Source organism: Gymnodraco acuticeps, unplaced genomic scaffold, assembly GCF_902827175.1.
Source record: "Gymnodraco acuticeps unplaced genomic scaffold, fGymAcu1.1, whole genome shotgun sequence".
Classification (NCBI taxonomy): domain Eukaryota; kingdom Metazoa; phylum Chordata; class Actinopteri; order Perciformes; family Bathydraconidae; genus Gymnodraco; species Gymnodraco acuticeps.
In genome coordinates, this window is record NW_022990701.1 from 3,730,467 (window position 1) to 3,873,004 (window position 142,538).

At 40.2% G+C, this 142,538-nt stretch overlaps 7 protein-coding genes across 17 annotated transcripts in view; 6 read left to right on the top strand and 1 right to left on the bottom strand.

Moving 5' to 3' along the window:
- The first annotated feature begins 15,212 nt into the window (after positions 1-15,212).
- sfrp2 (secreted frizzled-related protein 2) lies at positions 15,213-18,275 on the top strand. Its single transcript, XM_034231248.1, has 3 exons — positions 15,213-15,927; positions 16,168-16,248; positions 16,498-18,275. The coding sequence occupies exons 1-3, from the start codon at positions 15,432-15,434 to the stop codon at positions 16,800-16,802; spliced, it is 882 nt and encodes a 293-aa protein (XP_034087139.1). The 5' UTR covers positions 15,213-15,431; the 3' UTR covers positions 16,803-18,275.
- A 3,083-nt stretch (positions 18,276-21,358) lies between these two features.
- tnip2 (TNFAIP3 interacting protein 2) lies at positions 21,359-25,234 on the top strand. 2 transcript variants are annotated; one of them, XM_034231360.1, is made up of 6 exons: positions 21,359-21,997; positions 22,555-22,857; positions 22,978-23,067; positions 23,241-23,504; positions 23,619-23,735; positions 24,110-25,234. In XM_034231360.1, exons 1-6 carry the CDS (start codon positions 21,686-21,688, stop codon positions 24,383-24,385), a joined length of 1,362 nt encoding a protein of 453 aa, XP_034087251.1. In that variant the 5' UTR covers positions 21,359-21,685; the 3' UTR covers positions 24,386-25,234. The 2 variants fall into 2 exon arrangements, with proteins under 2 accessions (XP_034087251.1, XP_034087250.1); XM_034231359.1 differs by having other exon boundaries at positions 21,362-21,997; positions 24,107-25,234.
- Positions 25,235-29,623: 4,389 nt separating this feature from the next.
- On the bottom strand, positions 29,624-46,727 carry fam193a (family with sequence similarity 193 member A). The gene is given in 43 exon segments (XM_034231361.1): positions 29,624-30,651; positions 31,033-31,114; positions 31,683-32,577; positions 33,378-33,617; positions 34,058-34,244; positions 34,385-34,667; positions 35,153-35,437; positions 35,440-35,514; positions 35,598-35,820; positions 36,759-36,818; positions 36,820-36,971; positions 36,974-37,045; positions 37,310-37,442; positions 37,624-37,638; positions 37,640-37,702; positions 37,704-37,757; positions 37,759-37,780; positions 37,909-38,048; positions 38,050-38,133; positions 38,135-38,151; positions 38,498-38,612; positions 38,705-38,752; positions 38,755-38,781; positions 38,892-38,945; positions 38,947-38,967; positions 39,058-39,119; positions 39,122-39,152; positions 39,155-39,206; positions 39,362-39,369; positions 39,371-39,500; positions 39,632-39,686; positions 39,689-39,725; positions 39,727-39,798; positions 39,800-39,865; positions 40,343-40,408; positions 40,410-40,427; positions 40,429-40,525; positions 40,621-40,796; position 42,534; positions 42,690-42,756; positions 42,759-42,930; positions 44,998-45,066; positions 46,296-46,727. Coding segments are annotated over 43 exon segments (4,848 nt in total). The 5' UTR covers positions 46,524-46,727; the 3' UTR covers positions 29,624-30,557.
- A 1,054-nt stretch (positions 46,728-47,781) lies between these two features.
- On the top strand, positions 47,782-61,004 carry arfip1 (ADP-ribosylation factor interacting protein 1 (arfaptin 1)). 5 transcript variants are annotated; one of them, XM_034231418.1, is made up of 10 exons: positions 48,665-48,952; positions 49,707-50,086; positions 53,861-53,956; positions 55,194-55,302; positions 55,865-55,966; positions 56,953-57,065; positions 57,324-57,545; positions 58,362-58,519; positions 58,715-58,889; positions 58,996-61,004. In XM_034231418.1, the coding sequence occupies exons 2-10, from the start codon at positions 49,709-49,711 to the stop codon at positions 59,149-59,151; spliced, it is 1,509 nt and encodes a 502-aa protein (XP_034087309.1). In that variant the 5' UTR covers positions 48,665-48,952; positions 49,707-49,708; the 3' UTR covers positions 59,152-61,004. The 5 variants fall into 5 exon arrangements, with proteins under 5 accessions (XP_034087312.1, XP_034087309.1, XP_034087311.1 ...); XM_034231421.1 differs by lacking the exons at positions 48,665-48,952; positions 49,707-50,086 and adding an exon at positions 47,782-47,912; XM_034231420.1 differs by lacking the exon at positions 49,707-50,086 and having other exon boundaries at positions 48,668-48,952.
- A 2,575-nt stretch (positions 61,005-63,579) lies between these two features.
- Positions 63,580-98,023, top strand: fhdc1 (FH2 domain containing 1). Its single transcript, XM_034231519.1, is given in 16 exon segments — positions 63,580-63,751; positions 80,987-81,795; positions 82,604-82,665; positions 87,888-87,990; positions 88,124-88,209; positions 88,774-88,874; positions 90,046-90,116; positions 90,374-90,481; positions 90,966-91,036; positions 92,526-92,643; positions 92,811-92,975; positions 93,483-93,878; positions 93,880-93,931; positions 93,934-94,071; positions 94,074-94,144; positions 94,146-98,023. Coding segments are annotated over 15 exon segments (3,528 nt in total). The 5' UTR covers positions 63,580-63,751; positions 80,987-81,291; the 3' UTR covers positions 95,628-98,023.
- Positions 98,024-104,769: 6,746 nt separating this feature from the next.
- trim2a (tripartite motif containing 2a) lies at positions 104,770-130,021 on the top strand. Of its 5 annotated transcripts, none has more exons than XM_034231460.1 (12): positions 104,770-104,894; positions 121,448-121,626; positions 122,706-122,943; positions 123,222-123,373; positions 123,515-123,695; positions 125,397-126,120; positions 126,195-126,298; positions 126,513-126,680; positions 126,995-127,175; positions 127,517-127,587; positions 127,826-127,966; positions 128,528-130,021. In XM_034231460.1, the coding sequence occupies exons 2-12, from the start codon at positions 121,493-121,495 to the stop codon at positions 128,678-128,680; spliced, it is 2,247 nt and encodes a 748-aa protein (XP_034087351.1). In that variant the 5' UTR covers positions 104,770-104,894; positions 121,448-121,492; the 3' UTR covers positions 128,681-130,021. The 5 variants fall into 5 exon arrangements, with proteins under 5 accessions (XP_034087351.1, XP_034087350.1, XP_034087352.1 ...); XM_034231459.1 differs by lacking the exon at positions 104,770-104,894 and adding an exon at positions 112,684-112,893; XM_034231461.1 differs by lacking the exon at positions 104,770-104,894 and adding an exon at positions 115,954-116,083.
- Positions 130,022-130,534: 513 nt separating this feature from the next.
- The window catches only part of mnd1 (meiotic nuclear divisions 1 homolog (S. cerevisiae)), a 14,072-nt gene continuing 2,068 nt past the window's right edge, over positions 130,535-142,538 (top strand). The window contains exons 1-7 of one of the 2 annotated variants that reach the window (XM_034231215.1): positions 130,535-130,698; positions 131,780-131,845; positions 132,845-132,902; positions 134,550-134,698; positions 135,845-135,919; positions 136,042-136,160; positions 141,162-141,202. In XM_034231215.1, the coding sequence (XP_034087106.1) occupies positions 130,696-130,698; positions 131,780-131,845; positions 132,845-132,902; positions 134,550-134,698; positions 135,845-135,919; positions 136,042-136,160; positions 141,162-141,202 (511 nt within the window). In that variant the 5' untranslated portion in view covers positions 130,535-130,695. Of the gene's footprint in view, positions 130,699-131,779; positions 131,846-132,844; positions 132,903-134,549; positions 134,699-135,844; positions 135,920-136,041; positions 136,161-141,156; positions 141,203-142,538 lie in introns of both variants that reach the window. The other variant, XM_034231214.1, reaches the window with a different exon arrangement.

The following is a 142,538-nucleotide window of genomic DNA, read 5'->3' on the forward strand; positions in this document are numbered from 1 at the left end:
TACTCTACCTAGCAAAACTAGATAATTCATTGCTTCATAAAAACGTGTGATTGAAGTACTTCTCTTAAAAATGTAAGATAGATTTTTTTTTTTACCACACTCAATGTTTGCCAGTGTTTTTACCAATAATTATCGAAAGTGAAACATGCTATACTGTATTCCCACATTGAAGGAAAAAGATGGGAATGGAAGGTCTTAGACTTTGCTTTTCAAAGAAATACTAAGTGACTCAACATGGCTCGCCTTGGTATGCTGTTAATCCAAATGTGCCGCCCTGTGGGAACATATGAGCTGAGGAAGCTGAGGAGCTAAAGTCTTTATCAGATAGTTTCATGAAAGATAATAAGCAATCAGACCCAGAACCATACCAGCCAAGAGTGACCTGCTTATAGTCAATGATCGGTGCGTAATTATTTATTGACTCAGCTGAATCTCTCCTCTGCACCTCAGTAGGTTTTGACCAGCTCTGCGCTCCTCTGTATTTGTGATTTCAACGGGTCCTTGGCCTCGGGATCATGGTGATGGAAGAGCTCTCTCTCCGTATCAGGTGATCTGGCCAAACAAGCTTCTGTGTCTCAGCACACAGCTCAACACAACTGTTCAGTGGATCTTTATCAAACACTGCCTGTCAGTCAGGGAAGTGCCTTTCCTGAAAGAGGTCAGGAAGTCTCAAATACAAAAATATTGTTTGGCAGTTCTGTTCAAACTTTTGGATTTGCAGAAACCATTTTGTATAGATACTTGACATTACTCACAAGTTAATAAGGCAGCCAAGTGGAAACTGTCTGTAATCCCCAGCATGGCTCGATTAACCTGCCAGGAGACCCTCAAGTTAAAATTAGCAACTGGGACCCCTTTAACCCCTGGCCCCTCTAAATCTTTCTGCAAGTATAGCATGCTGGGATCCTGCCTGGCAACCAGTTTGGTGCTTGGTAATTTGATAAATGAAACAAAAATGTCTTCTTACTATAAAAATGTAATCAGAGTAACTTAAAGGTGGGGTAGGTAATTTTGGAGAAACCAGCTCGAGTGCGCTAGAATTTGAAAATACACAACCAGAAAAAATCTGCCTCTTCCTTCAGACTTCCTTACAGAGCCTCTCCTCCAACACACACGAACGCGCACATGACCAATGAGGGCACGAGATAAGTTTGTGCCCAGATGGAAGGCTGACAGGCAGGTAGGCCATCCAGTTATTTTAGCCGGGCCGGCTAAAATGATTGGTCGTGCTTTTTACAGTACTACGGCTTCCACAGAAGACATTTTTTAATGGATTTTTTGTCAAAGCACTTAAGATATTCATTGCTGGATGTTAAGAGCATTCCATGGAATATAACAAAAAGTGTATCTCGAGCCGGTTTCTCAAACTTACCTACCCCACCTTTAAGTGGACCTACAAACGCTGACATGTGTCAAGTCAACCTCCTTTTCAATTTGCGATTGAATGGAGAAGACAACATTTGTCTTGACGACCAAATACAAATGAAATTATATCAGATTTATTATTTCTATAGGTTGACTTACAGCATGTACCTACATATCATGTTTGAATTACTTAGCAAATCAAAAGAATGGAACAAAATTCAGAGCTTCCGAACCAGGCTAATACAGGGTCCCTCTTAAGACAGGGCTTCAAGATCAGCTAATCAAGCAGGGCCTGCTGTATCTTAAAGTCCATATGATGCCAGCTGTGCTTTTGTGGCACATATTGCCAAACACAATTTAAATTGTTCAAATCACCACAAACCAGTTGACACATGATGAACATGGGGCTTTTCGAGCCCATAGGGGCTTTGGGCCTCAAGACCGCTACCCACCCGCAGTTGGTAATCAAGCACATCAACGTAACCAGAGCAAATTATGCTGGAGGAGGCGAATATAGAGCTCTATCATCTGCATTAGATCACCACTTGTCAATTCTGGTCCTGGTTGAGCTCAAGGCATTCCCCCTGAGCCGTCTCTTCCTGCAGTACGGAGAAGAAAAGATTATAATCTGTTGGTCCAATCTGATAATGAGTATGAAGAGGAGACATTGTGACAAATAACAGCTGTTTTCTCATCTTGGCTTGTATTTCATATTTATCTCTGTTTAGATTCTGTTGAATTGCCTCTAAACAACAGTTCTGCGTTGTGGTTTCTGGCTTGTTCTGGTTTTGTTTCTCAGTGGGTTTGAGGCTGGATGATGCACCAAAAGAATTTCGGTTACATTTACTTGGTGGAGCAAATGGTTGTGAAGCATGAAAACAGTCGGGTGGATAGTCGGTTTTATTGGTTAGTTTGAAAGGTTTTCATGGATTGTTAATGTTTCCTCTTGGCTAAAGTCTAATTTGAAGGAACTGGAGATGATATACAGAACAGTGGTAGACGTTTTGATTGTGTTTATTGCGTGTTGCATACATTTGTTTTTAGCTAAAGTGGAGGTTTTAACCTTGACAAATTAAGATTGTAATTAAGTGTAATTGCAGTAGTCTGATCCGGGTTAGCTATGTTTATTGCCAGGGGATGTCAGTGGGTTGTTAGAGTTTTACCTAACGGTTATAAAAGTAAAAGTTTATGTGATGCAGATTTGTAGCATGCAATTTTCATTACATATTCCACCTGTTTCAAGTAAAGCTTTAACAACAGCGTCAGGGAACTCCTCTGAAGTTCTCTTAGGCCAACATGAAAGATGGCAGAGATTATAGACTGAAGACTGGACAATGAAAACAGCACAAGTAGCTCATTCCAGTGTGAGCCACCAGGTGTCATTCCTCAAAAGCTCGCACACATATGCATCGTTATAAATATCTTCAACGAATAAAAAAAAAACGAATTCAGCGAAAAATGAGATGAATTACAATCTTTATTATTCAACAAATGCATCATCCTCGTCAGAATATGGCACGCATTAGCCACAATGCAACGTGATAGCTAACATTTTGGTTGGATATGTGGGTGTGTAGCTAATGTAGATGTTAGCCTCAAGCAAAAATAAAATGCTTATAGAGAGGTCTAGAAAACTCACTTGTCAACTCTCTCAAATGTATACTATATTATATATAACTATATATTTTGGTATTATCTCTAATTTATGACTATAAAAGGGCTTTTTAAGTGAAAAATGTACCGAACTTTGAAACAAATTGTGAGAATAAGTCGCTGGTCCTGCAGTTGAACACACAGAAAATCCAACCAAAATTCTGACAAGATCTTCTACTTTATTCATTTAATCATTTTGTAATAATAAACACAGGTGTAGTTATGTTTCTTATCTGAGTAATTGGTTGCAGGGGAATTATATTTGCACTGAATTCAGATACGTTTGGAGTTTGGAGGAGAGCCAGAATCTGTTTACAGTCTGTCAGCAGGCTTTCTGGCAAAAACATAAATCATCATCTTCAGCATCATAAGTTACCTCTGGGCCCTTTGACTCCAGAGAATCAACATATGTAAAGAGTCTTTATATGTTTCCATAAATCCCTAAGTTCATCTGAGCTGTGTTGTTGAGAGATTGTGTAAACATTGTCACAAAAGGAGCACGCTTTATGCTTCATTTGCAGGCTGGAAAGCATCCAAATGTTTCCTGTTTTTTTTAACTTTTCTTTCCAAAACATAAGGAGACACAGCAGAAGAAAGACATGTTGAACATATTGACCATTTAAGGCTTTATTTATTTTTGAAGCCATTTTTGGGCAATCTTCCCAAAGGAATCACAACACACTTTACATAAATAATTAAACCAAAGAACGGGAATGAATAAACTGCCCTGTCCACAGCTTACCTCTGTCTTTATCAGAACCATGTGGAGGGTCCTTTCTATCTACTTTTCAGATGTTTGACAAGTGTGTGGGATGATATATGCCAGGGTGTGTGGCTCTGTCTAACTGGAATTAACACAGACATGATGTGGAAAAGCTGAGAAGAAATGGGAACTTGTAGGAAATATCTAAAGCCAGTTGAGTAGCACTTGAAATGTTCTTGTTCTATGAAACCTGATGTACTTATATGATTCTGCTTTCTTCAAGTTTGTATCTTGGTGGTCGAACGCACTTATTGTAAGTCGCTTTGGATAAAAGCGTCAGCTAAATGCAATGTAATGTAATGTAATGAAATACTTGCTGCTTGGTTGATTTTCTATCACTTTTAGACCCTCATTAATCCTATTTTCTCTGTCTGTGGCAAATGCTTGACATTTTAATTGCAAAACATCATGCTGTGAATCTGTGAATACTGTACCTCTTAAACCCACTTTACACTGTGCTATTTGTTATTATACATCATTCAGATGTTATTTTGCACTTTTTATTTTGAGCCCACTAAAGAGTTGGTTCAATAAAAATCCAGTTTCACGGCTATTAAGTGAAGACATTTCCCAGAAACAAAAGAAACCACTCCAAATACAATTTTTTCGTTCTAGTTTTATGACAGTGTGGATGACAATTTCAGTCCGTTAATCGTTCTTAAACTCTGGTTCAGACTGAATATATAATATACTGAAATATCTAATAGACAGTGGGTGGATCTGGTACAGATAGGTCTGACTTTCCTTCTTGTGCATTCATGAGTTGGAATTTGTGGTTTTGATTAAACTGTTGCAACAATTGAAAGTTAACTTTGCCCAATGCTCTGGTTTATGACCAAAATATGTCTGGGCACAGCTTCCATTTGACACCATTGGTGAGTTTTGTATTTATATCACTACAACACTATCAAAGGTAGTTGTCTGCTGCGACAAACCAACAGCAAGCCACTGTTACGTAAATCTTTTCAGTCACCTTTTAAGCCTAAAGGTGGTTTGATACTAGGCAGCCCAATAAGCAGGAAAAACACACACACACACACACACACACACACACACACACACATACATATAACATACACATATACATAGTCAAACCTAAAGCCCCTTAAACAAGACCAGTGGGGAGAGGGAAAGGGAGCTTTGTTGGTGGAGGGCAGGAGAAGGGAGGGTCAAACAGGCTTTGGATGTATGAAGGAGCCTCAAGCATCACATTTGGGTCCAATCAAATCAGTGATGTTTTTTTTGGCCACAATATATAAAACAGATGGACCAAAAATGGGAGGAGTGCAATTCTTTTGTATAAAAGCTGTTTGGAGTTTTCTAAGGTGATTGATCTTTGCTGTGCAGCTTTCATTTTTGGTTTTCTGAAATGCTGTCCATTACTCCGTGTGTCATATGGCCTTTTCATTTCTTCGTGTTTTTTGTAGTTTTTACTATTAGCAAAAGTACGGAGTATTTTCATGTTTTGTCTGTAGCTTGTGTGGCCTTCTGTTAACATATCTCAACCTTTGACCTGTGTGTAATGTGAGGCCTAATAGATTTTAAAGTGTGAATGTCACCTTAAAAGAGTGTTTTTGGACATGCAAAGTTGTCTCACACCCTCAAGTGACCTGTAACCCCTCAGGGAAGCAGTGGGGGGTGAAGTGTACACTGAAGGGTGGGGGTTGTTTTAGCAACAAGGGGGAAAAGAGGGCAGGTGCTCCCCACTGGGGCCCCTGCTCCCAGTATAAGGGCCTGGTGCTCCTGTGATGGATGGGTCTGGCTGAGATGCCATGAGAGCCCACAGCAGGGGGGGCACAATCCTGGAACAGAATGTCAAGGCTGGCCTGAGGTGAAGATTTATGCCCCAACCTCAGGTTCAAACGGCTGCGTCTGACTCTGCGTAGATGAGGTGGCATTGACAGCTTTCCTCCCATTTAGTCCAAATGGAGTCCATCCAAATGTGTCATGGGGGTCATCAGGAGGATGGAGGGGATAAACAACTTTGGGGTCAAGTTTTTCCGTCTTCCTTCTTTTTCATTGGGTGTCCCTAAGTGTGTGTGGATCCATTTTAAACAGTGCAGGTAGCAACAAGACAGACATGAGTGTCAATCACTCTGGTGATGCCAGCTTTGAGTCTTTGTTGGTGCGCTGTTTAACGGAACAGAACTGACTTGATGTACAGTGCAAAACGTGCAACAATAAACAGACTTTTAGTATGTCCTACTTCCACAGCATGCATGAATTAAGGACAGACAGGCTGATACAAACAGAGCAGGAACTTTTTTCTTCTTCCGCCCCCTGAAGAAGCATCAACCAAAGACTTTTCCGAACCACTCTAACATCCTCCACACACACTCATATACACAATCCAGACGCAACGACCATGTGGAATAAACACAGGTGTTGAATAGCATGAGTTCATCCACTGACCAGTGAAATCTCCATCAGTTAGCCCAGGCTAACAACTGGACGCCCCGGCAGCTTTTTGATGGGCCTATTAGTGCCTTGGCTGCACAGGGAGGTTGGAAGGGGAGCGGTATTAAACAATTAGGGCCATAGACACAGATGTGGGAAGCACAATAGGAAAAGCTCAGTGTGTGTGTGTGTGTGTGTGTGTGTGTGTGTGTGTGTGTGTGTGTGTGTGTGTGTGTGTGTGTGTGTGTGTGTGTGTGTGTGTGTGTGTGTGTGTGTGTGTGTGTGTGTGTGTGTGTGTGTGTGTGTGTGTGTGTGTGTGTGTGTGTGTGTGTGTGTGTGTGTGTGTGTGTGTGTGTGTGTGTGTGTGTGTGTGTGTGTTGGCGGCTCCCAGGCCCGGGAAAGTGCAGGACTATACACCATGTCCCATGTTGAGCTCATTGTATCCCTTCATGTTGAACACAATCTGCAGGAGCACAAAGCATGTGTGCGTTTAAATATTTGTACTGCTGTTTAACAGGATTGAGACATTAAATGAAAAATTACTTTATTATACATTATGCATTATGTATGCATTACATCAGCCCTGAAATATTTAACAGTAGTGCCTGTGGAAAAACATTGAATACCAGCTTTATTTTATCAGAATACAATGAAGCCTTTAGTTTTAATATTTACTTTTTGGAAACAATGTGATATTTGTTGCTTCTTTGGCATATCAACAGCACATTTTACTTGTAAAATAAGGCAAACTAAGCAGTCTCATTGTTTTGACACTGAATGAGTTTGTCGCTTCTTGCTAAGCATTACAGTTGCAAAGCAGCCTTAAACCCCAGACATCATGCATGGAATGGATTAAAATAAATGTTTTATTTAAGCTTGTTTACACTGGATGTGTCATCTGATAGGGCATACGTAACTTCTGGCTGTAGGAAGCTTGGTTGGATGTTATGGTTGGATTACTATAGCTTTATATTGTGCCATCACCATAATTTAACCAGGACTGTGAAGCAAAGATTTGCAGAATATTTAATTGAGCACTACGATGAAAGCTGAACAGGGCTATGTTTACTTTCTGGTTGTGTGCCTTGTGATGCAATGATGATGCTCTAAAACACTTTCTCTGGGCTTCTGTTTCATCCTGGTCTGACAAATGCAAGCAGAATGTCGAAAGATTACAGCAGAAGCACTTTGGAGGTCGTTTTGTTGGATGTTTGAGGTTGGAAAAGCCCTCGGCGTTAAAGGGGAGCCATCATTTAGTTAATGTGAGGCCAATTTTAAGCATGCGCAGTGAAGTGTCTCCCCAAAGAGTTCAGGATAACTCAGGGTCTTTTCCTCCTCTTAGCAGGACTCTGCAAGTGTAATGCTCTCTGCCTCGGGCTCGTTCCACCTCCCATTAGGCTGAAACACTCACAAAAGGTGACGCTACTGTAAGTCATGCTAACACACTCTCTTCTGCAGGAGCACTGAGGAATAATAAAGGGCCGGGTGATTCCCTCTGACTGCATCCAGGGTGTTTTCCTCTGTTACCACAGTGGGAGAGTTCACCACGCGGGGTTTTACTGTTGCCCTCTTCATATGAAAACATCAGGGAAGCAGTGATGACATGTCTGTGGGTCCATTAGACGACTTAATGTGCAGTTGGCAATCTTACAAAAGCACTTACCTCTTCGGAGGAGAAACTTTATTTTTGGAAATAAGCCATACCATGAAGTCTGCAGAGTAGTGAAATAAGAACGCTAGACATTATATGCTTGAAAAGGTGAAGCATAATAAGACAAAGTAAAGAGCACAGTTTGAATAATAAATACACGTTTATTGTTTGACATTGACGAGGTTCATGTAGTCCAGCTTTTCTTTTTGCCTTACTACCAAATGACTGTGTTGAGAGTCAAAAATAATGATGTAGTTTTGGTCTGCTTTTTGGTTTTTAGAGGAAAATTGAGTGAAAACACGTTTGAGCTCAGAAAGTCGACATCTTTAGAAAAATGCAACAAAATACACAACTTCCATTTGTCACTTGGTAAGCTGTTTATTTTTGGCCAGATGTAATAGTCATGAATAACAACATTAACAGCTGACTGTGTTGGGACAAATGAAAGCATCCTTTAGGCTGAAGTGGCATAAGTAATGAAGGGTATTTGGAACAAATTAGGCAAACAGACACGCAGCAGAAAAGCAGATTATGCTGGAGAAAATCATTGAAGTATGTGGACTTTGGAATCAAAGCATGCTGCTCTGCTCTGTGAAGGAGAAACTTTCAAAGAATTTCCATAATTGAAAAACAGCCAATTGGAGTAAGTAAGAGTGCAGAGCATTTTTCATTTGATATTTGCTTTTCAAGTAAAATCAGTAAGACACAGTTTAAATATGAACAGACGTTTAATTTAATGTCTTTTACTTTGCATCTTATCTATATCACTTGCATTCCAGATACGTTTCCTAGCAACCGATGAAGAGCATATCCCTATTCCCTGATGCATGTGCGTAGTTTGTGTCCGGGGTGTCTGGATAACACAACTCTTAATTACCGGCTGCAACTGTTTCGTACTCTGCAGGTTTTCGTAGCAGATGGATACATTTAAATAGCTTTGTCCCATTCCTGAATCTGTAGAAAGCATCTACAAGTCAAATCTTGTTTCGAAGTGAAAAGTTTGAATCGCAGAGCAGAGGTTGTTCAGAGTTTGGGCTGAACTTGATATAATATCTGTTTCTGTTCAGGTTGACACACACTCTTCACAGTTGTAACTCTGAACAAAATGTGTCCTTGTTGTGGTGTCACAACTGTGAATGAATACCAAACCTTTATTTACACTTGAGCCCGTGTCTGGTATTACAGGGGTCACTGTGGGTCCCTTGCTAACCCGCTGCCACCATCGCTAAAATTAAGAGGGGTGGTTTCTCTTTTTAGTTTTTTTCCAACCCCCAAATTCCTGTGATGAAGGACTGTGAGATTATATTTCACAACATAAACTGTCAAAAGGCAAATGATCCCTGACTTCTGCCTGAGTGGTAATTTGTTTCCTGACACGGACAACTTGTCTTTGTAGGAAGTAAAATCATTTGAAGATTTGACTTGGTAGAAAAAGTACGTTCAAATAATATCAATATCAAATAATTTGTCAATTTCCTTTACCACATTAATCTATACGACAAACAATATTTAATTTAAAGGTATTTGCAAGTAAGGTTTTTTTTTTGCCAGTAAAAATAAACACATAAATATTTCTTTAATGGTCAGAAAAAAGAAAACTACATTTGAGGAATACATGATCAATGAAATGCCAACAGACATGTCTGACCCTGAATAATGCAAATAAAAAGAGATCAAAGCGGTGTAACCTTACAATAAATATGATTAAAACAGCTAATTGATTGACTAACACAAGTCAATTGTAAAATATACAGATTGCTTCAGCTTACATATAATGAATCCCCATTGATATGATTTATAATGACTCCAGTAAACGTCTCAGGGTGTGCCATCTCCTCTGTTTCTGTGCAGCAGTCATCAAAGATCTGCTCTAAAGTAAATAGGTCTTATTATAAGGTTGTTAGTAGGAGTAAAAGTGAAGCATTTTGTCTTAAAATCCTCCTTTAAAAAATGGAAATGCCCCAAACTCAAGATAAAGGAAGGTTTTATGTAAAGAACAACAACTTCCCTTTTGTGAGGAATGTGTGAAGGTGGAGAGGAGCTGAGGTTCCCAGCTCTGTATGGGGTGATCAGGTACGGGTCATTCACAAAACACTTCTCTCATGGCAAGGCTGCTTGTACTTTAGTCTAAGTTGTAAAATATCCCCCGAGAGCCCTTCACAGTGTGAGTCTTCCAGCTTCAGTGTCCGTCAGGGGTCAAAGAGCAGCGCCCTACAGAAGATGTGCTCGTCACTCTGCTCCTTAGACATCCTGCAAGCATAAAGCTGCCGGCCTAACTGCTGCTTTATGATACTATGACACCGTTTTTGGCTGCCGTGGCACAAATCTGGAGTGATATAAAGTGGCATGGCTGAATGGTGGTCATCACAAGCTGTTGGAGCAGTAGCTCAACAATCTAAGAAACGCATGTATTCACTTTGCTGAGAGATAGATGAGAAGGACAATACTTCTCTCTTGTCTCTAAAGCCAGAGCTCTACTTTTAACTATGTGTTTGCATGAGGCTGCCTCACCTATCCTGCTTCTGTTTGGTTGTGTACGTTGTTTAATGTGCATCAAGAGGGTCATAAGTAAAAATGTCTGTCTTACGTTATTGCTCTTGTCCTTAGGTAACACAATCCTCCCACCTCTAAAGCTCAATAATTACCACATTATATCTTGTTCCATACAAAACCCAGAAGTGTGAAAAGGTTCAACTATTTCCCTAAGTCTTGTGTTTTCTGGAAGTTACTGCTCACAGGCCAAGACATTGTTTGGCACTTGAACGCCCATAAAACTGCAACTTGTAGCATGCAGACATAAGTTTATGAACAAATAAAACAACAAATAAATGATGATGTATACATTTAGCTACCAGCCAGGAGAGTAACATGTAGCCCTATCTTTACCGGCAGCAGCATAAGAGACATTTTGCACAATTTTACATTCAATGTACTTTTATTTAAGTAACTTTTTTTTGTAAACATTGTATAACGGGCTTTGCAATAACATATGATATTAACATCAGAGCATTTATAAGTAGGGAGTCAAAAATTAACCGTCCAAGACAAAGCAACAACTGAGGTATTGCTAAACTGAAGTAACATTCTGAGTGCAGCACTCTTTGTTCACTTATTATGTTTTCACATAACACACAGGAGCACTTTTTGTTGTAGTATTTTAACACTGTAGTGATGCTAATTGTATCTCAATAAAAGGTCTTTGTACTTATTCTACCACTACAATATCCTCATGTCAAATTATCGCTTTACTCGATTCATAAAGATGACTGAGCAATTATTCCAACGAAACATTTTCAAACTTTTGCAGGAAATACAAATAATCTTGTGCCCTTTCCACATTGTTGTCCACTGCCTTGCCTACTTTTCTAAAGGCATGTGGTTGGCTCAAAGTCTGGTGGAGTCTCCTACGTCCCACAGCTGCTCAGAAACCCCATACTGAGTCAATTAGACCTGTACAATAGGAACATCAATTACGCCAAGCAGGCAAAATCTATATGACTCTGGAGCTCTAATGAGATTAATTCCTCTTGGATGGGATACATTCTTTCCCAAATGTCTATGTAGAAGGAGTGATTGAAGTTAACAAGCTCATTAGTGCACTTCCTGACAATGTTCCGAACTGTATGGTTGATTCTCAGTTGGCCGTCAAGGGGTCGTGGAAGATAAATACCAGTGAAGGCTTGTGGATCTGTTCTGGTCTGGACTACTAATTGATCCTTATTTTATCAGGAAGACAACACCATTTTTGAAAATGTATACACCATCTCTAGGAAGTCTACACAAAGAATTTTGTAGCCAACCGATGAAGTACATTTCTGTTCTTTCACTGTGTTTTTGAGTCAACATTACTTTAAAACAGGAGTTAATGGTGCATTTTCTAGAGACTATTTTCATCTGCGGATTAATACGTATTTGGTGCAATAGTGACTTTTTACAACAGCAGATCAGTGTATTTTGGATTTATTCAAAATATCCTACAATGTCCATATATATGGCAATAATATCAAATGTCACCCAGTGCAACATTGCAGTTACTGATCATTCTTGGTCATCAATTGAAGTCTCCAATATGACACAGATGAATTACTTGGTAGAAAAATCTCTTCATTGTCGGTTTAGGTTTTCTAGTGTGTTTCGTTTAAAGTAAGGCAAAAAAGAGTGTCACCAAATCACGCAAATTCTAGGATGCTTCTGAGCTATGCAGCTTTTCTGCATAAAAATATGACTATGTGGGATCTGCTGAGAAACAGTTTATAAAAACAGGGTTGGTTTGGTTCCCATTAGACCAGTCCCGATGGCTTTGATGCTCCTCACACTGAGGAGTCTTCATGAACACCGGATAAATCCTCAAACATTTCCACTGGGTTTTGGCTTTCTTTTGAACCTGCACATCCTGTAATTGTTTGTGACAGTAGTTTAGCCCTTGATTTTTATGAAAAAATGAAGGGAAAGGGTAAAGGGCTGGATAGCAGTGGATGGGGAAAGAAAAAATGAAGGGTTACTGGGCTACAGATGGACCATTGGGTCCGACAAGCTGCGTCTCATTTTCACACAGAGCCGTAATAAAAGCCTGCTGGGGTGACTTTAAGCACAGGCCTCGGATCAGCTTACATCTATCCCAAACCTCTGACCCTAACTGTCTGTGAAACCGTATTGTTAATGGAGACTGCATGTTATGTGTTTGGAGAAATAAAACCTTGTGCTTGGAGAGTCTTTATCCAATCTTAGTCGCAGTCCATTCTCCTTTTGGACCATTTCCAACATTTGAAGCCTTTGTTTCTTGTCATTTTAGACAAGCTGGATTATGTCGGATGTATCACTCAGACTACTTTACCACATGTATTGGATATATATCGAACGCATCAATGCATGTCCTATAAGAGATTGCATATACAGTCCAAAAGTGCATCATGTGTGCGTTCACAGCTGATCACATTTAGTGGCTCAAGAGAGGTTAGCATGTGACCTGCCACACCAGTGCTGCTCGGCTAAAGGGAGTCCAGTTGCAGGTTATTGGGGGTTTCAGCCCTTAAATGGCCGTGTAAGTGTTTCTACAGAGACCTGAATAGAAGTAACACACTTTGAAGGAAAGGGGATAAGAGGGGGAGCGTTGCCCTATAAAAACAAGTAGAACCTTTGACACAGACTGAAGACCCAGTAAGGTCTCTGCTCTAAGGCCACATTCAGATCAACATTGGCTCTACATGAAAAAAATCAACCTTTTCATTCAGTTATATGATGTCGGTCTGGTGGGTGCCAACGCAGAGGACTATAGAAAAAAAGAAAGTGCAGGGTCGTCCGGCACTGACATCATTCAGCAGGGCCATGTGGTGGCTAATCTAATACACATGAATGCCCATTCCTGGTAGATTACTTTTTAACAATGAGTCAGAAGTTTTGCAGTTTACATTGAAATCATCGCAACTATTGATTATTTTCGCCATGATAACTTTTCAGAATTGGACAATGTTTTCTCAGAGTATTTTAAACTGGTGTGCAGTGATTTGATATTTGATTATCTTTCAAACTCATGGCTCTGTTACTCAAACTTCCTGGATCGTATTTCATGTCTCACTGGTACCTGAAGCAACACACCCCCACAAATACAGACCCTTGTTTTTGCTCTGAATGCAACCTCATACCTAGGCTTTGAAAACATTTTGTTCTTTAAATGCTATAGCGTGGATATTTTTATAATAATACAAAATCAAATACCCAATGTAAAGGTGTCACACAGAGAGATGTCTACAGGGAACAATCAGCCGACTCTTCACTTATCGTAACTCTGTTGTTTTGGTTCACTTTTAACACTTTTATAGTCTTGCTTTTCAGCCGCGAAAGGCAGCTGTTTTCAGTAAAAACAAACCCTATTTACATCACCTTTGTGGCCCATAAATGTAGACAGACATAGTTAGCAACAATCTTATGGACATAGTCAAGTCAAAGCTGCTAAAGAGTCAGATATTTTCATCATTGTCATACTAAGATGTAGACCATCAGACACCAGTTAGAACACTGCTATAGCTTTGCTCGAATTGATCAGTTTCTGGATGCAATATATTTATTATAAATGTCAATTAGGTGAATTAACGAGTCAGTATGATGCATCTGATTTAATTAAGACTCTTTTGTTAAGGAGTTGCGAGACACTGTATCTCGAGTAGCAAAACGGTCAAACACCAGATGTATGGGGGCAGCACTTTAGGCATAAAACACTATTTATGCATGCCAGGTTCACAAAATCGTTTTTTATACGTTCTGGCTTGTTTTTGTACGGAAAGAAAAAAAGTGGGGCCTCTTTCCAAAAGATCGTCTTTGTTGAGTTCTGCTAAAAAAAAAAAATTGCCACACCTATAGCTATACACTTTAATGACAGGTTTAATTCAGATAAAAATAAACTAAAACTTTGTTTTCTATTAAAATACTTCTTCCCACTGAAACAAGTGACTCATTAACTTTGTAATTGAATGAGCTGTTAGGGAGGTCCTGAGACTAAAGTGTGACAGTACAGGAATCAAGATGTGCACATTAGACTTGTTTTAGAGTAGATGCTCAACATTTCATTGCTTCAGAAAAAAAAAAAAAGATGTTGCAGCTGATTATTCAGCACCACAAATTAAAACAAATGTACCTACTTTGTATTGTGGGCTGCAACAGGAGACATATGAGACATATCTCTAAATCTGGGTAAGTAAAACTAAAATATATCTAAATATCTAGAAGCCACAATGCATAAGTGGGAAAATATGTTTCTGTAATTTGGGTGAATTGACCCTTTTAGCTAGAAAATTCCACAAACATCACAAGTGAGATTTAAGTGTTCACTCATTTCAGAGGTCAATCCTGAGAAGAACCACACTGCTGTCTGCAGACCAGACTGTAGCTCAGGGGGTCTAAGAGCGGAGAGGAGCCAGAGCTGCAGTGCAAGGAGGAGATTTGGTTTCACCCCAGGGTGTACTGAGTGGAGGTCTGCTTCTCACACCAGGGCAAACAATATATCACCATGCATGTGGTATAACCTGCAGACCTGCCCGGAGGATTTCCCCGCTGAACTCCTAATGATGGAAAATTAACGCTCCACTGAGCTGAGCTAAATGCCCCCACTGACAAAATTTCCAAACTATTTACAGCATGGGGCTAAAAAAAAGCCAGTTAAGGGATCACTCAGGATATATTTCTGTTGATTTGGGCGTAATGAGTAAAACCTGTCAGGCACGTTTTGTTATGATTTCCATGAAACATGGAGATAAAATATAGAGGGGGAAATAGTTGAGAAAACGCCTGGTGATAAAATTCTATGAGGTATAATTAGAAATCAAAAATGACTGTCGGACCCAGAGGAGTAACAACTGAGGGTTTTGGTATTTTTTCTGGACTGAGGAGACACATGTGTTCACAAGGTTCTCCTGATGTGAGGGAACCAAGTGCTGAATGGAGAAACGGTCTTTACGCACAACAGACAGACTCCTCCCAGACATGCCTGAAAGAAAACCTCTTGTTACAGTAGGAGCTTGCCACTGACAGAGACTCCATCCACGCTGACTGATGCTCAAGAACCCCTGATTGCGCATTTACATTTCGCAGGTTTTACGCTCATACAAAATGAGGGCCTTTATTTCGACAGTGTTGTGGGTAATATCACTACCCTGCTTGGAAGCTATCCACGGATTATACAATTTCGGCCAGCATGATTTATTCTACAAAAAGAACAACTGCAAGGCGATTCCTGCAAACCTCCTGCTGTGCCACGATATAGAGTACACAGAGATGCGCCTCCCGAACCTGCTCGGACACGAAACCATGAATGAAGTTCTGCAGCAAGCTTCGTCTTGGATCCCGCTGATTCAGAAGCAATGTCACCCCGACACAAGGAAGTTCCTCTGCTCCCTGTTCGCGCCCGTGTGTCTGGACGACCTGGACGAGCCCATCCAGCCGTGCAGGTCTCTGTGCGAGAGCGTCAGGAACGGCTGCGCGCCCGTGATGTCCGCGTTTGGCTTCCCTTGGCCAAAGATGTTGGAATGCGAGCGCTTCCCACTGGACAACGACCTGTGCATCCCGCCTGCTGGGGCCGAGAACCTCGTGCCAGCCACTAAAGAAGGTGAGGTTTCGTTCAACTGTATTTTACTTTGCAAATGTATGTCCAATGTTGTGCGAAAACGCTACATTTGTTGGACTTCTTCATGAAATGAGATCAGAAATATTTCATTTTTAATATCCACTAATCGATCCATTGATTGCACCAGAATGCACTGTAGTCAAATTAATCTCTGTGTTCTACTTATTTGTGCACGTTTTATGTTGATGATGTAATATTTAACACATTTTATTTGTCTTTTAGTGCCAAGAGTGTGCGATGCTTGCAAGGAAACAGATGAAAATGACAACGAAATTGTGGACAACCTGTGCAAGAATGACTTTGGTAAGTTCACCCACCTATTTTATTATGGTCGTAACTCCCACAGTGGAGATCAGGGGCCCCAATATATCAACTTTGTCACAAATAAATAAATGTATATTGTATATCCCTCCTTGCTTGAACTTCCATTATTGTATGTATTTCAGCACCAAACTGTATCAAAAAGCAAATGCCCTCTCATGTGGCTTTCATTAGCACATGGTCAAAAAGGATGATCTTTATTTCATAATTTTCTCTCCTGCTTCCATCAAGCTCTAAAGATCAAGGTTAAAGAGATCTCCTACATCAACGGTGACACCAAGATAGTGCCGGAGAACAAGAGCAAGACCATCTACAAGCTGAATGGAGTGACGGAGCGAGACCTGAAGAAGACTGTGCTGTGGCTGAAGGACGGCCTGCAGTGCATCTGTGAGGAGATGAATGACATCCACGCTGCCTACCTGGTCATGGGCCAGAAGCTGGACGGCCATCTGGTCATCACCTCTCTGAAGCGCTGGCAGAAGGGACAGCGAGAGTTTAAGAGGATTTCCCGCAGTATCCGCAAGCTACAGTGCTAAGAAGGAAGAAACTGCATGTGTCACTGTTGAAGAAATTGTTTGGTTGAGCTCTTTTCTAATTATCTCTCTCCAGGTCTCACAAAAAAGTTGCAATTATGGTTCATAGATTCCTATTTAGAGTCTAGCATGGACATTGGACATAGAAACAAACCATTGTCTGTGTTTCACATTGGTTTATAGTTTTAAATGCTCAATATCTACGCAATTTATAGCATATCTGCTGGCTAAACTCTATAATTATAATTCCTATAAATGTAATGTTCTGAAAGGTTTAATTCCCATATACACTCAAACTAAATTCATCAAAAAGGCCTCAATATTTTTGAAAAGCACACATGGCTAAATCCCACAGCCATGACTTTTGACACAATTATATCTAGTACATACTATTACAGTGAGTAGGTATGAAGTCCCTAACCCTAACCCTAACTTGTATAAATGTAAGGTTTTAGTTTTCCTCCAATGACTCCCATTCATTTTGCGCATATTGGGCGTCCCTTAGTGGCCATTTTTAAAGTGCTGTGTGTTTTCATGGGGAGCTGCATTTGCTGTCACCTCATTATTACACTCAGCTGTTGTGCAAGGTGTAATACAATCACTAATTACATGGTTAGAGAGGAAACTAGCAGCACTTTAAATCCAGGATTAAAATGACGGACTCACATGTAGATGTGTTTTACTGGTAAATCCTACAAGAGGGGTGAGTTTAGAAAATGATAATACAACTTTTTTGTTCATGGGGCATTCCTCCAACAAGGGTTAACTCATCAGCAGTCCTCTGCTTAGGAACATTCAAAACACCTTAAAGGAAAACAAAATACATCACAAAGGTCATGAAACAGTAACCCATGGTAAATTAAAGTGAACTCTGGTAAGATGTTTGAGGGGACTTAATTGTTCCTCTACAAAAACGTTATTCGCATCTATTTTGCAACTATTGTCTATCATAGTTCTACAAAAACAAAACTGATTGATATTGTGTGTGGCATATTGAGTGAAGTGTGCGTAGTGTGATGTTCAAAGACAAACAATAACGTGTATGCTTTTGTATTACCGTTTTCTCAAGCAAAAATGAGAGATAGCTGGCTATATTCTCTTCCTGTTCAACATTTTAATACTCTTGGTTATCTTTTTGTACTTGAGCTACTGCATAGTTTTCTACAATCGTATGACAAAAGAAATATTTTTCTACTTCAGACTTTCATATTTCATTTAAACTTTTATGTCGGATTGCATCTTCATCCTGTTGTTTGGTGAGTGACACAAGTTGGTTTATATGTACTATTAGAGGACGCTTTTGGTTGGTAGTGTTGATTTGATGAGAAGTTACTTGTTAGGCACTAATAATCAAGTGGTTGTGTGTATATGCAATGTAAAGTATTTTCCAAAAGTATTACTGTGTAAATATCAAATACTTCCTTTTATTCTTGTGTAAAGTTTTTAGCAATTAAAAGCTGCCTACATGTTTTGAAATGACTCATTTCATTGTTGTGTGTCGCAGGATACCAATATACTCACAAATAAACGAAGAATAAAGGACTGTATATAATTAGCATCGCTACAGTAAGATGGAAAATAAACCCACAGAAGCCTTTCTCATATTTATAGTCTCTATTTACAGTTTATGGTATTGGTAATGAAATACCACCATCTAGTGGAATCCAATGATAATACCTGTTCATGGTAATAATTGGATGCATATGATGCATTTGGTAATTTCTTTGCAACACAATGCATTTTAAGTTTTCTTTTCCAATGACATATACCATAATAAAAAGTAAAGGTTTATGGTTCCAAACTAATCTTGGCCTTTCCGGAATAGTGCCAGTTATACGTCATGAATATGTTGACATAGGCTGTTCATGGTTGGCAGTATGTTAAAGCTAGTGTTATATATTCTGAGCATTTATTTGAGAAACGCATGGTAACAACTTGTTATGTTCCTGATACCCTTTTGTTTTGCACTAACAGTGGGTCAGAATAGGGCCTGGGGATTTTACATTTTCAAAACAGGTAATTCAATTCAAGAAAAATATTCTAAAAGGCAAACTTGTTGTTTTTTCTCATAAACTTTATCTAATATTTTAGATAATCCCATTTTATCTACATATAAAAACACAATGACCGATATGAACTGTTGTATTTGCTTTGTTTAGTTATCACTGATTCGACTATATTTTGTTATTTTACGGTTGTGCCCTTTTCCACTTTTATTTTTTGTGAACCTCTGTTGGACTTTATATTTGTCTTCTTGATTTAATAATTGTATTTTTTGGTCAGAAGTATAGTGTAATGTCTGTCAGTTTCCCTCAGTTAATGGGGACTTTTGCTTGTTGTGTATGACATAAAAGTCCCAAGTTAAAAGATTAAATATATAATGATATGTAATCGATACATTTTTTTTAATAATTTTTTATTTAAAGAATAATTCAACAAACTACTTGGAGGTATCAACTTATTTTGTTCGTGCAGTAAAGTGTGCCCAGGTATTTCACCTAAGTCCTGACTCATCATTATGCCAACAGGTGAAAGCACCTACTGGACTGGAGAGGTTTTGCCACTTGTCCAAAAGGCTGAACCAGTGGGGCAGTCCCGGGTGAGTTCCACCTTTCTGTGCACACTGTCATTTGAGCTGAGTTATTGGAGTCACATGATCAAGGTGCAACTACAAGTGGAATTAAAATGGGAGTGTCAGGGTGGCATTTAAAATATTCAGGCTACTTCTCTTCAGAGTATCAGGTGAGGTGGGAAGCCACACTTGCTTCAGAATCGCACCAAAAGTTAAACTGTCCTAAAATATTCACTCAAATTCCCACCATGACAACTCTTCCCTCATGGGTTTAACACACTTCACACCTTGATTCATGTGGCTCTATCAACTGTCACGTGACTGCTATGTGGCCTCAATGACTCACCTCAACATCCATTATGTGAAATTATGGTGTGTTGACCCAGAAATACCTGGGACTCCCCACCGGCCAGTAGCACTAATGATGCTCTTTAATGAATCCTAAAGGGGTTTAACTCTACACCTACAGTCTAGACAGCAGTTTCAATTTGACCTGATAATGATTAGATGCATGATTGTTTGTGTAGTGCAGGGTAAAATCATAAAGGGAATGGAGATTTTGAACATTTACATTCCTTTTAAACAAGTTGTGTGTATCTGTATGCATTGTTTGTTAAAGGACTGTGCGTGTTTTCATATAAACCCTGAATTGGGCCTGCAAATCATCTAGATGCCTTAGATACAGAGTTGTGATTGAAATAATTATTATATATATATAATTACAAATTGACTCGAGTATCTCCATTATCTGTGACTTTATACATCTACTCCAGCACATTTTTTAATTGAACTACATTAATTCAATTGTAATCACACTTTACACTGTTATATTGATACTCAATCATAAATCAAGTGTATGTAAAACATCAGGAACAATAAATGATGTTGGTGCCTTTTTTTAAACTAATAATTGTACTTATTCTTTACTGTTGTCTTTTTAACTTGGAATCAATTCAATTTATTTGTATTGAACTATCCTGAATGAATTAACTGAAATGTCAATACGTCAATTTAACACCTCAGGGAAGAGATGCTTTGCTAATGTACTTTTTCCCTTCTGAAATACAAGCATAATCTCCAAAAACATACTCACTATACTGTATGATATTGCTGTGAGTTTAAAAAAAACATAAAACTAACAGTATGTGTGGTAAACTCAGGTATTATGATCCTATATGCACTAAAGGCTACAAATCAATACCTCTTAAGTATTTGGGGAATTTGTTGCGACACTCCAAATGCACTAATGTAAAGTTTAGGGGGTGGGAGGCCTGGGAACTTTGTAAACTACCGATGAGCGAATTGTATGCTTTTGAAGGAATTATTATGTGTCATCCCATGTAAAAATATTAGCTAAACACAAAGGGGATTTCATTTAAGGTCTACATGAAGCTACTTTCTGTTTCTTATGGGGGGATGAGGTGCATTATAGAACTTCTACTTCTTACATCCAGTGGTGGTAGTAGTATTTAGATCCTTTACTTAAGCAAAAGTAGAAATACTTCATTACAAGTGAAAGTCCTGCATTCAAAATGTTTAGAAGCATTGGCAGCTAAATGTACTTAAAGTATCACAAGTCAAAGTACCCGTTATGCACCATGGCTGTTTTGAAAGTATATTCTAGAATATTAAAGGATTCCTTCTTTTAATTGCTTTACTGTAAAATAAGTGTAGTGGACTATAAAATACAATACAAAATGTGAGGCAGTAGAATTATAAAGTAGCATTCAATTTGAAATAGTCAAGTAAAGTAGCCTACAAGTAGGACAACAATAATGCTTAAGTCCAGTACTTGAGTAAATATACTTAGTTACTTTACACAACTGCTTACACCTGTGCAAATACAAAACAACACCACTCATTTTGCAGTTAACAGTTTTGCAAACAGTGTTATCATTGTTCCTTTGCGTTCACATGTACCTCTTGTGTGGAGAGTGCGAATTTACGACGGCCATGAACGCAGCATCGCCATTGCTGATGGTACCTTTAAACTTTGTAGCTATTTGTGAAGATTTGTGTCTCTTTATTTTCTTAACATTTTGTGCCAGCAGGCTATAAAACCCCTATTACCTTCCAATGACGGTGCGCCGTGAGTCTGAGAGCAGACTCAGTTTGACGAAGCTAAAAAAAATTCCGCGGGGAAGTTCCCCAGGAAATCCCCCAATGGGCGATATTATTCTCCACATCGGTGCGCAAAACCTTCGACACAATTCACTTCCTCGGTCCATTTCTAAAGACACAGGGCGATAAGAAGAGCTGTCAAATGCTGGATTATTAAAAGACTGATCATACTGTGAAAGCTACAGAGCAAACTATGGATAACGTCAGTATGAACTCGGATCTTCGTAGAGAGACCGTGCGGAGCTGCAGCACGCTCAACACTCTGTATCACGAGACGCGCCAGGAAATAGACCTCCTGAACAAGCAGCTTTATGTTAAGGATAATATCATCGCAGACTTAAAAACGAGGCTGGGGAGATATGAGAGGATCTACGTGACGGTGGGAGATAACCAGTCTGTAGTCATAGAGCCGTCCAAGTCTCTGCTGGAGAGCCTGTGTAAAGAAATATGCAAACTGAAACAGAAGACGAACGACATGGAGTTCAAGGCAACTCGACAAACAGAGGTAAATTCAGGGGAAAAACGGATAATTTGATGTTGTTCCATGCTGATACATGTTCCTACATACATAATAAAGCCTAAAATAAGCTGATGGGAAACATGTAGTACAGTGGAAAGGGTCTGTTTCATTCCATGAAGGTACACTTTCCATACGTATTTGTCAAGAACTAAGAATACACACTTGTTTCTGTCATCCTGCTGTGAGTTATTGAATTGAAGTCATGGCTATGTTTTAAACATTTTTATTTTTAAATGATTTACTGAAAAATATGTTCTAAGACATCCTCAGAGATGCAAGTAGAAATATGAATTTAAAAATCATCAAATACAGAACATGTATTGGTAATAAACACAAGAATAATACATTGTTTTTGTACATATTGAATGTTTATTTACAACAAAATATGTTCAAAGACAGTTGCAAGAAGATATGATTAAAACAGGATCAAATACAGAACATGTGTCAGTAGCAAACATCAGAATAAAATATTGTATTTGTACATATTGACTACACACAATATATGATGTAGTCATGCAATTAATCTCTCCTCCTTCCTCCAGGAGATCCAGAGGCTGAATGCCCTGCTCAGGGAGAAGGATCTGGAGCTGGAGGGCGTCAGGGGGCAGCCGGACCACGAGAAGGACCGGGAGATCCACCGGCTGCACCTGGCCCTGGAGGAGAGGGAGCGGTCCGAGGCCACCAGAGCCGTACTCTGCACATCGCTGGCCGAGGAGGCTGACCAGATGCGCAGCCAGCTGGGAGCGACGGTGAAGGTGTGCCAGGAGCTGCTGGCCCGGCTGGAGAGGGATAAGAAGAACGGAGGAGAGGTGGAGGTTGTGGCAGAGCAGCACAAGACCAAGGAGGTGTGTGGCGCTTTGGCTGTGGTGATTAATTGTGAATTTGGTGTTTTAAAGGCATCATTGGCACCGTTTTTTGTTTTTGAGAAGGCACATTTGTAACCTCTCATCCATCATTTTTTACAGACGGCAGAGTCATCTGACATGAGTGGTTCTAACGCCCAAATCTGTCAACTTCAGGAGGAGAATCAACAGCTAAAGCAGCGAGTGACATATGTACGTTTTCACCCAGAATAAGTTTACAAGTTTTGTTCACTGGCATTTCTTTAATGTCTCCTTTAATCAATCGGGCACTAAGAAATGTGTTATTGACAATACTAAGGTGTTATTCAACATCTGAGTGAAGTTCAGAGTCTGATCTAACATTATTGTTGTCATTTATTTTCTAGGTGCAAAGTCTGAATACGCGGTGGCAAAAGTATGACTCCAGCAGGGAGGACTACATCAGAGGTTTGTGTCAGAGGCTGAAGGAGACACCCAGACAGGGTTTGATGCCTGGGCTCGGCTCCATAAGCACAGAGTTGCTTCATCAGGAAATTTCCAGGCTCAACGGATTACTCGAGGAGAAGATGAATGAGTGTGCGAGGCTGAGTAGAGGAGTGGATGAAACAAGGAGGCAGGATAAAGTACGGATCCAAACTCTGGAGCAGCAGGTTGGTGCTAAACATTTCAGTGCACTTTAGTATTCTGCTACTTTGAAGACTTTGACTGTATGCATCTTGGGTTTTTATGAAGACAAAAGACTAACGGTTATTCTCCCAAATAAGGTCCTCATCTACGAAGAGGACTTTAAGTCGGAGCGTGCTGACCGAGAGCGAGCACATGGCAAGATCCAAGACCTGAAGGAGCAGGTTCATCAGTTGAAACAGCAGCTACACAAACAGGTGAGACCACAGTCCTTAAAGGTTATTTAACACATTAGTGTATCTTTAGTAGGCTGATCAAAGTGAGTTAAATTATATTACTTGGGATAGATAAACAAATAGATTTTATAACAAGTTCTGCCTGTTCTGCTGCTTTCTGCGGAAATTGATGGTTGAATACAAAATTGGGGACATTTTCAACATTCTTCCATCCAAGTGAAAGCAACAGAAACAAACAAATGATCACTTGCATTTCAAAGTGCGGGTTTGTTGACGATTACAAAAAAAAACGGATAAATTGCTCACTCCTAATTTTACAAACTGTTACTTTTGATTTTGGTACTATAAATGTCGTCTTGCAATCCTAACATTCTAAACATAATTGTCTTCAGCAGGGAGCCAGCAGAGACAACAGAGAAGTCGTTCCCATGTGTCGTGTGCACATAGGACACAGGATCACGTCGAGGCGACACAAGGACTCCTCCGAGCCTCTCCTGAGGAACCCTGCTGAGACGCAGCAGCAGCCTGTGGCCCCCGCCGCAGCCTCCCCCAGCCCGGCATGGGACGAGACCCCAGCTCTGTCAGAGCTACAGTGCCCACACTGCCTCCGCCTGTATAGAGACACGGACGCTGCAGAGTACCTGAACCATTGTGAAGCGTGTGTACTATAAACGGAACAACAGTCATTTAGGAAAAGACACTTATCTTTTGCTGACAGTAACTGAACACTGAAGAGCAGCACTACACGGCAGAACAAAACCTGAGTGGAGTTTCAGAAATTCACAGAGACTTGACTACAAATGAAACGACTGACTTGAGATGTTTGTACATAGTGAAGCAAAACTGTACAACCCAGAGTTCCCCTGTTGCAAGAGAAATGAGTCAGCTCTAAATCTGCATAGTAAACCGGGTCAGGGCCGTGCTGTTCTCCTGTCGCAATGCAGGAGATTATTGTGGTGTGAAAGTGGATGCCAATGCAATATATCAAATGCCATATACCTCAATGTGTCAAATTACAAACCAGTTGCACTTTCTTAAAATGTCGCCAAAAAACTGAATCGTACTTTTGAACCGATTCATGACGCATAAGCTTCTTATTTTGGATAATGTGGTGCTATAAGTTGTTTATTTTTGGTTGAAATTAACATGTATCTGTACTGTAAATTATATATTCTTAATAACAGATTTAAAGTATATAACTATTATATTAATATTTATTATTTTTGCATAAATAATTGGGAAACAGCAAAGCAATGTTTGTTGCCTTTTTTCCACTGAAGTCATGAAACATTTTTCGTGGCCATTTTGAGATAAATACTGTTAAATATATTACAACTGGAAAACAATGTTTGAATCCACTTTTTTGTAATAGCGTAAAAGATGCATCCCAACTGACAATAATATGCTTATTTTTGGATATCTTGTGCTGTTTTTCTGAAGCTGGCACATTATTTTTGTAATAAAAGACTGTTTAACCACACTTTATCTGAAGGTGAATTAATACAGTTTTAATTATGTTTTATTATCGCGTGGTGTATTTTAATTTGTGAGACAGTTTGCAGCCTCGAGCTGTACACAGATCATAGCCTAACCACGAAAATGTTGGCGCTACTTAATCTGTGTGTGTGTGTGTGTGTGTCACGTGTATGTGCGCGGTGGAAAACCCCTTCCCAGTGTTGCCTGAATGGGCACGCTGTACTGTCACAGCCATATTCCCAGCTGTTGGCTGTAGAGAAACACTACAAGGGTACGGAGAGGACCAGAGAAAGACTTAGCTCAGGTTACATCCAACAACAGCCCGCGGATCAATTAGTGACCAAAACATTGTGCCGTCAGTCCGTCTGCAGTCTGTTTCATTCTGACACAAACAGGCCAGCAGTACTGTTTGTGATTCACTTGTCACGGGTTTAGTATAGTAAGCACAGGAAGCTGGACATCCCCTGTTAAAAAGGAAGTAGGCAGTAGCAGTGCGCACAAAAGACGAAGACAAACAACTTCGCTATTGGGCTATATAAATAAACATTGATTGATTGACTGTGTTCTCTGTGTGCGAGTGAACACATACTAGTTTTTGCTGCAGTTTTTGATCTGATAAAAGTAAAAATGTTTAAAGAAGAAACTAATTCTTCTTAGAAATAAAAAGTTAAATATTTAAGCAATACAACTTGTTCAATTCAATATGCTGTATTAGCTTAATGTAACGAAGACAATATTGTCAGGTTTAAAATAATATCAATATTACATCTTTACTTCATTCGGTATGACCAATAGATTATGTTAGTGTTGGCTAATCTCGGCAAAGTGTTGCTAGATATTTCGGTGTAACTAGGCTATGACTAATATTATGGGTCATACAAGGGCTAACTGTAAAGTGGCTTAGTCTTGCTTTAAATACTATATTATTCAATATATTTCTGGATAATTTCTTCACTTGCTTCTTTACAAATGAAAACAATCGATATTCTAATCTAGTTCTCAGGAATAAAATTAATGCATATTGCCATATCTAAATCTTTATTAAATGTCTGAAGTTTTGGAGGAAGATCTGCCTTGGTGGCCACTTCAAATCTCTTCACCAAAACTAGAAGTAAGGTTGTTCATCTTTATAAACAGGACTGCTACAGGAAACAAAATGACGAGGTTTGACTGTTGACACAACCCTTTGAAATGCCACCATGCAGTATCACATGCTAACTTACTCATCAGCTAACTGGGGAAGATATTTGTGGCTGAATAAGTTTCCAATACATTTATTTAATTTGCATTTTTATTACACAACTGCCTGACTCCACATCATGTGCCAACAGAACAATTGTTTCCAATTTTCTCTTTAAAGGGCAACCTCGGTATCTCGTCTATGAACCAACCACATGGTAGAAATACACACAGGCCCTAAAAAGGCCATGCGCTGTGTGCTGGGGATTCTCCCCCACGCCACACACACACCCACACATTTACAGCAGGGTCTATAAGTGAGTGAACTTCCACAAAGTAAAATGCACCACCCACCAATCTGAGAGTGGAAAAAAATAGGTCACAAGTCCCCACCTGAGTGTCTGGGAACTTTTTTCTAAGAAACTAAAGCATTAATAAAAGTCAGGTGACAACGGTAGATCAGTTCCTGTTGAAAACCAGTTTCAAAAGAGCATCAGGATGTAGCGATGTAGCCGTCGTATACTTTAACAAAGAGGGAAAACTTCAGTCCGACACTTATCCAGACAAATACAGAAAGGATAAATAGGGCCTTTAATCTTATGTGTATCCTAAAAGAACGGGAATTTCCCGCCATCATGAGGGAATTCCCAAAAAAAGAAGACAAGTTTATTTGAAAAAGGAGCCCTGTCGACTTAAGCAGATCATTTTTGATTTACTGTAGGTTGGGTGAGCAAGTTGGTATTAATGCTGACTATTTTTTTTTGGTATATCCTGGTAAGAGAATCCAAGATTTCTGCTATCAAAAACAGCATTCTGGGAGATTGTAGCTGCAGGAAAGGGGGATTGTTTGGGATCCCGAAGCACTCCAGGCCGTAGACAATGAAAAGATCAGCGTTCTGATTACAAGCTACACGGATGCTGTGATCCCTTCGAATAATCCTATTGGCTCTCGCCCCTGTCATTGTCAGAAGACTTTAAGAGCACCATTTAGCACAGCAAAGGTCAAAAGAGGGAAACGTTTTTGAAAGGGCACATGATGGACTTTTATCAAACATATGAATCTATAATTAACTAAGGGAGGGGGTTTACATCAGTGGTTCTTATCGCTGAACCTGTAATAAAAAACACAAATCTGTGCCAATTTCATGTTTTATTTAGATTGCGGCCCACGTTCACCCTCTCAGACATTTTGCGCGGTGTTTTTGGGTCGTCTACGTTAGCGTAGTTTTTTGGGGCATTTGCTCAAACGTGGTATATCCCATGTTGCGTCACTGATGACTGAGAGCGAGCACGCTCTACAAAATAGCCAGACAGCCATTCATACCTGAAATAAATGAGTCATTTCTTCTCTGGTGGCTCTCACAAACCAAAACCTTTTGTCTTCCTTTGTTTAAAGTGCATTTACCAGTTTTCTCAATGATCACACTTTGTGGGAGTGGTAACTTTTCATTGTGAAATCCCTGGGTTTGAAAGATCTTTCACCGCACACAAGAGGAAGCAATCTGTGAGGAACACAACTGTAACTCACTTCCTCTACACCTCATCAATAGCTCCATTCTAGTTTCCTTCTGAATAATGAACACATGGAAAGTTCTTCATCTTGTAATTGTTGGGAATTTTACTTTATATCTCAATGTATTTTTGCAAATACATTTAAATTAAGTTTCATCAACTGAAGAGCAGTTCTCAGTTGTCATGCTACCACAGTAACACATTAAGTCAAGACAACTAAAACACTATATTGCTGAAAGGGAAGCTCAGCAGCTAATGATGGCTTCCAAAAGCTTGACAAAAATGTCCTTATGCCTTCATTTATTTTAAGTAAAACTGGTAAAAGAAAAACAGAAAGCAAAAGCTTGGGTGATAACCAGTCAGTGCTGCTCAGTGTACGGTACCTCTTAACTAATCTACATCTAGGTATAAGCCAAAGCATGACCTCATTTCAGGCTCTTCACCCTGAGGGAATGTACTTGATTTCAAAACAGCCTCAAATCAATATTCCCTAGTTTCATGTGAATATATGAATGTATGTAAATACCTGAAGTAGCTCAATGGCAGCTAACTTTTATGTTTAACTTTGCAAATGAAACTGAAGCTCGGGATCTACATGACTCACAGTGGTCTTCTGTATTAATGACTTCCAATTAGTGGATTTCCCAAAAGGAACAGGTATTTATTTGAGTGTGACTCACTCTGCAACCTTGTGTAGCCGCAGACAGACATGTAGAACAGCATCAACAGGTACAATTCCTGCTTTGCCGCAAGCATTCGTGCTTTTCAGTACCATATGCGCTTGATCACAATAGAAGTGACTGCATCTTGGAGGGGATTTTCTCGTATCAATCAACTTGAATTCAAATCAAGTTTAAATTCAACATCGGGGAAGAAATGCTTTTGCTTTCTGATAGTTACGAGAACTTCAAGAATTCTCGTGTTTATCTGTCGAACATGAAGTTTCAGGCAGTTCGCACGAAGACTGGAAACAGGAAGAAACTGTTAGACTAGCGTTACCAAACAAAAACCAACACCTCTAAACCTCACTTAACACGCTACATCGTTTGGTTTAATCATTTAAGATGAATATGTAAAAAGATCGACAACCGAGCCTCGACTCCAAGCACTTTACCAAAACAAGTTCCAGACTCAAAGCCCTTATTGTCACATTTAAATTGTTACAAAAATGATGAATAATTTAGTTATGTTTCATAAAACATTGTATTGTTTTAGATCATAAGTGTGAATGTTTCCAGCTCCAGTCCTCTCCATGTCTGGTATAAGTTAACAAACATGATGACAGGATTGTTACTTTTCATATATTAAAATACTCAGCAGAATTAACAGCAAATTATGTTGAACATTTAGATTTTTTCAAGAATTACATTCAACTTTAAGCATATTACTTTACCTTGAAAACATAATGGTTAAAATCAGTATTTAAAAAAAATATGTTTAAGAGTTTTGATGACGCTAAATGGTTCTCTCCACGTTGTCATTTAAACATGTCTGTGTTTTTACAGATTAAACCAATGAGGTGATTCCCTGTTTCCATTCTTTGGCCAAGTTAAGCTGGTCTAACTGGCTGATGCCTATAAAGGAAACATGAGAGGTATCTTTTTGTCTAACCCTACGCCAGAAAGGAAATTCATTTATTTCCCAACATGTCAACTATTTCTTAAAATGTTTGTGAGTGTTAATGCCCTTATGTGGAATTTTCTACTGCATGTAGGAAATAAGATTGGACACAAGACGCATAATCCTGCCATACTACTGTATTCCATCTTTCAAAAAAGAAAGACAAGATTTAATATTACTTAACAATATGTTAAAAGTAGCCAGTTTGGCTTCAGTGTTAATACAATATACACTCCATAACAGATTGATAGTGTGAGTATTGTTCTTTTTCATTTTCATTCTGAAAGTATTCTGATACAAGCTGGCTACAGATCAAAAATAAAGAAAACAAAAACTGTAACTGTTACACTTTTACTCAACAGTTTGTTAAACAGAACTTAAAAACCAAAAAAGAACATTGTCAAGTATTACGTTTTCCTCCCTAATGTGAAATAGGGTGGAGGTGGTGGAGGAGGGGGGGGGGATAAGGGAGTGGAGACCAGCTGACCAAGCCCATTCCCTTGTCAATCATGTGGATGAGATGCCGTGCTAGGAGCGGGAAACGATGGGATAGTAAGCCACAATATATCTCAAATACAGCTTTTAATTAAATTACATTTCTCTTTTTTTGTAGTTTCCATTGTCTCTTTTTTTTGGAAGGAAACCATCCAGACACAGTAAGCATTTTTTGACTACAGGTAAGCCAATATAAGAAAAGAAATAATTTCAGACCATGGCTTTTTCAGTCAAGAGAAATGCCCAACTCAGACTTAAAGCACACAAGCACGCAAGGAAAATTAATCAGATGCAAAGTAGCATTTTGTGATTCTTTTTGTGTCATTTACTTTACTTTTTGTATCAGTTCTGCAGGTGGATCAGTCCAGATGGGTCTGTGTAGGAACAACACAGGGACAGGAACAAAGCAAGGCAGCGTGGGTGTGATTCGGGCACAGCGGGAGAGAAGTTCAGGGAGGATAACAGCTGAGTGGAGGTAAAGGGATGAGCGGGGGGGGAACGTGTGGGTTGGTACAGCTGTTAAGGTACTGATTGTGTCCTGATAGTCACCCACTAACAGCCTCAGTGTGCAGCAAATGTAGCTTTCTTCAAACTAAAGTTTGACCAGTTGATGGAGAGCCGTTGGCGGGTCTGCTGGGCAGAATCCAAGCAAAACCTGCAGGGACAAAAAAACAAGCATTAACCTTCTGAGGAGCAATACTACTTCAAATGTACATGTTTTTAAATATCTGTGGCGTCTCCGAGGCCTTATTATCATGATTTCCTTTCAAAGTAGACAATTTGGATGATTTAAAAACCTACATTGTGTGTCTATGTTTGCTTGCTAGCATATTGATGCATGTCTACCATACTGCTATGTAACTGTCAATCAGTGCATATGATTGTACTCGTACATTTATCCACTTCTATAAAACATAACTCAATAGTGCCACAAAATCCACAAGGGACCTTAAAAGTAGCCCAAAATAGAAAAGCTTCAAAATATCTCACCAGTATTTGTAAAGTTGATTTAGTTATTACATTTTAATACACATACCTTTTGAAATATTCCACCTCTCTCTCTGTTTCATCCAGTTCAGTGCTATCCAAGTCGATGTCTTTGGGCAAGAATACATCATCTGAAAAAAACAACATGTATTTGCTCCCATTTTGAATATATTTATTAGTAAGTGTATTATAGAATACGTATCTGAGAAAATGTTGTTTTCGGAAGCAATGGCTGGTTGTTGTCAAAGTTAGAAATTCTACATATTTAATAAGTAGATTCTACGATTGTTGATAATGTTGTCTCTTCCCTGCCATACGGATTTCTTGTTTTTATGTCAACATCTCTTTTGGGGCCCAGTTTCGCCCCTGCCAACTTGTGAAAGGAAAATACCTTTATGCAGCCACATAGGCAGAACTACTTTAAGAAACTCCCCGTACTTCCTGCTAATGGCATGACCTAAATGGCAGCAGAAATCTGCACAGAGCACACATTCACTAATCACACTGTGATGCCGTATATACCACAGAATACCCAAGAGACCCGTGAGGAAATCTACCTGAGCTTGGTCAGAACATTCTGTTAGGGACACAGTTTGTAGTTCCCTCACCTCGCATGCCGTCTGCTGTTTCAGTAGTAAAGCTGGTCATGAGTGAGATTAGACAAACACCTGAATCTTTGTAAATCACAATAATACCAACCTATTGAGGGGTTCTTGTCCCCCTTCTTCTTCTTGTTCTTCTTGTTCTTGCCTTTGGGCTGAGGAGACTCTGCACTGGGAGGTTTGCCGTTCTGCTGCTCCGAGGCTGGAGGGGGAGACGGGGAAGGGTTGGACACAGCTGGACTTCTCCGGTCTTCCTTTATTTGGGTCAGCTGTTGTTGTTGTTGCTGCATCTGCTGCTGCTGCCTTTTCCCACTGCTTCTGATATTACACCTGTCCTCCCTCCTTGGTTCAGTGTTTGGGAGAGGAGCCAGAGCCTCAGCAGGCCTGACCCGCGTAGCTTTGGTGTCTGTTGTAGTGGTGGGGGTGGGGGCGGTGCCGTTAGCTAGCTTTGCTGCCACATCGGAGCTTTTGGGTAGCTCTGGAGCTTTCTTTACAGCAGCCTCACAAGGGGCCACCTTAGCAGTCTGCCTGGCCTTCACTTTCCCGTGGACCTCGAGGTGAGATGACGGCGGGCCAATGTGGAGGAGGGTTTGACAGTGGGGGATGCTGGTCCCCCTCTCACTCGTGTGTTTGGGGCTGTGCTGCGTGTGGGGCCGGGGTGCGGGTTCAAACCTGGGCTCATTCTGGTCAGGGAGGCGGATGAGGCTTTGAAGCAGTGACTGTGACTTTCCGTTCTGAAGGTTATCCAGGACGTTCTGAGCTGTCTGTTTGAGGGGCTGAGGGTTGTTTTGAGGGGGAGCAGTGTTTTCCTTTGCCTTCTCTTTCTTTTTCTTCTTGGCAGCGCGATGGTGCTGCATCTCTTGCAGTCGGAGCAGTTCCTTTTGAAGCGCTGCCTCCTCCTCTTCCTGCCGCTGTCGCCGCTGCTGCTCTTCCAACATCTGCAGCTCCTCCCTTTCACGGGCCTCTGCCTCCAGGCGAGCCTTCTCCTCCATCTGAAGCAGAGACATACTTTTAGCATGATGACACCTTTGACTTAAAACATAGTAAGTCTGCAAAAAGAGCTGTGCATTAAATACTACCAAATTCTCAAGACCAACTCTTTTTTAAAGACTTGAACTAATAGAGAACCGCAGTGACGCGTCCTAAAACCCGGAAGTAAACTCCTTCCGGTTCCTTCGACAAAACGCAATGCAATTTCTCCATAGGAGTTTAGAAAATAGCTGGAAATAAGGTCTGCGGTTGAAACACATTTAAGAGACGGGTCACGTTTTGTTCTGCCGGATAATATCCACATGTCTATCCTACTTTTATAATTTTCTAATCATAAATCTAGTCGCCAGAAGCAAAATGCTATAAACGAACTACAGCAACGTCACGCCAACTTAAGATCCATATTCAGAAATACAGATTCTAAATTGTACAAGTTGAAGCGTTTGTTTGAACAGTTTGCTGGAGGCAGGTACTTGCTTTCAAGCAGAACACGGGGAAAAACAAACTTCGACAACTTCTGTAGTCGTATTCAGCCACATGTTCACAACCATCGTTTTTCAGACACGTAAACTCTTCAGAAATCACCAGTGGGGTCACTGCTGATGGATTTAATGTCGTAGAACAAAACGTGATCCGTCTCTTAAATGTGTGTCAACCACAGACCTTCTTTACATCTATTTTCCAAAATCCTATGGAGAAATTGCATTGCTTTCTGGCGAAGGAACCGGAAGGAGTCAAATGCTAACTTACTTCTGGGTTTCAGGACGCGTCACTGTGGCACTCTATAGGGAGGGATGTTTACCTTCTTCTGTTTATGCCTGGCCCGTTTGGCTGCCTTAGAACTGGAGGCAGGTTTATTGTCGGCGCTATTGATGAACTGCAATAGGTCCTCCACCCGCCTGTGGTCCTCCACTCCTCCATCTCGCTCTATCACTGGTTGCTGCTCCTCACGTTTGGGCTGCTCCTCCTTACGTTTTGTCAGACGCAAACGCAGCTTCTCCCGCATCTCTGCATAGTTTCGACTGGTAGGAGCAGCTGGGGGCTGAGAATAACAAAGAGAGTGATCATTAAAGATAAAACATTTCATTTGACTTATAAACTATAGTATGATACACTATATCATTAAGGCCGTATTTGTATTCTGTACATTAATATTGTTAAGATACCAGTCATATTATCTTCCCAGGTAATTCCCAATTCATTTGGTTGCCGTTGTTTACATTGCAAATTCAAAAATGCAAAACGGGAATGGACCTCGTTTCATTTTGCTGCAAAAAGACAATCAATTATTCTTGAATCCTCAAAAGGGGATATTATCTTTAGAAAATAAATGTATTTCTCCTGTTCTTTGAACGAAAGCAAACAGTTTTTAAAAATTCTTCAAGGGAATTCAAAAGTACCTACATTTGCATCCCCTAAAAACATGTAAATATGAGGCGACTATGCTAATTTCAGTGAGTAATAAATGAGTGCGTCTCTTACCCCGCCGTGCCCAAAGAACTCGCAGTAGCAGCAGTCACAGTACTTTCCTTCCTTCTGGTTGGTGGAGGTGGAGGTGGAGGAGCTATGCTCGGAGCAGCTGTCCTCGTCCTGACTCTCCTCCCCGTCGTACGGCTGGTGCTCGTACGCCCCGTTCCCCTCACAGCGGTGGCCTTCACAGTCAGGATCACTGAAAGAAGAGAGAGAATTCAAACTGGCTTCTCCATTAACATTCACAAAAACAAAATGACCTTTCAATACATCAGTCTCAGTCATTACATTTAAAAATGCCCATCATTAGGAGTGTACAGGATGTGGTGGGGGTCTCACCTGCAGACGCTGGGGGGGGCACTCACAGGACCGTCTGCTGAGGAGGTCGGAGGCTCGGCGGGCGGCAGGCACAAACCCTGGTGGGCCTCCATGAAGTCTGGTGCTGGAGCAGCCATCTTTGGAAAGGGCTGGGAGCCCATTGTGGGAAGGTGTGTGGTGGGGGCTGGGGGCAGGGTGGGGCCCGAGAGCGGAGGGAGGGAGGTCAGTCCTGCAGGGCAGCTTCTGGGGGGGGCTGGAGCGGGTTGCCTATGGTCCTCTTTACCTAGATTGTGAAATACATCGTCTAGAGGAGACAAAGATGTGTGGGTTGAGAGCGTTGTTCAGTTCTTCCAGGTCCAACTCTTTAAAACATTTTAGTCATTCACAAAGCATTTAACCAATGAGGAAAGTCACACTTAAAATTTAAATCGACTTAAGTTTTGTATGTATTCCTTTAAAATGTAATTAGACTCAAAGTGTATTTATGATCAATGCTTACACCTAAGCTAGAAAATGCCAGGCAAAAACAGTTTAACCTCTTTTTACATCTATATCATTACAGTTACTTTTCCTTACACAAAAAGGGAGGAAACATTTCATTTCAGTTCAACTTTAAATCCGGACTGTGACAGAGTACATCTGCGTCTTTTACAAAAGTAAAACACACAAAGGCAAAACATTTCTCCTTATAGGTTTAACAATGGCAGTCCCCCCCCCCTGTAATAACTATGTCCCATAATTGAATCATCATCATTGCAAACCTAACATTGCTCCTACCGCCTATTTTACCTAAAGAGTTGGGTCTTTTAGATGCTAGGTGGATGGGGGGGTTATTACTTGACTGGACAGTGGTGGCGGTGCAGGACACGGAGGACGTGGAGGCGGAGGTGGCCATCACTACTCGGTTGGGCTCCATGAAGGCATCCTGGAAATTGTAGAGACACTTCTTCTTGGCGCCACTCTTCTTCTGCTGTTTGGCTTCGGAAGAGGAGCATGACGACGACGAGGATGAGGATGAGGAAGATGACAGAGATGAGGAAGCGGAGCAAGAAGGGGGCAGAGGGGTGGGCAGCGAGGGTGTTCCCCTTGGGGGCCTATAGACGATGTTGGGGGAAGGGGAACGTCAGCGAGGGGTGGTCCAAGCATGTCACCTGTTTATAGAAAAATCAAGTTGTTATTTTGACTCTTGGACTTTGTTTTTATCGGTTATCTTTAGTGTGCCATGGCGGCTCACCTGGCAGGGACTCGGGGAGCAGCACAGATGGATTCCAGCTCTTCATCACGGCAGCATCCCACAGGTTCTCAAACTTGAGTGAGAGGCACTGCAGCGAGCTGTTCCAGTCGCCTGCTCCACCCGCACCGCCAAAGCAGTTCTGGTAAACGTGATCCGGTAACGAAGGGCTGAAGGCCGGCTGCTTGGCCGCTGAGTGGTTTGATGTAGGGTTTGGGGGTAGAGGCTTACAGAGAGAAAAGACAAGTTACAAACAAATGTGACACTAATTTGAGGTTATAATAATAATAATAATACATTACATTTATAAAGCGCTTTTCCTGGTGCTCAAAGCGCTTATAAGAAACTAATATTTGATCTTTTTTTGTGGTTGTCTTTTTTAGTTTTTACTTTAGTACTTTCTTCGGCCATTGTGACTTTGGATTCATTTAAAAATAAATAAAACAAGATTAATGGATATGTAATAATGATAATAAAAAGAATTATAAATACTATAATAATTATAATGACTATATAATTATCAGAGTTTATATAAAAATAGGATGAGAAATGAAACTGTCTTGTTATCTTAACATGGACTTGTAGGAATCTTTTATTTTTACTTTATTATTTTAACCCTGGAAATGGGTGTATGTATGTATATGTGTACATATTATGTATATATATATATATATATAATTATTTTATCCGTGTGAGTATTTAATTACGGAATTATCTTTTTTTTCTTTATCCTGCAACTGGATGACTAACGGGAGGGCTACTTCTGTACAAGCCTTGCTTTCTGCCCTCGCGCTTCTACTCATTTTGATGGTTTTTCGGATGTATAAACTCTATAATTGTTGAAATAATAGAATAAATAAAAAATAAATAAATAAATAAATATATATATATATATATGAGCAGGTCTACAATGCACTTGGCTTTGCCTTGACATTTGGTTTAGTCTGACCCCTAGTGGGAGACATTCAAATGTCAATGGAACCAAGTGAAACTAAAACAAAACTAAGCTTAGTACTGTTCATGGAAACTTAAAAATCCCCAGTGATAAGGAAATGAATCAAATTTCCCTTAAAGGGAACTCTCATAGCTATAAGTCGTCACTTTTGAAAATAAAAGTATCTCCGGCTTTTGCATGTATAGACTCAAAAACGTGATTCTCCTCACCTTGTGTGTGAGAGGAGGACTGGGGGGGTAGAGTGTCGGTGCAGTAGGGGGCCGGGAGTAAGTTGTGAAGGGGCATGTGGCCGTGGATGTGGGGTACAGGTGGAGGGCAGGGTGGGCAGGGGGGTGTCTTGCTGTCTGTGAAGAACTGGTGTCCGACTGTGGGAGGGGGTGCAGAGTGGAGCCGGCTGGGGGGCAGGCAGGAGGCGGGGCCAGGGCGGAGGAGCTGGGGTCCTGGTTGCACACGTGGCACTCACAGGCATGCTGGACCTGTTCTACCTGAGAGTGGTACAAGTAAGTTAAAAACATGTTGTTTTATTTGGGAGAATGTGATCCTCTGCCCGGCCCCTAACATGTAACCCATACTGCAACACAAACGTTCAGTCTTGTGTTGATGTGACTAATGAGACTAGGGCGATTTGTCATTCGTTTAGGAATTATGGAAACATACTTTAAGGTAATGACTGGCTATGAAAAAATGATTTAAGAGTCATTTTTCTTAAGTAATTAGAAGTAAGAAAGCTTTTTTAAGTGTTACAAACACCTGTTGGTGCTGTAAGAGGGTGGAGGACTGTTGGTGTGTCCTGAGGAAGTTCTTCCTGCTGCCCTCGGGGCTCTCCCCCCAACCTCACCATCGACTTCCTCCTCGTCACCCTCTGAACTGCTGCTGCTGGTCATGCGAGGAGACTGAAATACAGAAAATGAACAAAGATTACAAATCAGGAAATAGGGTGAGGAACATTACTCAAAACATTTCCCCAAGCTCATTCATAATCAACTTTAGTTTCATCATCCAGAAACTTGTCAGGGAATTTCACAACTCATCTTATGAAATGTTTTGATATAACACCACGGTAACAAAACTCACCCCTGCCTTTAGTTCCCGCGTTTTCACATTCCCCGTTGAGGTCATTATGGAGGCCGTTCACAGCAGCGGTCACTACACCTGTTATCCTCATATCCACTCATAGGGTAGTCCGTGAACGTATTGGACAATGGAGGCCACTTCATCATCATCACTGATACTAAAATAGAAATGAGTATTCATGTTAGGGAAGAACAGATGTGCAATTATGATCAGACATAACCCAATACTAAACTGTGCCTATGTGATTTGTCACAGACATTAAAAAGCACTGACTGGCTGACTTACAAAGTGTTGGTATCCCCTTCAGGGAGCATGAGCCTCGGGTGCTGCTGGATGGTGATGGGAGAGCTGGAGTTGGAGCCGGATGCTGAGCTGCCGGAGGAGAGGCTGGGGGGGTGCACCTCTGCCAGGTAGTCGCGGGGGGGGCTCCCCCTGCAGCGGCAGCTTGATGTGGAGGTCCTCAGCGATGGGAGAGTCCATGATGCCACAGGTCAGGATGTGAGAGAGACCTACAGTCGTCACACGTGCCACCTGTTGGTCGGGGGCGGGCGAGGAAATAATAATACTGATTTAATTACAGATGCCAACTATCTATTTAGAACACAAAACTACACCTTTTCTCACTTTCACTCATTAGGTGAGACCGTGGCATAATAGTGTAATACTTTCCCTGACACTCAAAGATGGGGAAATTAAATTCGCTTTTTTAACTCAAAGCAATTGAAAGAAGAAGATCATAACAAACCTAATTTATTAGAAGGGAAAATAAGAATACTTTTTCTTCTTTTATCAACCAATACTATTTAAATGTGTTACATTGGAAGAGACATGATTTCAGACCAGAAAATGACGTAGCAGTGAAAAGTTGAAACTCACCTTCTTCGGTAATTGCAGTTGGGGCAGTCTGGAATATTGAGGCGAGATGAGAGCATCCTCATCGTCTCCGTGAAGTTGTTTTCGATAGACGGAGACTTCTTACTGTTAGGTATCTATAAAAGAGAACACATTTTTTAAAACTCCTCTGAAGTGGAAAAATGCACATTTAAATCTGCCACGATAGCTTTGTACTCTTGTTGTGTACCTGTTCTTCTATAAATCTTCTCTGCTTAAAGAACTCCCAGTCCCTCCTTCCAGCATTCGCTGCTTAGTCTTCAAAGTCTGGTAATGGGCAGATCATTAGAAGAACATGAAACTTCCAAAATAACAGAAATACATTTTTGAAGGTATAACATGTGACTGTGTTCAGGTATACTTTAGAAGTCTCCTACGTTTTTGCTAATCAAGGACTTGTGTGGCTCTGTTCTTTGGTTGGTAAGACTCTGGACCCTCCACCTTAAATAACAGCTGCAAAAAAGTCACACTAACAGCTTTAGTTCAGGCGTAACAAGGTAGTGTCATTTCCGTCATCAAATGTGTTGTCATGGATATGTATACCTGTTCATCTACATGTCGTCAACTCCTCGTCTCACACTCCTGCCAATCAGTAGCCACCGAGCCATCTCCTGCTGCAGCTGATGGTAGCTTTCTAAACAAGGTCCTGTAACATGTCTTCATTGTATGAATCATAGGAGGCCGTGCCATGTCTAAAGAAACGGAGGCAGAACAGTCATTAAAGACACTTGTATGGTTTAAGAAAGGGATTTGTCAACGTTTGAGTCAAGAGTTGTATATTTAGGGATAACGATGGGTAAAGTAGCGTATCTTTTTATTGTTTTTAATTAGTAAAACTATATCTTACTTCAGCTGTTGCAACCAGTGCAGGTAAACTGCTGTGCAAGATGGGTTCTGAGAACACTAGATTCTCAAAAGGTGCTTGTTGTGCAAGCTCCCACGTCACCTGGAACTTCTGAAGGTGTTCATTTTCCTGAGTAAAAAGGGGTCAGAATAATAGTTGAAGCTAATACAGTAAAAACTGGCTTTGAGTTGGGATTTATGCCACTTGCAGGACAGCCAACACATCTCTGTGGCTCTGGCTCCACAAAGGGTAAACTGACCAGGGTGAGCAGAAAAGCTGCTGATGGTGCGAGCAGCCTGACAGAGGGCGTGGTACTCCTCCATTAGCATGAGGTGAACTGGTAGGCCTGAGGAGGACCCAGGGCTGCCCGCCACGTTCCCCCGCTGTCCTGTGGTCTTGGGTCCTGAAGATAGGTGTTTCAGTAGCCGCACCTTCATCTCCCAGGACGTATTCACGCGCCTGCTGCTCCAACCGTTGATACAGCTGGTACGGGTCCTTCTCCAGAGTCTACAGGAGGAAAATAAAAGGGTTTTATCTTGATAAATGGTAATACATAGCTCCCCTGAAGAACATTTTTCAAGGGGGTTTTATTATATACCTGATTAACGTATGTGGTTGATATAAACATACGTAATTCCTGCATCAGTATATTGAGACTGGAAACGTTGTGTTAAAACCAAAACCAACCAACAAAACTGTTTTTCTTTCCATAATTACACCCTAGTTCTTAAGTTTAAATTGGTTCCTCAGTCATTACAACAGCACAAAAGTCCAGTTTGAACAGGAAATACATTACATCAAGGAAGAAAAGATGCAACTTCAAGGGGCTTTTAATCTGACCAATTATAGAACGTTTCAACTTGTTGACATCATTCCTGTCAAAGGCTGTCAGGCTGATGTTTTAACCGGGTTTTTTTTTTCTGCATCCACAGTTCAAACAGAGACATCTAGTGGACAAACACCATGAGAAAACAGAAATTAGACGCAGTAGTTTTACCTATCCACCAGCTCCTTCATGCCCTCCTGGTCTCTCTCTAGAGGCTGGTCATGGGTCATCTGCCAACGGTGTTTCCTGTCTGACGGTAGATACAGCGCACCAGGTATCGAACCTCCGACCAGTGGTTCTGTAGCTGCTGTGACTCCCTCTCCGATTCTGCTGAAATCTCCCTGTTATCCAGAACAAAATCTCATTAATATCACTGTAAAAATGAACAAATAAGTTAAGATTGAATACACTTAGTGGCCTTCTCTCCTGCACTGACCGTCTCTCATTGCAGGCTTCACAGCTGCACACTGTGTCAGCAGGCATGGGTGCGGTGAGGTCCGGAGCGGGGAGCATGGGTAGTGTAGGCCACAGCAGTTGTCAGTCTTCCCCCGGGGCCGCCTCCTGGCCCAGGTTACCGTTTCCCACAGGCATGTGTAAAAGGAAGTCCTGGCTCTGTGGGAAATATAATAAACAGCACAATAGAGATGCAGAACAATGTGTACACTTGACACAAAAATGGTAGTGAGCAACGTTTTGTAGTAAAATAATGCATTTGTTCAATCACAGCATTGATTTTTGTTGATTCTGTAATCATGTTTGATGTCTAAGGTCCAATACATGCTGCAACAAGACAACTTTTGACAGCACACATTTAGCATATCAACAATCAACTACAAAAATATGTTTTAAATAATATATCTAAAATATAATTTAATCTTATACAAAGGCCATCTATATTAGCTTGAACTGTGGGTTGTGATAATCTGGTCATTCATGCTGATACACTCCTTTAATGACTATTCATCTTATTCACTGAGGCAGGTACAAGGCCCAGAAAATAAAACGTGCTCTGAGCTGACAATAGAAGGAACCAAGGTGGCAATAGAAGGGTCAGCCAATTACAGGACTGAGTCGTAAGCCTGATTGAGAACTTATAATACGGACATGATGCCAACCACATTTCTATGGGGTGAGTGTTTCTTACTTGAATCCCAAGTCATAGTTTTGAGGTTCACCACGAAGTTACTAAGATGGAAGCCTTGCTGGTGGTTTCTGATCTAAACATTGCCAAGCGGTTGGCATATAACTATGTGCTACATTTTCTGTTCAATCCAACTGTATGCAGCCACTTCACAGTAGAAGCTCGCCAGTGGTTTGGCTCTGCTTATGACAGGGACTTGATATTCAGAGTCAGCATAATATCCTACTGCTGTAAGGAGAGCGTGGAACAAAACATTATGAGGAGAACAAACCCGAGCGAGGGCCAAGGCAACCACAATAAGGAAAACCAAACCCCCCCGGGCACACCTGACACATCAACATTAATGAACCAGCTCGACAATGCAACAGTTAGAAAGGCTTGTGGTACTCAATAAGGTTTGAGTTCACTTGCATTTGTGAACCAATGTCCAATGTCTTCCTTGCTGTACAACTTGGTGATTCAAGGTTGTACAGCAAGGAAGAATGAAGGAAGAGTGTGTTTGAGCTTATGTTCCAAGATACTGAATATGTACTAAGCAAAAATATGATATACCCAGAGAAATGATATATTGTTACTGATAGAGTTTACTAGCAGCCCCGGAGGTCACACAAACCGAAATGTAGCTAAAATCACAGCATGGTGAAGTGGCACAGCGAAAATGTGTAAACAGTAATGAATTCAGATTTCAGCTTGAATCCAAAATTCTAATGGTAAAATAAAAAAATACAACAAAATCACATTTACCATGCCCATTATGTTCAAATTCATCAAACTAGAAATGTAAAAAATAGGGGGGGTTCCTTCATTTTTTTATTCAGGGTATAGTAAAAGAGTTGTTAATAGCTTTATTAGTTACAATAAGTAATCACCAACCCTTGTAAACCCAGAGGATACAAAGTGGCTTTGTATTCCAGTTTAAAAAAATAAATGCTTTGGTTGCATCAGAAGATGTTTTTACCTCTACATTGGTATCGTCCTCGGGCAAAGACGCAAGCTAAGCACATCGCCATGCGCTCCAACATAAAGGAGCATTTCTCTCAGTGTTGACCTAGAAAACTGTTATCTTGCATATGATTTAAAGCCAAGCCAATATATGAATTGATAGTATGTCCTTCCATAACATTTATTTTGACAGAAACAGCTGTGGGTTTCTGGTTGCTCCTCTTTTCTGGCAAAAGAATGGATGTGAACAGAAGAGCTACAAACACCCTCCAGTGAAAGACTGATCGCAGCTGTGCGAGTTAAACTGCAGATACATGGCATCTGTGCAGAGACAGATATTTGGAAACTGAACCAGACGACCATCCTTTCTTTATCACAACTTAAAGACCTTTACTTGTCTTTAAAGAAAACGGTATCCTTACCCCAACGACTGCTCCAGAGCAGTGTGCCGGTCCTCCTTCTCCACTGTGCGCCTGCAGTCGGAGCACCCCACAGAGGCAGCTGGAGGGCACTGGGTGTTTTGTTGGGCTGAGCCGTTCCGTTCTGGCCGAGGATCCCCGCCTCTGAAGGCACCGCGCTGTCTTTCCGCTCACATCGGCACAAGAGGCAGCGATCGCCGGCCGTGTAGGGAGCCCGTTGGTTCAAGCCGAACGTGAATGGGGTCTGAAGTGAGCATGTTGGTAGGAGGAAGAGGAGAGAAAGATATACCGTAAGCCACTTAAGCATTTGCAAAAACAATTAAGGGTGGACGATAATTTATTTGGTTATTTAACGTCACTCAATTAAATCGTACGGAGATGAAATCTGTTATCAAAACGTATTTCTCTGAAAATCTGATCACACTCGGTTCAATTAAACTTTGGTTTTGTCTGATCCATTTGATTTTGTGTTTGTTTGTAGGTTAATATATATATATATATATATATATATATTCAGTGCAGAGCTGTTCATATTTATTTATTCGCTATAAATTATTTAAAGTTCTTAGTCAAATTAGGAAATAATCATTATTTTTCATTTGTCAAGACTTTAATTCACCAAAGAGTTTTACCATGTGTTTATTTCAAATGGACTATTTATTTATTGAAATACAAGAAATCATGCTATAATTGCGATATATATTATCATGATATGAAATGACCTATATTGGTATAGATTTTGGCCATTCACCCAGCACTAAAAACATAAATATAACAAAAATGTTTGAATAATCATTTCTTTAAAGAACATAATGGGCTTCTTTGACACAGAATCTGAATTCAATTCATATACTGAAATACAATGGAATGATGCAGTTATTTTGTATAGGAAACGTAATACCATATTGATCAATATGGTCAAACTAAAGCCTTCAAATGATGTGCAAGTTGAACAAATAGTGCTCCAGATGGACATTCTGCTAAATGAAGGCAGATCCACCTCTCTTCCTCTGCAAGCTATTGCACACTGCACTTTGGGAACACCAGCTGTTTAAATTGCCCCCCTGCACTCCATTAAAACACTGGAACCTTTTCTTAATGTGCAGCCTTGTCACCGAGTGAACCACTAAGTGGCACAAACACATCATTAGAAGCCGGGAGTTTCAATTAATGATCTTCACATTGCTGCGGTTTTACAGAAGGCGAACTGTCTTAAGGGATTTTAAATAGGAGGTGGCTTTACATCTGTTTAAGCAACATGTCATAGGAGATGCTTAAGTTTCCATGAGGTTTTGATCAGTGCTGTGAGTAACTCAAGTTCATTCTCTCCTTCAGCTGTGATATTTTCTGATTTCATTCAAAAGGCGAGTACAAAAGCAATATGTTTTAGTTTGCCTGTATATTTTGGTAAACTGCAATGATTAGGGGCGTAACAACTGACATAGACACAGTTTGGAATCAATACAATGTGATCCATTTTATAAATGTTTTATAAGTATATGTTTTTGCTATTAAGATAACTTTGTCAGCATATGATAGACAGTGTTTACAACCAAACAAAAACAACCAGTTGTGTGGGACAAAAACATGAGGTAGCAATGTAATCATAAGCATCATTTGAACCAGCTAGGGTGAATACATTATTGATTTACTGTGTGTGCTGGAAAAAAAACAATACACAGAAAAACAATGACAACACAAATAATAACTTACCATTTTCAAGTAAAGCTCGTAATGCTGATGATAATTATTTTACAGTCTACGGATTGAAATTATTTCACCGCACAAGATCTTTGTAACAGAACCATCAAAAGTTTGGTTCAGGCAATTGTTCCAGTGTAGAAAATGATGCGATGACAGACAATTTAAAAATATGACTAAATGCGGAAAGCTGCATTTGAGTCATCGCACTATGACACTGCTTTTAAAAGAGTGCTGCAGAGACTAGAATTACTGTTCTAATTGATCACTCGGTGGGCAGGCACAGTACGAGGCTGTTTAGTGTGAAGGCAGATGTTAGAGCATCTTCTTGTCAGTTGTTGCAGAGTGCACAACTGTGTTTGGAGCCCATCAGAATTGAATGTATGAATGATATTTGTGACAGTTGTCTCACTGATTGTTTTACATGATATGAGCAAAGACAAATGAAAGACCACATAAGCAATTATGTAGTGCGTTCGCAAATTGCATTCATTACATAAAGGTGTTCATTATTGTGAAATATGGTATAGTATATATGATTAATAAAAGTCCATCTTATCTTATCTTCAGTGGCTTTAAATGCATGTTTGACACCTGATGTAAATGTTACCTGAAGGACCCCGGAGAAGTCAGCATTCACTGGTCCTTCTGTAAACTGTGGTGTAACACTGTTGTTTGACTTTGACCTGAGGGATAAAAACAACTTAATTAGAGATTTACTTCTATTGACTAATTGGCTTGGTTATTGACAACATCACACATCAACATATCTACCTGGTGAAGTAGGATATGTTTTTTCTGAGTAAAGGTTATGCCCATTGAAGCAGAAGGTCGTTAATACAGTCAGGCACTTGGAACACGTACATGTATACACCTTTTATTCATTTAAGAAGGGACATATCCATGTTTTTAAATATCATGAAGCACTTCTTAGGACATTCATTTCTTATGATGAATAGTGGAAGTATATGATGTGCAAGATTTGTTTGGATGGAGGGGTCACAACATACAAGGAATGGGTACTTGTTAGGCTGCATGTATCATAAACACTTAGTAAGTGAAATACTTTGTTTACCTTTATAGTCCAACATTACATACATTACAGACAGAAATATAGAGAAGATAGGGTTGACTGCCATGCAAAATGACTAAAGTTATAGCTACATGTGTGATTTGTGACCCATCATAATAAACGTATGAACACAGTTAATTATTAAACATGGGGCAGTTAAAAGAAACTAGCTAACATAACCTTTGTGCAAATGGTGTATAACTAGGGTACTTTTGTAAACTGGACTTAGTTAGTTGATTTGGGATATTATGTGGACATTATAACCAAGTTAAACTTCTAATTAGCAAGTAAAGTGTAAGGTCAGCTTGCAGAAACACATCGAGGCCCGTCGGGGATTGAGTTGTTGGTACACTTCACTGTTAGCATTAGCTAGCATTAATGTTTATATGTGTTATAGCAGCCTATTCCCCAGCCGTGTTGAAACCAACTGTGCTCGGGAATAATCTTGGTTTGGCCAATGTAATCTCCACCTACCTGGACTGTATTAGCTCAAAAATAATGCTTCATGGTGTCTCTAATTGTTGTCGATTCAGCTACGGTCTCTCAACTTGAGCTAAGGATGGCAGTCGCAGCGTTCGGCCAAGACCCAAGTGCCCTAATGTTTACGACAGTTTATTGCATTATAATATGGCCAGTTTAACCACACAGCCATTCACAAAGCATAACAACAAGTCTGAGCGGCAATTAAGCCAGTTAATTTGAAGCTACATATGTCAACGTTAGTTAGCTAGCTGCCTTCTTCGCATCAGTGTCGGGCCCAAATCAGATGTGTGTCGTTGATAACGCTGCTAGCTAGTCGCCCGGTTTGACATCCACTGGGTTACATTGCGTGACACTCTTACCTCTCCGTTGAGGCCCGTGATGGAGCCGATATTCCCGCTGCCTGTGCTGCCAGGTGTTAGAAAGCTGACGACGGAGGCAGGTGTTGCTGTTCCCGCACAGCCAAGGGCCGAGGCAACCCCGGCCTTGCCACCGCTGGTGTTGCAGACAGCACTGCAACTACTGCCACCGCCCCGCTTGTTCTTCCTTCGTTTAGCCCCTCGTTTAGCATCGGTTGGACTCATTTTTGTCCACAGAAGAAGCGAGACAACTTGCCGTCCACACTTGGCAGGGTCTCGAGTGGAATGCCAGGCGCAATCACTAGGGTATTAATCCGGGATAGCGATTCAGAGACTCCAAAAACGACAGATACTCAGTTCCATCAAAGTGCAAGCCGACTTCATATATTCCAATATGGCCTCTAGCCTTGGTGCTTGCGTTGCAGCGCAGCTTTGCGTCTCCACTGCCGGGGCTTATGGGAAATTGAGTTTGTTGTGTAAAATCGCATCGTAGCAAAGAATCAAGTTACAGTTAACAAGTCGTGGATGTGGCGGATATTTAACCATTAAAGATTAACAATTGACCAGAATATAATTTTTAGTGTCGTAATTTTACCTTAAATCCTCATGCGAACAATATCTTAAAACCTGCACAACCCTTTGAACATGTTGCACATTTCTTCACCACACTACATATTTTTAAATATGCACAGCTCTTCCTTCTGACTATCGTATTTGAATATATTATTTGTCATATTTTATTTTTATTTTACCGTAGGCTACTCAGTTTCTTACATATATATGTTGTGTAAATAAAGTCATTATTTCAAAAAACTTTTTTCCAAACAACATAGGCCTATTCTTCTTTCTGTCTTTGTATGCACCATTAACACCAACGCAAATTCCTCGTATGTGTTAACCTACTTGACAATAAATCCGATTCTGAGTCGGATTCTGATTAATTAACCCTTTCATGCATAGAGGTCACTACAGTGGACAGCTATTCAAAAGGTGTTTTCTTGCATTGTTTTTTTTTGCATAGTTGCACCATCAGCCACTACATAGGACCCTATTGGATCATCCTATACACTGCCACTCAGTGCCAAGTCAGTGTAAGTGCATGATACATGTCTCTAAACCAGGGGTCTCAAACTCAATGCCCGGGGGCCAAATCCGGCCCGCGACTTCATTTTATGTGGCCCCTCAAGAGCTTCAAAGAATATAATACGTTTATTATACGGTTACATGCCACTTTACAGAAGCAGGTTGTCCATAAACTACATGTCCCACAATGCATCTCGTTTTGTGACATGCGCACTGAAGAGACTTGCAATTATTTGCCCTGGACTTCTGCTTTCAGACGTAGTTAATTACTAAGTTATTATCCGATAATAATCCAATTCAGAGGCAATAATGTAATATAATACATTATTTTATATATATATTATATATTTATATAGTTACAACCGGCCCTTTGAGTGCAACCTTTATGCGAATGTGGCCCGCGATGAAATTGAGTTTGCCACCCCTGCGAGTCTAAACCAAGATGGACGACAGAAAGCCACATGGACCAAGTCACCCATCTATATCCTGTCAATCCTTTTATGGAAAGCGTCCCCTGCAAGTATAAAAAAGGTGGTGACATCGAGTAACAACTAAGGAATCATATAATTCATAAATTATCAAAGTATTTATGTTATGTTTGCAGGAAACCATGATTAACCACCTGTCCACTACAGTGGACGTCATGCATCACTGGCTATATTTCAACTACAATTCATACTGCTGCTGTTGTTCCCAGGGCCGTCCCTCCCTACAGGCAGATCATGCAGACTGTGTGGGGCCTCACCTTGTGGAGGGGGCCACACCTTGCGGAGGGGGGCCTCATCTGAGGCGCGCTTATGTGGCGCAATTAGGGTGGCGCGGCACGGTTCGCCGCTGCGAGGCTCCACTAGCACTCATCAAATAACTGTGCGTGGGGCCTCAAAATGCTCAAATTGGCCCCTGGCCCTGGTTATTCTTGAAAATACTTCATCTGCAATATCTTTTTGGGCCGTAAATCAACATACTTATGTTATTATAATGTAACTTTAAGTTTGCACATCTTTATTTATCATTTTTTTCAAAATGTACATCTCTTCAGTTCAAACCCTGAACGCATACTGTCCACCTGAGTGGACATATACAAATCTATTTGAAAAAAATAGATAAAAAAAAAAAAGTTCAAATCTTGTTTTTCATTCACCAAGAGCAATAATAACACTTGGTAAAAAAATCCTGACTGAGGTTTTCATAATTCATGCATGAAAGGGTTAATAAATTCATTTTAGACATTGGACTCCAAACTGCAAGCACCGTGTTCTAACAGCAGGGGGAGAAGCGCATGCTGCAAATGATGTAGTCTGCTTCTGATGACAGCCGAGGGCCGCAGTGGATTAGTCTTTCCGGGGGTTCACCCAGCAAGTCTAGTGTGCTCAAAGATAGTCGAGGACCATCGATGATAACTTGGTAGTATATCTATGCAACGTTTGCATTAACAGCAAGCACCAACGACTTCAGCTCACCACTGCAACAACGGCTATTCCAGTTAACTACAGCAACAACGGCTAGTCCGGTTAACCAAAGCAACGGCTAACAGCTCTCAGCTAAAGAGGTTAGCCACGACCCGCAGACAGGTAATGTGAACTAAAGTTTTAAGCATCGCATTTTCCTTGCATATATGACAAAATATGAAGGGAAAACATGATTAAATTAAGTTTTTAGAATGTTAAGTTATCTACGGTTTAGCTAGGTTGACGTTAGCAAACACCACGTCAACGGTTCTGACACATCTCAAATTAGTAGAGCTAAGCTAACCAATGAGAGTCAAACCAGACACAATGCTTCTTTAATGCTTGCTAAACCATGAAATATAACAACAATTTGTCATTATATGTGTCGTTACTAGCATAAGTATTTGTCACTTTTGTCCACCTAGTTAGTCACGTGACGGTGCTGCAACAGGTAACTGCTAAAGTAAACCATGAGTGTGTTCCGGTGTGTGGTGTAGAGAGAAGTATAGCACACGTTGTGATTATAGCTACAATGCTTCACTGTCTGCATTAGAAATAATAGCACCCACGTCGTTTCCTGTGTAGCTTTATATCACACATGTACCAAACCTATACCAGTAATCACACTGGAAATCTGGAAATACACACGTTTATTTTGCCTTGTCAGCACTTGGCTCGCATATATGTATCCAAGACTATCTATCAGGGATGTATCTCATTGCATGCTTAGCACTGTGAGTTGAACAAAATGATATTACATTATTTACAGGCACATACTGGGGTTCGGTTTGTATTGCATTCCTATATTTAACTGAACCATAAGTTGTCAGCTGGTATGGTAGGATTTGTTTATATCCTTCTATCTGTCTGTTTTCAGGTATGTCTGAAGTTAGTCTTGAGGCTGAATCGGGGAAGACCTCACCTGAGGACCCTCAGCTGGATTGTGAGGGAGAAGACAAAACAGAAGAAAGTGTTAGTGAGGATGTGAGACAGGACAGTGTAGACTACAGTAGTGGAAGAGATTACCAAGATGATGAGATGGACGAGATTGATATTGACAGCGCTGAAGAAAATGCAGGAAACGGTGATAAGGCCATTCAGAAGGAGGATGCGGGCATTCAGAGAGCGGTGATGAGCAGTGAAAGTGATGCTGCACACATGTCTGCTAGTGTAGAACATGAGGGACCTGAGACAAACCATCAAGTTGAAACTTCTGAAACACCAGAGGAAAGTGGAGATTCTGACACTGAAACAAAGGTGATATTGTCGTTCACTTTGGATCATCTTCTAGCTCTCTGTGCTCTTGCTGTTTCGATCTTTACTTGCTGTGATGGTAAATTAATTAACTAAAAGATTGGATTTAGCTGTGAAGCTTTATCATATTATTCAACAACATCAGATCTTGTTTGTTTCTCCTGGTAGATGTGTTTCAGATTTCATTCTGCTTTGCTGGAGGTTATGAAATATAGCTGGTGTAGCTGTTGCTCTGTGTTGACGGTGCAGTAGTCGGTGGCTTTCTTTCTTTTACTTGTGTGTTGCTCTGTCAGGTGTTTTGTGTGTCTGGGATAATCAAGGCGTCTTACTTTTCCTTTGTTTTGTATAAATGCTGGCTTATCTCAAGTGATTGCTGAGATTTGTCTTTGCTGCTTATTACAATGCAAACTTGAGTATAAAATGTAAGTGGGACGGGTAAGTATATACTTTGTTTTTGCCTTCTTTTGTTAGACACTCGTTGCCATTGCTCCGTGTACATGATGTGTTAATGATTACATTTCTTCACAATGTTTCCCTGTTTTGTAAGTGGGTGTAAATAAAGCTCTAGAGTTCTACATGCTGTCACGTGGCTCGGAGAGTCAAACGGATTTGGACTCCTCACTGCACATTCTCCGGCAGCCCCACATTTCTTGTTTCGCTGGAATGTGTGACTCCTCCGGCTCTTGATTTACGTTCTCTATCGGGCTCAGTGCCACTATTGCAAGTCCAATCGCAATCATTATTTCTTTGTAAACCCTCTTCATTTACTAAACCTCAGTCATCACAGTTGTAACCCACCATTTCCAGATCTTACTTTAAGATACATCTTTAATCCTTTCTGCAGCCTTAACCCAGCAATTTTCAATAGGCTAGTGCTCTTCCTAGTTTGAGAGTCAAGCCATGATTCCTTCAGCTGACGCAGCTAATTGGACAATTAGTTTATTGTTGTTATCGCTTCCTCCTAGTCATGTTTGCTTGTATCCAGGATACTGTCGGTAACGGCACAAGATGACTTGCCATACCTTGCCTTTTCATTTCCCTACTTATCTTTCAGCCACTCTCCTACTCTCTGGAGGCTGACATACTATTCCCAAGCTTCCTGCAAAGTGTTTCCAGATGTTGGGTTGGACCATTTTGACTCTGAGATGCCTGATCATCCCTGGATCCTTGGCTTAATCATTCCTATAACAAAAACAAGATTGTATTGGGACAATCAATACAGTTGTGCAAGAACTGCAGATGGATAAATAATACATTGAAAAAAACCGTTGTGCAATCCGACTTCATTTACACCCTTTTTTCGGAGACGTGCCTTGCATGTGTAAATTTGATGTCAGAGGTGATTGGGCAGCACTCTGTTATCTGCAGTAGGCTGATAGACAAGCCAACCCTTACCTGTGCTGATCGGCCCCTATGCCGGGGTCATATAGCCTTAAAGTATTTATGTCACGGTCACATGACACAACACCCAAGGTAAAGTCTTTGTCAAGCATTTCTACATATAACCTTGACTTTGGTCTATATTTATTATGTCATAATAGGGTTGAGTCTATCGGTTTTTTAAAACATATTTTTTGATAAGATTATTACTAACATCCAAACACAGCAACTTCTTTACAAAAGGCGTTCTCCATTTCTTTCTTTATAAACATACATACCGTATCAAATGACACATTGTGATCAAAGCAAAAACACTGGGCTATATCTTGTAGTATTTGCAACTGATAACCCAAGTTCTTTTAATACAAAAAAATCAGTTAAACTAGTTTTAAAAGACCTATCAGGTTACTTTATAACGGATGTCTGAAATTGGTGTATTCTCTCAATTGGGCTCTGAGGTTACTTTTTGGTAATGTACTTCTTTATTTGGAAAAAAGAGGAAACCACATATTTATATATCTATCTTTTTTTTCTCTATGCGTTTCCCTTAATTTAAGTCACAGTCGGAACTAGAATACAATATATTAGTTCCACAATGAAGGGAATTGTACTGGGTTGTTAAGAAAGACTTAATTTACAAAATACATTAAAACCAAACAAGTAAGCTTTGTTATTAAATGTGTTATTGGTAGAAACCCATGTTTTAAACGGACTCTTGGCCCACACAGTGAAACCTGTTGCTGAGTTCAGACAAGACCCATATCTTGTTTCCTGCTAGCTATCTGCATTATTTAGACACCGGTCAAGGTTTACCTCTAGCTGAAGGATCTTGTTCAAAGAGAGAAATTCAGATGTATACTACATTGTTTCCTTGTTACCTCCTCTGCCAGGCATGTCACTAATCCACTTTAAACTGCTGGACCTCACATAGCTGACATGTAAAGCTTTTTTAGTGTTTAGGGCAGTGTTCTAGTTCCTAAGTCCACTGTGATTAGGCCACAAGTTGCACTATAACAAATCTGATGCTGCAAACGGTTTTCTCCAATGGGTGGCCTGCTACAAGCCAAGATGGAAATGTGCAGCGATTCAAACAAATGTGTTCCTTGGTCAGTTCAACCAACAGGATCAATTAAAAGGGACTAAATGTATTTCACAAAGTCTATAACAGGTAGTTCCTTGTAATTGTTGACTTAAGGGTTAATTGTTGGTCCATTTGTGTTTTTTCATCACAGGATTTTCCACATTGGACCACATAATGACCAGTTATAAAACATGACGCACAGGGTTGAATGTGGTCTGAATGTCACTGTGAAACATAAAGCCATGTATTTGCGAGTAAGCGCTTCGAGGAACATGGCAACAAGAAACCAGATATTTTCAAGGAAAGGGTTGTTGCTATGGAGAACAGCAGATGATAAAGATCAGTGTTTCCTCTCCGTTGGCTGCGCCCCCTGAAATTCAAGGTGTTTTTAATTTGTATTTTTTTTTTTTTTTTATATATGTATAGCACCAAATTGCAACTGAAGTAATCTATCTACGGTCACTTTTCACATTGAACATGTGCTTTTTTATTAAATAAACTAAACGCTTTCATTTTAAGTTGTGAGTGTAGTGTTTTTGACCCTAAGAAACAGATGCATTAATCAATAACAATAATCCACCGCTCCTCTCTCTGCTCCAAAGGATTTAAAAACATATATATACCACCACCACCCCCCCCCACCACCACCACCCCCCCTGAAGATAACTGGTTGATTCCCCTTTTTGCATAGCTTCATGGGTGGGGAACTTGCATACTAAACCTTTGTAATGAATCAGATCCTGTGTTTACAAAACTCCTGCTACGTTCAGTAAGTCGACCCAAACTGTGTTAAAAAATAGGGGAGCGTTGAATTGAAGTCCGATGTTGCATAACTTCATGTTGTACTGCTGCAACATAACTGCTTTTTCTGTAGCTGACTAAACTCCCCATCTTTTCCTGGAAAGAGTTTTGACCAAGATTTTGGCAAAACATTTTCTAATCAGAATAAATGCTTATCTTATTATTCTAATATTTGCAAGGGAGTCAAAGTTTCAATATTATGACAAAGTAGTCCCAGTTGTATCTATCGATCAGGTAAGAGTATTTGTGTTGTAAGGGCAGCTGCTGTCTGTATTAAAAGAAGCATTATGCAATGCACTCAGCTTCCAAAATATGACACAATAACTAATAACAGTATTTTATCCTGGCCCAGGCTCATGATTTCCACCAGGCTGTGTCCACAAGATGGCAGCCCACATCTGTTGTGTCCCACTAGTGGATGCTGAGTTGTGTTTCTTAACAGAGGACTCTATCTTTGAAGTGATATGGTGAAGCTTTAAAGAATAACCTGCTTCTTTTCACCCTCCTCATTACAGGAAAGCACAATGACTGAGGAGTTCCATAGAAGCTCAGCGGCTGAGATCCCAGTCACCAGCAACGGGGATCAGAGCCCGGACATGGTGTTCCAGAGGGTAAGGCCGTGTCTGGAGAACTGCATCTCAAAGCTATACCTTTCTAGGAGAATTGTCTCATCATAAAATATTAAAGACTCCTGGATAAATATACCAGTCCAAACAATCATGCCTTTCATTTTTTGTTTCTTTGGCAGTCTAAAAAAAAATAGGAGACCTGCAACCAACAATTATATGTATTATTAATTAGATTAAATAGTTTTATCTATGAATGATCAGAACAGACTTTTCAGAACACAGGGAGATTTATTATATATTTATATATGTTTTATTTATTTACTCCAACCAACAATCCAAAATGTTATACAGTTAACTATATATGGAGAAAGAAACAACATATACCTCAACATTAAAGCAAAATAACATATTTTCAATTTGGTTTTAAATAAACCTAAAATAACAGATAATTTTTTTGCTAACAGGAACATTTTACAAATCTGTGCAGCTCTACACAAAAAGGTTTAATTCTATTAGCAGTGGCATAATCCACTGTCAAGGATTCAAGGTGATATCCCTGCAGTAAAGCATTTTGATGGAGACATTAGGCTGCCCTCTCTTATCATCCATCTGACTGAGCAGCAGTGCTTCCAGACGGCCTGCTGTTTACTCGCTCTCAGTCACACCGACAGTTGCCAGGAAGACAACACAGCCACAATAATGTATGCATAAAATATGCATCTTCTAAACATTAGCTCAGGCATTTGAATGTACATGCTAACACATGTCAATCAACTGTGCACCACTTTGCTGTTCAACCCTACTTTAGGTTTGCCACAAGTTTACTTTAATACTTACGTGACGTACATTTTAGGAAGTGTCTGCTTCTGTACAATCATTAATTCATAACAAGACAGGAGATGCCAGATGGTTCTCTACTGTTTAATTCCCCTCTCAACTATCAATTAGATGGTTTTTTATATATTTAAGGGGAATTCACAAGATTCAAAGTGCTGCTGAATAATGAGGGAAGTTTGTCGAGAACAATTACGGTCATTTTAATAAAATATAGTATCTGCCACCTGATTTAAAAGACTTTCAAAGATATCCTTTTTTTATTGTGAAGTTAATCAAATGTCTTATTGTACTTTTCTTTCTTTGTAAGCAGAATGTGTGACTTAGCGTAGCCCAAATGTCTGTAAACTCATACAGAAAGTACAAAAAGCTCCCTGTCTTTGCCGCCTGTCTGCTAAGAACTACTAAACCTGTTAATATAATCCCCGTATGATTTGTTTCACAGGACTCTTACCCCAGTGTCCCCAGGGCCCTAAACCTCTCCGAGTCCTGTGTCACTTCCGGCAACTTCGCCTCAACAACAGAGGGCATCATCGAATCAGGACCATACAAAGGTGAAACACCTCACTCCCCATTTTTATTGTTGCTGTCCTCGTTTTGTTTATGTGCCGTTTCCTCATTATCAGACATTTGCAACGGAGCAGCTCATCAGAAATGTTCCAGCCTTGTTACGTTACTTGAGTGCTTTGCAGCATTCTGTGTTTACAAACAGTCTTTCTCTCCATCTATTCACTGTGCTCCACTTTTGGGTTTTAATCTCTGTGAAATTGAAAGGCAGACATTTGAATTTGTAAAGGTGGACATCCAATTGAATTTAATGAGTTCCCTCTGATCACCAGGTGTTAACGCTCCTTTCCTTTTCATCATCCTGTCCTTGTTACAAATGCAAATATAAATCTCCCCATTGAGTGGTGAGCTGTTGTAGCCCGTTTACTACAACGTTGCCATGGATATTTCCCATGTTATTTGCACTGCTGGAGGTAGGCTTTTGTTCATTAACACATTCATTCAAAAATGAAAACAAACAGGAAATCAACTTCAATAAAAAATCCCCTTTCCACGTGTTTAGGCTGGATGGTGACAAACTAATGAATGATAACTTTGAATATCTCCCAGGGTCAGCCAGCCTGCCCACGTCTCCCGTGGCTCCTGTAGCTCCCAGCTCTACTGTTGCTAGCCGCTTGGCGCGCTCTTCCAGCGATAGTCAGGCTGAGACAGGTACCGGCAGCAGTGGAGTATGAATCAGATAATAATGAATCGTCACCATTTGCACACTGTAATTAACCGCAGTCCTATTGTACCTCTTGGTTTTTCACCAGTTTCTTACCTGCTCCTTGTTCCCACAGGCTGTGCTCCATTCAGAATCAAACCTTTCTTCTCCTCCTCTCTTGTTGCTGCAACTTTGTCTTTGTATATGTCTGGGCTGATTCAAGTAGTTTTGTTGCTTGGCAGTGGCTAACCATCTGTGTTAACACACACCCTTAGACTCGTTTTTCTAAGATCTAGATCTCCACATTTCTAGATCTGGTGCAACATCTCGTTGGAGGGAACTGCTCTCATTTAATCGCAGGTGGTTTTCATGCTTGTAATCTTTGTCCTTGCAAAAGTTGCCACTCGTAATCTCCCATAGCCTTAATCTATGGAGGTCTGAAACTGACAACATTTTTAAAGATTTTCGGAAAAGTTAAAAATATAACAGAATACATACATAATATTACATACATTAAAATAGAGCTTTAAAAAAATTAAACATTTTATAATTTGCCTCCATTTTCACTTCTATTCAGCTGGTTGGAGGAAAAGTATTTGAATTATTTTTGTTTATTAAATACAATTTTAAACCTATTTTATTTATTTTTAAATCAACAATAATAACAATTATTTTATGAACTGACTGATATATTGTCAGTTTCAGGGCTCAATATCTTTTAACATTTCCCCACTGTGCCCAAACCTCAAAAAAGCACTTCATCACTGTTACTGTTTTTTTAAATGGTAAGTCCATAATTAATTGTATTTTTTAATTTTTATTTTGTTTAGAATAATCTTACACGTTATCAGCAACCACTAAGACCTCTAATTTGAGTATTTAGTCTTTTGTCAGTTTCAATGTTAACATGACCCTAACCCTCCCTAATTTTCACCACAGCCTGCAAATCAAATAACGTAATCACCTACTAAGTGAATGGTTTTTAATTGTCCAGGCACGATGAATGAACAGCCAAAGAGCGGAGCGGTGGTCCTATCAGACGACTTAAAGAGCCCAGCCATGGAGAAACTGGACCTAGTGAGAAAGTGGAGCATCAACACTTATAAAGTAATCCTCTCTTTCCTTAATTTTTCTTTTTTTGTCCTACCTCACCCTGTTTCTCCTCTCAACCCAAGTCTCAGTCTTTATCTGTTAGCTTATTAAGATGTTGGCTGAAAACGGAACTATACCCCAAACTGACAACACATATTATTGATATCTTCACTTGTTTTAGACTATGAAATTGGCTCCACTCTGTCCCTCTGATTGTCCCTATTACAGTATGTCTCCCAGCAGTGCTTCCTAATATTCTGCTGTCGTCTGCAGTGTACCAGACAGATCCTGTCTGAGAAGCTGGGACGGGGCTCGAGGACGGTGGACCTGGATCTGGAGGCCCAAATCGAAGTCCTGCGCGACAACAAGAAGAAGTACCAGAATGTCATCAAACTGGCTCAGACGCTGGCCAATCAGCTGTCCCAGATAATGCAGACGCAGAGGCAGCTGGGTAACGCCTTCGCCGACCTCAGCCTCAAGTCACCAGAACTGCATGTGAGTCCATATCAATGTATAGCAATCAATCAGATCAGGTAGGATGAACAGGAAGCGGCGTGTTAACATCCTTACTTAGTATATCCTAGTAGAGAGCCATAAAGTAACACATAATATGTTCTACCTTGCTGGGAAAACTTTTCCCTGACTCTACTTTGATCCCTTAGATTACAGTTTATGTTTATTATATTGATTCATGAAAGTTAATGACTTAAAAGGCATTCTAAAGCTAAGATCATCTTCCACTTCCTCAAAATCCTCTAATTGTGTTACGGGATTTATCTATAGTGCTCCATGATTCAATGAAAGAAGTGCTTTCTATTTTATATTCGAGTCAGTGCATATACAGTATAATAATTCTACATTTTGTTAACTATTATCTATGTATTATGCATCTTATACACAGATATTCTTTTGAGAATATTTAGTTGTAGATGTATTGTTGCTACTGCTGTCTAATATGTCTTACCTAGTCTGCATATCGGTTAATGGATAATAATAATAATAATAATAGATTTAAAAGTTTGTGTTTAATTGATTCAAGGTTGTGTCTTCCTGGTCGAATGTACTTATTGTAAGTCGCTTTGGATAAAAGCGTCGGCTAAATGCAATGTAATGTAATGTAATGATGCAGATCCTGAAACAATTAATTGTTACTTATATTCATATTTAATAATCACTGTTACACCTGTGTGTATATCTATATACAAAAGGAACTGTATAAAGCTGGCACCTGCAGCTTCTTCTTCTAACTGCAGTGCAAATGAAGCAACATTTCTGGGGCCTTTCTAACATTTATTTGACTCTGTTTCTCAGGAGGAGTTTGGTTACAACGCTGAGACCCAAAAGCTTTTGTCCAAAAATGGAGAGACATTGCTGGCTGCCATCAACTTTTTCATCGGCAGTGTAAACACTCTTGTGGACCAAACAATTGAAGACACCTTGATTAATATCAAACAGTATGAATTTGCAAGGTAAGGTTGCTTGAGTTTGTGCACCATGTCCTTACCACAAATGGTTATCTAACAATTGGTAGGATATTTTTCAATCCAGCTGAAATGTTTTGGGGAGATCAGGGCTGTCATGAAATCAGATTTCCTGCTTTCATTGCCTTTAACAATTTAACATGATGCATTTTTCTGATGCTGTTTAAATAACCTCACTTCTAGAGTTGAGTATGACGCGTACCGTACAGATTTGGAGGAGTTGAATCTGGGACCACGTGATGCCACCACCATGCCCAGGATCGAGTTCTCCCAGCAGCAGTTCCAGATCTACCGCGAGAAATACGAGAGGATGCGAAACGACGTCTCCGTCAAGCTGAAGTTCCTGGAAGAGAACAAGGTTGGTTATTGGCTTGCTCTAGTCCTCATAACTGGAGCAGAATAATGGCTTTTATTTCGAATGTGTTCACTGTTCATCATCTTATTCATTTCTTCTCCTGCAACAGGTGAAGGTATTGCACAACCAGCTCATCCTGTTCCACAATGCCATTGCTGCGTACTACGCCGGAAACCAACAGCAGCTGGAACAGACACTCAAGCAGTTCCACATCAAGTTGAAAATTCCGGGTGGGGACAGTCCATCTTGGCTGGAAGAGCACTAATCACTACCTCTGAAGCCGAAGAGGATCAGTTTGACAGGAAATGTCAAATCCTACAGAAAACTACGGGAAACCTTCAACTCGACTGTCACTGCCTTTCAAACTTTCACAGCTGTAAATCTTTTAACTCTACACAAAATGAAAAAAAAAAAACTCCTACAATCCGTTTTACTCTTGTTGTTGAATCATCCATCGATGCACTTTTAAACTGTTTGGCAAATCTGTTGAACAGGAGTTGCTGCATTTAACACATTTGAAAACTGTAACTGGCCTTTTGTATTCCAGCATATGAATGTTGTATCCCAGCACGGCGGACATGTTGTAAGGGCAGCAACGGGATCAAAACAACTGCTGTCGGATCATTATTTACAGAACTCTTCTCAGATGACTGAGATTTGGTGAATGCTTTATACAAGTCTAATCAGGAAGCTTCATGTGATTCTGAACATGATTTCAATCATGATTTGATTTTACAACTGTTAAAAACAGGGTAAAGCATGCACGCAATTGGTCACTTCTATCAGCAAACTCGTATTAAAGTGATGGATTGACGTATTGGAAAATGCACTTATTTACTTTTTTGGTAAGAGTGTTCAATACAAGGCTATGGCCAGTGGCAGGTTAGCTTAGCTATGCATAAAGACCGTAAACAAGGTGAAACAGCTAGCCCGGCTGTCCAAAGTTAAATAACATGGTGCGTATCAGCACCTCTAAATCTCACTCAAACAAAAACAAATCCAGTTGTGGTTTTATGGGAGGTGATGTGCCTTTGGACAGAGGCAGGCTAACTGTTACCCCTGATTATAGTGTTTATGCTAGGCTAACCTAACCAGCTCAGGCTGTAGTTTCATAATTAGTGTACACACACAAGAGTGTTACCGATCTTCTCACTCTATTTTCCCAAAACGTCAACTATTACTTTAAATTGATATTCTAAAATGATATCGATGGCCGCTCACAATAAATTCTGCACTTTGCGATATGATTATAATGACAAGATGCTGCTTTTGATATTGCTCTGTTTATCGATATTTCCCTCTTTGGTCTTCATTCATAGCATTCAGAGAAATTGAAGGACCAGCCTTACTGTATGTGACAATGTGCCTTGGATTTATTCTTCTCTTCCTCTCTGTGCTTTTATATCTGGTCTTGTTGTTTAAAACAGGCTCTCTCACCAATTCACGGGACCCACTCTTGCAGGAAGAGCATGGACCAAACACACACTCTCAAAGGACAACATGTTCAAACACTCCACACAAACACACATGTCTGTGTTTAAAAAATACTCCACTAACATTTGAAGTTTAAAGACATGTTAAGATGTTCTCAAAGATATTTATCCATATTGCACATTTATGCATTTGAGACTAATTACAAAGTACTTGTAAGAAATGTATGATATGTAAGGTGAAAACCAAAATATGATTAACTTGAGGAACCTTTTTTTGAATTTGAAAGACCAGCTTCCTTTGAGCTTCTTAAAGTTGTATTCATTGGGCTACATAAAAGTTTATTTTTGGAAGAGGACATACTGTAGGCTGGTATTGATAACCAGCTGTCCTCGTTTGGGTGAGTTGTACTTTTCCTATGGCTTACCATAGCAGTTTGGGAGTGTGAATCTTGTACAACAATCTATTGTTTCCCGGAAATAGATGGAAATATATTTGTAATTTTCTCTATTTACTTTGAGTATGTCGTTTTGGATTTTTTGTTTTTCCTGAAGACTTGCATAATGGTGTGCTAGTGGGACTCTACCTTTGTAATAATAAAACATTAACACATGTTGAGTTAAGAAAAGGATTCTGAATGTTGTGTAACCTCTTTGGGAAAATAAAAGTTTATTTTCTTAATCTCAACGTGTTTGTAGTAGCAGCTTGTATGAGATGTCATCACCAGGGGCCAACAAAGAAAAATAAAGTAGAACATTTGGCAACCGAAGGCTATAGAAAAAAGGATGCAGACATTGTCACTGAGAGGAAAAGCTTATGACATGCCCTACGAAAAACTACAATTATATCACAAGTAAACCTCTGCATTTATCTAGCTTTTTTTGTTTCTTTCCAACAACCCTGGTGTATACTCTGTTGACTTATGGATTCAAGTCGACTGTTTACTGGACTGTGTCCAGGTGCTTTTAGGTTCCCCTTTAGGATTTCATAATCACAGACCCACCACACCCACGGGTATACATTTGACAGGATCTGGTTAAGCCTCTGAAAAAGCTTTGAGGATGATCACACACTCAGTGGTGCATTTTATCTGTTGTACATTGTCCATCAAATAAGGAAAAAAATAATAGATAACAAGACTAAGATCCACATTCTAAAGTTTTCTGAGTAAAAAAGACATGGAAGACTGCAGGGTGTCAGTCGACCGGAGTGCAAAACAACATGGAAAAAGTTTAAAGAATATATAAAAATGTTAATTTATCAATATTTCATTACAAAATGAATTGTATTCAGTAGTGTTAGGGAAATAATTGTCCTAGACTCCTAGATATGACGTGCATGACCAACCCTGACGTCTGTTATCTCCTTTAAGGAGCCATAATGTTGTTGTTCCCATTCTATGACCGGGCAACCCTATCACAGATGGTTTATTGTTGTGGGTACACTGGGACACTTCCTATGTGTTTGTGGACTCCAAGGTGTGAAATCTTCGAGGCCATAAGTGTCAGACGCAAGTGACTCAGTGTTCTCAACTGTTTAGGCTATCTTCTCAAATATGTTGATTGTGAAACCAGTTAAATGGGCTAACGAGAGAGAGAGGCGCTCCAGAATTGACGTGGCAACTCTACCGTGAAGTCAGAACCTCTGGCTCTTGGACTTGTGATGTGAATTCTCCGGCCGAAGCTCCTAAATAAACCATCAGTGTTTGACATCAAAGCATGCTCTTCCCGTGTCTCCTTCATGAGTCGGTGACTCCCACTGCATTGATACACAGAAGTTTCCCCCACAAGTAGCATTGAAAAAAATAACTTAAATGTTTTGAATAATTGTGTAACTCAGTGTTTTGTGCAAAAAACTGGAGTTTACTAGCACTGAGGGATTATAAATACTGGAGAAAAATACATCTCGCTCAACTGAAATCTCAATTAAGTGAAAAATGTTCTAATCCTATTGCAAAAATGTCATCAAGCTAAAACAAGGCTGCTTTTGTCCTGCAAAGTAGAAACATTGGGGGTTAAAGGTCCCATGTCATGCTTTTCTGGTTATACCCGTCCCCTTGTGTGTTATGTAGCTTTTTATGCATGTAAACGGTCTGCAGAGTCACAAACCCTCAAAGTACACCCTGTAGCGAGTACAACTCTAACACAGAAAATACCTGTCTATGCTGATTTCTCTTTTTCCTTTACTTCTTGGGTATAGTGACGTATTTCGGGTATAGTGACGTAACGTAACGTCCGCGGAGCCGTTACGTTTGGACCAATCCGGGGACTTCCTCACACACACACACACACACACACACTCGGCGGGACGTTGCGAGGCTCTCTGCTGCGAGGAGCGGAACACTGTGAGCTGGCTCACTGGTGTGGGGTCGGCGAGACAGCTGAGCGAGACACCGCGGAACTCAGCCTGGGCACACACACACACACACACACACACACACACACACACACACACACACACACACACAAACTCCCAGCCGCGGAGAGGGGGGGGGGGGGGGCAGGAGCTCCAACAAGCCGTTTAGGACAGAGAGTGAATAAACATAATACTGTATACAGTCAGAGATGCTATATGAGAAACCAATGTGAGTTTGGAAAATTGCACAATATACATTTATTTTAGTATACCTCAAAAATTGAATTATGATCAGTAGAAATGGCCATGACATGGGATCTTTAAATGTAATATTGAAACAGCACAGACTTTGTGAAATAAATATGGTGCTGAAAGAACAAAACTTTCCTGAGGAATGGAAGTAAAGTACTAGTGATACTATCTGATCAGTGCACATTTACAATATTACAAGTAACACTAAGTTAGTGTACACATAAATGGACAAACATCTCAAATATAATTACAGATAGGCCTACAATGACGTTTGAACAGCATGTTACTGTTGTAGTTAGCATAGTTATTACTGTTGCAGTTCATTTGAACTACTGCCAGTGTACTTCCACTTGAAACTGTATTGAAGAAAAATGGTTAAGTTGTATAAATGGAAAAAGTTCCTAACTACGCTTTCTTAACACGTTCTTAAAATATATACTTAAATGCATTGCTTGAGTACTTTCCAGCCCAGTTTGAGCCTGATGAAATGAGCCTCGCGTTACAGTATGAACCCACCTGAGTTTGTTTCTCTGGTGGCAGCCTTGTGATTGCAGCAGTGGTCACAAGCTGCGTGTGGCCCGCGCAGGGGACGCGGGACCGCGCCTATTCCACCTCGTCCAACGTACGAGGACGCTCACATCACCGCCGTCTGCCGGAGAGTGTGTCCGCACTGTATGTGCTGCAGCTCGGCCAGGACACCAGCTCCAGTGCACCTGACCGGCTGATAACCTGAAACAACACAGATTTTCTCCTCTGAAAAGTATCGACCACTAACTTCAACGGTGTCGGAGCGCCATACGTGTCCCGGCGAGCCCTCTCATCCCCCGGTAAGTCCAGCAGGACGGTACCGCCGCATCATGCTGTGTGTGTGGATGGAAATATGTAACGACCTGCTACAACTGTGCTGTGGAAAGTCATTGTAGGGGGAGAGTGGAGTCTGCAGGCTTATTCTTTAGCAAAGAAAAGCAGAGAGATGTAACCTTCCTGCTACTGTTTATATCTGCCTTTAAGGTGACAACAGAAGGTGTCCTGCAATGCAGTTAGGTCCACAATTACATAATGAAGATTTGTTGTAGTTTGAGGCCTGAATCTGTTGCTCTGCTGTGTGTTGGTAACGTAAGCACAAACAAAACACTGGCTTGTTGTCCAGTGTTGTAACTATTTGATTCAAGAACCTGATCACATACAATTTAACCAGATGGCTCAACATTTCGATTAGCCGATTAACACAATGAATAAGGAATATTGTACCTACACAGCCTACATCTTATTCATGTGACCATATTGTCATCTAAAGGATTAATAGACATAGTAGCCTTAAAAGGAGGCTATTGGAAGTTATTATTGTCTTACAAAACGTGAAACAGCATGTTTTTTTCACAATATGTAAATACAGCCACACTTTTTTTTAAAGATACTGTTGTTGTCGCTAAAGTATTAGGATGTTCATGTTGGGGTAACCATTTCTGGTTCTTGCTTTCAGATAGTCTCTTTATCCAAAAGATTGAAGCTTATACGGTTTGCTGAATTAGATGTACAACTACTTGCTTCATCCTTTACTATAATTTTGAGACTGAATACTATCGTCAAATATGTGTGCTATATGTTTATACATTAGTACTTTTACCAATACTAAGTATGGACATGTTTTTCCTACAAAATCGTTATTTTCTTCAACAAAGCAGTTTTAGTATTTAAAAAAACAAAAGTTCAGATCTGACAGTTTTTGCTAATTTGCTTTAGAAGGATTTTGGTTGCTAGGATAAAACAGAAGCCAATATATCTGATGGACATGTATTCATGTTAGAGTGTAGGCAGTGTTTTGGTGTTACGGGGGTTGTTGTGGATCCACTAACAGAACTTTCTGTCCCAACCTCAGCCTGTTAGTTCAGCATGTATGGCTTTATAACTCTGCCTCTGTTGGTTTTGTTCTGCACCTCAGACCCTGAGTTCCTTGGCTTTTGTACACTATGCTGAGATGAATCAGAGGGCAATCCATTCAAGTGTTGGGAACAATACCCCGTGGAAAAAAAGGGTTTCTCCCCGGGTCAAGCCAAGCGAGAGGGCGGTGTGTGCGTGTGTGTGTGTGTGTGTGTGTCCCGGTTGCTGTGGAAGCAGAGCCTAACATGGAAAGCTCAATTCTCTGACGTCATTCCCGAGTAGGAAGATGTTGGGGTGCTTGATTTATTTATGTGGGAGCAAGAGAGAGGCTGAGTAGTTGTTGCCAACTTGGGTCAACTGGAGTGGTTTTTATTGCCTGAAAATCTGTCCTAGTTTGCGATGAAAAACGGTTAAAAAAATAAAATCCATAACAAAGGAAGAAAGAAAAGAGAAAGACAATTAAAGTGCCCTCGGTTCCCACCCCTGTGACCACCCATATCTCTCAGCCATAAACTGTCTAATAAATAAAATAAAGCCCAAAATACAACTTAAGTGTCAAAAGTATGTTATGCCTACTGAGACATTGGGCTAAAATACCCATATAATTCTTCCACAGATATTGTATTTATAAATATTGTTTTAGGGGATTTAGGAACTTCTCTCAATGGCTCCTGTTGTGTTTTCCAAGAGACTGTAATGTGATCCGTACAAATACACTGTAAGTATTGGTATTAAATTATATTCTAATAAAGCCAGTTGTGTGTCTCCGGGCCCTTGGGCAAACACTTTTCCTCAGTGCCATGTAAACATGTTTGCATTTCCTTCTCGTTTCCCTGCAGTTGTCACTATGGTGACGTGAACACCTGCTTTATTTGTCACCTTTGTTTGTCATTACCACTCTGCTCAGGATCTGTTGCTTGAGCTTTCACTAAATCAAACAGTACGTGTATTATTCTGCTCGAAAGGCTGCGATTAATCTGTAAGTATATGGCAGACGTTGGTGGTACAGTGAGATTTGCCTAAAGCTGATCCTGGCACGAGGCTCCGATTTCTGAAGCAACAATTGGAGAGCAGATCCAGAGGTGGTGCAGACGCAGTGGGCTGCTGCAGGCCAGACACTGATCGCCTGCTAACAAAAGAACACACAGTCAAAGCTCTGTTTTTGATCCGGAGCCATTGAGATGGTGTACTCTGTGTGTCCCATCTCTTCCCTCCTTCTCATCATTATCTCGCCTGACTGGCTTCCTGTTTCTAATGGTTTACCTTTTCTCTGGGTGTGCCTTTGTATTAGGAGATTCACTGTTTGTTTTGTGATCTGAAGTTTAATTTACTTCTGAAAAGGCTCTGTGAACTACGTAGTAGTTGTGAGCCTGTGTCAATCAAGTTGGCCATATGGTACGATGACATAAAGTTAAGCAACATGTGAGGCTGACAATTGAGCGGCCCGACCAAGCAAGGAGGCAGAGGCAGAACGTCCAAAATACAACCCGGTGTGGGCATTTATTACAGCATGAACACAATGACACACACAGCCTTAATCCTGCTGTTGTTTCCTTGAGCACATCACAGCCTGCAGCCACAAGGATCTCACACACACTACCTGCCTCTCTCACAGCAAAACCCCAGAGCCTAAATGCCCAACCCAATCAACCCAACAGGACACAGGTGAGGGGGAGGAGACAACACAGGGCACCAGGTGCACGCAATCAACCCAACAGGACACAGGTGAGGGGGGAGGAGACAACACAGGGCACCAGGTGCACACAATCAACCCAACAGGACACAGGTGAGGGGGGAGGAGACAACACAGGGCACCAGGTGCACACAATCAACCCAACAGGACACAGGTGAGGGGGGAGGAGACAACACAGGGCACCAGGTGCACACAATCAACCCAACAGGACACAGGTGAGGGGGGAGGAGACAACACAGGGCACCAGGTGCACACAATCAACCCAACAGAACACAGGTGAGGGGGGAGGAGACAACACAGGGCACCAGGTGCACACAATCAACGACAGACATGGGGAAAGGGAACACTTTTCAACAACAAAAAACGAAACAACCCGTAACGGAGGCTGAGATCTATGAGCCCAGAGATCACCTCCGTGACACAACAACTGATCATCTTTGTGTTTACCTGATGAGTTGAAGTCAAAATGTTCACTCTCATTTTTGGTCTCCACCAACTCCTGATGGAAGTATCTGTCTCAGCGGGTACATTCTTCACCTTTTTCACAAGCCTGTTGCTTAATTGTATCTGTTTTCAGTTGTTTGTTACTGCGCAGGTAGTGCAGTCTGTTAAAACACCTTTGAAAAGATATACCAATCTGTTTGTAGTTTATGAGGTGCAGCTAGCCAAAACAAATGCTGTCTCTTACAAATGTCCTGCGATAAAAAAAGAAAGGCTATAAAGTTCTTGTTGAAACTGTGGTAGAGGGGTGTTGATTTAACTTTACGATCAGCACTCTTTGTTTGCATTGCCTTATACTGAAAGCTGTTTAATATTAAGTCTATCCTTATTGATGAAAACAGGTTGGAGAATATATTAGAAATACCTCAGTAGTATGCAGTTGTTCCTAAACCTCAACTGAGTTTATGCTGTTGTAAAATATCTGAATGGCGTCTCATGGTTTGTATCATCATGCAACTGATGATTGTTTCATTATCAGTTAACCTGCATATTATTATATTCAACGTCATTGAAAATGCTCCCTGTAGTAATTTTAAGGGGTGATTTGTCATGAAATTAAAGATGTATTTTCTTATCCTCATACATACTGAATCATCAGATGTTTACCAATAATGATGTTTTTTTTTTGCTCGCTCAGTTGTTAAGAGGGTTAACTCAAATTCCTTGTTTGTTTTGGTTTAGAAAAGTCTTACTGGTGGTTATATACTTAGATGAATTCCCTCCTCAGTTACAGGTTAGCTGAAAGCGGTGATTTAACATGTGTTACAGGTGGTATAGTCCTTCATGTTAGTCTTAGCTGAACCCCTCTGAATCCTGGTTAAACAGTCATTGACAGAGCAGCATCGCGTGCTCTGCAAACTAGCAGCTTTAATCTTTGAAATCTGAAAACCTCGTTTCAGACACAGGCTGTTATTACCAGATTTATGCTAAGCTGGGGGGATATGTTGTGTTGGGGGCAACTGCATCACACAGTCTTTACAAAATCCCTCCTTCCCTGTCTCTGCAGGTGTTTGCGAAGCACGGGGAGGCAGAGTGATGGGACTGCAGTAACAACACAGTTTGAGGGGTTTAATATTTGTCAATATGAATCTCCTTTGGATTCTCCAGGCAGTTTTTGAGCATGGGAGAAGTGTGTTTTTTATTATACTGTGCTATACGAGCTGACGTAAGCTATAATATGACAGTGTTGGCAATCCTTGTGTTTTGGCAATGTTCAGCTTTTAATTCCAATATATCCTATATGAATTATTCTTGGTGTCAACAGAAAGTACACTTGTACAGACTTCTAATAGAAAATACAAGTTAGACATCCTTTCTGCCTCAGCAGTCTGCAGAACAACGCTTTCTTCCCCTCTCTTTGTTAAAAATATTACAACAGAAAAGGTTATCTATGTGATAGACACACCTTTTGAATACATTTTTGCACAGAAGGACTGCAGATACTGTCCCCCAATTGTTTATATTAAAACACATCGGGAAGGGATCTGTTAAAGTCGAGTATGAAAAGTAGGAATGATTACATCAAGAAAAAAAACCTTCCCAATGTTCATATGGCATACTGACTATTTGTTCAAGAATGACAGCTTATTATTCTCTTACCAGTTTAAACTAATTGTAATATACTTTTTAATTTTAGAGCGTCATCATCCCTAGAAGCTCAGTTAGTAGATGGTACAGCAACATGCAACTCATTTTTATGACACATTAAACATGACTTGAAGCAGCAGAACACAATGCCATAATTAGTTGACAGGATCATTAATCAGAACTTAAAGTGCCCAAAATAGCCAAAGCTTGTCTTCCCTGAATGTACTACGTAAGCCAGAAACCCACATTATTGTCAAGAACTCATGGCTATTACCAATTAGAAAAGATTCACTGTTGACTAATCTCCTTACAATAAATCATAACTGCATAGTAACTTTTTTATATCACTATAGGGAAAATGTGACACATTGATTCTTCTGGAATTGTTGCTCAATTACAATCACTAAATAATTAGTTGTGGGAGGTTTATAATCAAGCTGTTTATGAGACTTTATTAATTAAAAAGACTGTGCTGTCACGTCCAGCTGACAGCTTCCCACTCTCACTGAATGGGACTTTGATGCAGAGAGATGGAGGGTGATTGCGGCCTATTTATAGTAACCTTTGTGAATTGTGTGCCAATTTTGAGTCCAGGCAGAGGAACATCAGGGACCGTTTCTAGGTGGTTTTACAGTCATTGCCAACCTGATGATCGAGCAGGCCTTGATTGTTTTTAAAAGGACAAAAAGCTTTAAAACTTAAAAAAGATGCTGTTTGCAGGAGAGGTCATTTCACAAAGCACTTCTCTATTTCCAGCCTCTTACAATTAGAAACGTTGTATAACTAGATTCTGTAAAATTGGTATATTCAATTATCATTGACCAACAAAACAAAGGTTAAGTTGTTTTGGAAAGATCCATGTTAGACAATACTGAAGGTTAAGTTCCACATGGCATGGGGTGCTAAGTTGTACCTTGGCCTCATTAGGAATGTATGCTTTACTCGAGAGTAAACCCTTGTAATAATCCCCTTAACACCAGTTTGCAGATTTGAGAGTGAAGAAACTGTACGGTTTTGTTCGAGCCATGCTAATCCTCTCTGAAGAGACCACTGTATCATTGTTTTGAGGTTGTTAAACTTGTACTTATAACAAATAGGTCAGCCTTAATTCAAGATTTAACCTGAGTCATTCTGAAACATTATTTGAAGTTTCTGGTACCACTTTACAATAAGACTACCCTTATTAAGGGTTTACGAATAGTTTGTAATTCATTTATTAATTAAGTTGTGAACACTAAATTATTAATAAGCTTTTATAAGACACAAGATAAACAGGGCAACTGTGACCGGTTGCTTGCCAAATAGTGAGCCCACATTTATCTGTACTGCTAAGCCTTATATTGGCTACCTAGCTTACTTCATCTTCTTCATCAACCAGCATCCTTGGTATCTGTTGTTCACTGGGTTGATTCTCCCCCCATCCTTCTTGATGTTTCTTGGCATCTCTTATGACCATCAATGAGTTACTAACATTTATAACTGCCAAAAGGGAGTCTTATTGTAAAGTGTGACACATATCATTACATTACATTACATTGCATTTAGCTGACGCTTTTATCCAAAGCGACTTACAATAAGTGCGTTCGACCAACAAAATACAAACTTGAAGAAAACAGAATCATATAAGTACATCAGGTTTCATAGAGCAAAAAACATTTCAAGTGCTACTCAACTGGCTTTAGGTAAGCCAGTCCTTTATTAGTATATAAGTGCTTTGTTAATAGTTCTATCGCTCGAAGTGGAGTCGAAAGAGATGAGTTTTCAGTCTGCGCCGGAAGGTGTGTAAGCTATCTGCTGTCCTGATGTCAATGGGGAGCTCATTCCACCATTTTGGAGCCAGGATAGCAAACCCACGTGTTTTTGCTGATGGGAACTTGGGTCCCCTTCGCAGCGAGCCGTTTGGCTGATGCAGAGCGGAGTGCACGTGCTGGGGTGTACGGTTTAACCATGTCCTGGATGTAAGGGCCAGATCCATTCGCAGCATGGTAAGCAAGTACCATTGTCTTGAAGTGGATTCTAGCAGTTACCGGAAGCCAGTGAAGGGAGCGGAGGAGCGGAGTGGTGTGGGAAAATTTAGGAAGGTTGAAGACCAGACGAGCCGCTGCATTCTGGGTGAGCTGCAGAGGTCGGATGGCACATGCAGGTAGACCAGCCAGGAGGGAGTTGCAGTAGTCTAGGCGTGAGATGACGAGAGCCTGGACCAGAACCTGCGTCGCTTTCTGGGTCAGCTGGGGACGCATCCTCCTGATGTTGTAAAGCGTGTATCTGCAGCAGCGGGTTGTAGCAGCGATGTTTGCAGTGAAGGACAGTTTGTTATCTAGGATCACACCCAGATTCCTTGCAGTCTGAGTCGGGGAAACAACAGAGGTGCCGATGTTGATTGTTAGGTCAAGAGTGGGACAATCTTTTCCTGGAAGGAAAAGCAGTTTAGTCTTGTCAAGGTTGAGCTTGAGGTGATGATCAGACATCCACTGAGAGATGTCAGCTAGACAAGCAGAGATGCGTGCGACGTCGATATCACCATCTATTAATGAGTTACTACCATTTATAATTGGTGAAAGGGAGCCTTATTGTAAAGTGTGAAACACATCACCATCTATTGATGAGTCACTAACATTTATAACTACTGAAAGGGTGCTTTGTTTTTCAGTTTAATACACATGTCAATGTATGAATGAGTTATAACATTCAGGTTGAGCTAATACAAATTTCTCACATGAAATGCAAAGTAAGATGCAACAGAACCAAGCAAAACATTTTATTCACACATGAAGAAAATCAGGACTCAAAATAATGACTATTTTAGTATGACTGATACACATATTTAAACATAAAAGCTTTTCTCAGACATAAATGAAAGACTTGGTAAGAAATAATGGTACTCAGACTGGAAAGGCTTTGTGTATATCCAAGCAGTCCATCAGGGTGAGCAGAGCCAAGCCAAGATGACCATTCAAGAACCTTGAGGTGTTCCTCCAACAAACTCTCTGTACGGTTTCCTCTCAGTCTACGGACATGTCCTTTGACAGTCGACCAAGCTCTTTATATATGTTGGGTATGACTGTCGTCTGGAGGTTCACAAACCACCTGCTGTGGTTTATGGTGTAGTGGTTGTACCGCATGTTACACAGCACTCTCCTGTATGCCCTCCACTCATCTCTAATAATGCTACTTCCTGACTTAACATGCCATCTAATCAGAGGGACAAGGTGGCATCTTGATCATTTCTCCACTAGTTTCAACACTAGTCTCCACCTTTTGTCTTTAACTCCCATCATTCCAAAGACCCATTTATTCCTTCTCCAGGTATGTCCAAAGCGTCCACGTGCATACTAACAACAAATACATCTTAACATCATCTTAGTTAACAACAAAATGCACACAAATGACTATGGATGCTCCGATCGCCAATTTTGGGTCCGATCGCCGTAATCAGTATCGGCCGATGCCGATCCGATCGAGTGGGCGGGGATCTTCCATTTAAAGTGATGTTTAAAACTCAGTTAATGGGGCTCATTCACTGGCGCTTCCACAAACAACAACCAACATAATTATTACATTCAATTGAAGTACACACACACACACACACACACACACACACACACACACACACACACACACACACACACACACACAGCATCGTCTCATGCAGCTCACTGATCTAGTAATGAGTGACCCGATAGTGAAGAATAAATCGGCATTTTTAGAGAGCACCGATCGATCGGCAGAGTGAGTATCGGCCGATATCGATCGGTGGCCGATCGATCGGAGCATCCCTACAAGTTACAGTAAAAATTGTTGCACATCATGTTTCAAAATGCCATACTTGTTTATTAGGTGCATTGTATAACATCATTTAAGGATAATTATACAGTATTGGTCCATATTGATTTTTTTTCTGTATTCTCTTGTATAAGAAAACCCAGTCTGTAACTGCCGAACATAGGAACTGGGCACAGTACCTTCTCCCAGACACAAATACTCTAATAAAACTTTTTTTACTTTATCAGCATTGGTATTACCAATGCTTACTATTTATTTGATACCAATTTGGTAATACAATTAATACAAAGAACAAGGGTTGGGTTCGTTCTTCAGATATGACGTTAACGTGTTGCCTCAATAATGAACTCCAGCTCAACCAACCATATTGTAATATCTAAGTAATCATCTTGAAATATGACATTATTATTTGTAATATACACACCTTATTGTGAGGTTAATTTCACATACACTACGCCGCTCTTCAACAATACTTTGACGTTAGCTTGTCTACCTTAGCGATGCATACAGTTACCTAGCTAATAAAATATCTATCTAACTTACAAGGATGACCTTATTTTACCAACCTCAAACGGAAGCCGTTTATTCTACAATATTATCCCACTTAATGCTTAACACTTCTCTATTAGGTTTTAACTTGGAGGCTACGATTAGCATCGTTAGCACAGATGTAGCTACCACTTGCTTACATGCTAACCCAAGCCTAAGTGGTGTAGTAAGTGAAGTAAGCTAGTGCCAATATAAGGCTTAGTCATCTTGCCAAATAGTGAGCCTGTGTTGATGTATGAAAACTATGTTAGAACTGGTTTATAAATGGTTCTTAATGATTAATAAAGTGTTTACAACCCAATTAATAACCTAATTATAAACCCTTTATGAATCCTTTATAAGGGTAGTCTTATTGTAAAGTGGTACCAAGTTTCTTTTCATAAACATCAGTGTTTTAAAATGTTCCCTTTTTGGTTCTTTATAATTACTTCTGGCTTTTATAATGGATTGAATGAGGGATGGTTAAGAAAAGAAAGGCCATGGGAGGAGCAGTGCTTTGAACTCTGAAACCTTTTGAACAAAAGTTGAAGGGAGTACGAGGATTATCTGATCTGACAGCTCGGAGACAATGTACTGACATGTTCAGAGACGTCTTTGCTCAACTGGAGTCCAAATCTTTATTGCTTTGGACTGAAAGCTTTAGTGTTTTAACTCATTAATCCCTCTAAAGTGATTAGGAGCTAATTTAGTTGTTTGGTGAAGAATATCCAGCTACAGGGTGTCTGCAAGGCATCAAAGCATTCTTGTCAATTAACTTAAATAATTTAAATGTCTTAAATTATATTTTAAAATGTCTCAAATACTCTTTCTTGTTTTAAGCAGTCAGTAATGTTGGTTTTAAAATGATTCTGTATGTGATTTTAGCAAAAAATGGGAAATTGCAAATGCTCCAAAACCCTGACCTTTTAAAATATGTGGCCTTTAATTGTACTTTATTTTCAATTGATTAATACCTCCTCACATTTTCTGGAGTCCTGGTTGTCTTCTATTATTAATTAATGATTATAATTTGTACTACTGCAACACCCTTAAAGAAAATGATATACATTACATGCACTGAGTAAAGAATGTAAAGACCATATTAACCCTTCTGGTTTTTATTAGGGCTGCTCGATTATGGCAAAAATCATAATCTCGATTATTTGGGTCAATAATTGATATCAAGATTATTAAAAACGATTATCCATTTACTTTGAAAACATCAATTTATTTAAAAATAAAATGTGAACAGTATGTTTTTAACAGTTGATTACCCTGCACTTTAAGTATAATTCAAAATAAATTTAAATAAATAATTGTTTTATTTCGATGATGTTGTTTTCATAATAATTGCAAGCCAAAATCGTAATTGCGATTAAAATACGATTAATTGAGCAGCCCTAGTTTTTATTGATAACTTTAATACTTTGGCGGTGTGACGATGAAATTATATTATTTGTCGTAAAAAGTACGTAGCATAAAACCTGTGTTTGAGTCACAGAGTTTTATTTATTTTACCCTTGAACAACATGTTGCTCCCTGCATTATAAATATTTCACCATAAGCCATAAAGCTACCCAGGTGAGGTTCCTCCAGGTCGGCAGCATTGAGAGGCCTCAGGACAGCAGCAGAACGGTTAGAAGAGAGGTTACTTCATTCATGTGGGCATGAATAATTTACCCTGTCAGGTTCTGCCAGAGTTCAGACAGAAAAATACAGACATCACGGTACCAAGCGCTCAATCTTTGAAAGTATTTGATAAATCCAGGATTTTCTGAATAATAGACTCCTTGTCCACAGTGTTTCCCAATTAGACTTCTTTTTTCTGCTGTGTTTTATCAGGGTATTGTGGTGCACAGCCAGTGGCTCGAGGTGATAAATGGCCTTAAGTTCAGCTGATATTTCATATTTTGTTTGTAACGTTGGCACATTTGTCCAGAAAACAGCACTGTTCAAAAAGCCATTCAAACATGTTTTTTTAAAGATTCTACATAGAAGCAACATACACTTAATCTGAGTTTGGTACATCTTGTTCGAGCAAAAGGCTGGAAGGTTAATGAGATTTATGTAACAGACCAGATTTATATGGCTTGAATACATTAGCACTGCAGTCTGTCACCTTCTGCTACATCTGAACGATAAGCCGCAGTCCCTCTGCTGTTGCCAAGAACCGCTGTACTGTCAACGGTTGTCTGTTTGCTGCACGCTCCTTAAAGGTGTCATTTAATATCCTCTGTGTGTGAAAAGAGCATTTTTGCCAACACAGCCCTTTTGTCTTTGGTATCTGGGCATTTGTCGCTAGGGAAGTGTGTGTGTGTTTTGAGGCTGAGACTATGCTCAACGCTCATTCTATTGTGAGTACTTTCATTGTAAACAAGGCATGGCAATCAGAGAGATAAGCCAGAGCTGTGAACAGGGTCCCCAATGGACATGTAGTACTTTTTATTGAGGAAGGCCCACAATTCTAGCTAGTGCTAAAATACACCGATAATGTATTTGTTTATAATATTTGAAAATGTAGTTGTACTTTAATCCGTGAGTTTTGTTTGTGTGTAGAACCCTTTATTATTACATTACATGTTACATTGCTGTCAGACATTTGGGGTTAAGTATCATGCCCCCAAGGACACTTTAACACTTCTGGGATCTGTGGGAACGAATGGATTTCAGCCTTTCAGACCATTTTCATGCACAAATAATGTATATAAACACACTACAGGAAAGGGGAAACCCCGTTCCCCACAATAGGGCCTGCAGGGACTGGGAATCGTACCTTCCAATTGTAAGGCGTACATTTGGATGTACATGGAAAGTTTCCCTTTGGGTGCCATAAAACCCTTTACTTTTGAAGGGGTGAAGCAGGAGCGGTACAAACAGCAAGTTTAAATATCTCTAGGATTGCGATTGTTGAAGGGAAAGCTCACAATCAAATCCCAATGTTATGTAACTATAATGATTTATTCCTGCTTGAACCTGTGCATAACGCTTCCTTAATCTCCTGATACAACTCTAAATGTGTTCAACTCATCTATCAACAAACAGGACTAATGGTCTATAGACATGCTAGCAGCTCTAAAATAAGTGTAGAGTACTAATATAACTCACCAAAGTCCCATAACTGACTCCCCCCTCAACACCGTTTGGACAAGAAGAGATCAACGTGGTTGAAGGATAAAAAACAAACAGGTCCGACAGCGACATCCCACTGAGCCGTACGCACAACATCGCTCTGCTAACGAGCGTTCCCATGGTAATGATGATGAAGCAGGAACGGCCAAATTCCTTTTGAGCCCACCTCTTTGCCCCCACGGTGTCAGTGAAAGACCCCGGCCCTGCAGGGTGTTCACTGACCCTCAGGAAATTGAACTAGAAGTTAGCAACAGGGGATTATTATAGCACCGGTGGCGCCTTGACCTTCAGCATTACACATTTGTGAGTGAGAGCGGATTTTATTTGTTTTGGACTTAGTGGCCCCCTGGATCCTTGTTGACAATTACCTCCGGTTAAAATCCTTTTTCAGTTTTGCAGTAAAGGGTTTTTTATAGAACAAGGAAAGAAAAACAATCCGGCAGGCAGTCGGAGGTCCGTCTACATAGTTTTTCTTTTATAAAGACAGTTGAAAGTATTAGACCAAAAAAAATGCTTTTGGCACACATTCTCTTTAGACCCCAACAGGATGGATTAACTCCATTCCTCCTAAATATATTCTCTCATTTAGTGCTTTTAGACACCTCTGTTTACAGAATTGTAGATGATTAACAAAAAAGAATCGGAAATTATAATGAGGATTTTGGATAAGCAAAAGCTTTACCAATTTCATTGTTACTTTTGAATGTTTTAATTCATTGTAGCAGGAACCGTATATATCCTTGGCTGGGAAATGTAGTTTATCTAGACGGAACAAGCCATTCAAAAACGTAATGATGAATCGATCACAAGGCAAAATCAGTATATAAATCAACAATGAAAATAATGGTTAGTTGCAGTTCTGACACACACACACAAGACCATGGCAAGTTAATGGGACCTGGACACAATAAGTCTGAATAAAAGGTTGACCTGGGTGGGGTCTCCTCTCACATTTGTCTTGCTATTCATTGGCAGACTACTGCTGTAGGAGCCCATTTATACATCTATGATAACTTTGACCTGCTGTGTTCCCTGTCTAAGAGTATTGTCAGTGGGTGGGTTTACCTGTCACTAATGGAGACTGATGGGGAATGCCTCGGGGTTAACAACAGGTGGACCTATAGATGAAGCCCACAGTCTGTCTGTGTTCACTCACGGCAGCAGGTGGATGTGAGGAATCTGGACACCGACTGCTTTTCTCCTCCTCAGGCCTGTTCTGTATTGTTACTGACAGGTGTGTTTCCTCAGTGGATCGTTTTAGGCAACGGATGTCAGTTCACAGCCTCGTTAGCTGTTTGAAATATAGTTAAAAGGAATGTTAAATGTCACAAATCAATTACTGTCAGTGTTGAATTCTTTAGACACGCAGGAGTAATGTGCCTGAGAACATTGACTCAGTGCTGTTTTCTGTTTTACTGAACCGTTACAGTGCAGACAGAAAGATTGCAGGCTTTCTCAAAGTGGGTTCAGTTAAATAATTGGTTTGACATTTTTAGGAGAATTCACTTTCTTGCTGATAGAGAAGTATTACTAGCTTAGCTTAAACATCTGCATTCTTCCATCAACAAATATTTATATTTTGTAAAAAAAAGAGGCATAAACCCATAAGGTAGTGCTGAACATGCATATTTAAAAAAAAAAGGGATTACAAAACAAAACCCGGTCGAAACCACAACCGCAAATTACTACTTTCAACGTTCAAGGCCTTCAACGCCTTTCACAATAACATCCCATAGCGGTGTGTAGCGGTTTTAAGAGCCGTTACGGCCCATCCACACAGCGGCGTGCGTTGAAGCTTCCAACGCTTCTGCCCATTCACTTTGAATGGGGTGACGTCACTTTTAGCCGAACTGCATTTTGGGAAGCGACGTGGAGCGTTGCTGGCGTAGCTGGCGTCAAAAGTTGAGCAATGTTCAACTTTTGACGCCTCGACGGAGGCGTCAGCCAATGAAATCCCGTTTATGCAAATCTGCCAGTACAAGCGACTACGCAGGTCATTTCCTCATATTCAAAAAAATGGAGGGAAAATTCATTGTAGCGGTAGTGAATCACCCGGTGCTGTATGATCAGTCTCTGTTGATCTACCGGGATACAAACCGGAGGAGCGAGGCATGGAGGGAGGTGGCAGAGACAGTGGGTGAAACTGGTAGGTTTTCGCCTGTTTGGGGATTTTATATCCAGTTTACTTCGTTTTAACATTGAATCACATGAATCTCCTGCCCCCGACATACAAAGCAATAGCAATGTTAAAACGAAGTAAACTGGCAGATTTGCATAAACGGGATTTCATTGGCTGACGCCTCCGTCGAGGCGTCAAAAGTTGAACATTGCTCAACTTTTGACGCCAGCTACGCCAGCAACGCTCCACGTCGCTTCCCAAAATGCAGTTCGGCTAAAAGTGACGCCACCCCATTCAATGCACGCCGCTGTGTGGACGGGCCGTTAGTCCAGTTTTGATGTGAAATGATAGCAGTCTAGCCTTTTCAATGTATATTTTGCTTCCACTGTGACATGTTTAAATGCCTGGATGGTTATGGTTAGCTTAGCAAACAATAAAGCCTGTAAGAAGGTGCTAGCTTTGCTCTTTCTGAAGGTAAAATAACGCCACCCTGCACCCGAGTTTGAAACTCAATATTTCTTGACTCACAACGGTTATTTTACCATCTTCTTAGAGACTATCTCAAGTCATGGCTTCAATTTATTTAATAATGTATTGCTAGATAAAATATTATTGGATATTAATATTATTAACTGTAGCATAATTTTGAGCGTAGGCTACAGACATGAGTGTTATAAAACGATTCCTTTTTAAAGCAGCCGACATCAACAGATTGACAACAGAAAAGGCTTGTTTGTGTTTACTCCATGTAGCCACATTTTTAGCACAGAAATGAGATGAGATGACTCGGTGTGAGGTCAGATGTTCTCACAGAATTATGAATTAGACATGAGTGACGGTGTGGTCCAGCTCTGAGGAGCAACATGAGGCCATTTGTGACGTCTGCTCATTAATTAATCATAATGGGTATCAGGTTGAAAAAGCTGCTAACGGGAGGTTACCACTAAGATGTTACTAAGTTGTTTTTTTAGAAACGTGCAGAAACTAGCCATGTATGCAGGGTTTGATACCATGTATTATTATTATTACTGTTATCTGATTGAATCGCAAAGATAGAAATTGCCTTAATGCCCTGTTATGATGCATCCCCCCACGTCTCTAATTAATGTCCTGTTTTTGTCAGAAGCTCATTTCTTTGTTTGCGCCTTGTAGAGTATCAGATCACTGCAGCCTGGTGGCAGTGAGTGATGTGTTGTCCTGAAACACAACCAGTTTCCCTCCAACTGAGAGCTGCAGTGCCACCGCTGATTTGACAAAGAGACGGAGAGGTTGAAGACTGGTTATGTTTTCCCATACTCATTTACCGCACCATTAATAACCACTTATGTTCTAAATATATTATACCCTGTTGTTTTTGATACTTTTTACTATTTGTTTATGTTATTGTTTCTTTCAACAACAAAAAAGTTGGCACTGATATGTTGGTAATTATTTTAAGACTCAAATTATTTTAAGACTCAAATATTGTAGAGAAATATTTTATTGATTGTTTAATCAAGAAATAAAATAATTGCTCATTAATTTCGAGATTAATTGTACACAAAAGCTGAAATATCTGATTCCATCAAATCACTTAATTTGTCCAACCAGACTCGTAAATCCACCAATATTAAGTTGAATTTCAAATAAGACTAAAAAGCAGCAACATCTTGCAAACGAGAATCTAGAACTGAGGAAAGTTTGTCACGTATGCTTAACATAAACCATAAATTACATTACATGGTACTTGTTAGATGCTTTTATCCAAAGTGACTTACTTTCAGTACTGTGACATTCAGTACTGTGGACAGTCCCCACAGGAGCAATTTGGGGTGAAGTGTCTTGCCCAGGGACACAACGACATGCAGTGGGACTCGAACTTGCTACCCCCTGATTCGAAGTCCAGCACTCTACCCACTTAGCCACAGCCACCCCCTAAATCTGGTATGACAATGAAACTGGTTGCAGATTATCACTGCATGATGCTTCTTTCTAGACCATGAGTTAGTCTTCTTGTTAAAGTACTGTGTTCAAGTGAATTTATGGTCCTAGGAAAAAGGACATTTACAAATGAAGCTTTGCAGCAGAGTTTGCTGCTGGTCTACATCATGACTTCAGTGGCTGTGGGTGGTTTTGTGTTCTTTTCGAGGGTAACCTTGCAAAGCAATCTGACAAACATTACTCAATCTCCTTTTGGTGCATTGTGTTAAAGGTGACGGGCTCTTCACTATGGCAACAGATTATGCTGATCTGAATTACATAAGAGACTGACAGTTGTTTTTCAGTCATTCTGATTCCTCAGATTTACATCAGGAAATCTATCTGCTAGACTTTTAGTCTTTGTTGCTTTTCACTCGATTGAAGTTCCTGGAATTTATTGAAATAAAATTAACAGACACAAAAGATCAGATCAGGCAGTTTTACTTCAACTTATTTATTCATTTGAAAAATGCATTTCTTACCTCAAAGCCATGAATGTCCACCTGATGCAGGACCAGAGTAACCTCTGTATTGTTAATCGATAACATTATTAAATGAGACTATTGTTCTGACAACTTGTTTAGTTTCTTTCCCGCTACATGAGAACTTCTTAAAAATGATACTAAACAGTGTAACAGAAGCTAAGCTGTGGGTGTAATGTCTCTGATCATTACACACCCCAGAGCATCACTTCAAAGCCCTTAAAAAATGGAATAAAATAGGATTTGCCATTTCCCTCATTGCGAGCCCCTTTCGCTGGGTACCCCTTCCCTTTTGATCTGTCGCACCCCTTAATTTCCCCCTTATTTCAGATTGTCCTTGACAACACGCATGACTACCTTTGTGTAATCCTGTCCTATGTTCTTTTTGTTGCTCTCATAGCTCCATGGCCATCGCCAGCCCTTTCCCCCTGGGAGGTAACCTTCAAAGGCTCTGCTCAGCACGATGGATGACCAGCTGAGTGATGGAGATGGACTGAATCAAAGGACGAGCTCCCTTCATTGAGACCAGATGAAGGGACACCTTCAGACTTCCTGCAGTGAGGGGACAGACCCTGCAGCAGTTTGATGTTCGTCATTGACGCACCTAAAATAAAATAATTTTAAAGAAGAGACGCTACTAACCAGATAAATATTTAGTTTTTGTACTGTCAGCATGAGCTCATGTGCTGACTTTTTCTCCCTGCGATGCTTGTTATGAGTTGTCCATCCACAACCAATGAGCCAGAGAGCTGCTGCAGCGAGGGAAGCAGCTGCCCCGCCTCCTCCATCACCACCTCTGACCCCTCCTCTATGTCCGGACACACTAACACCACCCTACCTTCCCTCAGCGACGACCCTGACACCTCTAAACATGAATCTCCCCCTCCTCCTCCCCGGCCGCCCCCACCTCCAGGGGCACCTCCGCCCCCTCCTCCACCACCAACGACCACCACCCACAACGCCAGGAAGAAGCGGCGCGTCCGCAGCTTCTTCTGGAAGCCGATACCGGAGGAGAAGGTCCGCGGGAAGCCCAACATCTGGACCATGTCGGTGCGGCAGCAGCAGTACCAGATCGATGTCCGCTCGGTGGAGGAGCTCTTCGGGCAGCAGGAAGAGGCGATGGCGGGCGTACGGGGGGCCACGCTGGCTGCTGGAGCCTCAACCGGGGTCTCCAGGTCCCGTTCCTTCAAGGAGAGCAGCAAGGACGAGGTGAGTGGTGGAGATACATGAAAAAACTGTGACTTCATGTGAGGGTCAGATTGAGAATGCTTACAAAGTGATTATACATCAATCCTCTTAAAAATGGCCAACATCTAAACAAATAATTCCCCGGATTTACCTTTAGAACAATCAGACTGTTAAATAACATTATTATGAAAAGAGCCCATATTTAGGTTGTATTGCAGTGACTGCAGCGGGTCCAAGATTTGTTACTGAAGACTGTTTTGGAAGTTTAGTCTATTAAATGTCAAGATTCTTATCACAAGCTTTAAGAGCCCAAGGTGGTAAACTTAAACTTAAATGACTTGTTTTTTCCAAAACTCAAAGATATGCAATTTATAGTGAGATTAATATGATTGAACCAGAACATATTTGGCTTTTTTTTTTTAATAAATTACAAAAATAAGTGGTTGTATGTCAGTATTGTTGCTGATCATCTTTGGTAATGTAATTTCTTTACCTATCTTTCTGCATCCCACCTGTACTCATCATCTTTTATTCAGACTACAGAAGTGACTTATTTAAAAGCTCTACTTAGGTCATGAATGTTCACACTGTACAGTCACCTGTGCAAGCCATTGTTAATGAAGGAGGTGTGAACCACGTGTGGCCCGGTGGAATTTCACCGTCCCATAGGGTGATAATGTGTTGGTGGGGGGACGGGGGGGCTGTAGTCTAGGTAACAACACAAGCAACAACAACCAGGAGTAGTAAGAAAAGGGAGGGATGTGTGTGTTTTATTGTGTTTCACCCAAACTACAGCACATCACTCACAGTGTCTTTTATTTGTTTTCAGATTAGCATCCTTGACTCCAAAAGAGGGATGAATGTGGGCATTTTCCTGAAGCAGTTCAAGAGGTAAGTCTCTCTGCTGCTTCTCTACCTGAGGGAAGAGCTGCTTATGTAAAGCTCAGGGGAGTTTGTTCATGTATGTGACAAAACATGACATTTCTTCGTCAGCCTTCAGAACAGCTTTGATGCTTCTTGTTATATACTCTACAAGTCTCTGGAGTCTTATAGGGCTCGTTATTCCCTCATATGTTTTTTTTTAATGATTGTGGTAAAGATTGCTTTAATTGTCATTTCCGGCAGGTTAGTTGATGACCATAGCGAACAGTTCAGGTGTTGCTGGGTTGTGCCAATATGATGGGATGAAATTACTTTGTTCCCTTTGGAGAGAGGTAGCGCATCGATGAGAGTAATGTACTCCAGAAGTCTTTTGAACAGGTGCATCGGACCATAAACTCTGACTGTTAAGAGTCAGAACATGATCCTGCAGGCTTTGTCAATCACTTGTCCTCACTTTATTCATGATATCATTTTACCTGGAGAAGGTCTGAAATGTTGTTTGAAAGTGAGGTTACAGATTGCAACCAATGAAATATCCCCTTGCTCATCCCTCCCTTCATAAGTGTGTCAGAGAACCAAGGCCTAAAAGTAATGTAGAAACACAACAGGATGCCTCTAGAGCCAGAGCTTGGTTTCAACTTTCTGTGGAATCTCAGATTGCTGGCTCCCTATGTACCGTAGATACCAAGGGCTGATTCTAAGGAAACAAAGGTAATGGAAAACACAACAACACTATTTGTTTTTTAGCTGACTATACGCTAATGAAAACATAGTTGTGAATATGATATTACATATCTGCTATTGCATCCTCCTCAATACTACACTGGTCATTTTTAAGTCATGTCAATTTGACCCATACAGCCCCACAAACACACATTTGCACCAGGGTGCTTTACAGTCTGCATCTGCATCGTTTGTCCCTCAAAATCTTTTTAAGAACTAAAAACTGCAGAGGTCCATCAGATAAATTGTAAATGTATATGAAGATTATGTCTGGTAGATGTCCCACTGCTGATGTGGCGTTGCATAGATTAGAATTGGGATGATTATCTACAGCTATTTATTCATATCAGATATGCAGACTTTGAAGTGACTCACATTTTCCATCAAACAATCTGTGCTTAACGTTGCTCTCTCAAATGTGTCCCCTGTCTGCAGATACAGTATACTGTGTTATTTGGGAGAACGTGAAGAAACAGTTTGGCAGATGTTACAGTCTTTAAAATCAGATTACAAGGCCACAACAGTGAAGAATAGATAGCACAGAGTATCAGGGAGGAGGCAGGGTGGTGAATTTATGTCGGTACTTTCAGTGTTTTCTCGCTGGCTAACGATCACTTAGGAAAACACATATTGATCCTACGGTAATTTGAGAAAAGAACAAGACAGATACTTTCTTTCTTTTTCGTGTAACCACATTTGGTTATAGTGGATTTAAGATGTTCATGTTGCTGTTCAAGATATATGAGTCCCTACATTACTGGTGTCTTGAATATATGTTAAATCTCAGTTTGTGTCATGAAGGAAAACCCTTTAATGTCTCTTAGTTATAAAGTCCACAGTTCTTCATAATCTATATATAAGTTGGTTTAAGCAATCTAAAGATGTGCCCGAGTGGATTCAGCATTGTGTTACGTCATCCAGAGCAGAGTACAGAAAGTGTGTTGGGTGTTTTTTTGCCTGACGGTATATTTGCATGGCTCTCCACTGTATTTCAATGACATTTGACTGTCAGCCATACTCAGACAGGACTGTGGGAGCAGTGAGATCATCGCAGATACTGTTTATTTTTCTGTCTGCTTTTTTACTCTAATATGCATTTATCCTATATATTATCACCCACCCTCTTCTCCTGTACATGGACTCAGAAAAAGATACTACTACTACTACTACTACTACTACTACTACTATACTACTACTACTACTACTACTACTACTACTACTACTACTACTACTACTACTACTACTACTACTACTACTACTACTACTACTACTACTACTACTACTACTACTACTACTACTACTCACTTTCCAAACAGTCTCAAGGAGGCAAGAGTAAACCCTCTCCTAAAGAAACCCACTCTCAACCCGTCAGATGTTATAAACTACAGGCCTGTCTCTCTCCTCCCGTTCCTGTCTAAAACACTTGAACGCGCTGTCTTTAGACAACTCTCCTGCTATCTCCATCAGAACAACCTTCTGGATCCGCACCAGTCTGGTTTCAAGGCAGGTCACTCCACAGAAACTGCCCTCCTTGCTGTCACTGAGGAACTGCACACTGCTAAAGCAGCCTCCCTCTCCTCTGTCATCATCCTTTTGGACCTGTCTGCTGCATTCGGCACGGTGAATCATCAGATCCTCCTTCGCACTCTCCAAGCACTTGGAGTTTCAGGCTCTGCACTTTCCCTCCTCACCTCATACCTCAAAGACCGCACCTACAGGGTTACTTGGAGAGGGTCCGAGTCCGACCCTTGTCAATTAACTACAGGGGTCCCTCAGGGCTCTGTTTTTGGTCCCCTCCTCTTCTCTTTGTACACGAACTCGCTCGGATCAGTCATTAGCCCGCATGGTTTTTCATACCACTGCTACGCTGACGACACCCAATTAATTCTGTCCTTTCCCCGCTCAGAGACCCAGGTCGTCGCACGCATCTCTGCTTGTCTAGCTGACATCTCTCAGTGGATGTCTGATCATCACCTCAAGCTCAACCTTGACAAGACTGAACTGCTTTTCCTTCCGGGAAAAGATTGTCCCACTCTTGACCTAACAATCAACATTGGCACCTCTGTTGTTTCCCCGACTCAGACTGCAAGGAATCTGGGTGTGACCCTAGATAACAACCTGTCCTTCACTGCAAACATAGCTGCTACAACCCGCTGCTGCAGATACACGCTTTACAACATCAGGAGGATGCGTCCCCAGCTGACTCAGAAAGCGACGCAGGTTCTGGCCCAGACTCTCGTCATCTCACGCCTAGACTACTGCAACTCCCTCCTGGCTGGTCTACCTGCATGTGCCATCCGACCTCTGCAGCTCATCCAGAATGCAGCGGCTCGTCTGGTCTTCAACCTTCCTAAATTCTCCCACACCACGCCGCTCCTCCGCTCCCTTCACTGGCTTCCGGTAACTGCTAGAATCCACTTCAAGACAATGGTACTTGCGTACCATGCTGCGAATGAATCTGGCCCTTCCTACATCCAGGACATGGTTAAACCGTACACCCCAGTACGTGCACTCCACTCTGCATCAACCAAACGGCTCGCTGCACCCTCGCTGCGAAGGGGACCCAAGTTCCCATCAGCAAAAACACGTGGGTTTGCTGTCCTGGCTCCAAGATGGTGGAATGAGCTCCCCATTGACATCAGGACAGCAGATAGCTTACACACCTTCCGGCGCAGACTGAAAACTCATCTCTTTCGACTCCACTTCGAGCGATAGAACTATTAACAAAGCACTTATATACTAATAAAGGGCTGGCTTATCTAAAGCCAGTTGAGTAGTACTTGAAATGTTTTTGCTCTATGAAACCTGATGTACTTATATGATTCTGTTTTCTTCAAGTTCGTATTTTGTTGGTCGAACGCACTTATTGTAAGTCGCTTTGGATAAAAGTGTCAGCTAAATGCAATGTAATACTACTACTACTACTACTACTACTACGACTACGACATTATGATAATTATTTTAACCACTGTACATTTCCATTTTAGTTTTATTTTAAACAAAATCGTATTTGTTCCCACACATAGAAACATTATAGTCTAGTTTATTTACATGATCCTGTAGGTTTCATTTTCTGGCTAGAGAAATCTCTTATTTGGTATGTTATGTTGGATAAATACTACAATACCCTTGAGCCTTAGCTGTTATTGCTATGGAGGAGGTACAAGAACACAACACCCTTTCTAGATGAAAATATGTTAAGCAAGACAGTTTATTTCAGGGTAAATCTTAGTTTCTTAATATACAAAAGAAAAGAGATGATAATGATGTTAGAATCTAAAAACCTGAAAATTACCTTCTTTTTTATGGTTTACAAATGTTTTATGTCAGTTTCCAAAACACAAATATCAGGAGTATTGGAGCAGTGATCCATACATTTGGGTTAAAAATGACATGGAGCATATCACTATTATGTACTTATACCAAAAATAGTTGTTTTGATTCTGTACTAGTTTTAGCAGAATTGAATTATGCTGACATAATTCAATTCAATTTACATTAATTTAATCCAATACAACCATCAAGCTGTGGCCTCAGGAGTTAGATAAACATGTTTGTGATACAGTCTCTACAAAGGTTGAATATTATAAGCCCCGTAACAGTGATATTTATTACAACCGCTGTATTTGGTTCCATCACATTTTAAGGTATCGGCTTACTGGATATTGTCCATGTTTTTCTCATAGCTTCTTTTATAGCAATGAGGTAATCAGGAATTGGGTTACAGCACTACAGTCTTGGGTGTGTCAGAGTTGGATGTTACTATAGGTATTGAGACATGACTGAGAGTAAGTGTTGAACTGTGAACGTTGTGTGTAGAAAGAAGGAAACGTGTACAATAGAGTAGAGTGTCGGTATGTTTTGTTTTTCTGAAACGTCAAAAAAATGTCCCTGCAATGAAGGAAAATAACAACAATACAAGTTTAAACAGAAATCAAACACCCTAAACATATTTGAAAAACAGAAAACATTAAAAGGTCCTTTTATGCATTTGGGGGGTTTTCCATTTCCTGTAGTGTTATACAGTATATGTTGCGTGCATGTAAATGGTCTGCAAAGACTAAAATCCCAAATGTTACACCAAAGTAGTTTCTCTCCTACACACTCTCACCCTGCCTGAAACGCCTCCATTGGAATTATTTGTTTACTACCGTAACATAAAGACATCAATATGTGACACAAATAAAACAGTTTTTGAAAATTAAAGCATGTAAACATGTCACAGTAGAGGCACAAAAGAAGAATGTGAACCTGAAAATGAGCAAAATATGTCGTCTTTTAATATCTTATTTTAAATGAGTTTTGAGAAATAAGTGTTAAAGATGTCACAAAATAAGAATGTGAACCTGAACATGAGCATAACATGTTATCTTTATTATCTTATTTTGTGACTGATTCTAAAAGGCTCAGATTTAGTTCCTTTGTAAACACAGGAAGGCCATAGTTAAAAGGAAGCTCCTGGGCTACTTAACTTTAAGTTTAATTGAAAGAAACGTTTTGTGTTTCAGATCCAACCGCTCAATTGTTGAAGACATACTAAAAGGAGAAGGAAAGACTTATGGAGCGGAGCTGCTCAAAGACCTGCTGAAGCTCCTGCCTGACGTAGAGGAGGTCTGTGTTTATTCTGTATCTGTGGCTTTTAGCAAACTGTATCAAAGACCAAAACTGATGACAAAAGACATTGAATGAAGAGGAAAAGAAGGCGCCTGCTGAGCTTCCTCTGTCTCTTTTCCCTCCTCAACAGATTAAGAAACTCCAGGCGTATAAAGGAGACCCAGACAAGCTGACACTGGTTGATTCCTTTATGTTCCTCCTGATCCAGGTGCCTCAGTAAGTGGATTTCAATGCTGTGTATATAGTGCTGTCTCAGTCAAAGGAAGATAGAAATAGAAAGGGCTTTCACTGTATCATTTTTGGTGGGAATAGGGTGGCTGTTGTGGAGACTTGTAGCTCATTCACATATGCTAATATAAAAGTGTTGTATTTGAATGCCTTTATTTCGAAATAAAAAAAACACTAAAGAGTTTGCAAAAATTATTAAAAAGTGTTACCTGCAAATATCACATTTTTAGAAGTATTTATAGTAAGCATTTGTATTTATGTATAGGATTTATCGTGTGTTTCCATATTTTATTAACGTTTTTCCTTTCATTGTTTCCTTTTTTTTTGGCAACAGTAGTGGTTGGTTTTACTATTCACTACTGGTGGTATTTAGAAGTAACCAATTACTGGTATAAAATGTGTCATGCTTCCCTATCCCGCAAGTGTTTTAATGATGCTTTTCCTTTTTCCTTGCAGAACCTTAACCTATAAAGGACGCCTGTCAACTTCTTCTTCCTTTTCATTGCACACTAAGTTCACAAATGTACCCGCTCTCTGCTTCGTCTCTGACAGGTTTGTGGTTCGGATCGAGGCCATTGTCCTCCGCGAGGAGTTCTTCCCTTCCTGTGCTGTAATGAGCCGTGAGATCGATGTCATCCGCGTCGCCACTAAAGGTAGTAACACGCGGGCACACACACACACACACAGAGAGAGAGAGAGAGATACACACACACACACACAGAGAGAGAGATACACACACTCAGACAGGTGACCCTGATATTTGAGCTGAACAAGAAGTAGGAATGTGTCACCTGAGGAACGGTGATGTAAGGACAGAGTGGAAAGACAAGGCTAAGTAATCTTTGTAATGTTTTGCAATGTTGTTATTTTTTATATATATATGAAGATGGTACATGATTGAATTATAACATTTACTAAAGAAGTTAGTCAAAAATAATCCCTCCTGTAAAATGTCGATTAAACATGACCTAAGAGTCTACAGCCATGCTAGGAGCTGTGTGAGGTTATGCTAACAGTAAGTGGTGCTAATTTAGCATGCTAACATGTTCGGTTAAAATGCTAACGTGCTGATGTTTAGCAGATTATTTTGCAGGTATTTAACAAAGTATTGCCGATTTAAAAAAAAAAAAAAAAAAAAAATGAAAAAAGTTAGGGGGTCACAAAAGTAGTTAGTATTAATGGTGAGAGGGAAATGGATGTCTGAACCAAATTGAAAGGCATCTATCTAATAGTCCGTCCGCCAAGCATTGCCAGCCCAGATCAATGCCGCTTTCATAGCTTAAAATGCCCTGTGCTGTTTGTAAATTACAGGAAAAGAACAGGCACGTTTACTCACACACAGCACACATATACCTGCTCCCATATCTGAAAAATATACCGTGGGTGTTAACAAACTGACCAAGAACCTGTAAAATAAATACTTGCTTGGCAGTTCTTTTTGCGCAGCCATCACTTCAGCCTGTGTCATTTAGCTGAGTCACACTGTTCGGCCTCTGTGTGGATTATTGGATTTTTCTTAAACTCTCTTCAACAGCACTGTGACCTTGTTACTGCATTGCAGAGCTACATTTAAACACTGCATGGGACAAATTAATGGAACTTTTGTGTCAGCATTTAAACTTTAAACAGTATTAAACATTTGCCCGTACTGTTAGTACAAAACTGATGGTCAAAAATACAAATAAAAATAAGCTTTTGAAGTAAGCGTTCACTCTTACTGCTGATAGTTGTTCTGTGTGGTGGTGGTACAGTGAAGTGCTCTAATGGACGCTGTTATCTGCTCTGAATTCTCCTAAGTGAGTTTCTATTGATTCCATCTTATAGAGCTGATGAGCTGTGAGGAGCTGCATGCCATTCTGCATCTGGTGCTGCAGGCCGGAAACATCATGAATGCTGTGAGTATAAATTCCCTTTATGCATTAACATCACTCTCCAATCTGTGTGTCGTATGGTAAAGTTGGTAATATTTTAACTTTAGATCAATGCAAACACAAATAACAGTGTCGTGCACAAGCCCATTCATTCATGCACAAATCCAAGTCATTTACTTTAACTAGCTGGGCATGTGTTGTTGTTGTTTTTCTTGTTTTCTCTGAGGAGTCTTTTTATGCTTTTGAAGAAGATCTTTTATCATATCCTTTTTGTTTCTCAGGGCGGCTATGCAGGAAATGCTGTTGGCTTCAAGCTGTCATCTCTCCTCTCATTGGCCGACACCAAGGCCAACAAACCGGGGATGAACCTGCTGCACTTTGTCGCCATGGTAAGTGAAGGCTTCAGTTTTACAATATTATGCTCACAATAACTTTAAGAGCTGTATTATTTCACATAATCAGATATTGTAAAGTAGGAGAGTCAGAAACTTAGCATGTCGACAATTCAGACACAATGTCAAGATAACATTTAATGTTGAAAGCTCAAGGATAACTAGACTTATTTCATCCAATAAATATTAATAATAATAATATTAATAATATTTAAAGCCTGTGGCCTATCCTAGTTAAATGTAGTTGAAGCACACAAAACATCAAATATGTGTAAAAAGTATTGCGTACTGTGAGTATTTAAGTACAATAAGAGGGATTTAATTTGATAGAATCATTCACAGGAGGGGTCCTTGAGTAAAGGGACTTCAGAAGGGCAGGTGGACAGCAGATGGTGACAGGAAAGAGAGGGGATACTTCAACCTTAAATTATGCCTCTACAACAAGTTAAATGTAACCCGTGCGATGTGTCTCTCCACACAGGAAGCCAAGAAAAAGGACGAGGAGCTGCTCAAATTCCCAGAGAAACTCCAGGATGTCCAGAGTGCAGCCAGGTAGACCGTTTTCTCCCAGTGTGAGGCGGAAGTTGGAAATGTTTGTCACATCAGAATCCCCCTCTCGTACAAAAAAAGGGAAACATGACATGCTGTAAATACACGTCTCCACAAGGAAGTTGGGAATGATGGTATCAAGCAGGCTACAATTAATCCTATTGTATTACTATGAAGGAAATTGGGGATTGTTTTCCCTCCAAAGGTTATTCAGTTTTACCAAACCTAGTTGGTTTGCAGACCTTCAGCATTAAAAAACAGATGGTTTTATAGAACTGTTCAAAAACTCTGATTAGCTAGAATAATGCTGTAATTAAATTCAAACTTTGCTGAAGCAGTTAGGGCTACTGTAACAGTTTTATATACGATAATAGCATCAGAAACTCAAACATTCACTCCAAGTTCTGTACGTGTGGCGGCTCAATCCCCAGTTACGTTTGAGTCACAGAGAGGCTAAACTTGGCTATAAACTGTGACGCGTTTTCGAAGAGAAAGTCCATAGTGAAGCAAGATAGTTTTTGGGATATTTAATAAACAAAATGATAACATAGTAACTATGGAGAAAACGGTCAACAGAAAAAAGGACAGCACAAGCTCACCCTCTGTCATCCCCACTCGACATGAAACAGGTGACTTAAATAGACAAACCACACCCATGTGACAATTACCGGAATTGCTCAACAAACAAATAAAAGTGACGTAAACAAATAATAATAATAATACAAATAATGAACTTGGGCTAAGTAGCATTATGGCACCTACAGTACGAACTAATCATACATTCATTTTAAGTACATTCAAATATGCTTTCAGATGTGAAATCTATATTCACAAAACAGTACAGAATATTATGTCCATTGACGGATGATTAGCAATAGATATAAAACATTCAAATATCAACAATTATGTTAAATACTATATAATTAAGGCATTAAATAATAATGACTTGAGGTGCTGTAATACAAAAGATGCATCACTCAAACATTCACTGAAGAGCTTGTTTTTCCTACCGTATGACAACATTCAACATATTTTGAAGCTAATATTGCACATTAGCAATTCTCATCACATAAATGATATATACATTGTGTGTTATTTTCTTTTAAGTGATCAAAAAAAGTGAACAAAACTGATGTTCAAACAGTTGTTATGTTGCTGATTTGAATACAGTATCCATCCTCATTACATAACACCTGGCTTACAGTAAGTGCAGTGTGATGCTGCTGGCTGTCAGGCTCAGTGAGCTTCACAAGGTCATCTTTGTGTGGAGAGAGTACTTCTCCTGCACCAAAGAGCCCTCCCTATGATATATGAAGGCATCGCTCCCATCTACACTTTTAACAGATGACGGTCTGACAGGGAATTCAGGATGCCAAATATGGTGTCACTCAGTACTATTATGATGGCATTGTGATTTATGTTTGTAATCACCAAAATGGTATCAAGCCCATTTTCCTGATCTGCTTTGTTCTGCTCTCATGTTTCCATGTAGAATCTCAGTGGAAAACATTGAGGTGGAGTTTTCCTCCTTATACGTTCGGATTAAATCTCTAGAGGAGAAGGTTCAAGGGGACGCGGAGCTACTGCAGCAGCTGGAGCCCTTTCTGCAGGTGAAGCACCGGCAGTGGTTATGTAATACATTATATACACACACACACACTTACAGAAAGTTGGATCGAGGCCACTGTACATCTTCTGGCCCTGCTGACTCAAGTGCTTTAGATAAGGACACCCTTATGAAAGTAATAATAAAAAATGTATGTGCCTGATGTCTCAGAGTTCAGCGCAGACGCTGCAGGACCTGAAGAGGCGCAGGCTGGATCTGCGGAAAGAGGGGAACGCTCTCATCGACTTCTTCTGTGAAGACAAGGACACCTTCAAGCTGGACGAGGGCTTCCGCATCTTTCAAGACTTCTGCTTCAAGTTCAAGAAAGCTGTCAAGGTCAGTTTATGAGAAAAAATATGATAATTCTGGTGAAGTAAATCGTTTTAGGTCTTTGATGCTTGAAATGTTAGTTTTTTCTCATCCAATTTAAAGGTCACCTATCATGCAAAATGCACTTTTTTTGTTTCTTTTATACATAAATATGTGTCCCCGGTGTCAGGGAACTCACAAAGTGTCCAAAAAAAAAAAAACCTCTCTCTTTACCTCCGTTTTCTCCCTCTTTTTATTTTATTTTATTTTTATTATAAAACATTTTTAAAGCTGCGGACCCAGAATCGACACTTCTCTAACAGGGCTGAAATAGAGGTGTATGAGGTTTGGCCAGAATGGGTGATCTGTTTGGTATTTTGAGCAGACATGTTTTTATATATCTGGGACCTATACTATATGCCTACACGTAGTATAATAGGAAACCTTTAATATTATTGTCAATATTTCCATCTGTGTTTTCCTTCCTGCAGTGATACAGTACAGTCATTTATCCGCCTTCCTCTTTTTTCTCAGGACAATGCGGACCGTGAGTTGAAGGAAGCAGCCAGACAGCGTCGCCTGCGGGAGTTGGAGGAGAAGCGCTTCGCTTGGTCGGATGCAGATCAGAGTGGGGGGTTTGGTCGCAGCAACAGTGAGAACGACGTGGAGATGCTCACCAAGGAGGGGCTGCTGGACTTCTTCCAGCAGAGGTCTCAGAGTCCCAGCAGCCCGCTGGCACGCTCCGCCAGCGCCCGCCGCCACCGCCACACCATGACCTCCATAGCAGACCAAGATCTCAGAGGATACCTGGAGCTGTTCGGAGGCGCCGGGACTCCATCCGACTACTCAAAGTTCAACAGCCTGCCTCGGTCGGGCCGTGCCGTGCAGCGGAGGACAACCCCCTGGATCTTAGACCAGGACGACAACCGCAGAGCTAGGCTGCGACAGACAGGTGACGCCCCCGCGAGCCGAGACTGAGCCCATCAGCCCCTGGCTAGGTACTCCTCCTCTGGGATAAACAATAACGAACCTTACAACAACAATAACTACTCATCCATATCAGAGGGCAGCGCTCTGCCTCGTCCCTTTTGTGTCTTTTCAGACGCTGCCCACCTTCCCAACCCAATATCACCGGCCACATGAATGTCAGTCTGGAGAAACACACTTTAGTTCGAGTTCCTCAAGCTTTTGACCTGCCCTAGTCCTAACAACAACAGTAATCATACACACTTTGTCAACCAGGGGGATGTCGTGGTGACTGATTTGGAGAAGGAAAGACAGACTTTGCCCTCAAATCTGAACCTACACCTACATGATAGAGTTTTAGAAAGAGGAGCATTTCCCAAGGCAGCCTGGGGAGGAAAAATAGATCCTTCAACACAAGCTGGGGTCTCCCTTGAGGGAGAGAAAGAAGAGGAGGACAACAGCACAGTGTCATCAACAACCTGTGACACGCCCCTCCCCCTGGATAGCTCTGTATCCAATAAGAAACCTTTGCTTTACATAGTAGATTGCACAGAAACAGACTTCTCCGTCACCTCTGATTACTCAGAGGTTGATAGCTCGTCTCTAACGAAAGAGGGGCTTTATTACAGGCCGCCTGACTGCAGGAGATCTGACCAGGAGAACCAGCGAGATAACAGCTCTTTGTCCTCTAATTTGGAGTCCATGTCTCCCAAAGACCAGTCAACCAATGAGCTGTCAAGATCTGGGGACACAGCGCCCATGAACGTATCTGCTACCACAGAAGAGTGGGACACAGAGAGCTGTGACACCGCAGAGGGAAAGCAAAGTGTGGAGAAAGAGACGCAGGGAGGCAGCAGAAAGCCAGTTCAAATTAAGAGCAAAGCTATCCAAGCGACCAGGAGCAAGAGCAGCGTGCGGACGCTGAACAGCAGCGAGAGCCAGGGCATGAGGAAGGTCGTGCCCATCAGCAAGCCCAGCAGCAAGAGAACAGAGAAACCTGCGGCGCACGACAGCGGAAAGTCAATCCGGCCTCTCCGTGACCAGAGCACCCCGGCGAGGGGGCGGAGCGAGAAGACCACGAGACCTCCTCGCCACTCCAGCCTGCCTCCAGAGGAATCAAAAACTCAGAGAGGAAGCAGCCTCACAGGCGGCGCTTTGAGGTGGGCACGAGATCTGACTCCGAGAAAGGCCTCCATCCACAAGCCCAGTGCCAAACCCGTGAGGAACATCTCCAAGCCCCCTCCTGAGGAGAAGATGTGCCGCTCCACCATGAGAGCCCTGGCCCAGGCTCAGGCTAAAGGTGGAGCGTCCCCTGAGAACAGCTGTTGTAACACGCTTGCTAAAAACACCTCCGATGTCCCAAACTTTGCCCGCAACACTGTAGCCTCCCAGTCTAGGACCAAGATTGAGCTGCCGCCCCCCTCCGTCCCCTCCACCCCGTCTCGCAGCCCCTCCCTCAGGGGAAGGCAGACCCCAGTGAAGCAGAACAGGATGTCTTCCACAGTGCACAGCAGCGAGGAGCGGACACCCGGGACCAGCCTGCGACGGGTGCAGAGTGTGAAAGCTAGCAGTCGCAGCGCCTATCGCAGTGAGACCCCCCCTCCTCCTACTACACGTGAAGACACCCGTAAGACTAGTATCATTTCAGAGAAGTCCGTCCAGTATAGAGACTCACTGACGCCGAGCAGAGGTGCTAAACCAAGCTGGAAGTAAAACAAACTGACTGCAGATAGAAAGACTTTCTCCCCGAGTTTAATGTAAAGGATCTTTTGCTTCTACAGTGCAGACTTCTCCTCTCATATCATGCAAAAGGCAGGAATCAGAAAAACATTTGAAGCTATCTCACCTTAAGGTTCCTCCCGTAGCTTAATCTGTATCAGGTTTATGAATTGCAAAGAGCAAGATGCAATGAACTGCTTCCCTTTCTGAGGGGGATTACCTAAAGTGACAAATGGCAAATTGGTGTGTTTACACAGGAGCCTGTTGGCCTGCTTAGCTGTCTCAGTGACTGTATGCTGGTGTCTTTGATGATGTTGAACTCTACTGACTATATGATGCTGCTATTTAGCTCTGACAATTTGAGACTGAATTTCAGTTTCCGTTTCATTCAGGGTTACAAGATGTGTTGTACCTTAACTTGCTGCTGTTTTGGTGTCCTTTAGTTTGGTTGCGTCCTCCTGTAGAGTATCGCTCCGTTTGCTTTTTGGTTTCTTTGCTTGATACCTCAGAACGATCGCAGTGGCCTTGCACCAGCAGAAAGAAGTAGATGTAATTACTCGGCTCTGCATGATGAAGACGTAGATCTGATTAATCGGTATATACTGCAATGTCACTTTTCACAAATCCTCGGTATATTAATGTTCAATATATAACGTCACAGATTATAAGCCAGTGTATATCAACTGTGGTACTTGTTGTACCTCATGTATGTATCTGTCCGTAGATTGTAAATGTGTTAGAACTCCTCCATATTATCATGGAGCAGACGTGCACGTAGGAGATGTTTCCTGTATGCTGTAGGCTAATACACCGTCAACGCTAATGCTTTGAAGGAAAGCATTGAACACGCCTGAAACAACACTGAAGTAATCATCGTCATGGGATTATTTGACGCTAATGTTTCTACTGTGAATGTAGTCATCTCATGTTCTCTAGGCCTTCCAACAACAACTGGTCATAATTTAACCCAGCCCCTGTGTGTGCCTCTCATATATCACTTTTACACTCAAGTCACAGAATTATTGAAGCTTGTAAAAAACATACCGGTTTTAAAGGTATTTATCATAATCTGTTAAAACAATTCAAATCATGTGGAGGAAAATATGCAGTCCTTTTTGTAGGATAAAAAATGTTTTGCGGCGATATCCCCAGTTGTGACTATAAACTTTGCATGTAGCAAATATTACATTTGACATTACATTTTATTTTGTATGGAAATAATTCAATGTTATTCAATATGGACACTCTTAACCTTTAAAAGTTATATATTTTGTTTCATGTTGAACAAATTGAGCCTTAACGTATATATTTTTTAAGCTACCCTTTTTGTTTCTTGCAATGTTCACTTTCTAAAGTTGTGCAAATTGTTCTTAATCCAAAGTGGATGGAAATGGCGTGTTCCTTCTCAATTTGTTCGATGTGATCCAAATGAAGTTTTATAGAATTTATATTTGTCCATATTGATGTTTCATTAAATTAGCTTTTATTTTCATACAAAAAACCTTATTCATATGTTTCCTTGCCGGATACCTGGATGGCGTACCACTTAGGGGTACATTTGTTTGTTTTTTATCATATAACAAATGTATATTTTTTATTTTAAACAACCTTTTTAGCTTTTCAAAAATTACATTTTGATTTCATGCTTTATGCTTTTTGACTTGAGTGTTAAGAGTATAATAGGCACAGACCTGGGCTAAACGTTTCCCTTTTGACCATTTCACACCACTTGCCTTTCAATCTGCATTGTGCCATTGCCTCACAACACCCACAACACTGCATTGCCTTAAAGCTAAATGTAGCCCAACATCACCGGTAGAAACTCTTTGATTGTAAAAGTTTTCCTTTTTCTACATTTCATCACACCGAGCTGTAGTGATACACTTTGTACATAATGTAAAGACATAGTATTTTTCTGACTATCAATATGTTTACATAGTAACAAAAAAGATGAAGGGTATAACATTAAAGTATGTGATTGCACAGCTGTTTTGAAGCGTTCCGATCTCCTATCAGATGCTGACCTGCAGTGTGTTGGCATGCTCTCGGTGTCTTCCTGTTCCTTGTGATGCAAATGAAGCCGATGATCCGATGACACAAAAGAGCCAGTGTGACGTGCCGCTGTGTGTGTGGCCTGCATGGAGACTCCATCTAAACCCTTTGTAAAGTAATGGAGGGTTTCAACTAATGACTGCCTTCATTATCAATCAACCTGACAAATCCTTTTTAGTTATCTATTAAAAAGCCAGAAAACAGTGAAAACGTCCATCAGAGAGTGCATCCTAAAGCCCAGGGTAGGATCTTCAAAAAGGCTTTTTTATCAACACTCAAACAAAAGAACACAACATACATTTACTTCACAATCATGTAAAGAATTTGAAGAAAAATAAGTCCCACGATTGTTGTCATTTTTATCTGATTCATAAATCAATGTATCAAATTATTCAGCTATAAAGATATGAAAGGTATAAATAAGTAGCGTATTCGTCTGGGAATGCTTCAGCTAAGCGCTTCTCACTGTCTTTCAGCCTGAAATAAAACGCCTTTAATTAAATCGTTAAAATCACCTTGGAAACAGCAGTTTACCGTGCTTCAGAGCTCTGAATAAGAAGCTAATTTATGGTCCATGAGTTAAGATTGGAATTTAGATATTTTAATGTAAATCCATTTGTAAACCAGCTCCAAAATTGTTGAAAAATAATCTCTATTTTAAAAGTTATAAACTATGCAAACAGAGAATTCAAACTAAGTACAAATGTGTTTAATATAAATAACATTTAATTTGTCTCAGGTTTGATTATGAAGCAACATTTGTTTACATATTGAGCATTTGGATTTCTCTTTTTTTTATACACAAAATGTTATTTTTCAACAGCAATAAAGATGCTTTTTCTCCCAAACTCTCTCTTGCTCTCGTCAGTCCTCAGTCTCATTCTTTGTGTTCCCACAATGCCCCCTGCTGCCAGCTTTAACAGCCCCAGCTTTACAATGTCTGCCCTTTACATTTCGTCCCACTGGCTCAGAGCAGCGGCTGAGGAATTTGAATACTCACTCTTCCTCTTCGCCACAACTTCCCTGTTACAGGATGGTTACTATAGTTACAGTCCCAACGTCCATGACCATTTCAGACTCAAGAGCCTGTAAACCAGATAGGTCAATGCTGTCTGTAAACGTTTGTCTCGTTTCAAGTCACTCGCCCCAAAGCTGCTTACAGTACTGGATGTGACCTTGTGTTTTTAAAGTTACTCTTTTGCTTTAGTTCAGAATGTCTGATTTTCCAGTAATATAGATATATATATTCCCTACATTTCAATATATCTGTTTTGGCATCGTTTACCTCCAAGTAAGTTTTTTGCACACTGGAAATTAATGACAAGTGTTTTTGTTTTTTTTCTGTGTGATGAAAGTCATTGATGTGGCGAACATGGATGAAGGTCACTGCACCACCGGGCTGCACATTGTGACTAGACTGCAGTTCTGATTTCTGATGATGATATCCAAGGAATAAATACAAATCACATGTTGCTGTGTAAACTGAAAACGAGGTCATGGTGATTCTTTGAGAAATAATGTTTTATATTATATTATTATTGGTCTCTTTTTCTTTTCACTGTGTGATTAAGTGATACCAGGACAAGAGAAGACAAGTTGAGGGACACAAACACTTGTGCACAAAATACAATTCTTAAGATCCTGAACTCTGTCTTTTTAATTAGATTGTTTTCTGCTCTCTTGAGATCACAATGGGGAATGTGATGATCATTTCAAGCTATATTACCTACAAACAATTAGTATGTATAGTTTAAAATATAATCAATTTGAAAAATTAAATTCATAAATGATGTGATTCATTTGACAAGAATACTGTTGTTTTGCTTCAGTGTATACAGTTTATCATCCGGATTATTCACAACATGCAGATTCTATATAATCGAACATTTGTTGAAATGAAAGAATTGAAGAACAAAAACAACAAGGTGACCCAAACCAAATGCACAGTTATCCATAGTGAAAGACTTCTGGGCTGCAAATTCAGTACAAAAGCATTTAGTCATAATCCTTGAACCTCAGCCTCTGAACCACCAGAGAGCAGCAGAGTCTCGTGTGTCAGCAGAGCTGTGAGTGACTCAGACAGTCATGGTTTTACGATGCAGCTTTAGCAACAGCATACTTTCCAATAATGTGTCATTTAGCTGTTTGACAGTTTTAGTTTTTTTTAGACTTTAAGAAATCTTTTAGAACAGATGTTAGCACCATCATTTGAGAGTGGCGTGACTGCAAAACATGTCAAATCAACAACAACAGCAGCAGCTATAAGCACTATTATTGGATAGGAGAATGAAATGTCCACGTCCAAAAGACAAGATAAACCTCTGAATGGAAATACAGCATAGTACCCTTTGAAGTAAAGGTCTCTGTAGCCCGTTTATTTGATTTTCTGCAGGATATATAGTTCATTGGTCTTCTGCTGTTCTGCTGTGCCCATTTTTTACGACATTTAAGGGCAATCTATTTATTCCAGATTTAAAAAGGTTCAGTTTTCAGAAGCTCAATGCAAGTTTCAAGAGCGGACCAGACAGCAGTTGCTTGGAAAAAGTAGGTCACATACCATGAACAATTGCTTTATGATCAGATGTTACAAACCATAATCATGTCAGAATTGTTCAGCCTTCTTATTGAAACATAATTGTAAGTAACCTACATTTGGATCGGTTGGAAATACATGATTGCCATACTGGACAAAAAGCACATAGTGTAGGACGATATGTCCAACGTATGTATATATGAGTCACTGCTCAAGACAAAGTACTATGAATTGTAGAGCATGAGATGAGATTACTTGCGAGTTGGCACGTTTATCTGTAGATCAAAGTTGCTGTAGTCATGTGTGATGGATTACGCTCCTCTCAATCCTCCTGATCCTGCAGCTCAACATAACACCTGAGGATCTCTACTTTCACTTTGACACTGCTACAGGAGGCAGAGCAGGGCTTCCTTTTAGTATATCCACAACATATACATCTCATGTTTTTGAAGGATTAAAGAGCAGTTTAAAGGATGTTCTCCTGCATGTCAAGCATGTCGTGAAGCAGACAAGAGGGATCAGACAACATCCTGGACAGGAAGGAGGCCTCAGCAGCAGCATTCCTAGAAAGAGTGAGTTTCATTTTGTTGTGCATATTCTTGCAATAAGACGTAATTGTTCTGCTCAATTACAAATCCTCCAACTCCTAATGTGTGTATATTTGGAGCCAACTTTCTCTGACCTCAAGCATTGACAAAGCAGTGCAATTGTAAAAAGAAAATAATCCAACCTCAAAATAAGGCTGACCTTTTATTTAAGTGTTTTAATCATGCAATCTCAAGTTCATGAGAGTTCATCCTTCAGATATGGTTTGCTTTGTAACACCAGGTGACAGTCTCACTGCGGTGTCCATTAGATTACCTCACTCCCTGTCACTTTAAAGGACACGGTGTCACACCAATTCACTCTGACCTTTACCAGATACAGTATATTCACATGAATGTACACCAACATGCAGGGATTCCAGCCTTTCTACTACAGATTCAGGGATTATCAGTGTGAGATCAACAGAAAACCAGTGAGATTAGCAGTACATGTAAATACAACTGTCCACACTGACTGTACAGCAAATAAGAATATGCACTTTGAAATGCTCAAGATGTCTTTTCCAAGACTTCAATGCCAAAACACACCCTCATTATCTGTTAGTGTGTGGCAGAGAGAAGCTTTGCTTGAGGCTGAAATGTCTTTATTCTGTCTTCAGATCAACATGAACACGTGGTGGGAGCCCCCGTGCTGACCCCACAGCCGAGAGAGACCAGACAGGAGGAGAAACTGGAGTAAACATGGGGTGACCGTAAGACACATCATATTATACAGACTCTGTTCATGTGATAATCTGCTTCCTTTTCCTGATTGCACACTGCTTCCTACGTATAGATTACAATACTGAAGAGTTTGTCTTTTTCTTTACATATTGGTAATATTTAGTAGTGCAATTTAATTCTTTCTTGATCAGATTATCAAAAATGTTCTGGTTCTTACTGTGATATCCTGCATTTTTCTATGTCATATCTTTGGGTTTTCTATTAAAAAGTGTCAAGGTACTTTGGGAAGATGTTAAAGGCATGTTTGTCTTTACTACTTATTGATGAGAAAAAGCCATTAACAGTCAAACTATCATTTAGCCGTATGTTATCATTGCTGCTATTTAAGGTGAAATAAAATACTCAAGTATTACTAACTGCATCCCAAGGGGTATCTGACCCAGTTTATATATTTTAAAGCCTTTTAAACACTTGTTTTGCACACACATAATACTGCCGATAACCCCAATTATACTGTAATAGTTGTAATAATAATTGTTTTAAAAAGAGATGTGAGAGGCCAGGAAACCAGAGGATTAAACATCAGACCCTCTACTTAAGGAGAAAAGCAAACAACAAAGATCAGCAAAAAAAAAGAAAATGAGCAAGCATATATAAAAATACAACAAAAAATGGATAACAAAAGGCTTACCAACTATTCTTAGAAGTCAGAAATGCTCTGTATTAGCGTACTGTCTGAGAGAAATTGCAATTTTAGATTAAACACCATATATAGAGCTTGAGGATTGTGATATTTTCTGTTTCTCTGTTACTGTACAGTCTCTTCACTGAGATGATATTGTACAGCAAGCATCCTTCCGAATAACTGTTTCCCCATAATTACCGTTTCCACATCAAACTTTCATTGCAATTTGGCCTTCAACACATGTTCAATCAAAACAGCATGAATGAGACAAAGGAAGCCGGTCAATTATTCAGCAGCCATTGACAGTCCCTCGCTGTAATCCCGCCATGCTCTACTGGACTAATAACAGCAGCAGGTGCCGGCAGCTGTGACCAAACAGCGGAGTAAATTATGGTCAAACTCTGCTCTGAATATTATGTTTTTATCCTTAAACTGGGGAACAGGTTGTTGCTTGGTTTATACAGTATCAAAAGGCATTTGTGAAACGTCTCGAGCAGGATTTATTGACTGTCTACATCACTCAAGGCAGAACATATATATATTATTGATTAAATCCCATTTAAAGTTAAAGAAAAAGCATTACCATTTCACCATAAGGTACTGGTATGTATCTTATTTTGTAATAGACCAGGAATTTGAGTTTTAAAGCAATCACTGTAAAATAATTTAAATAAGTTGGGATGTTGGGAGTTGGGATGCTGAAACAAACAGGAATCTTTGCACTAAGCCAGCGTTTTGTGCACTGAATACTAAGCAGTCGTCCTTTGACGGTGACATACAGAGCATTTGTTTTCTAAAATAGTTGTGAGGCCTTCAGATGCACTAGCCCCCCCCCCCGCAGATAGAGACAATACACCACATACCACCTTTTTTCTATCACACAACATCTTTAATGGAAAAGGAATGCAAATAACTTGTTTCTGTCTTTCTTCTCTTTTTCTTTTTTTTTTATCTGAAAAGAGTCTTTCATGGCCTCCTGCATAATGTAGGGTTGTCATGGCAACATCCTCCCTCTTAAGAAAGGAGGGGCATGACTGGAAACACAAAGTTACTTTACCAGGACGTCCCATCAGGAGTAGAGCCAACGTCTTTACCAATTATGTCATTTAAAACTATTTTTGGTAATTTATTTGTTTATATAAGGTGCTGAGGTCGATCATCATTTCCTTTCCTTTTTGTTGTCTACTTCTCGGAGGTGTGTTTACTTAGAAGGTTTGACATTTTGGGTCTATTTCAGATAAGATAAGATATTTTTATCCCAGATTGGGACATTTTTTCAATGCAGCAGCATGTACAACATAATGAAAAAAGAGTAAAAAATAAACAATTATACAAAATAAACATCTCAAAATAGAAGATAAAATGTAACTAAAAGAGAAAAAAATATGTAAACTAGAAATAAAAAATGATTAAAAGACTGAATTACAGCTAACACAATGTAAAAGGGGAGGCTTTTGGCTGTGGCGCAGTGGATTAGTGGGTTGCTGTTGGGATCAGGGAGCACAGGTTCAAACCCCACTGCAGTCAGCATGTCGTTGTGTCCCTGAGACACTTCACCCCAAGTTGCTCCTGTGGGGACTGCACAGTATTGAGTATGTAAGTCGCTTTGGATAAAAGCGTCTAACAAGTAACATGTAATGTAATGTAATGTAAAAGTGGGATATTATTTACAAGAATGGCATATACAAATAAATATAAATGTAACATTTATAATGATAAGATATAAGTCCAGCTAACAAATTATTTATTTGCTTTCTGCATGAAATTTGAAACTTAAAATGATATTTGTCCGGTAGGCTATATATGAGGCCTTAGACAACAGTAAACTAGCACAAGCACAAATACTTAAAGCAGGGTAAAACAGAAACAGCAAGCCTGGCTAAAGTGGTGAGAGGTAAAGATTAACAGAGGTCAGAGGTGGGCAGACAAGTCCAATTAGGGATAAAAATGGGTAGGAAATTTGAACAAGCCAAAACAACTTGGGCAAAAGCTTTGAAGTCACACAGACTCAGATAAACAATCAACCTTGATGATGTATGCAATATATATGAAAAACATTTTTAAGAAAATTAAAACAAATAATTCACTGAAAACGATTGTGTGCCAGATGGTACAGAAATATGAAATAAATTAAGATTAACACATTTTTGTATATGAAATATCTAACTGCATATATCTATCCCTATATGTCTGCATCATAACAGTTTGTTTAGTGGTCACATCTTGCAATTTCCCTTATTTTATTTGATCTTACAACACATTTTAAACAACCTACACACATACCAGGGACAACGGTTTAACTTCAAATCATTTAAAAATCAATAATAAATATCACTTTAAAAGTAGGCTGAATGTCTTGTAAACATAACCCGTTTTATGTATTATTTTCCTACGTGGGCTACATCGCACACATGCAGCCAGTGAAGGGAAAACAGAAATAATGCATGGATTCGGAGGCTATTTGTATACGTGGATGTTATATTGATGAAGTGTTTCGGACTGGATTAGCTCTAACTGCATCCGGCTGCTGGAGCCTTTCCCTTACTGTTGGCGGATCCCTTTAATAAGGGGGGTGGGAGCGAGCCGCTCTCAGATCAGCTTCAGTGTGTTAGCAGAGCAGCAGGATCCCACAGCGAGTCAAACTGGGAACAGTCCAGTAGGATCAGCGATACACCCTCATGCGTCTCTGTGGCTTTCTAACCGGAAGATAAAATAACATCTAGGTGAGTGAATCGGATTTTACTGCATGTAGTTCTCAGGGGAAAACAAGCTGAGATTGAATGAATGTCGCCACTTTGTCCAACTTGATTTTATGTGTGACTTTTGGAAGAAGCTAGAAGAAGCTTTCAAAATGCGGAATAACATTTATTGACTTACTTTGAAAGTGCTACTCTGCCTCTGTGGTTTGCTAATTTATTAGTAAAATAATCTATTAACAGCAGGTTTATTTCCAGTGCCCTCCATGCTGCAGGCTCATGTGTGTCAGCATCTTAAATCTGTTTAAATGGAAATGATCTGTGCCTGCTGATGCACTTACTGAGATATTAGTCAAACAGGATCTTGTGTGTGACATGGCTTGGTGGTTTGATATAATGATTAAAGTTTTATATGCATAGATTCATTCACAAGAGATGTTTAGGTTTAGGAGAGCAGCTCTCAGGTTATCTGTGATGAGGTGGAAGTAGCTGCCATTGTATGTGTTAAATGTATTTACTTCTTAGTGATTATTTTCATACCCATTGTTGACTTTGAGTAAGTGCAACAACATTGTTTACTAATGTAGAATACAGCTTCTTCTTTGGCCCATCAATATTAAGTGACATATTAGCAAGACATGAATTATTTTCTGTTTCTATAAGAGAAAGCATAGTTTCCACTACTAAAGCTGTATAAAGAAATCATTTGAAATGTGGATTATTCACATTTTCTTGCTGGCCAAGGGTTAAATGAAAAGATAAATACAATTGTCATACCCATACACCTGTACGGACAAGATATACAACTTTAGTGAACTTGAGAGGAGCTGATGGCCATACTGTCTTTTTTTTACTTTAAGGAGAACCAGGCTTGTAGTTTAAGTAAAGCTGGAGTCAGCAGACTGTTACCAGGGGGAAAAGGTTGTCTATGTATGACATTGAAGAATTGTACTCTAAAGCCTAATTAGCATTATGAGTTTATTTTGCAGACAAACATACATTTTAAAATGTAAAATGTGTGCTTTTGGTGAGGTTTCTCTCTGCTTTAAATCTTTCTGCTTAGGTAGGCTAATCAAATCCTGTTTCTCACCACCCACTTGAATAATATCAGCCAATTCGTTTACCGTTTCACTTCAACCAGGAGAATAGATTTGATGTGATGAGGCTCTACTGTACCTCCTAATTGGCTCAGGAGGCAGTCATCATCCATTTGTGAGCTGGATTACTGGAGGGAGATTTGAATGGTATAGGAGAGGCCTCTGGCGGTTTTTGTAATTATGATATTAGCAATGGAGAAAGTTAACTAAATGTGTTTTTTAAAGAGCGTCAAAGGGTGGATGGATGGGCTAAACAAACACATTACTTTATCATTGGAGGCTGCTGTTTGTGTACTGTGTGAAACTAAATGTCAACATCGACTTATTTAGACCGACGTAAGCGAGGTTACTTCACAGTCCAACGTTTGATATAAGATTGGTACCCTATTTTCACATTTTTGTCACGAAAGTCTATAAACACATTCTCAAAGTGTTTGTTTGACTACCTATTTATCAAACTATGATATCTATACTGTAACGGGCATTTCAAATAAATGTTTACATACCCACATTAGACCCAAAAAGTATTCAATAGTAGTGATTCATTCATTGGAACAATTCTTGCAGGGCTGTTATCATCACTTTGTCTTTACATTAAATTGTGTCAACAGCACAGAGCCATATTCATTTCGTTAGCTGGCTCTATTCTTCCCCATAAACTAGAAATGGATTAACGCCTCATTACGATTGCCTGCTCTCTCTGGGTGCCTCTCTTTCTCTGTGTGTGAGAGTGTCCTCCTTTGATGTCTGATCCCTAGTTTGTCTACGGCAGCTGTTTGTTTTAGTCATTGTGACATTAGAGGTGCTCCAATGCAGTAAGTGATTCTGGGAACAAGAAGTAGAGAGTAATGCAGTAAAGGCTGCATAACTCTCCCACCACTGCAGTACACGCTGCTGCAGCTGTGGGAGTATTCTCCTGCTGATCAAGAAGGCCATGTGGATGACTCAGTGCACTGAAGCAACGCAAAATGTACACTTCTCTGTTACATAAAATAATAATTACCATTGCCTTATATGTCATACATCAAGGCCACTTTCTGAAGAGAACCAAATTAGTTTTCACTCATTGCACACTTGATGATGTTTTTCACATCCACAATTTTGTGAGTTCTTTTTTTTTTTTATATTCCAAACAACTTTTAGTTGTTATTCCAGTCCAACATAACATCACCCTCAAGTGTTTTCTCCAAAAGTACCTTTGAGGTGTATCAAGACTTCTCTGACAGACTGGAAAAGCTCAACTAATGTTGGATTTGTGCGTGTATTAATACACGCACATACTTTTTTTACGTACAACATTTTACTTGCAGTATCGAGTATTGAAAACGGTTGAATACCGACTCCTACTGTGCATACTCTCTGTTACTTATTTGATAAGGCAGTTTCAGATTGTTTTGTGTATGACATAACTGAGAACTTTTGCTTATTTAGAAACATTTAAAAAATGTCTTTCTCACAGTAAGGTAAAGATTTGGTATCAAAACACATGTGTCACTGCAATTGCTAGGTCAGATTTAGGCCTCTTAGATTGTAAAGGTGTTGCAAATAAACGATAACTCAGTAGGAACTTACTAAAGATTTGGTCGCTGTGAGCTATTGATTACCCAGATAATGTATAGTATCTGTTTCCATTGCACATGTCTACTGGTGGCAGTATGCATGTTCTTCTCCAGCTTGTACAATGACCAAAGGTCCTGCAGACTCACTACTCATTTAACATTTAACCTGCAGGATCAGTGGCTCGCTGCTGTGAGCTCCACAGCGACCTGTGTCCTGTTGAAGCTGAGTGATTACTGTTGGTGGTCCGGCAGCTTAGTGACTCTACTACAGAGTAGTATCTCTGAGTGTCTCACTGTAGAGGATTATGAGAAATCACAGTGTGTTTGTGTGTTAAAGATCAACATTTACTGAAAGCAACAGTAACCTCCCACACTTCAGAGTGTCACTCCACCACTAAGATAAATGTTGGATGCTGAGCACACTGTAAAAGTTCAACAACGTATGTGGGGTTGATCTGGTGGGCTAAAACGTCATTTGCATCATATTATACTTTTTGTCTTTTCTATTTTGAGCTATTACCTTAGTAGATACAATCAGGTGTCAAACTAAATGACATCATGCCTGCAATTAATTTAGTTGGTTCAAAGCCATCCATCCATCCATCTTCTCCCGCTTATCCGTGGTCGGGTCGCGGGGGTAGCAGTTCCAGCAGAGAGCCCCAAACTTTCTTTTCCCTGGCGACATCAACCAGCTCTGACTGGGGGATCCCAAGGCGCTCCCAGGCCAGCGAAGAGATATAATCCCTCCACCTGGTCCTAGGTCTACCCCTTGGTCTCTTCCCAGGGACGTGCCTGGAACACCTCCCTGGGAGGCGCCCAGGTGGCATCCTAATAGGTGCCCGAACCACCTCAACTGGCTCCTTTCGACGCGAAGGAGGTTCAAAGCCAAGGTTTAAAATAATCCTAACAAACTGGACAACTTGTCAACCACAGTTTTTTAAGTGCTACTGTGTGCTTTCTTCCTCAAGAAATAGTTAAAAGCACATGACTTTATTTTTTTTTTTCATGACGTTATTTTGTATCTCGGTTGATTATTTTGTCTTTATGTTCTCTGCTCAAGGTTGAAAGATAAGACATAGTCAAAATAACAGCAAAGACCTGGTGTTTTTGTTTAATCTTCCTTGGCCAATGTCGTTGATTTCACACAGTTAGACGCTTTTATCCAAAGCAACTTCATTCAATACTGTGGACAATCCCCACAGGAGCAATTTGGGGTGAAGAGTCTTGATGCTGACTGCAGTGGGACTCAAACTTGCTATCCCCTGATTCGCAGTCCAGCACACTACCCACTGCTTTTGACAAACTTGTACTGATACACTTCATCCTGAGCAACTGGTTTGTTTTTCTTTTAGCATAAAACCTCAATCCATAACATATTTAGCCACATTGTTTTTCTCTTTCTGTGCACTTTCTGTGGACTTTTCCCATGTTTTATTTTATTATTATTCATACTCCCAGTAAATTGGAAGTACAGTACATTGCTGAAGCTCCAAAATGCCAGGTTGCTTGTAGATTTCATTTTTTGGAATGTTTTAGGAGATGTATTCAGCTGGTTTCACCTAACTCGGTTACACAAATGACTAAATGAAGCTAAGTTGAAAATACATTGAATCATGGTATCCCTGTGTCCACACGGAGCCATTTTTTTATGCTGTCAGTAATCCAGTTAAGTGGGAGTGGATGTACAGAGGGAAACGGATGCATTTAGATAATTACTACAAACATCGTTCATGGCCTGCCAATAAGATTGAAGCTTTCAAGAAATTGGGAAACTCTCTAGGGGCAGACATGTCTGTTTGATGTATGGGTTCCTGTCTGTAGGAAAACCTGCGTTGGGTGTGTCCAGCCTGAAGAGACAGATGAGTGATTTTGTTATTGTGGAACCACCAATGTTTAGATGGAAGTATGAACATGTGGTTACAATAAGGGGAGAGCTGGCCCCATGGCAGCAGGTGGCAGAAAAATAGTTATTTTGCTTTCATGTGTTCGGTTATTATATCTAAGGGCGGTGGTGGCGAAGTCGATAGGGACTTGGCTTGGCAACTGGAAGGTCACCAGTTCAAGTCCCGGCAAGACCAAGTGCTACCGAGGTGTCCCTGAGCAAGGCACCGTTCCCTACACTGCTCCCCGGGCGCTGTTCAAAATGGCAGCCCACTGCTCCTAACACTAGGATGGGTCAAATGCAGAGAAACAATTTCCCCACGGGGATTAATAAAGTATATCAAATCAAATAAAACATTATATCAAATATCTAGAAACATTCGGTAATGAGATTCTAACACAACAGCTATTGTACATACTGCACATTTGGTTGAGAAAAGCTGTTCCAGACTGTTGATAGGGGACATAGATGCTAAAAAGACCATGTGATAGGATTTAAAGGTTTCAGAAACAGACACTACAAACACCCTGTGGTGAGATTGTTAGTTCTGTAACTGCTGTTTTCAATGTCAAGAACTCACTTTAACGCACACCATTTTTGCCATGCCAGTTTTAGAGTTTTTTGAAGGCAAAGTTCTGGCACGACTGCTCTTTGGATTGTAATTTTCATTTTGGGTAATTTGTTAGACTAAAAAAAGGCCAAGGTATCTGAAGGTATCTTTTTGTGTTACATTGAGGTTATACTTACAGCAGGTGCAATGTTTATTGTGTTTGATCATTGGCACTTAACACAAAGTACTGCTGAGCTGCGTGGGAAACTTTGCAGGCTTTGTATTGATGCAATTTGCGTGGTAAATGAACAATATTTGGCTTCCTTCTGTGTTAGCATTGTCCTAAGCTCCAGTTAATTTGCCGTCAAAGTCTGCTGGATGATGCTTAACTCCTGCAGAGGACATTTCTTAAATAATCCTCTTCATCTCTGGATACGTGATCTGGGAACACTGAAAATCTGTTGAGAAATCCTTTTGGACCTGTCTGCTGCATTCGACACGGTGAATCATCAGATCTTCCTTCGCACTCTCCAAGAACTTGGAGTTTCAGGCTCTGCACTTTCCCTCCTCACCTCATACCTCAAAGACCGCACCTACAGGTTACTTGGTTCCAAGGTTACTTGGAGAGGGTCCGAGTCCGACCCTTGTCAATTAACTACAGGGGTCCCTCAGGGCTCTGTTCTTGGTCCCCTCCTCTTCTCCTTGAACACAAACTCGCTCGGATCAGTCATTAGCCCGCATGGTTTTTCATACCACTGCTACGCTGACGACACCCAATTAATTCTGTCCTTTCCCCGCTCAGAGACCCAGGTTGTCGCACGCATCTCTGCTTGTCTAGCTGACATCTCTCAGTGGATGTCTGATCATCACCTCAAGCTCAAGCTCAACAAGACTGAACTGCTTTTCCTTCCGGGAAAAGGTTGTCCCACTCTTGACCTAACAATCAACATTGGCACCTCTGTTGTTTCCCCGACTCAGACTGCAAGGAATCTGGGTGTGACCCTAGATAACAACCTGTCCTTCACTGCAAACATCGCTGCTACAACCCGTTGCTGCAGATACACGCTTTACAACATCAGGAGGATACGTCCCCAGCTGACCCAGAAAGCGACGCAGGTTCTGGTCCAGGCTCTCGTCATCTCACGCCTAGACTACTGCAACTCCCTCCTGGCTGGTCTACCTGCATGTGCCATCCGACCTCTGCAGCTCATCCAGAATGCAACGGCTCGCCTGGTCTTCAACCTTCCTAAATTCTCCCACACCACGCCGCTCCTCCGCTCCCTTCACTGGCTTCCGGTAACTGCTAGAATCCACTTCAAGACAATGGTACTTGCGTACCATGCTGTGAATGAATCTGGCCCTTCCTACATCCAGGACATGGTTAAACCGTACACCCCAGCACTTGCACTCCGCTCTGCATCAACCAAACGGCTCGCTGCACCCTCGCTGCGAAGGGGACCCAAGTTCCCATCAGCAAAAACACGTGGGTTTGCTATCCTGGCTCCAAAATGGTGGAATGAGCTCCCCATTGACATCAGGACAGCAGATAGCTTACACACCTTCCGGCGCAGACTGAAACTCATCTCTTTCGACTCCACTTCGAGCGATAGAACTATTAACAAAGCACTTATATACTAATAAAGGGCTGGCTTATCTAAAGCCAGTTGAGTAGCACTTGAAATGTTTTTGCTCTATGAGGCCTGATGTACTTATATGATTCTGTTTTCTTCAAGTTTGTATTTTGTTGGTCGAACGCACTTATTGTAAGTCGCTTTGGATAAAAGTGTCAGCTAAATGCAATGTAATAATGTAAAATAACAATCCATCTGATTATTGATGAGATATTTCAGTCTGGACAGAAGTTGGACTGCTATCTTAAATGCTTCTCAAAGTAAAGAAAGTATTGTTTTGATTAATCCTGAGTTCTCTTTATCTTGTCTCTCCTGAATTGTGTAGTCTTTGGAGATCGGTTGCATCATCTCAACCTTGTTTACCAGCTCTGCTTCAGTGTCCCAAGTCCCCAGGGGCAGACAGGACAGATATTTTCACATGCATGCTTGGTTAACTTGGGAAACATTCAAATAAATGCATTTTCAATTTCACTCTTTTAAACGTTCATGTTCTGTACATGACTGTTCTGTGCTGTGATCATTATTCAGAGGATTGGTATGGTTATTGTGGATTTTCATTTGTGGACCATCCCGTTTCAATCAGTGACTGTGGCCGGTTGTTTTCTTGAATTCTCACTTCAACTTTAACTCTGGGGAACAGCAATGTCAAAACTATGTTTGTTTAACACTGTGCAGTAGATTATGCCAATGTTTAACGCTTAAGGGACATGTGTTTTGGCTTTGACAATTTCTCCTTTTAAAATGGCATATATTTGCAGCTTGATTAAGAGAACAGCTCCTGCGCATTTGAGATAAAATTGTGCACATGACCTCAGTTTTCAACTTAATCCAGCAGTATTTTACAAGACAAAACAGTATAGGCATGTAAAACAAAAGCATGGACCATGTTATGCCTATGGTACCAGGGTCAGTGCTTAGACAAATAATAACAGAATGTGTCTCTGAAGTTGCTCTTGTCTTCGTGCCAGATCCTCTTTTTCTGCTTATCAGTTTCTCCTCCATGCTCGTCATGTCTCTGGGACTCTTGCCCTCACTGGGGTTAAAGAGCAGCACAAGCTTTAAGCCCCACCTCCTCCAGCCTCACTTAACCTTCTGATTTCCCTACTACACCACCAAAGGGCCTTCCCCCTCCGCCTCAGCTCACCCAGTGGCTCCCTGTCGGTCTGTTTTGATTATTGTAACAGCTAACTGTCTCCCACTGCTCTCACTACAGTGCTGTTTATCAGAGATGAAAGGATTAGGTGAGAGGAGCGTTTGTTTTCACCACAGAGAAGAGAGGAGGAGAGGAGGGCAGCCATGGAGATGAAGTAAGTGGAATGTTTGGGATTTAAAGAGGTAGAGGAGCATTTTAATAAGTGAGAAATAGATGGAAAAAGTATATAAGGAAAGAGAAAGTATCTGATTAAAGGAATGGGGAAACTGTTCTGATGTTGTGTTGGGAAAGTCCCCATGCAGGGTGCAGTGTTGGTGCATTGTTTGTGGGTCAGTCAATTGACTACTGTTGCAGGAAAATATTATTATTAAAAGATGCGTCTGTTATTCCCGGTGATTACCCCGGAGGTCTTGCAAGCTACTAGAAATACAGGTTGGTTCACATGGTGTCAGGTGTTCACACACTGAGGAAAATCACTCTCAGCAGATGTGCTGTTTTTCTCTGCAGGTGCATGTGCTGTACGCTTGAAAGAAAAATATTTGCCTTACTTTCATTTCCTGCTCTTCATATTCTGTGACCTCAGTCTTAAGCCCAAGAAAAAGTCAAGTCAACTTATTACACAACTCAATGTTTGTCTGCAGGGCTTTACAATGTCTACTAAACAATATATGGCCCCTTTGATGTGGTTAAAAAGTCTTATTTTATCCATTGCATATAATCAAAAAGTATATAATATATATTAGGAGAAAAATAAGACAATAATAAAAAGGCTGTGTATCAGCTGACTCTGCATCATTAACCTGTAAAGGCAATAAGCATTGTTAACGGAGTTATCACATTGTAACACTGGTAACTTTTATACTACTAACAAATTACTGCATTACAGCTTTTTTATTAAGCTATTAGCAAACTCAACAAACATGATGCGCCTCTTCTCCTCTCACCTGAGGCTCTGCACAGCTGCTATCTCTGCAGAAAATGTTCAAAGTTTCATGCTGTTCCCATCCAAACACAAAAGTAACAACATTTAAAAGCATGCATATAGATGAAAAGTGCATTTAAGAGATGCTGGGTTATACAGTAGAAAACCATTTGTCATTGCAATATGATTGAAACAACTATTCATAGATTTCAATTTTTTTTAACAAAAGTAAAAGAAAGTGAACCTATTATTATTTGTATGCAAAAATGTCAATAAATAATGTCTTCAGCCTCTTGAATGTAGAGATTCCCTGCTTTTTGTAAAAATTGTTTTATATTATATCAACTGAATATCTCTGGGTTTTGGACAAAACAAAATATCACTTGGGACAAACTGGGATAGAAGTTTTCCACAATTTTTTACTTTTTAATCTAGAAATGTATCTGCAGATTAGTCAATAATAAATTAAATCTTTAGCTGCAGCTTTGTACATTGTTACCTTTATCTGCTAGTATAACTACATCAAGAACATAGAGGGATAAACGGTCAACAAAGCTAAAACAAAAACGATTTTCTATTGGTGCACTTTGGCAGGACTTTGAGACACAATGTTTTAGCTTGGTTAAATTCTGGTTGACGGATGTGCAGCATGGACAGTTTTCCAATGGCTCTCCACTAGCACATCTGTAGGCCTTAATTAGAGGTCAGTTGACATGCATGCTCTAACTCACCCAGACAGGGCATCCTCTTATCTTGTGTCACCAGAAGGAACGGTCGGCAGATATATATCCCTGTGACGCAGTGATATTATGTCCTTATTCACTGGAAGAATCGCCTTTTTCTCTGAAACCATGCAAATGAAACCCAAGAAAGCCAAACAAATGGTAGGCAATTATTTTTCTCAACAGGACTGGCACACAATTCTCACAAAAAAATCTAAAGTTTTATGGTATTTTTTTCAAAGCTACCAACACAGCCCCTCACACAGTATTTATAACATCGCTTTTGAGGTTTAAACCCCATTGATGAGTAGACTTTCATCTGAGGTTTTCAAAGATGCTGCTGTTAGTCTTTCCAATTGAGGGAGGGGGGGGATGTGGAGTTGAATGAGGGGATGTTCTGCTGCTGTAATATCTCATCATCCTGTCCAGTGGTGCTTTATATTAGAATAAAGGCATGTAAAGCCCCTGATTCCCCTTAAAATGAAATCTGGAGAGCACAGTTTTTCATAAGGGTGAATGTAAAAATATTTAGCTGCAGGTGCTGCTATACCGCGACAGAATCAGAAGTAAGGAGGGCTCTGAATTAACGTATTTTGTGAGGAAACTGTTACAGCGTTGGTGAAATGGTGCGATTACCACAGACATAAGCCTTCTAGACGGACATCTGGCTTTGAGAGGATTTGAAAAACAATCCAGGCTAAAAACAAACATACTGCAGCTGTCATCTTGCACATCAGTAATAATGAAGATGTGTTTTATTGTCTGTACAGTCAACACAGTGGTGTCAGTGTAGCTTTCAGTCCATGTTATCCTCTCGTGATTATGGTGATTTTAGGTGTAGTGGACATTTTTGAGTTGCTGCCAGACTGAAAAATGTCAGTCTTATCTTGTGGCCCCAGAATGCACTGTGGGTAGGCATACAGCCAAGTGACATATTAACATCCTACTTTATTTAGAGTACAGACACTTTCTCCACAGCATGTAAAATGTGATTAGAAATAAATATAAATAATGTAAGCATAAGGACTTGAAGCAGCAGGAAGTGGCATGCACATTTCCCTGACATTTCTGGTTAAAGAATACGCTAACAAAATAATATACACAATACTAACTATTTCTATAAAAGGGCAATTAAAACAATCTAAAATAATTGAACCGTCACAAAAACAATTTGATCTCAATTTGCTGGTGTTAAAATGAAGTGGGATGCAGGAAAAGAGCAGCAATAAACCGTCCTGTGACTCTTTAAACATGGCAGCAAAGCAATGAACCTGCATGTGACTGGACTCTTGGACTTCTGACCTGACAAACTAATAAGTTGTGTATTATATCATAAAACATTCAATAATGAGCAGATGAAGTGAGAGAAACAAGCTGATCTCTATCAGTGCTGCCAAGCCAACACGTCATTATCATAATGAGAGGTAACATGTTACAGATCCACCTGTTTGACTTCAACCTGGTTGTTGACATTTTAAAAGGCGGTCGTTCTGACTGGACAGTGTCATTATTGTGCAGTGTGACGTGGCTTTACAGTATGTGTGTTTAGAAACGGTGAAACAGCTGAGGTCAGTGCGCTGGAAAGAGCTGTGTGACGGACACCAGAGGGAGACCCAGATTCACATACAGCTACACAGCCACTATGTGAACTAAAAGTAACCAAAAATAACTGCTGGAAAAACTGTTTCCTCTTCATACTGGTGAGTGACAAGCTGGTTTTATAATAACAGATTGCCCTAGATTTTTAACTTGCTTAAAGTACAGTTTAACAGTGGTTAACGTTGTGTAATCATTGTTGGAGGATAAGTAGAGAGAGCTGTTTTTTAATCTGATCTGAGTCAGTTGGTATTGCTGTTTTTCAGTGTTTTAGAGCATCAGGGATTATTATGTGGGCGTAAATATTGAAAAAACAAATGACAGGTTTACTCTTCAGTTTGTGTCAATGTGTGTGGCCCTGAGCGATGAGTGTCTCTGTGGCGATGTAATGCTTCTGCTAGTCTCTATGACTTAAAGCCCCGGCCTTTCATTTGTATCCGTTCAGAGGCTACCTATGATTCCAAGGGGATGAATCCTAATGACTTTGGGGATCCCATGACCTTTCCCTCTATAACACCGGAAGATTGAGATTTGTGGTTTTGATTGAAGTATCTCTGCCTCCCCCCCAGTATGAATAGTAATACCTTTGGTGATCTGTTGAAACTTCATGTAGAGCCATAGGCAGGTCACATTCGCTGTATAACTAGGGCAGTGCCCAGTCGGTGCAGGGTGGTTTCAAACACACACTTTTTTTTAAATGGCGCGATAGCTTGGCCCCGGAATATCTTGAGAACTGCCCATTAACGCTCATTCTTGAGATATGTGAGAAACACACTGAGTGCTTGCTTAAAAGTTAGTTTTTAGTTTATGGCCATATACCTAACTTTCATTCCCATCAGCCATTTAGCGATAGTAAGTTAACATAGTGAGCAAGGTTATTATTATACTTCGAATGTTGTAATTGTTTGCATGTTAGTATGCTACCATTAGCACTCAGCTAAAGAATATCATAACATATTTTTATCCTGCTGCGTTTACAAACAGTAAAAAGCCTATCAGTCAGTTTGTAGGTCACAGCATGTGCAGTCCTGTGTTTTGCTTTATAGTGGTTCATGATTTAGTTTACATGTAGATTGAAGACTAAGCTTTTAACAAAGCGATGAAGCAATGAGATGTTTGTCATAGAAGCTGGTTCATGTGTTGATGTGAGTGTAGGAACAACGTTTGCACTATCCAAATGAAGGCAGAGTCTGCAGACTGTGACCACTCACTAAAGGTCGAGCTGTGGAGCATCCTGTTGGCTATGAAACAGTGTTTTAGTTTAAAAGGGTTTGATGCTTAAGGTTGGTTATATTCAATTTATTTCCCAATGATGACTAATCCCATTTATCAAATGATAAATCCCCTCAATATGCTTTCAGCATTATCCTTAACTGCCATGCTTTTGAATTGGATTGAGCATGTCGTGCCTCTGCATGTTAATGACACTGGCACACAAATGACTATCGGGATGTTTTCATTTTTTCCTCCAGAGTTGCATAAGTTTCTTTTGTTCTGTTTCCCACTGACTGACTCACAGTTTGGCAGAGGCAGAGATGAGATCATTGTACTGGCCTCAGAGCTGCCAGGCATAATGACATGTTTAAAACTGCTCTGTCAAGTTCAACTGCGATCAGAAGGTATACAATTTAAAAAGGATTTAAGTCCAATGTTTTCCGCTGTTGGACGGAGAAAAGGATTTCCTCAGCATGTAAAAATGTAATCCCAGCCACAGAAACAGATAACTCTTTAGAAATGTTGTTAAATTAATTGTATTATTTTAAAATATGAGGGTTTGACCTGATTCAAACATTGAAACGTGTAGAGATGTGGAGAGCAATTCAGACGGCACAAGACTAGTTTTGGTCATTTAATTGTACAACCAGACATTTTTTAAGCGATCTTTTGTTGACGGACTCGTATCTCTTCTTCCTCCTCTGAGCCCCTCCACCATACTAATGTCATACAGTACATAGTGGGATTGCATTATGTAAACATATAAAGTATTGGCTTAGTTTAGAAGCTTAGTGTGTTACTGTTGTCTGAAGATTAAAGCTTTTGTTCCAGTGATCTATTCCTATAGATGTATAAAGCTTTACAGAGTTCAGTTCACCCCACAGACAGCAGTGCATTGCAGGGATTTAGATCCATGTCTCTGATGTGTCTTCTGTGGCCTTCATCTTTTCATCTTGTCTCCAAAAAAAAGGAAAGGAAATTAGTTTTACCTCAGTGTTTTGTCAAGAGAATAGATAGCAATAACAACATCCTCTATCATTAAGCCTTGGCCTCCTTTTGCTATGCCATTCATCAGAGTGACATGGTGAAAAGTGTGTGGGTATATGAAGGATGTATACATATATATATACACACATAAGAGAGCATTTGGTTTTCCCAGATTGTTATCACTCGGATCAAATCTTCACTTTCTGTGAAACTAACATTTCCTTAAACTTCATCTTTAATATTTTACCTCCAACTTTCCCTCTCTTGTTCGTATTCTCTTTCTCTACATGTACAGTGAGTCAGCAGCATACACCCCCCTCACAGAAATAGCCTTTTGGTTCAACTCTTGGCTGTAAAGGGGACCCAAATCTGCTGCCCCCCTTTATTTCCCTTATTTGTTAGATCACCTTCCATCAGCCAGTACTCGCTCACATACTCCTGATGCTGCACACGCTCGGCACTGCAGTGAGCCAGCATTTATTTGAGAGAGAGAGAGAGAGAGAGAGAGAGAGACACAGAGAGAGAGAGCGAGGGAGAGAGGAGGGAGAGGAGGGAGAGGAGGGAGAGGAAGGTAGGAGGGAGATGAATGGATGAGACAGACTGAGCCAAGAATGCAAGTGATGGGAGGAGAGGAAGTGGAGAGTAAAAGAGGGAGGGGGAAGAGATGATGCAAAAACTGAAACGCAATCTGAATCATCCCTCCTCAACTTCGTGTGTGCGCACTCCCAAAAACACACGCAGGAGCACACATCCTGTCGCCTCCTGTTAGGCTGGTTGCTGCGACCTGGAGTAAAGCATGGTTTCATGTCAGCGCTGACGTGAAGGCATGTTCAGAGCCTGGAGACACATGGAGCCAGTGTTGCATTCTGCGTATTGGAGTGGATGACACCTGTTGATCAGCGTTTAGATGCAGCACTGTAAGTCTTTCTGTCTAAAATGTCATGAGACAATTATTTTGAAAAGCTTGTGTTTATATACTTCTATATGAGATTCTACAGTCAAAAGGGAAAATGTTAAGCTTTAAGTATGAAACTCTCTGATAGTGTTTGGGGTTTTCATGTGCGTATGAGATGACCGCTCGATCCAGCAGGCATTATTCCGCTTAGCTGGTGCATATCTGGTTATGTAAGAGTGAAGCGATGTGAGGCTGCTGCGACCTTCAGTGCACCGTCAGCTCAGGCTGCTTCTGTTGTGGCTGTCTGCAGGATTTAGGAATCTGACTTTTATTAATCCCTGCCATATCTCATGCTCTGCTCATTTCATTAATCTGGCCTCTGTGGAGCTGGTGAGTTATCAACATCCAGCCTAAGACCTGAGCATATGTTTTTGTGCATGTCTGTGCTGGCATATATTATTTAAATCCTCCCTTTCATATATGGATACACATGAAAGTGGTTTTAGCTTATTGGTTGGTGAAATGTGCTGAATTGTGATCATCTGTATGAGGTTTTTGCTAAGTCATTGTGCTGCTGCTACAGCAACTCTGTTTTTAACTTGCAAGACAAGCTTTGTAAGGCTGAACTGAGTGAACACATCACTATTTGTCAGCAGACAGCAAACGCACATTGGAAAGGTTAGTAATAACCTACTGATGGCATGATGGCTTTCTTATGACAGTAATTGTATCCACCGCTCTCCATTTTCAGGCTTATCGAAACACTACATTGTATTTACTGGCTTTCATATCGGCTTTCAGGGTGAGGAAAGAGAGGAGCAGTCTGGCATGAGAGAGGATTAAGAGAAGAGAGGAGAAGGAGAGCATGTACTGTAGAAAGAAGAACATCCCTGAGGGTTTCCTCTCAGTGGCAGAGGTGGCCTGTTTCTGTGCCAGTCTTGAATGTGAACAGACAATAAAAGCACTGACACACTTTCTGTGCCTAAGTTAGCTGCCAGATAACGTTACAGAGAAGTCAAACAAGCAAATACTGGAAGCAATAAGAGGGCGTTTCACAGGAAACTGCAGAGCAAGTTCTCCACAATTCTGAATAATCTGTATGGCATGTAAATATGATGCATAGTGGGTTCAAAGTGTTTATTTTGTAGACTCAGTGTTGAGCGCTGACCACGCAGAACCTTGCTTTAATCAAATATGTATCACTCAAAGTGCCTTTTCAGACACAGCTCTGATTCTAGCTTCACTCTGACTTTTTACTACTGCGTTTGTTCCCAACATGGCGGTCTAGAACCAAGTAAAATAAATTCTGAATTGTTTATTTTTCTCAAATCCATGTACAATAGTTATGCCTTTTTATGTTACTAACAAGTAAGCATTTAATGATTAGACTTTTCTCTCCCAACACCAATTCTGATTCAACTCAGATTATCTGATTCTAACGAGTACTGTTCCAATACCAGGCTCTTGTTTATCTCAAATCTAAAATGTGTGCTCTAGCAGCCAATCATTATTGAATGAATGCATGTGATAGCTGAAACTTTCATTTATATATATATATATATAAAATGACCTTTACTAAGAAACTATCGTTGATCAGTCACGCCAGGCAGTTGCCTGATCGTCAATTGACCACCGTACTGATTTCATGATAGAAAGTATGATATTGAAGGTGTCCTGTTAACAGTCTTACAGACGACTCTTTTATAATAGTGGTTTATGATAAATGCTTGTTGGGCTGCAGGTGATTTTTATGTTGGCAGCAATGCTAAGTGGCTGCAGTGCTAACAAGAGGTCACTATGGATGCAGACCTCGTGGGTCATGAACCAAAAATGTTAGGAACAACTGTCATTCTCTGTCAAAATTAAACAATAAGTGAATGTTGTGATCATAAGCGCTTGCAGACATTTTATTTTGAAGCCCTGACCTTAGTTTGACCTCCCACCCTCTTTACTTCACAACCTCCTAGATGTTGCATCTGTTCCCAGGCTGTTAGTCCCAATGAATGAATGAAAAGACAAAAAGAGATTACATGGAGATGCGTTTAATCTACTGAACAGCAGGAAAATAATCTAGCAGTATGGTGTTAGTGACCTCCTGATTGAGTGGATGCAACACCATCTCTAAATACAATCTTTAATTGTTCTGTTTATGAGTTTGAGTTGAAACCAGTAGCCACATGTGTTGATTGGTGTGTCTGTTTGTGCATTTGGCATTTCCTCCCTCAGTGAGGGGAGGGAAGGATGAAGGTCTTTTGTTTTAAACTTTGATCTTTACCACCCACAGATTTCCACCCTCTGTGTGTTTGATCATACGTGGTGTCTTTAGCTTTGTCCTCACTGTGTCTCATCCTCCCTCTGTGTCTCTCTGCAGGGAGCTGGGTAAGAGGAAGAAGGACTTGTATGTCAGAGTTGTAGGATGGCCAGTGAAGGCTCCACTCTTCCCAGTCCTGTTGTCCGCCAGATCGACAAGCAGTTCTTGATCTGCAGCATATGTCTGGACCGCTACGAAAACCCCAAAGTACTGCCATGCCTACACACCTTCTGTGAGAGGTGAGTGTTGTTAACATATTTTGTGTTTTATGTATTTATCCTGTGAATTGTATTGACTGAAGAGGAATATGTGGGCAAACACAATTTATCAGATCTCAAATGTAAATGTACAAAGTTCTTCGAGAGAAGGATGCTTCACAGTACATTGGAGATGCAGAAAGCAATACTCCTCATCAATAGGACTTTTGTTAATCTGAGTATTGTTTCAGATGAGAGGCATCTTTTCTGTTAACTTGTGTGTGTTGGTGCCATCCTCTGACAAGCAGCCTTTGTTTCTGATACAAAAGAGAAACTGTGGACTGTCTGTCCATTTTACTCTGGTTGCTTCTAAAGAGTCATTACGCTGTCAGATTGGACAACATAGAAATCCTCTTCTGGTACATCTACTTCACAAATATATTGCTGTGGTATAAGTCCACTTTTCTGAACTACTGTAGTATTAGGAAGAACAGTAGAATACCTCACATTTTAATAAAAAATAACACAATGAAAACGTGTTTTTCTTTAAAGTGTTGTCCATCTTTTGATGACATTTATTTTCACATATCTGCCAGATAGCAGCTACCTAAAACTTTATGTAAACATATTATCTTATGGCACCTTACGATGTTTAAAGTGTAATATAATATTGTAAATTCTTAATGGCATAAAAGCATTACTGCTCTGACCTGAAGCTTCCTTGGCTATAATGTACTTCTGACCACATCCAGCAGGATGCTAGGTGTGGTCTGTGCATTTATGACCCTTGGCTCACTAATGTATTGCTGCTCTACCTTTTTTTTAATTAGATCTCTAATAATAGCAGTGGTGATGTTGCATTATATTGGAGGTGTTCCTAATGTTTTTCCACATGTACATAAAGGAAGAGGAGATAATATACAAAGCACCTCAATATAATCCTGTCCAACACCTTCTCTGACAGTGTCCACATATCACACACATAATATAAAGCTGTGCATGCGGCATAGTTAATGTATTGTATTGGTGCAGATGATAAAAGTAACTCAAGTTGTATATAAGTAAATAACTTTAGCAATTTAGTAGATAACTAAAATTATCCTCACCCTTTCCTCCTCCAGGTGTCTGCAGAATTACATCCCGGCCCACAGCCTCACTCTGTCGTGCCCCGTGTGCCGCCAGACCTCCATCCTGCCGGAAAAAGGTGTGGCGGCATTACAGAATAACTTCTTCATCACCAACCTGATGGACGTGCTGCAGCGAGCGCCGGACAGCTGCAGCCAGGAGGCCGCGGCTCTCAACAACATCACCACTGTGGCTGCTGCACAACTGCTCTCCTGCCCCAACCATGGAGGCAACGTAAGACTCACACACATTAGCTTGGTCTGCCTCTTTCTGTATTTTCATTTGACCTCTTCTCTGTCACACACATCACCAAAGTTATCAGAATTCATCTTGAAGGGCCCATTAGTATGTGCACCAAATGTCATTGCAATTGATCTTGTACTTGTTAAGATATTTCAATCTAGAACAAAGTGGTGGACCAACCATTATTGCCATCAACCACACTACAGATGTAGCTTAAAGTGTTATATAACATATTTAAGTCCAACCTCTACTTTTTTCCTGCTGATTAGGTCATGGAGTTTTACTGCCCGCCTTGTGAGACGGCCATGTGTCAGGAGTGTACGAGTGGGGAACATGGAGAACACCCAACCGTGCCTCTTAAAGACGTGGTGGAGCAACACAAGGCATCATTACAGGACCAGCTAAACTCCGTCAAGAAGAGGTACAACAGCGGCATTATGAAGAGAAACTGCCCAACACACTGTACCGCAAATGAAATAAAAACATTGCTTGCTCTGTCATGTGACTGTTGGCTCATTGTATGAATGTCTGCTCATTCCTCCGGTTCCTCGGTTGCTCCCAGGTTGCCAGAGATCGACTCCGCGCTGCAGATGCTGTCAGAGATCCTGCAGCAGCTGACCAATCAAAAGAGTTCTATGGAGGACAACATCCATACTACCTTTGATGAGTTGCAGAAGACTCTGAATGTCCGCAAGAGCGTTTTACTGATGGAGCTGGAGGTCAACTACGGCCTCAAGCAGAAGGTACAACTAAAAAGCTTTTATTTAGTTCACACATACATAAGGTTTACATAACAAGTTGTGCTCGGTTGTTTGGTTTAGACGTTTGGCTGGAATCATAAATTGTTCTTTAATCAACCTGAAGCACATATCAGTCATTTTCTAACTGAATACCTAACTCACAAAATGAATATATGTATATCAATTACTCACCCTGTGTAACCCTAAATTCCTGAAGAAAAAAAGTATTTTTCTCGCATAAGATGTGACCACATTACTGTGTACATATGACTTGATTAAACTGCATCAGCTGTGGGAACATTTTAATCAGATGTTTTAATATAGTTTAGATGTGGTTAAACGCGGCACCAATTGACCTCAATTTATTAAGACTTTGTTCCGTTTTTTTGATGCCAGAAAAACGGCATTTGCTTTAATAAGTCAAGGTATCACGGGGAGTGACTGTTATACAAATGGTCATTTTAGTGGTTGATTCCATTTTCAAGGGGCTGTATTCATATTTATTCTTATACAAAGTTATTGAAGTATTAGACAAAAGGAAAAAGAAACAATTAAAAGTAACAATGACCTAATTTATCATCTATATTTGGAAAGTATTCAACCTATCACAGGCTGCTCATCAGGCTGGTGTCGCTGGGCTCAGCTGGTCTGATAAGAGATTAGCAGACGAAGGAAGGGGGGACCGGGTGGGCTGGTGCACCACCCCAACCTGGACCACCAATCAACAGTCTGGCTAAGAGCCTGCTGTCTCCCCCTCAGGGAGCTACATCTCATTGGTAGCTAATGATTTACAATTCACTGAGTGGAGTGCCAACTAACAGTGGAGCCCAGGGGAAAGTCAGATATGTGACGTAGCTTGTTGTGTTGTTGCTGCTAGCTACTGTAGATGGAGCCAGCGCACTGTATCTACACTTTGGGTGTGTCATGTGCAGTGAGGGAACACTGTAAAGCTCAGAGAGTGAGTAAGCATAAAGGGAAAGCGATACTAGAGGGTGCTTTGAAGAAACATTTTCCTTTTAATGTGACATTTATGGTTTAATGGCTTCTTTTGTGGGAGAAGAAGAGGAGTGTGATGATCAGATGCTGGTGAGTTTGTCTCGGTAAATCAGCAACAAAGAACCTCTTTTTTTACTCTGGAAGTAAAGCATACTTAAAGATTCCATGATCTGAATGTGAGCTTTTAGCTTTTTTTTATTAGCTGAAGTGATACCACTTTAAGAAATTATGATATAATGCAATAATTACTGCAGTATGTATCACATTCCTATTGTTAAGAAAATACAATCAAGCATCTGTTTCTGTGATAAAGTAACACTTAATGGATCATCAATGAATAAGTAACCTTATACATTATTCAGTGTATCAACAACTAACAGTGGATTAACAGATAAGCAGAACAAGTCAACACAGTATGACATAGCCATATCTGAAATATATTTATTTGTTTTTATAGTTGATAATGCTAGGAGATGATAGTAAGGTATGTTCAAGTCAACATTAAACCGAATTAAGACAATATCCTAACCCTTTTTTAATGAAAAGGTATGCAGTATGCTTTATTTTCATGCAGTTGTTGATCTCTTAGGGGAATTCTGCTTATGTACTGGATTTAACCCTTTTTATATGTGTTTACTGCACTTGTGTTTTTCATGGGAGTGATCACTATCTCTAGCTAACTCTGCTGCCCCCTGGTGTGTGTATTAGGTGCTCCAAGCCCAGCTGGACACTCTGCTGCAGGGCCAGGACGGCATCAACAGCAGCTGTAACTTCACGGAGCAGGCGCTGAGCCACGGCACCGAGGCCGAGGTGCTGCTGGTGAAGAAGCAGATGAGCGAGCGTCTCGTGGAGCTGGCTAGCCAGGAGCTTCCCCTGCAGCCCGAGGAGAACGACCAGCTGGACTTCATCGTGGAGACGGATGGGCTAAAGAAGTCCATCCACAACATGGGCACCATTTTGACGACAAATGCAGTGGCATCTGAGACTGTGGCGACAGGTGAAGGGTTACGCCACTGTGTTGTAGGCGTCCCCACCTCCATCACCATCACCACTAAGGACAAAGACGGAGAGCTGTGTAAGATGGGCAACGCCGTCATCACTGCTGAAATGTCCTCAGCTGATGGAAGCAAAGGTGAAGGGGAGATACTGGACAACAAAAATGGCACTTATGAGTACCTGTTCTCAGCCCCTAAAGAGGGGATTTTTAATCTATCACTGCGTTTATACGACCAACACATTAAAGGGAGCCCCTTTAAAATAAAGGCCACCAAATCCATAGATGTATCGCAAAGTTCAGACAGCATGAAGAAGAGGCTGAAGTCTCCGGGCAGCAGCCACATCAAGCAGAAGGCCATCAAGAGGCCGGCCAGTATGTACAGCACGGGGCGGAGGAAAGAAAACCCCATCGAGGACGACCTCATCTTCAGAATAGGTAGGGAGGCTGACAGAAGATAAGATGTGTTTCTGTCAAAAACACACTTACTAATACATATCATGTTTTTCCAGGCACAAAAGGAAGAAACAAAGGGGAGTTCACTAACCTGCAGGGAGTGTCTACCTCTGCTCTGGGGAAGGTGCTGATAGCAGACAGCAACAACCAGTGTGTGCAGGTAAGATGCTGCTCTCGGCCTACTGGTTTAGCAGTATGTGTGTATGGAGAGGTTATGGTGGAGAACACCAACTTAACAACTTCTTCAGTTACCTTAAATGCTGCCTATGCATTTTTCCATCTCTATGAAAATATACTGTTAAAGTACTAAACACCAAATTATTGCATTCAGAACATTAATTTTAAAATCTTAAATGTGTTTTTGTGTGAGGCAGATTTTCACAAATGACGGCCAGTTCAAAAGTCGTTTTGGTATCCGCGGCCGGACTCCGGGTCAACTGCAGCGACCGACGGGAGTGGCCATCCACCCGAACGGTGACATCATCATCGCAGATTACGACAACAAATGGGTCAGCATCTTTTCAAGTGAAGGCAAGTTTAAGGTAAGTCAAGTTCTAAAGTGCGATCTTAACTTGATAACAAGACAGGGGCCAAAGAGTATAATCTGATCTCATATACAGATGAAAGATTAATTAATATGGTGTAAATGTTTTACTTTTCTTCTTATCGTTAAAGCAGGCTTGTAATAGCAAAATATAAGTTACTTCTATATTCCTTTATTTTTATTTGTAATACTCCCATTAAAACATACTGGCATTAATAAACAGTTACATTTACCTTGCCCATACCTCCTGAAATGTGCCATCAGGAACTAGTAAATTAAAAACCTCTAACAGGAAGCCTTTGACTCCTTCAGAGCAAGATTGGCTCGGGGAAGCTGATGGGCCCTAAAGGCGTGTCGGTGGACAGGAACGGTCACATCATCGTGGTCGACAACAAGGCCTGCTGCATCTTCATCTTTCAGGTCAACGGCAAGCTGGTCACAAAGTTCGGTAACCGTGGCAATGGTGACCGGCAGTTTGCAGGTACACTCAACGGTAATATGTGCACTGCCCCGCTCACAGTCTTTCTCCAACCAGCTCACACCTGCATGTGGAATGAAGAAGAATGCCGCACCAGGAACCTTAAAGATCCCATTAGACTTCTGAGGTTTTTATTTTTCAATAAAAAGATAAAACAGGGAAAAGAATACCTATAATCTATATTAACAACACGTGAAAAACTTAAATGGTCATTGTAAAAAAGTATTTAGTATCTATCATCATTGAATTCATTTGGCTACTTACTAATTTTCATGTACATTTCTAAAACCGTACCACCACTATTTCATTTTGTAAAACGACACTTGCCTGAATTTTGCTTGTCTTTTTTTGTTAAGGGCCACACTTTGCTGCTGTCAACAATAAAAATGAAATCATTGTGACAGATTTCCACAACCACTCAGTCAAGGTCAGTGCAATACTAGAGCTGTGAAAGTGTATTACAAGCAAACAACATGTTCTGTATTAAAAAAACAAACAAAAAAATGGATAGTCCTTTTGTTAACACTAGGAATAATGTTGATTTGAACACCTTTCTTTATTTGATGTATTACTGTTTTTGTTATTTTTTTCATTGGCATCATTGTTAAAAAAATATATATATTCTAACGTCTCCATACTATCACCCCTTGAAATTCAAAATGTAGGTGTTCAACACAGAAGGAGAGTTCTTGCTGAAGTTTGGTTCTAATGGTGAGGGCAACGGCCAGTTCAACGCCCCCACAGGAGTGGCAGTGGATGTCAATGGAAACATCATCGTGGCAGACTGGGGCAACAGCAGGATACAGGTCAGTCCAAAAAAGCTCACCTGAACAACTCTTAAGAAAATATAAGTAATAGTAAACTTAAAACCCACTGCTGCATTCACATCTTGAATTTCACTATGTCTTCATAGTTAGTTTCTTCACTGAGTCAAGAATCATAATAATTTGTTATTCAAGTGCCATGACGTCTTCTAGCCCACATACAAATGTAGGTGAAATATACATATACTGTAAGTACATGACACTTTTTTCCAAATTCAATAACTTTCAAATTTAGAACAACCACTTCTGCCAATTTGAATCATCATTTTTGTCTTCATTAAACTATCCATTTGATAACATATTAGTATTTTCCACTATACAATAGATTAAAAACAAAACAAAGTAAGACCAATTGTTTCTTGATAACACATTGGGAAAAATAAACCCTTTTCCTAAGCAGTGTAAAACATTATACTCTAAACTGTGATTAAAATAAGTTATTATGTTAAAATGTATGTTATTCCAACTGCCATTAAGAAGATATCACAGGGTTTACCTTTCTCTCTCTCTCTCTCTCTCTATCCCTCTCTATCCCTCCCTCAGGTGTTTGATGGCAGCGGTTCCTTCCTGTCTTACATCAACACCTCAGCCGACCCTCTGTACGGTCCTCAGGGACTCGCTCTCACCTCTGATGGACATGTTGTGGTTGCAGATTCGGGCAACCACTGCTTCAAAGTCTACCGCTACCTGCAGTAGCCCTCCTCTCTCACCGCACAAAACTGTACAGTGTACATAAACACACAGGCACTCATTCGTGTGGAGCGACCGGCAGATTTGCACTTACCCATTAATCTCTGAATCATGCTGTCGTTGTGCCATCTGTGTGGCGTGACATCCTGTGTGACCTCCAACGCTGAAGAAACAGAATTGTTTGTGAGAGGATCCAAAAATATTCACAGACCTCTGCTACTGATTGATGCTTTGAGGGGTCATCCATAATCTTTTTCACATTCCATCTTCATACAGATACAACATTTTAGTATTGTAGACCTTTGATTTGCTGTGATATGGCAGAAAAACTGGAAAATAATGCAATTGCACTCAGTCTTAAACGTACTGGTTGGACACTGTGTTTAGTACAATTGAAATTAAAGTAAATGTGTATTTTAGTCATCAGAAATTGTGAATTTTATTTATAGTGGTGTTCTGTCTAATGCTCTTAACAGTCCTCACATTTTGCCTGTTAACTATAAAGGAGAAATATTTCACCTACTGTAGGTAGAAGGGTATTTAAAGCATGATTAGACATCGTTGAGCATGCTGCTTTTACTAATAAACACCAGAAGAGCTACTGTGCACAATATATTCATATGTTTCAAGCTGGCAACACAATCACCTAAACAAACTTTGAATGGAATCATTGTTTCAATTTTAATACTTTATTGATGTGTGAAAATTAAGTCAATGTAATTTGTCATCACTTAAAACGCACGTGTTGTTATTACAGTATGCTGGTAACTTCTGTTAAATAGTTTTTTAACAAAGACACATACAGTACTATAGTGTGTTTGTGTGATTGTGTTGTGATCAGTTAAGGTATAAAACAAAAGCCACTTGACATGTTGACTTACAAATGTGCTGTGATTATGTGCAAACATCATTTTGTTTATTGCAGAATTTGAGTAAATAACAAAACATGTGTAGATAGACTCAGTCCTCAGATGCATCAATGTAAAGGTTTGCTCATCATGTTGCAATAGACAGCTTTAATTAAACATTAAAACATCATTAAGCAAGGCTGCGATCATCTCACTCCTATCCATGTTCTCTCATGTCTTACAAACATTTCTAAAACCACTAACATGTTGTAGTAAAAACTATTTGATCCTTAAAAAAGGATGCAATATGTATTCCAACAGTTTTGGTGTATGTTGTACAAAAGGCACTGTGCTCCTATAGCCCTAGCACAGTTTTCAGTACTTGTTATCCTGCATTTGGTCATCCATTTTCTACAAAATCCTGTTAAATTATTTGTTGTCATTTTGTCTTGTTTTTATTTGTAATGCCAAATGGAATTAAAGTGCCCATAAGAAATAATATTGTGTTTGATGTTTTTTGTTGTGTATACTTACTGTATCTGTAAGGGCAGGAATGACAGTTGTATTTATTTTTCATCTTAAAAGTTGCAGTAAATGTCTTGGCATACAAATACATTTTACAACAAGTAACACAAAATAGGGAAAGGAAAGAAGATGCATGTGATATTTGTTGTAATAAGTGGCATAAGTAATTTATTTGAACAATGTTTTTATTAGACAGTAGATGGCGTCAGAAAATCACGAGTTCAAGTCAAACAACATCGCTCCTCCCCATTATAATAATGCTGCCTTCTTAGCAGTTGGAAATAACCAATATTGATCACAACACGACACAAACGATCCAAAACCGTGGCAAACATGACCGTTTCTCAAGGTTTTCTTTCGCTCAAACATGTTAATATGGAAAAGATCACATGTACGTTGTATCTTAAAGAATACATTAAGTTAAAACAACATATATATATATTTGTCTGGTGTACATCGCGGTATATTATCGAGTTTACGACGAGCAGCGAAGGCAGCAGAAGCCCCATGACAACGTTCCGCGGGAAATTCAGTACTGGGAAGGTTTCTTTCCTATTTGGATTAGTAACATACAACAGCGCTTTGTAGCATCCTGTAACGGAAAACCCTGTTGTCAGTGATTGTTTCTGATTCGACTAACATTGCAAAATGGTAAGTAGACGTTTACCTTTTCCTGCAAGTGCTCATAGGGACGTTAAAGGTAGCATTACCAAGCAAACTGCCAGCTAACGGAAACATCAGCTTCAGCCATCAACCGGAAATAACCTGTCAACGTTTAATCACATTATGTTTTTGAGTTAGCATTAACGTTTTAAAGCTGATCATATACTTATAATGAATAAACTTAGCACAATTACCTTAGCGTTAACGTTTTAGTGCTAACTTCTAGCACTTCACCCATCACACTTAAGACCTTATTAGGTTCTCTTTATACATCCATGGGGTGTACAACATAAAGTGTAAAATACTCAAAACAAGACTTATTGGGTCGTGTCCATTAGCTTACATAAACTTAAACCTTGTAAAATCCATAATGTATTCTCCCTCGCAGAGTACACTGTGGCTCGGTGCTGCCCTTGGTGCCCGGAAGCTGTAACACAACAACACTGATAGCTTTTATTTAATGATTGTATTTGATACAATTTATTGATAAGATTTATTTGATGAACTCACTAATAACACTGCACTATTGTCATTGCATACTTCAAAACAATATATACAGTCTATGGTCAAAACACGCCGAAGGTTTATGTCCATTGTGGTCTGCTAGCAACCCTTGTTATAAACACATTAAAAGCAGGTGTTGGATTAGCTGTGACAACATGCTTTATTGGTCATTAAGAGTTGAAATTAAAATATAATATGATGCATGGTAATTAAGGAAAGGAAAAGGTCAGATTTGTTGGCAGATAATTCTAGTGCACTGTAGTGATTAAAACAACCCATAATAAAGTAGCTTTTGTTTTCTCATAGCAGTGAGAAATGGTAGAATAATAATAATAATAATGCATTGACCTGTGCATTAATAAGCCCACAACACAGCAGTTATTAAACCTGAACTTTTTAAAGTGCTGCGAATGTTATTTATGGTTTATTATATATTAAGGTTTTGATCCTTGCTGAATGGTGTTTATCAGTCCCTCATGCTGTTTGTACTGCCACTTTCACTTATTAAATGACTGTGTAGTACATTTGCCCCTGCCCTGATGTGACATGAAACTATCTGTTACAGTCAAAGAAGAAAGGACTAAGCTTGGATGAAAAGAGAAGTCGCATGATGGAGATTTTCTTTGAAACGGTAAGAAATAAGAACAACATTAACATAATATGTGGCCTCAGTATTCCCTTTTTTGGTCAAATACACTTTGCACACAAAACTCTCTGAACACTGTACTTTCTTGTCAAGGTTCAAGGTTCTTTATTTAGTCATACGAACATAGCTACAGTGTAGTTATGCAGATGAAAATCTTGTGTCACAGGCTTCTCCAACAGAGCAACACAAAACACAGATAAACAGAAACAATATAGTGCAAGTAAATAGTAATACAAAAAGAAAAATAGTTTAAAATAGTGAAATGGTGCAATAAGAGCCTATATGCAAGTTATTGAAATAGGATATATAGGTAAATAGATCAATCATTTTTCAATCATTTTTAAGTAGCAGCCAGATGAATATTAGGGATGTTATTTCAACTGTTCAGGTGTTTCACAGATTTAGCTTCAACAGTTCAGGTGTTTCACAGTCTTATTGCCTGTGTGAGTCTGGTGGTTTTAGTCCGGTTGCTGCGGTAACGCCTGCCAGACGGCAGCAGACAGAACTGTTTGTGGCTGGGGTGATGGGGGCCTTTTATAATCCGGAGGGATTTCTTCCTGAGCCGCTGGGAGTAAAGGTCCTCCGTGGATGGCAGCTCCGTCCTGGTGATGTTCTGTGCAGTTTTCCCCACCCTCTGTAAAGCCTTACGGTTGAGGGTGGTCCAGCTGCCGTACCAGGCCGTACAGTATGATTGTGCATTTTAATTGTATTTAACACAATTGAATAAGTATTGAATCATTATCCCTCATTGATTAGGCTGTCTTATTGTGAAGAAGACGAAAGCCAACTTGCAAACTGCTACCAAATGATTACTCTCTTTCATACACATCATAACTAAACGGACTGGCCTAACAATGGCTTTAATGTGCTTAAAAAGGGAACGTTGAAAACATTTTAGCACTAAATAAGGTTGCAGATATTTGCTAAATTGTTCCTTTTTCGACTGTACCGTGATTACAAATCTTGAATATATTCTCTTCTCAGAAAGATGTGTTTCAGCTGAAAGACATTGAGAAGATCGCCCCCAAGCAAAAAGGCATAAGTGAGTATTGACCCACCGCTTTGTATGGTGCTTTTTGGTTTGCTCTTGTTTGTGTATGTGTTTCCCTTGCTGGTTTTTAAAGGTTTGTGGAGTCATTACTATATTTTTAGAAAAGAAAAACATGATTCTCAGAGCTGAGTCTGAACAGGAGACACTCGAGGGATTTCTAATGGCAAAGCATAAACATGTTGGAACTGATTATTCTCTTATTTTCATAAGTCTTCATCCAGTCAGTCTGCATATTTCTAAGAGGTAATTGACAGTGAACAGAGCTGTTAATTGTTGCAGTACACTTTACTTGAATATGCATTTTAGCCTAAAAGAGTATTTTAAGTAAATACCAAAAACATTAAGGACTTTTAATCTACAATGTTTGTGGGATCAGCAGAGAATTTCTTTCCGTTTTCAACACGTTCTCGACAGGTGAACAATAGATATAAAACTGTAGTGTTCTTAAAGTGTCATACATGGGGTATGGATGCATTGATACCAACTTTTGTCTTTAATAAGTCATATTCCATCAGATTATCTCCAAAGACAATACAGTCAGTGTGAACAGGCACTGCATGCATTCTTGGAAACATTGTGGTGACATGCTTGCAACATGGCCATGGCAACCAGGACTAGCTGTTGCCATCTTAACTGTATTTATTCTGCAGAACCAGCCGTATCGACAGCAGCAATCTCACAGTGCAGAGAACCATTGAAAGCTTTTAGTTTGAAATGAAACACATTTCCTCATTGTCAAAATTGAGCTTAGATTAAAGCGGGCAAAAAAATACAATCTTGCATTTTTAAGAGCTGCAGAGGAACAAAGCTGTGTTGTGTATGTTTGGGTGGACATAACATGAATCTAGAGAAACTGGATCATGTTGCTGTGATTAAAAGCACATGTTTTTGTCCCCCTTACTTGGGCATGATATAGTTACTAAGTGATGGGGGAGGGGGCAACAAGAGTTCTGCACTATGGGCACATGTTCCTGTAGAAGGGGGGAACATGTGAGAAAAGAGGCCAAGGAAGCAATCTCAGCTACTTTAAACAAATAGTGGTTATACAATATCAGTAACCCTTTAAAAGCAGAAGTTGAAGAAAGGCCAAAAAGCTATTTGAGTCACATGAACAAGACCAAGGACTGGAGTCAGGCACATACAGAGTTTGATCCATCCAGAGCGTCTTTCATTTTCGCATCTCGTTTTTATTTTTGCTCCTGTTCGACATCCAGCTCAGCCCTTAACACAGCAGATAGGCGCTTTCAGTTTTCACAGTGAAGCGTGGGAGTATCACATTTCACCGCTGACACTGTTCAAAAAGGAACTCCTCTACTGTTACATCCTCTCATGCAATGTTCTCTCAGATAAGCATAAAGCGGCCCGATAGGCAGCAGATGTGAGGGTGACGATGTGCGAGCATTCGAGTGGTACGCCTCGCCAACAGGAAGAATTAGACCTTCTTGTATTTTTCAAATCCTCAGTCAAATGCAATGTTAAACCTAACATCCGAACATCACCTTAAGTCTACTCAGCGTGTAACAATCAAACCTCCTGTTTGAATCAGTCGTGCACAAATCAAATCAATAATCCACAAATAGCTGCTGGAGAGTGTGTATGTGTAATGTAGGAGGTGTGTTTTCCTCTCTCTGCTTTAAGCTCCCATGAGTGTGAAGGACGTGCTGCAGAGCCTGGTGGATGACAACATGGTGGACTCTGAGAGAGTGGGTACGTCCAACTACTACTGGGCCTTTCCCAGCAAGGCCCTGCACGCTCGCAAGAACAAACTGGAGGATCTGGAAAACCAGGTGAAGACGCTCGGTGTTAACAAACAACCTTATATCTCAAAAGCTGCAGATGTTATCAAACAAAACAGAATGGATGAAGAACATCTTGCGCTGTACGGAACAGAAACTGTTATGTATGGCATAACAAGAGATTTGATTTTTCCATCAAAACAAGTTTTCTATTAGTGGATAAGATAGATTTGAACCAAAGCTGTGGTCTCTGTGTCAAGAAGACTCTGCTTCTGGTAATAGAATGACAGGAAGAGGCAGTGGATGAATTATAATGGATATCTTTCATCATAGTGTTTTGGTTTCATATTATTTCCCCATTTTTTTTTATTGATAATAAACAGAGAATTCCCGCCAAAAAATACAACGAATGAGCCCTATTAATAACTCAGCACTGAGATTCTCCCATGTCGCACTTGGTGGCTTTGCTGGGAGATTGGTAGTGTCAGAAGTATCACTCCTCGTCATCTCGGCAGGCAGATGGCGAGAGGGTGGCGACTCCTCAGAGAGCGATGGCCTCCACATTTCTACAACAGAAGTTAAAGGATCTAGAGCCGCAATCTGTCACTAAATAATAACATATCATTTATACATTACACAGACATGGATGACATGACAGCAGATGATCAGGATAATAAGGGTCGACTGGTCATGTGGAATTCAACTGAAGTGATATTATCTAGCAATGTAAATGATATGAGTGATATCATGACTAATGAAGTGATGGCTCTAAATGATACATTAGAAAAAGTGTTATTTACAAACAAATAACAACCCAGCTTCCTTTCTTTCAGACTAGAGCATGCTTTGACACTCTAATGCACAACTTAACTAGCTTCTACCGTCAATGAACCATTAGCCTCTAATGCACTGGTGAGCAATCATAGGAAACTGAGATTTTTGGGAGGTTTACATAACGCTTAAAAGCTACAAAAGCCAGATTATCTTCTGCTCTCTTGTCAAAGATGCGCTAACTAATGTTGATTTGTTATCGTTCAGGACGTTATTGTGTTTTCTCAGCAACTGTTTCCCCACTTTGAAGTTGAAACATAATATTATTTCATGCCAGAAACAGGAAAATGTGTTTTGTTTACATGGTTTTCCTTGGTGGAAAATGTGTGTGAAATGTGCCTAATGTTAGACTATTGAACTTTCTAGATTTCTGAAGCAAAGCAGCGAAAAGCGTCTGTTCAGAAAGCGGTTGAAAAAGCGAAAGTAGGACGTCAAGACACAGTAAGAACCTTTTCATAAAATGTACCAAAATCATGATGTACTGTGAATGAAATGTGCTAAAAATAATAATGAATCTATTAGAGTTACACTTCTAAAAACCCAAATGATGTGTGTGTGTGTAGAAGGAGAGAGGCTCTCTGCTGAAGGAGCTGCAGGCTCTGAGAGAGGAGCGGACGCAGCTGCAGGCCGAGCTCGAGAAGTACAGAGAATGTGACCCCGAGGTCGTCGAGGAGATGAGTGAGTACAGACGCAACGTGACTGCTTTCTTTTTCATTTTCAAAGAGTTTGTTTAAAGCATTTCGCTTCAATCAAGTCACCTATGATCACTGAACAGAGAAATATATCTTCCTGTAAAACGTAATACAATCCAGCTTCATAAGGTGACTCAGTGAAACTCTAACTGTTTGAGACCATGTCAGAGTGCTGGTGATTCACCTCTATGAAACTGAACTGAGTTGTGAAGTTATGTGAGAATGGATTATATTTAATATGTTGGTTCAACAACAACCATAGCTGTTGTATTGGACTGCATTACATCAGACAAAGCTTCCATTTGACTGTTCATTGAGTGTATGTAGTGACTCATGATACAGGCAGCGTAGCTTAACAGCCACTTCAGTACAAAGCAGATTCATAAGGAATTCATTGTTGAATTTTTCTTGTGCATGTAATGTCAAATGAATTGTTGCCACTGGATTTAAAAGCCTGTATGTAATCTCTATAGATATTTGTGGAGGTTTTGACAATCACCAGAAATATCTGACAATATAGCTTGTATCTAGTGAAATAATGCTAAACAAATATGGAGACTTGATTCCAACATGAGGTGGCTTATGAAGGCAGATGGTGTGTTTTTACATTCAGTAATGATCTCTATAAGAAGAGAGGAAAGGGTAGTGAAACAAACCGCTTGAGGAGCTGGTTTCACACCCCATAATGAATCCTGAGTTGTGCCTTAGGTGCTGGACAATTTCAGTTCAGCCTCCCACTAATTGTCACAAATAGCAGTGATAAAAATAGGACTATGATACAGTTGGCAGACATTTTTTAAGCTTGTACATTTTTCAACATAGACTTACTGCAGGTACATTAATGAAAACTGTACCAGAACAGAACTGCAAAGGAGTGCAGTAAACAAAACCCTTGACTCATAGTGCTAAAAATAACATAGGCAGGAAGTGTTAAAAACCATTCTCTCCTCACACATTACATTGAACATGTAGCTGTTCCTAACTGTTGAGAAGGCTCTAACCAAGGTATTCAAATAAAGAAAAGCTTGTGTTTGTGAACAGAGACGGACCACGGTTATATGTTGCATGAACGTGTATATGCAAACCCTCCCAAACACAGAGGAATATAGTTAATATGACATAACTAAAGACATGATTTAGTTGTGCAGGGTCTGATTAAAGGATGTCACGTCGTACTGCTGAGAACCAACATGTATCTGCTCTGCAGGGTCACAGTTTCTCACGGTTTGAATCAAATGTGAACAAGGAAGTGAAAAGTGGATTGCAAGTGGTCTTTGCTCAACATTTGAAATACGCTCTGATGTCAATATTTAACCGTCAGCTGGAACCACAAACTGGTGACATGCAGATACGAGACGATGAGTGTGAACAGTGAGCAGCTTCCTGCTGAGACACAGACCTCTGCTTTCTGGTCAGCTCTTAAACTTGCATGTCAGTTTTAATTGCTCTCTACAGTAAATGAGCAGTGTGACCTCTGACCTCTCAGCTCTGAGGGTTTGTAGTTAAAAGCTTGTTATGGCGAAGACAAGGCCACTGGCCATGACTTATTGACACACCTCTTCTATAATACGTCCCCACAATGCACACAGCCGTTAGTGGTATTACAAAAATCTTACACCGCCTTGAGTTCTTGTTACAGCTGACCTGTGGAGAATGGGGTGTGTTGCCTTATGTACACATGTGAGATGTGTGGTGTCGTAAAAATGTCTGCTTGGTTTACCTACACCTCCCTTCACCAAGCATGCACACACGCTTCTGCTGTTTCTTTCCACTTCAGCATTACATTAATATTATGTCTTCTACTGATAACAAAAGAGACATGCAGGCAAATCATTCCTGGCTAATGTAGTTGATATCAAAGTTGAGTTCAAGTTAAAATAACTGTTGTAGCAATCTTACAAATCAAGTAATTTTTTATTCACTTATGACCAAAAATGTCTGAAGACTTTCTACCATAGATACCGTTATAGTTTTGTATCTAGGTTTCAGATGAAGTTCCAGTATTGTAAGCATTTACCACAGTACTTGTATTTGTATAAAAGTACCTTTTTAAAAAGGAGAAAAGCCAATGCGATATATTTTACGACAGCTGTGGTCTGCCAACTATTCTTTACACTTTATGGTAGATACATTAAAGATGTGTTTTAAGGTTGGTGCCAAAACGTGCTTAAATCCAGAAAAAACACCCATTCCTTTAACATTTATATTTGTTTCCCTGCCCAGAGAAATGACTTCATGATCACGTTGTTAGAGACTCTGCAGGAGCTCGGCCTCTGGTGCTTGTGATACATTCATTGCCAAGCTTAATCACTGCAACAGCTGTTGGATAATAGATCCCAACCTCAGGAAAAGGAAAAACTGCCATTTTTTTATTTTGAAATATTGAACTGTTGATAAAACATTTAGGCTAAGTATAATACATGCAAGTCTTACATAAAAGGAGGCAGATATTAATTGTCTTTTTGTTTCCAGAGGGTATATACAGACTTCAGGGCCTTCATATTATTCCACTTGAATGTATCCCCTCTGTAAGTAGAAGCTTTTGTATGAACTTGTTTGGAAATGGGGCAGAGATATTCATGTTATCTTTACATCCAGAGGGTAGAATCCAGGGCCTTCTTATTTATTACCTGTAATTTATCTTCTGTGTAAGTTGAGGCTATCGTGAAAGTTCAGTCTCTCATCTTTCTCTGTACATACCTCTCTAAATGTTCTGCTCTACTGTGTGCACAGATAAATCACAGAGATTCAACAGATAAACCCATTAGTTGGTGAGAAGACAAACTTGCTTTTCTTATATGTTCTTCTTTTATAACTACCTCCCCCCCCCCCCCACAACACACACACACACACACACACACACACACACCACACACACACACACACACACCACACACACAACAAACACACACACACACACAGCTTTGATAACAGATAACGATCTCCCGTCAGTGCAGCTTGAGTTATGCTCAGAGAGATTCTATTTCTGTGTGTGACTTTATGTTTTGTCTGCTTGCTGAGGAGGCTTGGACTCGTCTTGCAGGATGGGCTCATACCTGTTTCCCCAGAAGTGATACTCATTTGTTCAGAGACTATTTTGAAGTAGATGTCTGTTGGGAACCCGTGGTCAAAGTACATTTAGCAAATAATACTTCTGTGACATTTTAATATGCAGTATTTCTTCCACCACTGTTCGAACAATAATACACATACATTTGGACTACTTACCCCTTTAACATATAGAATGGGTATTTGAGATTTTGAATGATAAATAAAATATTTCACAAACAATATTCCTTAATTTCACCTTCGGCACATGTAACCAACACCAAATATGTATTATGTACTAATTATTGGCTATTGGATTTATTTGAGATGACCTCTGCTGTGCGCATGTTTGACAAAGATTGAATGATTTGACAGTGGTTGCTAAAATGATAGAAACAAATATGCAAGTCCAACATTTGAATGTATTTGACTGTAGTCGCTGTGTTTTATCCTATTTAATGTATTAAAGCTTTAACGTCATACATGCTCACTGTCGGCGGATCCACAAAACATACAGTATAAGTGGCAACAAGTTGACAAATAACGTTTTTATGCAAGTTGCATTTGTCATGTCAAATTGGTTTTACAGTGGTGGACCGCAACCCACAGATACCAATAAGCATATGTGGCAGAAGGTGGGGCTAAAACACCAAAACACCAAACATGGGAAGGGCAAAAAAAACACGTGAGAGAAAACACAGCCACAGGCGTGTCAGGTATGACACGTTATGAAGAGGCAGTGATACAGTTGGATATGATTTCAAACAGCTTATTTACAACCATTTTGAAGGAGAACCACAACAATACACAGATTTATGGATGATTTTGGAGTTCTTAAATGACTTAGTTACCAAAGGTAAACATAGTTTGTGATCGTCTTTGTTGTCCTTCCCAGGTTGTAGCAAACTACCGTGATGTATCTGGTTCAGATAAGCAGAATAGAACATTAGTCATGTAGCCAAACGCAGGCCCGTTCACAGGTCTATGAGTCAGAAGTTATGGCAATTGAGTCCCTCCCACTTGCAGGCTGCTTTTTATTTTCCTGCTATTAATGTTTTTTTCATCCTTTCAATCGTTGCTGACAGTCAATGACATTGCTACTGTTCAAGTCCTTGAAGCAGATCACTCTTCTGCTTTTCTTGAAAGACAAATCAAGGAGAAATCAGCCAAAACCTGCTGTAATCTAGCACATCTGCAGTCTTCATAGCACAGCAGCCACAAAAGTGTTGGTTTAAAACCTAGACACTCGATGATGTTACCTGCTGTTGTTTCAGGATTCAGTTTTATTGGTCACTAAAGATTTCCCTTAAAGCTTGAACACAATCCCAGCACGTTGCTCAGACCTTCTCGATGGGTTTTTTTCTAGCCGCAGCTGCAGGGGAGGTTTAGGCTCAGCTGTCCACTTGGATTTCATAGTACTCCACAACTTGTTCATACAGTATGACCGTAGCAATCCAACCATCACTTCACCGACCACACGTTCCTATATAAAGGGAATTGTTTAGCGCCAACCTTCATTTATGTTCCCAGTATTTTCTGTCTTGTGTTCAAAGTTTTGTGGCAGTTTAATTGAGTTTACTAGATATGGAGTACATTTGTTGTAGAAAACATTTTCTACTCTGAGGTCAACAGCATGTCAGCTGGGTGTTCTCATGAGGCAATTACTCCACATTGCTTTTTTCACATTGGCACAGTGTCCACAAAACAAACATATGGAATTTCATCACAAAACGAACACTGCTTTCCCTCATCTAAAACATAACTCTTTTATTCTCTGTACACAGCATAATTATTATAGCTCCTAATTATATTGAAATGTCTCATACATTTGAATTGATTCCATGTAGTATTTTCTGTCCAGTATAAATATAATTAACTCTTAAAACACATTGCATACATAAGGAATAGCACATGTTGATCATACATTTTGTTTTGCAGGAAAGTCAAATGGTGTCCGCAAAAGATGCTGTTTCCAGGTGGACAGGTGAGTTATTTTATCTTTTTAATAAAGCACATTTATCAAGTAGAATTGAGCTGCAACAATGAGTTTGATTAGTTATACAGAACAATTCATTGGCAATGATTCTGAAAGCTGCTGGTTTAAACTATCTTGCATGTCGGTACATTAGTCATTGGACTGATAACATCACCTTGGCTTTTAGGAAATTGTGATGATTTTTTTTTACTGTTTTCTGATGTTTTTTTTTACAGAAGCCAGTGGTTGAATTTTCAGAACAGATTAATGGATATGCAAAATTATATTTAGGGGATGCAATTTATGGTCAGATTATAAACAAATCAGCAGATTCTTGTGTTTGATTACACTCTTCTCATCCTTTGCTCTTTAAAACATTGGTGAATGTCAAAGTGTTCGAACCAACAGTTCAAAATCAAAATGTGTTCAGGTTAATCTTGTATACCCCCAAAATAACCATCAAACCCTCACATTTGAGAAGCTGTACCTTGTAAACAATACATGTTCTGCCCCTCTAATCATAAATTGCAGCTTACATCAACAATAATACAGTTATCACAGAAAGTTGTCTGATATTCAGCACAGAAATAACTTAAGGATCCCAGTGGGAGGTTTATTTCCATTGATTACTCTTTAGAGCATCTAGCTGTAAGGGCACTTTGTGTCACCTCCCTGCAGTCAACACTTATGCTCTCTGTGTGCATTCATTGACCTCAGCGGTAACCTTGGCGACAGCTGACCCACGGGTTTCATGGTTACCCGCGGGACCTGTGGTGTTTTGACTCTTCAGGGTCAACATTGCCTGTAACCGGTTTTCAAATCACGGTGTCGGTTTTTGTTGGCACATTTCGTCTTTACTTCCATAGAATTATAGTCCTTTAAAGACACTGTGAGTCATAGGTGCCTCTTCCATGATTTTTTTCCCGCATCCGGCATGGACAGAGCTAGACAGATTCATGAAGTGTTCACACAGAAGCATGTACAGCAGCAAGTACAAGCTTTACTACGAGCTGTAAAGTTCACACGCTGTCCTGTTACAAGCACAATTTCCTTAGTCCTTTCAATCAGCTGGATTTTACCGCTACCAAGGATATTGTGTTTTACATCGCAGATTTTTGTCTGTTTTTGTCTTTCAAGATTACGAAACAAAACCTTTGTAAAACCCTGTTCTTTCTACATTACCACTTAAAACCCATGCACGCACCAAAGTCAGTAGAGCAGCTTTGAAAACCTAGGAAACTAAACGGAAGGTCTGCACTATTCCATTGTAGTTAGCAATTGTTTTACTCTATTGTTGCATTTTCAACAAATCCAACAGAAAGCCAAGTCTAAATGTTTGCTGGAA

What these genes read in the sequence shown, in the direction of transcription:
- sfrp2 (XM_034231248.1), top strand. Translation starts at nt 15,432, where the DNA reads ATGAGGGCCTTTATTTCGACAGTGTTGTGGGTAATATCACTACCCTGC. An exon ending in CGTGCCAGCCACTAAAGAAG is followed by an intron (nt 15,928 to 16,167) that starts GTGAGGTTTCGT and finishes TTTGTCTTTTAG; the next exon opens with TGCCAAGAGTGTGCGATGCT. An exon ending in CCTGTGCAAGAATGACTTTG is followed by an intron (nt 16,249 to 16,497) that starts GTAAGTTCACCC and finishes GCTTCCATCAAG; the next exon opens with CTCTAAAGATCAAGGTTAAA.
- tnip2 (XM_034231359.1), top strand. Translation starts at nt 21,686, where the DNA reads ATGGATAACGTCAGTATGAACTCGGATCTTCGTAGAGAGACCGTGCGG. An exon ending in AGCAGCACAAGACCAAGGAG is followed by an intron (nt 22,858 to 22,977) that starts GTGTGTGGCGCT and finishes CATTTTTTACAG; the next exon opens with ACGGCAGAGTCATCTGACAT. An exon ending in TCCAAACTCTGGAGCAGCAG is followed by an intron (nt 23,505 to 23,618) that starts GTTGGTGCTAAA and finishes CTCCCAAATAAG; the next exon opens with GTCCTCATCTACGAAGAGGA.
- arfip1 (XM_034231418.1), top strand. Translation starts at nt 49,709, where the DNA reads ATGTCTGAAGTTAGTCTTGAGGCTGAATCGGGGAAGACCTCACCTGAG. An exon ending in CGAATCAGGACCATACAAAG is followed by an intron (nt 55,303 to 55,864) that starts GTGAAACACCTC and finishes AATATCTCCCAG; the next exon opens with GGTCAGCCAGCCTGCCCACG. An exon ending in GGAGCATCAACACTTATAAA is followed by an intron (nt 57,066 to 57,323) that starts GTAATCCTCTCT and finishes TGTCGTCTGCAG; the next exon opens with TGTACCAGACAGATCCTGTC.
- trim2a (XM_034231460.1), top strand. Translation starts at nt 121,493, where the DNA reads ATGGCCAGTGAAGGCTCCACTCTTCCCAGTCCTGTTGTCCGCCAGATC. An exon ending in CGACCTCATCTTCAGAATAG is followed by an intron (nt 126,121 to 126,194) that starts GTAGGGAGGCTG and finishes ATGTTTTTCCAG; the next exon opens with GCACAAAAGGAAGAAACAAA. An exon ending in GCAACAACCAGTGTGTGCAG is followed by an intron (nt 126,299 to 126,512) that starts GTAAGATGCTGC and finishes TGTGTGAGGCAG; the next exon opens with ATTTTCACAAATGACGGCCA.